The sequence below is a fragment of the Pocillopora damicornis genome, chromosome 5, assembly GCF_964200805.1.
Source record: "Pocillopora damicornis chromosome 5, jaPocDami1.2, whole genome shotgun sequence".
Lineage (NCBI taxonomy): Eukaryota > Metazoa > Cnidaria > Anthozoa > Scleractinia > Pocilloporidae > Pocillopora > Pocillopora damicornis.
In genome coordinates this window covers 24485834-24630012 of record NC_142674.1, presented here as the reverse complement: position 1 = coordinate 24630012, position 144179 = coordinate 24485834, and the positions used below count along the sequence as shown (strand labels likewise).

General features: G+C 38.4%; 9 protein-coding genes across 15 annotated transcripts in view; 4 read left to right on the top strand and 5 right to left on the bottom strand.

Moving 5' to 3' along the window:
• Window positions 1–7726, bottom strand: part of LOC149046111 (uncharacterized) — a 21433-nt gene extending 13707 nt beyond the window's left edge. For 2 of the 4 annotated variants that reach the window (XM_089206536.1, XM_089206538.1), the window contains exons 1-8: window positions 7618–7726; window positions 7254–7349; window positions 3892–4285; window positions 2859–3256; window positions 2199–2324; window positions 1301–1706; window positions 417–808; window positions 1–65 (exon numbers count right to left, since the gene is read on the bottom strand). The exon at window positions 1–65 is cut by the window's left edge and continues 61 nt beyond it. In XM_089206536.1, coding sequence (XP_089062662.1) covers window positions 1–65; window positions 417–808; window positions 1301–1706; window positions 2199–2324; window positions 2859–3256; window positions 3892–4285; window positions 7254–7329 — 1857 coding nt within the window. In that variant the 5' untranslated portion in view covers window positions 7330–7349; window positions 7618–7726. Of the gene's footprint in view, window positions 66–416; window positions 809–1300; window positions 1707–2198; window positions 2325–2858; window positions 3257–3891; window positions 4286–7253; window positions 7350–7520 lie in introns of all 4 variants that reach the window. The other 2 variants (XM_089206539.1, XM_089206537.1) reach the window with 2 other exon arrangements.
• A 53-nt stretch (window positions 7727–7779) lies between these two features.
• Window positions 7780–37226, top strand: LOC149046110 (uncharacterized). Of its 3 annotated transcripts, none has more exons than XM_089206533.1 (34): window positions 7780–7884; window positions 9971–10089; window positions 10731–10997; window positions 11913–12097; window positions 12907–13089; window positions 14389–14637; window positions 14789–14983; window positions 15290–15481; window positions 15958–16158; window positions 16457–16705; window positions 17857–18051; window positions 18651–18842; window positions 19456–19644; window positions 20314–20559; window positions 21026–21217; window positions 21555–21752; window positions 22388–22636; window positions 23004–23249; window positions 23834–24022; window positions 24198–24458; window positions 24983–25048; window positions 25452–25685; window positions 26452–26613; window positions 26987–27148; window positions 27898–28059; window positions 28630–30167; window positions 31094–31955; window positions 32267–32893; window positions 33572–33811; window positions 34068–34259; window positions 34534–34992; window positions 35473–35637; window positions 36182–36272; window positions 36820–37226. In XM_089206533.1, the coding sequence occupies exons 4-34, from the start codon at window positions 12010–12012 to the stop codon at window positions 36998–37000; spliced, it is 8655 nt and encodes a 2884-aa protein (XP_089062659.1). In that variant the 5' UTR covers window positions 7780–7884; window positions 9971–10089; window positions 10731–10997; window positions 11913–12009; the 3' UTR covers window positions 37001–37226. The 3 variants fall into 3 exon arrangements, with proteins under 3 accessions (XP_089062659.1, XP_089062658.1, XP_089062660.1); XM_089206532.1 differs by lacking the exon at window positions 7780–7884 and adding an exon at window positions 8546–8660; XM_089206534.1 differs by lacking the exons at window positions 7780–7884; window positions 34068–34259; window positions 34534–34992; ... (1 more) ...; window positions 36182–36272; window positions 36820–37226 and adding exons at window positions 8546–8660; window positions 34306–34454.
• Window positions 37227–38170: 944 nt separating this feature from the next.
• Window positions 38171–42048, top strand: LOC149046109 (melanocyte-stimulating hormone receptor-like). Its single transcript, XM_089206555.1, has 2 exons — window positions 38171–38303; window positions 40636–42048. The coding sequence occupies exon 2, from the start codon at window positions 40748–40750 to the stop codon at window positions 41669–41671; it is 924 nt and encodes a 307-aa protein (XP_089062681.1). The 5' UTR covers window positions 38171–38303; window positions 40636–40747; the 3' UTR covers window positions 41672–42048.
• Window positions 42049–42202: 154 nt separating this feature from the next.
• Window positions 42203–44897, bottom strand: LOC149046108 (uncharacterized). Its single transcript, XM_089206557.1, has 3 exons — window positions 44700–44897; window positions 44394–44532; window positions 42203–43387 (listed from the first exon to the last, which is right to left on the bottom strand). The coding sequence occupies exons 1-3, from the start codon at window positions 44764–44766 to the stop codon at window positions 43153–43155; spliced, it is 441 nt and encodes a 146-aa protein (XP_089062683.1). The 5' UTR covers window positions 44767–44897; the 3' UTR covers window positions 42203–43152.
• A 267-nt stretch (window positions 44898–45164) lies between these two features.
• On the bottom strand, window positions 45165–47567 carry LOC149046107 (sushi, von Willebrand factor type A, EGF and pentraxin domain-containing protein 1-like). The gene is made up of 3 exons (XM_089206002.1): window positions 47318–47567; window positions 46136–46342; window positions 45165–45655 (listed from the first exon to the last, which is right to left on the bottom strand). Exons 1-3 carry the CDS (start codon window positions 47565–47567, stop codon window positions 45165–45167), a joined length of 948 nt encoding a protein of 315 aa, XP_089062128.1.
• A 33059-nt stretch (window positions 47568–80626) lies between these two features.
• LOC149046106 (uncharacterized) lies at window positions 80627–81151 on the top strand. The gene has a single exon (XM_089206001.1). The coding sequence runs from the start codon at window positions 80627–80629 to the stop codon at window positions 81149–81151; it is 525 nt and encodes a 174-aa protein (XP_089062127.1).
• Window positions 81152–87092: 5941 nt separating this feature from the next.
• LOC113668827 (adenosine receptor A3) lies at window positions 87093–88014 on the top strand. Its single transcript, XM_089206556.1, is given in 2 exon segments — window positions 87093–87881; window positions 87883–88014. Coding segments are annotated over 2 exon segments (921 nt in total).
• Window positions 88015–88528: 514 nt separating this feature from the next.
• On the bottom strand, window positions 88529–116526 carry LOC113668823 (low-density lipoprotein receptor-related protein 2-like). The gene is made up of 35 exons (XM_089206560.1): window positions 116385–116526; window positions 115623–115707; window positions 113652–114045; window positions 112636–113033; window positions 111995–112120; window positions 111198–111603; window positions 110433–110827; window positions 109922–110047; window positions 109171–109594; window positions 108308–108705; window positions 107798–107926; window positions 107244–107417; window positions 106019–106201; window positions 105489–105740; window positions 105113–105307; window positions 104066–104459; window positions 102910–103307; window positions 102212–102337; window positions 101402–101807; window positions 100625–101019; window positions 99657–99782; window positions 98893–99316; window positions 97976–98373; window positions 97467–97595; window positions 96857–97030; window positions 95725–95973; window positions 95279–95455; window positions 94788–94994; window positions 94374–94613; window positions 93409–93645; window positions 92436–92642; window positions 91490–91948; window positions 90997–91155; window positions 90680–90818; window positions 88529–89722 (listed from the first exon to the last, which is right to left on the bottom strand). Exons 2-35 carry the CDS (start codon window positions 115696–115698, stop codon window positions 89488–89490), a joined length of 8955 nt encoding a protein of 2984 aa, XP_089062686.1. The 5' UTR covers window positions 115699–115707; window positions 116385–116526; the 3' UTR covers window positions 88529–89487.
• Window positions 116527–125236: 8710 nt separating this feature from the next.
• LOC149046105 (uncharacterized) overlaps window positions 125237–144179 on the bottom strand; it is a 33587-nt gene continuing 14644 nt past the window's right edge. The window contains exons 11-33 of one of the 2 annotated variants that reach the window (XM_089206403.1): window positions 143965–144156; window positions 143314–143502; window positions 142868–143113; window positions 142047–142238; window positions 141277–141474; window positions 140652–140900; window positions 140124–140369; window positions 139324–139512; window positions 138501–138740; window positions 137819–137884; window positions 137023–137256; window positions 136330–136491; window positions 135388–135549; window positions 134698–134859; window positions 132687–134224; window positions 131569–132433; window positions 130508–131134; window positions 129528–129767; window positions 129025–129216; window positions 128039–128506; window positions 127578–127742; window positions 126821–126926; window positions 125237–126326 (exon numbers count right to left, since the gene is read on the bottom strand). In XM_089206403.1, the coding sequence (XP_089062529.1) occupies window positions 126020–126326; window positions 126821–126926; window positions 127578–127742; window positions 128039–128506; window positions 129025–129216; window positions 129528–129767; window positions 130508–131134; window positions 131569–132433; window positions 132687–134224; window positions 134698–134859; window positions 135388–135549; window positions 136330–136491; window positions 137023–137256; window positions 137819–137884; window positions 138501–138740; window positions 139324–139512; window positions 140124–140369; window positions 140652–140900; window positions 141277–141474; window positions 142047–142238; window positions 142868–143113; window positions 143314–143502; window positions 143965–144156 (7235 nt within the window). In that variant the 3' untranslated portion in view covers window positions 125237–126019. The remainder of the gene's footprint in view (window positions 126327–126820; window positions 126927–127577; window positions 127743–128038; window positions 128507–129024; window positions 129217–129527; window positions 129768–130507; window positions 131135–131568; window positions 132434–132686; window positions 134225–134697; window positions 134860–135387; window positions 135550–136329; window positions 136492–137022; window positions 137257–137818; window positions 137885–138500; window positions 138741–139323; window positions 139513–140123; window positions 140370–140651; window positions 140901–141276; window positions 141475–142046; window positions 142239–142867; window positions 143114–143313; window positions 143503–143964; window positions 144157–144179) is intronic. The other variant, XM_089206404.1, reaches the window with a different exon arrangement.

The following is a 144179-nucleotide window of genomic DNA, read 5'->3' as shown; positions in this document are numbered from 1 at the left end:
TCCTTCTGGCCTCAGAAGACAAAAATCACTGCAGAATCCATTGTTTTGAGCACAAGTATGTGAACCTTTCCAATAAAATTAAAATGTGGTATTAGCTATGTGGAAATCAACTATCTTCGGGAATATTCCATTTCCTACTTGGTATCCTTAGCAAACACCGTTTCAGTGATGTTAGTATTGGTCCATAAAATCATAACACTATCGTTTACAGCTTCAAACAATGTGGGAGATACTTGAGGCTGTTGCCATTGCTTGCCTGCATGTTCGTCCACCTGTTTATTCTTAATATAACAAAAAATTATTAAACAGAGATTTTTTTATGCAATTCGCATAACTCTTTCACAAATGTAGATTTTTTTTCTCCTAGCAGCAGCCCCCCCCCCCCAAAAAAAAGAAGAGATAGAACCACTTTGTACCTAAGTCAAAAGACGAATCAAACACATGAATATCCATGGGTTTTAGAAGGCCTGTAACCACAACCTGCTGGCTACTATTGGTCAGGTTCAGACTTAAAATGCTCTGTTTGCCCCAGTCAGTCCAGTATAACACGTTTTGGTACAAGGCTAGGCCAAATGGATGGATATCAGCTGCAGATGATAATATAACCTGTCTGTTTCCTCCATCAAGGTCGGACATCTCTATAGTGTCCAGTTTAGCATCAGCCCAAAACAGACGGTTTGTAGTATAGTCGACAGTAAGTCCGTTTGGCCAGACTAAACTTCCGGTCACAATCGATCGTCGTCCTGAGCCATCCATTCCAGCTCTCTCTATTTTCGGATTGGCACCCCAGTCAGTCCAATACAGTGTCCTAAAGAATCAGATAAAGGGCAAGTAATGAATAGTAAAATAAAAAAAGTTAGTAAATGAATGCGTAAATAGTAAATGGAAATAGATCAAAGACTAGATTAAATTATAATCATATAATCATAGCTTTGTGTATTTCGACACGAAGGTAGTAGTTTGTGGTACCTATGTACAATATTTAGCTAGAACAGTGGTTTGAGCATTAATCGATTGCATCGACTGAAACAAATTAATTATGAAAGTTCAGACGGTCTTTTTTTCAGGCGGGTTTGTTGGTAAACTGTCCGATTGGTTTAGTAAGAATGTTCTTAATTCATTCGTGCAATGTTAGTGGGGTGTGCAAATTTTATCCTCTAGACTCTTTGAAACGCTTGAACAAATTTGAGCTTCATTGCTTACTTTTAATTTTTTATTTCACCTTTGTGTTCATCTTTGCGAGCACAACCAATTTGTAACGCTTTAACAACATATAATAATATTCTGCATCTTGACTTACCCATTTCTCTCATTGAGTATTATCGCTCTGGGCTCGTCAAGTCCATCTTTGATAAGTAGTTTCCTTCTTGCACCATCAAGGCTACCTACTTCGATCCTGTCCGTTCCTGTATCAGTCCAATAAATGGTTCGTGACACATGACTAATGACTAACCCTTCAGGGCTCAGGACATTACTACGAAACAGAATCTTCACGCCTGTTACATTGAAAAATGCACTGATGATGAGACCTTGAGCAGTGTCAGACCAGTACACACGATCCTCGAGTGAATCAAAGTCTAATGCAACAGGACGCTGTTTTCCAAGGTGTATGAACAAAATTTGATCAACGTAATAGCTAACGTCCAGTGAAATTATATTCGTCGTGTTGGCATCGGCATCAGCAAAAAGAAGAAAGTTTTTCACTTCTGCAATGATAGTTAAAAAGGAAAACACTTAATCAAGAGCATGGGAAACAATCTCTACCGTGCAGAATACTGGAAAAAAAATTAACATGGGAGCCCACGTTTAAGTTTCTGGCAGCGCACAGTTAATAGCAGCAAACAGAGCAAGAAAGAGGAAGTAATTTGAATGAGAACATTGTATTTGCTGTGAGTAAAATTGTGTAAAAATAATAAAATAAAATAAAAAATTGAAGTTAGCTTGTATATTCAATAACCGCTGCTCAACCACAGTGAGAAAACATTAAACTTTGTTTTTGATTGCTTTATCGGAATAACAGAAAACAGATAGGATGACCTGGTTACTTCTTAGAATGTAAAAATGCATTTGCATTTTAATCAGTAAAGAAACTTTTAGCTCTGCTTTTACTTGATGGAGTACACGTTTCCTAACCAAGACATTCACCGATGAATCAGGATCCAGTATAGTATGGAACGATAAAAAGTGAATGTCCTTACTGTCTTCACATGTCTTCCCATCTTTCTTCACTGTCAATCCAGTAGGACAAACACATTCATATCCAGACGTTTTCGGGACACAAAAATGACTACATCCTCCATTTGCTGCAGCACAGGCACTTACACCTTGAAAATTAGACAAGCAGCAAAAATAAAATGCATCAATACATATTTTTTAAACCTTAATCAATAATAATGATAACAATAATAATAATGATGATGATAACTAAAACGTATGTGCAACTTAAGTAACACATTAGCTTCGATTATGAAAACAATGTCCCAGGAACGTGATTCTTTTGTTTCCAATAGTGGATAGGTCATTGATCGAGAGATTGTGAGTACCTACGTTAACCTAACGTGCTGTTTGCCCTTGAAAATTCGTACTAGTTTCTTTCACGATCAGGTAAATACCCAAAGCCAATATTGACTAAATTCAATAATATGTTTTCGCCCTTAGGGTATTTTCATGCATAACATACCTTCAGTGGCCTACTGCGCGATATGCTTGTACTTACAAAAATTTGTTGCTTACTCGACTGAACGAAATTTTCCTTTGCCCTCATCGAAAACTGTACCTAAACATGATCCTTGATGCATCCTATAAAACACCTCCGTTGGTATGGCATAATTGGCTACGCTACGCAAGGTATGAAATACCTGAGGGTTGTCGTGTGCTGTCGTAGGGCACAATACCCATAGGCCTCCCACCATTGATGCTGTAGCTACGAAGGACTTCTCCAGTAATGGCATCTAGTTGGTGGAACTCTTTAAGCGTGGTCCAGTCGGTGAAAAATAAGAACGGGGGAACCAGCGCCACACCAAAGGGATGTAAGCCAATATAATGCAAAATAACCGTTCTATTGTTGCCGTTGTAATCGACTGATTCAACTTTGTCTAATTTAGCATCCACCCAGTAGATCCGTCTGTTTCCTTCGTCAAGGTCAATACCATTAGGCCATTGAATGTTGGATGTTACAATAGCGAGTCTTTGACTTCCACTTAATGATGCTCTTTCAATTTTTGGGGAACTTCCCCAATCAGTCCAGAACATTAATCTGTCAGATTTTGAAAATTGGGAGACTTCTGTCACTCCGTCTTAAATATTTAAAATCTTTCTCTGTTAGCAATAATGTAGCCATCTCAAAGAGGAGACATGACTGTTACATGTAAGATAATAATAACTGTTCGCACAGTATGATAATCCAGGAAAACATTTTCTCGAAAGTAGTCAGCAAAAAGTCACTTTCAGACGACAGCGGCTTTCTCTCGGGTCTAAGGTCACCCTCTCTACCTGAGCGTTTGAAGAGTATGCCTAGTGGAAATCGTCTGCTGTGGGACACTAATCGATTGTGCGTTGTTTAGAGAAAGTCTGGAAATCATATTTAGAAAGAGAATCCAAAGCAAAAATAACTTTTGACTAACTTTTAGTTGTGAATATTTCAAATATCATGTGTGCGTGGCTGTGGGTCAGTACGCAACTCACGTGCAATTAAACGCTGCATATACTGTAAAAGTGCTCACGTCACTCAAAACAATCAATATTTTAAAAGAATTATAGTAATATAACTTAAAGATGTCCTAACGCGTCCAAGGAACACCAGTTGAATGAATTTGATAACAGAATTAAGATGAATTATTTAACTTAGCTTATAAAGGAACTGAATCCTCTCCTGAGTCTTGCTAAACTTACCTATTGTCAAGATCCAAAGCTATTGCTCTAGGCTCTTCAAGTTCAGAAGAGACAATCGTACGCTGATTATTACCATCTAGGTCTGATATTGATATCCTATCATAAGTTGTATCAGACCAGTACAGTTTCGAACTCCTCCATTCCACTGCTAATCCATCACAAACACCAATACCACTAATAGTTGTTTTGATGCTGTTGGACTGAATGTGGAGACGTTTAATGTTATGTTCTGTTACGTCACTCCAAAATATGTAGCCCAGACTGAAATGGACATCTATAGCCACAGTTCTCGAAAGACTAGAAACAACAGAGTTGACGACTGCAGCTCTGTAGTCCACTGCAATTATGTCGGAAGTGTTGGCCACCAGTAGACATGGAGGAGTACATAGGGTAGCTAAAAATAGAGAGTCAAAAGTTTGTTTCAAAAAATTTTGGTTTTTGAGCGATCAGCTTGAAGCATGGAAGACATTGCTTCAAAAGGTGAAAACAGTTGTCGTATATGAGTTGTGTCGCAAGTCATTCCGTTGTGAGAAAAATATGTCGTACATATCGCACTATTACGTAATCAATAAATTATTCAGGTGCTAATTTGATTAAATAAAATAAATAAATAAATAATGGTTTATTAGTACTCCACATGGTGGCTCTTCTGTACTAGTTTACTATAATAAAATAATATAATGTTGAAATAAACATATGGATAAAATAAAGTGCAAAAAGATGTATAATTACTTAAATAGTATATAAATAATGTACATAAGCTATGGGTGGTATATATAAAATTGAATATTGTTGATGATGTAAAATTTATGGATAATATAGATACGCGTGTATGAAAGTAATACTGGCATGAGACATAAAGTATGTGCAGGATATATAAGTAGGACTAGGAACCACTTGTTGCCAATGTCATAAAATGATTTCTGCATTTACTGTCGAATACTTTGAGTTCTATACAATTTTTAATGTCTTGAGGTAGACTGTTAAATAGTATCGCAGCAGAATTTTGTATTGTTCCAGGAACAGTCGATGGCAATACTGTTACCAATGTCATAAATCATTTGATTTAAAACATCAACAGGTAAATTAGGAGTGGAAGTGTTTGACTAAAATTCATTGAAAATGGCGAAAAGTGTGAGCTAAGAAGACTATTTTACCATATAACATTTTCTTTTCTATCAAGGTTATAAGTAAATAAATGTTAAGTTAGGGACGTTGCGACAAAATTTCATATTCATAAATTTATTACGATGGACTTTGTCAGAGCTAACAAAAACCATCCAAATATAAAGCGTAAAGAGTAATGTTTTTAATGGCTGCATCTTCTCTCTGAAGTTAATGAAAAGAAACGTTTTTGCCCTTTTTTTTTTCTTCTCTTAGTTGTATGTTCTCGTGAAGTGATTTCGGAATACTTTTCTGATTTTCAAAGGAAGTGACGTAAGAAAGAAATCCAGCGCCTTTTCATTATACTTGCTTTTTCACTTGATATTTTTCACAGCAGGCAACTTTGCCTGCTTGATATTTGTTATTAGCACAAGCGCGTTTCCTTATGCTTTTATTATCTTATTTCATTATACTGGCCACTAGAATTTTCCACCTATGTGAACAAATGAGCGTCAATCTGTCGAACTTCAGCCGTCGATCAGTTTTGATCTATTTATTTGGTTTTTGTTTCACAGCTTTGAAGTTTTCCGTGTTGTTTCATCGGCGATTTTAATAAATTTATGCCGTTCTTACCACTTTTCTAAGGTACTCGGCTTATCTGGATTAGGTATGTTTTTTGGTAGTTCTACAATCCAAAAAAAGCAAAAGGCTAAATTAAAGTCTTCTTATTGCTTATGAATATTGATCTTCGTGAAGGAAACGCTTAAGTTATACTTGAAAGAAAGTTCCTGCAAATTTTGTCATACTAACTAAGCTACATAATCAATGATTGAGCCTTTTTTGGATTAAACGAGAATCGTTGTCGACGATGGTTAGTGTTTAATTGAAAACCTTTCAAGAAAATGATAATCGTAATTGGGGATAAAACAAAGCTTTAGTACGTTTTAATATCATCGACGCAATAAGGCCGGGTCATATATATGATGAAAACAGAAGGGAAAAATCGATAGAAAAGATATTGAAAAACCTAGCACTGCTTGAAAGAAACAAGACACACCTACTTAATTGAGAGAAATATACTGAATCTCCCTTTGAAACACAACAATAAACATTTGTTATTAGATACCAAAGATGCAAAATGGATGCTATATCACGCAACTGTAAATGCAAATGTCAATTTAGATGCCGGCTCAATAAAGCATTAAATGTGTGATTCTAAGACAAAAAGCCTTCTTAAATTGTATGTCTTATCATGATTACCTCTGTTGCTCTGCTTTTTTCTTTCTATCGATCTTAAGAACTTCACTGGGCTTGTGCCACAATGTTCTTGGCAATGTTTTAACCTTCAAATCACTGTTTTCTAATGACGTTATTGTTCTTTGAAGATAATTTAGATGAAAGTAACCTTTAATCATTTGTAATTCAAACAAATAAAAGTATTGCGAGACTAAAGACTCATTTACGTCGCGTTTGATGAGGCATATAACTACAGTTCATTCTAGAAATCTCTTCAGTTTATACTGAAATACACAAATCATCACTAACTCCTATCTTTCTAAATTTGAGATATTTCAACTCTGTTTGAGAGATCCTTTATAACGTCGTTGGACCTCAAATTAAACACGATTTGGAAAACCAAGGATTCAAGTAATCGCGCGCGCTCGAATTAGCATTCAGAATTTAAACACCACCTTACATAGCTCCCCGTAAGGCTACAAGCGCTCACTAACCTACTGTTTGATGAGTACCTTCAACAAATATTTTTTGATGACTTAAGCAAAGCTTAAAACTTAATAAGTGCGCCAAAATAAAGCAAACCAATTCAAATCGACACCTCTACCGTTCCTTTCTCTTCCACTGCCCAGCACTTGCTAAATAAAAAAATAAGGTTTTGGCGATGTACACAATTAATAGAAAAAGCAATGAAACGGACTAGGCTTAGTACGCAATTTAAATTTTAGCTTTATTTTTTGAGAAGCTTAAGCGTCGAGTGTTTCAGAGAAACAAAGGAATTTTCTTTCGGTTCCGGTTTCTATGATCACTTGCATACCACCCACGTCAAAGACTGTCATTATCAAGATTAATTACCCATCTGCCTTTCAATGGGGCTGAGGTGTGCAAAATCTCCTTTCAATATATTGAAATGACCACTATTGGCCTGAAAAGTTTCAACAGCGTGGACAAGTAAGATCCCAAAACTGTAACTCATTTGAAAACCCTGCGATAAGATGTATTTATAATAAAAATCAGAATTTTACCTCCAACTACTTCAACACTTTTCTTGTGAATCAAAGCCCACGACGAAAAGGTGAGAATCCACCAGATCACTCTCATAATTATGATTCCCTGTTCAGCTGAAATAAAAATAGTAATATAAAACGGAGATGTTCACAAGTACATTTGTCAATAGTAATAAACGCAAAGTTTTAATCATCGCCCTTTCAAAAATTAAGATACCAACTGAACGAACGAAGCAACAAACGTTTTTTCGCATGCGAAATTCGAGTTCGGGTGAAGACACTTACAGTTTATAACATACGTGATGCTCCTGGGAACGGCATAGAGGCCTAAACTTTAAGAAGCTGGATCACACTCTTCTTTCAAAGATGCCAAGTTACTTACTTGAATTATAAAGTAACCAGTGTCTGCAAATTCTGATGACGGTCTCCTACATTCGTCCGAGCCGAATAGCTAATTGTTAATGAAGAAATAAATAAAAAAAGAGTAAATATATGCAAGCTGCCATGACCCCGTTTCAGAGCGGTTTGTGTGCATATTTAACAAAACAAAGAAAAGAGGCTGAACAAATAGAGCACTGTTTTTAGGTCACGATCAGAAAGAGCACTAGCAACCGATCATCTGTGTGCTGAGAAGCAGTCTTCATGTAAGGTGAGTACATCCCCTGGTGAAAGATCTCAGTTATCAACAATGAATAGATCGGTATTAGGGTCCATAAATTGGCATCTCAGGCGATGTGAAGATATGTATAGGTCTGAAGTAACGCTTGTGATTTCATGTTGGAGAGTTTGTATCAGTGGTATGATTTCGACTTCCTTTTGACAGCTTTTCGGATAAAGTAAAGAAAAAAGGACACTGGTGACAGATCAAAATATAACTCATCTACCCACTCGTTCCTCTACTTAATATAATTGTGATCAAATTCCTTACGAAATCAAAGAACAGCAGTTTGCGACTTTGTAACCCACTAAGTTATAAGTGCAAGTTTGCATCCCATCGGAGCCTGAATTTTTATGAATTTTTTTGCTGGATGATTGAATTGTTTAGAACTCACCTCAAGCTTCTATGCTAATGATGCTTTTAATTTCTAGGAAGCTTAAGCGTCAAAAATTCATAGGAAAACAGGGAAGTTTGTTCTAATTTAATTTAAGTTTCAAATCCTTAATCGGCAGTCGGAAAGTTTTTGAAGTTCAAAAACACTTGAGAAAACACTTTTTGTTCTAGTTAAACAAATTGCCCATTAGAGAAACAATGCATCTCACAATCAGTTAGCAACCTTGATATTCTATGCATTCAGTGAGTACCTTTTGTTATTTTATCCAAGTACTCAAACCAAAAAATGTTCAGCCGCAATTGTCAGGTTTTCTGCAAGATGTTTGAAATGTTTTAAAGCTTGCCTTGAGCTTGCTATGCAGTTGGAGAGAACTGTAAGTTTGTTCTCTGGGAAGCTTAAATAGTATCAACTGTCTTTGTTATAGCAGGGACCCTTTTTCATGTTTTGTTTGCATACTTAGTTATAGAGACCTGGGCAAGTTAGCAAAAAGGTTCAAAACAGCGCTGTTTGAAAAAAATACATAATTTTCCCGTCATTTCGAAGAAAACAGCCGAAAACTAAAATTAATGTGTACCAACATACACTCCTATCGCATTGGTATTCGGTTCGAGATATTGGGAATAAAATCCCAGACAAACGCTGGCGAACCTCTATATAACATGTCTACTTTCATCGCCGACTTTAAACACTGAACTTTTTGCTCGTCTTTCTTCTGTTAATTTAAACGCCAATACCAAATTTGAGAGATCGGTCACTAATACAACTTGCCTCTCAAATGAACTTTTTCATAACAACAGCTGGCAAACACAGGTCTCGTTGAAGAAAGATGTTTGTTCATCTTTTCACGAGCGTGGGACAAAGAAAAAAATTCTGAGTCCCCATGAGGAATGGAACCTCACACCTTTGGATCCCGAAGGAATTGGATCTCGTTGTCATACTCTAAAACTGCGACAGTGTCAAAACAGATAATGCCGTCGATGCCTCTGGTTCAACAGATGCCTCGTTTGTATAAACTCAACTCGCTTCTACTCGACTGAATTATCAGCGCAGAATTGAGTGCTCGCCGACATTTAGTTTTAGATATCCGAGGTTAATTAACAGTTAGGACTTCTGCGATTGCATATAAGTGGGTCTAACTTTTTTGGCACTACATGTATTCGTGTATTCCCTAACCAGCGAACTAATGGTGATGTAAGGCGAGACGATTTTTAGCACCCATCTTTTGATATTTTTTTATCCATGTTACACGAGGCTTCTACATTCAACCTTGTGTTACAAGTTTTTGAACCTAGGTAAAGTTAAGAAAGAAAATATTGTCGCAGAGTCCAAATTTCTGTAAACATTCGTTATGTTACACGGCATTGTATTTTATGCGTGGCGAAGTTGCTCCCTGTAACACCTTGGTAAGAGGGAAAATATTTGCGCTCCTTGTGAAATGCATGTAAATTGGATAAGGAACCCTCATCCCGATTTCAAGGGAGGTAGTTTTAAGCTTAAGTAACAGGAAGTCGCGGCTTAAAAGCACGGGAACTTTATGCCCAATTGGCCAAAAGTATCTACTTCAAAGAAACATTTCTGCTGCTAATATTACTCCTTAAAGAAGAACAGATGAAATGTATTTTTGTTGCACGAGAACTGTATTCCATGATACTTGTTTCCCTGTTTTTATCTTTACTCTAACAGGTTGTGTCACCGAAGTATCATGGGCTGCACGGACTGTAAATTATTTGTGTCGGGTGTACTATTACTAGCGTTTGCTGCCCATCAGAAGTGCGTCTATGCATGTGGAGGGTGTGGACCTAGTAAGTTTTATTAACCCATGTCTTTATATTTCATGTACTTATTTGATTGTACTTAGCAGATCGGAGGATGGTTCTCATCTATGTGACGGGAGAAGCGGTTTTTTACGGTCTTCATGGTATATTTCATGACGCGGAAAAAATGTTATTACGAGAATAAGGGCAGTGCCTTGACTAACAAGCAAGTGCAATATCCAATGTGCTTAACTAGACCAACTAATTTTCCAATTCTACGCAGATTCAGCATTTAAACCTCATTTAGCGTCGGATAATACTTTGCAATTGCTTTACCACATAACCAGCTAAGGTGAATTTGGTTGCGGAGTGATGAGCATTTAGCTGAAATACAAATATCTGATCATCACAAATGCAACCTTTTTGCGGCTGTCAGTGAGATGGATTAAGAATAAAAGAAAGGGCAACAGTCCAAAGAGCGAGTAATTTAGGTTGGGAAACAGTGTAACAACAACAAGACGCTGTATCTATGTTTACATTCATATCGATCACTCAATAATATAGTCCATTTCAAATGGTCTTATCTCCATTACTCACAGGACATCCATCCTTTACCTTTAGTTTGATTATGAATCTATCAATCGATTTTTTCCACCATTGCTTTCGATTGTTGTTGATTGTTTTTTAAGGCCCAAGGAACGGTAAGTGGGGCTCGTGGGGATCTTGGAGTTCGTGTAGAAGTGGATCTAAGACCAGGTATCGCTATTGTAACAATCCATCGCCAGCTCATGGTGGCAGAGGATGTTCGGGAAGCAGCCAGGAAAGCACGTCTTGCTATTATAATCCGTGTAGTTCGGCAGGATGCCAACACATTTGTATTTCAAGTGGGGGTGTAACCAGCTGCAGGTGTTCCTATGGCTATATCACTTCACCATATGATCTAAGGAAATGTGTTCGTAAGTAAAATATAAAAATATAACATATAAAAATATGTTCGTGTATTCTTTTAAAGTGAAATTTCGAGACCCTGCATGGAGCCGATGTGTATCTCATGGAGGATTGGCTCAACCTTTTGCATACGTTTATTGTTCTATTTCACGGACATGTTTGCTTTTTTGTTCGACCGAGTGGACCTCAAATTTCGGTGGCACCAGAGAGAATTTTTACTGACTCTGCTGCAAGCTAAATTTCCAAATACTTAGAGAAGAACCAAGCCGAACGGAAGGAATGTCTAATGTATCACCGCAATCAAAAAATGAAATTGAGAGATAAACAATGAGATAAAAAAAAATTTTAAAAATTTATATATATATATATATATATATATATATATATATATATATATATTCTAATAAGACAAGTACTGTAAATTTCAATCTCTTAAGTAGCTCAAACCTCCTTCTTAACTTTACCAAGTTGGAGAGATTTTATTCTTATGACTTTTGATGGAAATGGCACTTTCTCTGATCATGATTAAAGCTTTCAAATAATGTTTCGAAAAGGTTTAATCATTTAAAAATCCTGCATATTGTTATGTTCTAGAACAATAGGAAAAATTTTAGCTGCGTTTCGAAAGAAATCTTGGATTACATTAGTCATAAAAATTTACTTTATCCTAATACTTAACAGAAACCAAAATTGATTTTGTCACTTGCATCCTCCCAAGCTTTAGACATTTTGCCTACATATTTTAGATATATACTACTACTTTGTTCTTAGTAGCTGTTGAGAGCACTTTGGTTTAATTTTACGACATTCAATCGAAGTGTGTTCTTTGTCCTCAACACTTGATAATTTTTATTTCAGTATCTAGAGAACGTGCCTGAGCATGGCATTCAAAGCTTTTCTTAGTTAACGTCTATCCATTTTAGGAAACAGTTGTCAGCGTTTGACGGCTCCAACAAACGGTGAGATTTGGCCTCCGCGATGCTTAACTTCACCTACCCATGGTGACAGCTGTTTCTACAAATGCAAACCAGGCTACGAGGGTTTGGAGTTAGCACGAAAAGCTGCAATCGTGGAAATTGGGATTCCTCGGCTTCTTTTCGTTGTCAAGGTAGGAGTAAGGATCATTGCATGTCACAGAATTGTTGCTTGCAGAAAGACAATCCTGGCCATATACATAAGATACTGTCAAACAACAAATAGACAAAAACATTTGAAAAAGTAGTAAGGAAAGAATGGATGACGAAGATTTATTCGAATCGCTCAGTAGAAACGCAAAATTTGGAATGAGTAAATTAAGGTACGTGAACGATGGATATTTTATGGCTTTATGAACAAGAAAACGAAGAAAAAAGAAACTAAAAAATCAAACCAAAAAAAAAAAAAAAAAAAAGACGAAGATTACAAACAGAAGAAAAACGAAATAAAACAAAAACAACTCAAAGCAAAAAAAAAGATAAAAATTAAAAAAAAAAAACAGCAGCAAAACGAAGCAGAAAAAAATAGATAAATAATTGAAATGGAAATTTCAAGGGAAATAAATGTATATAATAAATATTTAGTGATGTATCTGCCTTTACGAACTCTTCTACATACTATCTGCCCTGCTTTTATTTATGCGGTTGTTTCTAAATGGTCCGGTCCCTTAGTGTAAGGGACCGGACCAGATTCGATAAATTAAGGACTATTCTTACTTGCATCGACGTGATGTTAACTCTAAGGATAAACTGTGGCATAGAGACGTTGAAGGAAAGTTCGCAAAGTTCTGCAGGCAATTGTCTAAATGCACAGAAGTGATCTCAATCTGTGTTTCATCTCAGTACAAGTGTCGCCATTTTCTTACATTATTGTTGATGCCCTTGATGTGTTTTTACATCCAAAGTTTAAGTGTTTGCCATGAAATTATTTTCTCCTTTTTAGTAAAAGAATGTCCACCCTTGAATAAGCCAGATAGGGGAGATGTAGTACCACAGGAGTGCCAGGTAAAGCCCTTACATGGCCAAAAGTGTTCTTACGAATGCTACCCAGGCTATCAGGCCGTTGGAGCAAATGAGGTCACGTGCGATGACGGACGCTGGACTGGATCGATCGTACACTGCAAAGGTGCTTAGAAAATGCATTCTTGTTGGTAATTTCTGTTTCGGTTTTAGACGTCTCACTTTACCTATATAATCTGGTTTTCTCAACTGAGTTGGTAATGATAATTGGTCACCATAAGAAAGCAAAAGTTTCGAGCGTTAGCCCTTCGTCAGAGCAAATGACGAAACGTCTGTTTTATAAACTCTTTATGGTGGCCAATTTGCATTATTGACTGAGTTGATAAAACCAAATTATTTCGTTGTACTTCTACTGATGTAGCACTACAGTTTCTTGATAAACTTACCTCTCAATTCATTATATGAATGGTTAGTTTGAGGTCATCATCGTTTACTGGTTGCATCATATCATAATGACCGACTTAACTATTTTTTCCGAAGAAAAAACAAGCAAACAAACAAACAATACATTGGACAGAATATGTGGAAACGCTACATTTACCAGTTCCACTCTAATGGGAAACTATCACAACATTATATAAACGTGCAGGCTTCAGGGAACGAATTTTATAAATATTATTAAATCGTGGATTTAATATTATTAAATCAACCGGTGACGTTGCAGGTCCACTCTGATGGGCTTCTCAAACTCCGAATATCCTATACTATTCCCCTCCGATCTAAGCTCAGGAAACATGTGCGCGGAAATATTGTGATCGTTGCAGGAATAAATTGGTTGAAATACTTTTTTTGGGGCCATATTATCTAACTGGTTAAGAATAAGCTAAAACAACTATTCATCTCAGTTTCAAAGGCTACATTTACCAGGTCGTAGACTCTTGTTACTTCTTCAATACATGTCTATAAACAAAACTGTAAGACTGTCAATATTTTAAGTTTTTTTGTTGCAACAATTAACCTGCTAGTTAGCGAACTCTTTCTAATCCTAACCTTTAAACGATGTCTGAAGAAGAAAACATACTTAAGATTTTGATAAAGATTTGCTTTTTTGGATTGGATACTGCGTAATCTTATGTCAACAGTTCCACTCTAATGGGAAACTATCACAACATTATATAAACGTGCAGGCTTCAGGGCACGAATTTTATAAATGTTATTAAATCGAGGTCGAGTTGTACAGCGTCTTTAAATCATACAGTCAAGGTGGAATAAACGCAGTAGGCCTGTGTTCTGTAGTCAATCACGTACAAAGAAATTTGCGTTCCTAGATTCTTACTGCAGCACCTAAAACCTCTGATTAATCGTCAGGCTCTTAACTCATGCTATATTTTGATTTTTAGATAAACTAAAATCTCCATGGTTAAAGAATCAGAAATGAATATTTCTTGTTTTATCCTGATTTTAGATATCCAAGCACCTTTTTTTAATGAAACCTGTCCATCTGATCTCAGTGTCTTAGCCGATGAAGGAAAAACGTCAGCCACAGTAAGCTGGGGGCCAGTCATAGCCACTGATAACGATCGAGCCTTTGTCACTTTGACTCCGAACGTCACATCTCCATATGTGTTTTCTGAAGGAGGTCATACTTTGACCTATACGGCAACAGATCCATCAGGAAATACAAGATTTTGTCACTTTAGAGTTACTGTGCTCGGTTAGTAACTATCCTGTAGCTTTTGTATTTATTTACTTATTTCTTTTTTTGAAATCCAGATCAAACATTTCATTCGTCTTGTATTCTTTAAAAATAAGGGTAAAATTATCCCACGTGAAATAATATTAACATGGATGTGATAAAACTCCAGTGCTTAGATGCGCTGTTCTCTTCCCGCCTGCCAATGGAAAGCTTGAGAATGAAGCATGTGGAAATGTGCATGGAAGAGTTTGCCGCTTCAGTTGTAACAAGGGGTATGAGCTGAGGGGATCAATTGAAAGGAAATGTGAGAAGAAAGCAGATCTAAATGCAGTATACTGGACTGGAAACACAACTTACTGTGAAGGTACACATGCCAGCTCTTCCTTAAAACTGTCTGGATGCAACTGTGCGTACAGCATGATTTTGGTCCATTCATCAACAAACTCTTAATGCATATACTATTTAAATCAGGTTTTCTTGTTCTTATGTGTGGAAATTAAATCATTGGAAACGGGTCCAAATACCTCTTGTAGCATATACATTAAACTGCTTTATGCCATAAATTTTTGAGTCACTTGCTGTTTATTAGGTTAATCCATGCCCCCGTTGCGTTTTCTATCGTTATTTATGTGATAATATTTGATTTTATTTTGTGGCTGTCTTGTTTCAGCCATTCGCTGTCCTACTCTAAATACTTCTGAGAATGCAATACAAATAGGGTATGGCTGTACTGGTCCAAGTTCTGTCTATGATGCGTCATGCTTTTTCCATTGCAAATTGGGATACGAGGCTGTTAGAGGATCATCGAGACGCACTTGTCTGGAGAACACAGAGTGGAGTGGAACTCAACTTGAGTGTCAGGGTACTCAAGAAGTTGTTTTCTGAAATCATAAAATTAAATTTACATCCAAACTGCTTTCGCTTATTTGAAATGACAATATTTCACACACAAAACTACTCCAGGGCTTTTATTTATCAGTTAAAGCAGTATGAAAGATGAAATTGCAGTAAGCAAGGGGTGTATGGTTGTTTGTTTACCTGTTTGTTTGTTTCTTTTTTTGTTGTTTTAATCGGTACCAATAATGAGTTAAAATCTAATTTCTCCTCTGTAACTATGCCATTGAACTATTCATAGCCAAAAATGCACAATTTTGCCGAGTACACAAGCATAGGCAACTGACGGTGTATAAATAATTAATTTGATCAGTGAGATATAAATACTGTCGTTTTAAAGTCTTCTTTATTTGTGGGGTATAATCTTTTTGTATAGTCATAACCTCACTTTCTTTTACCAAGGAAACAGCATAGCCCACAACTTTTCGTTCTGTTCAATAATAGCTATTACCTGTCCCCATTTTGCTGTTAAGTCTGAGGGATTAGATACCAGCCCGGCATTCTGCACCAATTCAAGTGCTGCCATACAGTACCTTCAGGAGTGTCGGTTCGCCTGTAAAGATGGATATCAACAGTATGGGCCAGGAATAAAGACATGCGGCCAGTCCAAGACCTGGTTTCCATTAGGGAATCCATCGTGCCGAGGTTAGAATTGGTGTTAAATGTTACGTTTGCCGTGAAAGGTTAAGTACCTAAAGTCGGCCATGCTTTTTGAGAGATGTTAGGATGTTATATACAAAAGTAAATGAAATTTAATTTAATTTCAGTTGCATTTAGCCTTCTAAGGTAGCATTTTGTTAATGCTTATCTCATGTTTATTGATTCCAAGAATGAAGTCAGGCGAGGAGGAAGTCTCGGGTTGATAGAGTTCTTTAGTTACTGTTGGGAATTACCTGACATACCGATTAGTTTAATTGAAAGTTATAATGTGATTCCTACGCAGACATCAGAGGACCAGAGTTTTTCAACTGTCCATCAAATATTGAGACATATGCTGACAGAGGTGATACGTCTACCCAAGTCACATGGTCTCCTCCAACAGCTACAGACAATTCAGGCTTCATACCTAACATCACTCACTTCGGAAAGCAACCTGGCGACTTATTTTCCTCTGGAGAACACATAATCCGGTACTTGGCCTCTGATAAATCAGGGAACGTGGCTGAGTGCAGATTCAGGGTCTTCGTTTCAGGTATAGAACATTTGTAAGTTAGCATATACTAAATCAATCGATGACGTTGCAGGTCCACTCTGATGGGCTTCTCAAACTCCGAATATCCTATGCTATTCGCCTCCGATCTAAGCTCAGGAAACATGTGCGCGGAAATATTGTGATCGTTGCAGGAATAAATTGGTTGAAATACTTTTTTTTGAGCCATATTGTCTATTGTCTAACTGGTTAAGAATAAGCTAAAACAACTATTCATCTCAGTTTCGATGGCTAGCGGTGGATAATTACGTCGACGTTGCGCGGCTCGGTAAATATCCCCCAACAGCCACCGACACTGAGGTGAATAGTAGCTGTCAATGAATCGACTAGAGTATACTTTGCAAAGGCCCCTCAAACATGTGGTTTTGCCAGGAAAAGTAAATTAGCTTGTTATTCACGGAATAGTTGAGCTCACATATTGTTGTTTTATGGACTCAAAAAGTTTCATATAAAAGTTATTGTTCTTTCATTTTTACCATAGTGCGCGCTACTTTTCAAACTGTAATCCATGTTTGATCCATGTTTGTTTATGTGAAAGTTAATGAGTTGGAGAATGTGGCCCATTGGCTTCACAGGACGAAATTGCAAGAATCCGTAAACGGAAACGTGGCAGAAACATGCAACTCCATGTTTCCGTTATGTTTACGTAAAAGTGGTCCGGTTCAGTTGTATACGCAGCAACGGAAACGCGAGAAAACGTCACGAAACCGGTAACGGAAACACAGGTTATCCGTCGTGTTTCCGGAACGGTTTAACATGTTTCTGCCACGTTTCCGTTTACGGATTCTTGCAATTTCGTCCTGTGCTGCCATATTAGCCCATTATTGCGATGTGGGTGGGTTTAAGCCCATTGCTACTGTAATTGTGTGATGAAATCTTGAGAAAGACTCTCAATTTACTCTTAGGCTTTGTCTCTTCAGCCAGACTATCGATAGCTTGTCATAGGAATAATCAAACCAGATAGTTTCTTGCGTCTCATTCAGTATAAGAAGTCATAGTTCTTTCCCTTTTATGCTATATCTGGATTAGCATTACTGGTTGATGGGTGAGCAGAGTTAGCATTTATTATTTTTATATGTAAAAAATTAATCAAGTCAGCATGTAACACACCTGTTTTTAATATTCCGTTGTAGTCATTCGCTGTGTGCCTAGACTATACGCCCCGGCCGGAGGTACCTTACAATGCACCAAAGACAATCAGTATGGATCTGAATGTTCCATCAATTGTCATACTGGACGCACGTTAACAGGTTCTGCTCTCAGAGTTTGTGAAAAAGATCCAGAATCCTCCATAGGCTTTTGGAAAGGAAACGAGACGAGCTGTGAATGTACGTAAAATTAATTTTGAAACTTAAGCAAAGAATATGGGAAAGTGAGTATTTGTCAAAATAACGTTTTTATAATCTATATATACAGAAACAATCATCAGTGATGTCTGCGAACGTGAAAATGATAATTTTTCTAGATCATGCAGAGTATGATCCTTCTTATTTTACTTTGGAGTGTCCCAATTTCACAGTCTGATGGTTACTGATACAGAGAGTGATACAAAGATAAAATCTGGTAATTTGACTTAAAATATCTCGGAGAGTCAAGTCATTATTTGTTTACAATGCTCTATTGGTGTCCATTTGGTACCATAGCACAAAACCAATTCTTTCAATGTTGTCCTAAAGCTGCATGTAACACACCTGTTTTTAATATTCCGTTGTAGTCATTCGTCATTCATTGCTCCCTTGTTTCGCTAGGTATAATTTTCTTGGATGGGGCGTTGCATTTTTGTTGCTCGTTGGTACACGTTGCTTTCATGGAATTTCAAAGTTATTAATTCTGCTCCTGTTTAGAACGTGCGATGTTTCTTTCCTTCACTCTTGATTACTGTTTCTAATTTTTATATCGGTCTTTTTTCTATAAACTTGCGTATTAGTGGCCCAATGTCCACGTCTCGTCCCTCCACCACACAGTCTACAGTCTGGATGCGGAGGTGGCTCTATTAATAACTTATTTGGAGATAAATGTCTTTTCTACTGTGACATTGGAAATCAGATGATAAATGGATCGAGCGAGAGAACATGTCAAGCCAATGGCACCTGGTCTGGAGAGGCGCTACATTGTCAAGGTAAAGAACTATGAGGAGCTGTCATTTGAAATCTAATGGAAGTATCTGTATGGCCCAGGAAGATCCCCTTCCCCTTTCAGTGCGTAAATTAATCGAGAAAATGTGTTTGGATGAGGAGCCTCATCAGGATTATCGATTAAGACTCAAACAAAATTGCAACAACAATGAAAAAACGTGCCATGTGATGAAATCACTGACGGGTTTGAACCAAAAGATATTTGATACAGAAAGTAAGATCAAGTATCAAATAAGACTTAAGCCATAAAAGGTCAACTGAATCTAACCAAATATATATCTGAAAAGTGTAATCTTGTACTTAAGTGGAGTGGCCTACCAACTCCGCAAGGATACATGGCTTGAAGCAAGAATTATTTCACTCCCCTTGAGAGGAATTTTTGCTGAAAATTCGTACTTTGGTAATATTTTATATTCTTGGGTCAAAAGAGGCACTATAGGGGTGAAGCGTCTTGCCCAAGAATCGAACACAATGATCTAGGCTACCGCGCAAAACTGAAGCTCTTAATCGGCAAGCCGGCATGTTTACCGTAAGGTCCTTTTGTCTGCTATTGATAGGTCAGATTAATTGGTAATGCGCTACTTTTTATCGTTGTAGTTGTCCAATGTAGACCCTTGCAAGCTCCAGAAGATGGTGAGGTGACTCCAACTTCTTGTAAGGCTGTCCCGAAATATGACACGACGTGTCATTTCACTTGCCAGAAAGGGTACAGACTGAGTGGGTGGCCGGTAGTGTCTTGCCTTAGTAACGGAGAGTGGTCAAGGAATACCACAACTCTTTGTAAAGGTTAGCTATCATTTCTTTGTTTATTCGCTAACTGCTAAATAAATCATGAATGAAGATTTTAGATATATGAAAATTCATATATTTGTACTGCGGTGGAGGGATGAAATTAAGAGATCCTCGCAGCTAAGAACACTACTGAAACGAGTAGTTGTAAATAGGACCTGAAAAAAATTCAGGCCCGTACGGGATTTGAACCCATGACCTCTGCGATACCGGTGCAGGGCTCTACCATATATCTAAAATCTTCATTCACTTGGATGTTTATTTGGACCCAATTCATTGACCAGCTCCCAGTTGGCTTGTTAGCTCAATTGGTAGAGCGCTGCACCGGTATCGCAGACGTCATGGGTTCAAATCATGAATGTTCAAACATTTTTTGTTTATGAGCTCAAAATGCTGTGCTTTGATAGTGTAAAAGTGCGCTTGCCTGTTCTATTAAGAACAACAAAACTGTAGAAACGAATTCATCTTAAAGAAAGGAGAAAAGAAAATCTGAGTTAGCAATATAGTCTAGAGGTCGTGGGGAGATCCATTTATGGGGTGAAGGTGAGTTTGGCTCTTAGGCCACACGTGTCCTAAATAGTATCAAAAGGAAGGATGACAACTTTTCAGTTCGATAGAGGAATAACCTTTTTAATTTATTATTTTGGGTTCCTCTTATCCTTCCAGATGTTGATAGCCCTTCCTTTGGTTTGACCTGCCCCAGAGATATCAGGAAGTACGCGGACTGGGGAAGAAATTATACCACCATAACCTGGCCTCCTGTTATCGCCAGTGACAACTCCGGTGAAGAACCAAATGTAACATCCATCGGAGTGGCCAGTATATATTACATAGGGAAGCATCAGGTTTTTTACAACGCCACTGATCAAGCAGGAAATTACAAGATCTGCACATTTTATATAACTGTCGAGGGTGAGAAAATAGCTAGTTATCTTAACTTAGACGACGGTGGCAACTTTATCTTAGGGGATTTCTTAGCTCCTAAAGATAAAATACATTACATGAAATTTAAAAAAAATTAACGTGTGGAGCTTACAGCTCTTATTCATTTACATATACATGAATTTATCTGTAAAGCTATTTCTTCTCACATTTATTTTAAGGCCTTTTCAGAACATTATAAACGGCAAATCTGGAATAAGGTTCATAGGTTAAGATATTAATCTACCTAATTCATATTTTGGGCGATGTGACATCAAATCCCGATCCCCCTGGATGTATATAATCCTAAAGATCATTTGGAGAAAAACCATACAAATACAGTAATCAAATACAGGAGGAGAAACCAGAAAAGTGAATGAATCAGTAAAACGATTGCTTCCATGGACTCTTTACATCAGTTTACTACATTATTGATGACTTGACAATTTCTTCCCAGTTTTACGATGCCAAACTTTGCTTCCTCCATTAAACGGCTTTTTCGTGGGAGACTGCGTTAGCACTTATGGATCCACATGCAGAATCAACTGCAATAATGGATACCACTTAATTGGATCAGAGAATGTCACGTGCCTGAACAAACCTGGACACATCATTGGGTACTGGGACAAACCTTCAGGAATTTGTAGAGGCAAGTGTGTGAAGGACTAATAAATAATGGAACAAAAGAATAGTTCCATCAACTTTCAATTTTCCTTTTAAAAGTGATGTAAATAAAAATTATATACTTATGCGTAAAATTACAATGAATGGTTTGTAAATATATTTTTTTTGGATTGTTGTCATTTTTTAAGAATTCTATGTTCTTGTTATCCTTATCGGATTTTATGTTGACTTTCATTGCCAATTAATGAAACATGCTGAAAGTGCGTCAACATTCTTGCTCATCTCCTTTTGATAAAGACGATGTGTAGTAGATATAGACTGCTGAGACAGGCTAACTAAATTATTTTGTTATATTTTTCTAGCGCGATCTTGTTCCTCCCTAAGTGCACCGCAACATGGGTTTTTATACCCTCATATGTGCAAGTCATTTCCTGTCAGCGGAACCACGTGCTTTTTTGAGTGCAAGCATGGTTACCAAAGCAACGGAGGGATCAATTGGATACAATGCGGACTAGATGGGAAATGGAATGGCACCCAATCCTTTCTCTTAAAATGTCTTGGTGAGTCAATCTACTGTCAACTGCATGTTATTTCTGAGAGTTTTAAAAAGTCACACATCATACTGTAGTAAAGAATAAACTTACAACAACCTCATTTGAAGTATTTCATTAGAAATGTCAAAATACTCACTCGACCAAAAGTAACACTATGTCTGCTGCGAGTTAAAATAACACAGAGTTGATCCATTGGTAATACAATGACAGCAACAAGTTTAAATTGCTCACAGAAATGGCAAAACAATCAAGCAAGAAAACTTTTTTCTGCTTGACATGTAAAATTGAAAGAAGCATAGCTATTAGGGCCTTGAGACTGGAGGGCCTTGAGGTTTTCGAGCTAAACCCCTGTTCATCTAAAGTCGGTTTATATTGAAAGAAAGAGCAAAGAATAAAAGAAACCAGACTTAATAGATAAGTTTATATCGTTATTTAGGACAGATACCATCAGACGATTGATCTATCAATTAATCGATCAATCCATTAATCTATCAAGTGTTCAATATTCAATCGTTCGATTCAGCATTGCCATATTGTGGGCCTAACATGTCAGCTCAAGCTGTATTTGTGGATATTCGTTCGGATCTAAACGCTCATTGACTTATTTGGGTAGTCACTTTTACACTGATATATATCCACAGATGTTACTTCGCCCATATTTCTGAGTTGTCCTTCGGACATCCGTGTGAGTCTGAGTGTTAACTCTACTGTATTGGTAAATTGGACCGAGCCGGTTGCACGGGACAATAGCAATCTGCTGCCAAATATAACAGTTGACCCATCAGGACTGCGCCCACCTCACAGATTTAATGAAACCACTCTTGTTGTCTACACTGCAATGGATGGAAGTGGGAACAAGCAACAATGCTCTTTTAAAGTCATATTAGAAGGTAACTGTCATACTGATGAATGCACTAGTTACCATCCTTAAGGTCTCGGTGAAGGGAAATTTTTTTTGCGTTTTAAGAAGAAATTGAGGCCATAAACAAACAGGTCTGGGAAATGATCAAGAGTTTATGATTTTTCAAAAGCCAATTTTAAGCATTTTTGCTTCGTTTTGAATTTTTTCTTGCTTACTTAAGCATTAGTATGTTGTCAACTGCCTCTTCTCTAAGTCAAAGCTCGTTTGGAGCTATGTCATGAATCGTACAAATTTATCTGCTGTACTTTCAATTTCTTTTGTTTTGAATAATTATATTTTATACTCCGTCCATATTCATAATCTTGAGTTAAACTATATTTGTCTCCTCGTGACAGATGAATTAAGTCCTGAAGTTGTTTATTGTCCTGCGGATCAAAGTATCACCGCCACAGCGACGAAAACAATGGTGACATGGGACGAGCCACAGTTTCGAGACAACAGCAATGATCCACTGACCATCAAATGCAGTCACCGAAGCGGTACCGAGTTTTATTGGGGAACCTGGAATGTACACTGTACGGCGCAAGACAACAACCCGAATAACGAACCAGCTCTCTGTCAGTTTACGTTAACTATAAAACGTAAGGTGCAGTTCTCGATATTGCGACGAACCTTTGGTGAAAATGATTTTAATGATGAGTTGTCAAAAGAATATGGATTTCCATTAGTTAAGGAATTCAAAATATTACGCCTTACATTTCCAGCTTATTGTAAATTCACGAAAAGCTAGTCAAAGTAAATAGATGTTCGCTTGTGTAATAGAAGTAGTAGTAGCAGTTGTAGTAGTGATATAGGCAATAAAAGAAGTTGCAGTGTTGATAGTAGTGGTAGTGGTAGTGGTAGCAGCAGCAGCAGCAGCAGCAGCCGTAGTAGTAGTGGTAATAGTAGTAGTAGTAGTAGTAGTAGTAGTAGTAGTAGTAGTAGTAGTAGTAGTAGTACTAGTACTAGTAGTAGTGGTGATGGTGGTGGTGGTAGGAGCAGCAGTAGTAGTAAAAACGTGCCTAACTCGATCGAATTAGGTCGCCTTCGACTACGTGGAAAAACTGCAGTTTTCATCTTGTTGATGATACTAATAACGTCCTCTAAAATTTAACGAATGAAACTTATATTTGTTGGAAAATTAACCGTTTTGAGACTCTACCTTACGCCGTTTTATTTTAAACAGCGAAAGATTGTCCGGATCTGAGTCCACCCAAGAACGGGGCCAAGGCTTGTGATGACTGGATGTTCGGAAGAATGTGTTCGCCTTTTTGCAACAACCGATGGGACTTTGCTCAAAAGCTTACGGCTAGTGTATGGGCATGCGGGGCCTCAGGTGTATGGTTTCCCTCAGACCCCTGGCCGGATTGTTCAGGTTAGAAAACAAGATGAATTTGCCGAGGTAGAAACTGGGGGTGCTAGGCTGAAGGCAGTAGCAAGGTCCAAAAAGCCTCGTAAGCAGCCAAGAAAACACTGGTCATGATTAGTTACCATGATCCGCTTGGTATACGAGACTCCTCTAATCTCCATTTGATATTTGACTTTTGCAGAAGTTTATCGAGCTGGTTCTGCTCGAATGGAAATGCATCTACATTACTTCACTGGTGATTGCAATTCGCCAGAGGCTCGAGCCGAAATAGCACTCAACTTCATCCAGTTGCTTAACACATCTGTTTTCAAAAACGTCTGCCAAGACCCGTCACTCAAAGATAAATGCAGAGCAGAAAATGTTAAAGTCACGTGTGCTGAAGTCGAATTTTCCATCTTCAGAAGAAAACGAGACCTATTTATGTATGCTGTGTTAGGGACAGGTCTGGTTTATTTACGACTTCATATTTTTATAATGGGATTGTTATGACATTGCATTATGTGCCAGCTACTTACAGCCAATGAAATTACCGTTTGAAATAAACGTATTAGCTAGGTTTTTTTTTTTTTGCAAACGGAAATATCACACCTCGTCTGCTGTTATGGCCTTTTTTCTTGAAGATATGAAGTCACCTTTTGGGACTTAAACGTTAAAAGAAATACATTTCTATCTCAAGAAGTAAAAATTTGAAAATATGAGGGTCATCTATGATACTAGCAGCATAAACAATACAGCTAGCCTGTGTAGATTTTTAGACCACAAATAATTACAAGCAAGTCATCATGTTCAAATGACCATTATCCCCCCCCCCCTTAATTGTCATTTGCACGTATCATTTGCCATTTTAATGAAAGAATCCATACTTTGTGCAAATACAGCAGAGTACTGTGCATTACTTTATAAGGGTGGTAAGCTTTTTGCCTCTTTCTTAACGTCTTTTCTTGCTTGTATGTTTTATCTTTGTAGTTAATGGGGCTCATCACAGAGAGCGACGATCCGTTTCGCGCGCAACAATTACTTCTGATCTTGTTGGTAGGTTTTAACATATGTAATTCGAATTATATAAATCTGAGGTCCAAAACCTGTATATGATTATATACAAGATCCAAAACCTATATATGTACTTTATTTATTCATTTATTCTATCTTTTTCACGCGTAAGGCTTGACATGCACACTAGTTTAAACCAAAGGTTTCAGTTTGCGTATCTCGGAAACTGCGTATTTGAATTTTTTTTAGCAGATTTTGGTTCCCTTTTATGTTTTTGGTATAGGAGGAGATTTTGACTCTTGGTCATTTTTTAGGAAACTAAAACTTTTGCCTCCTTTTGAAGTATTTCTCGAGGGACCAGGCGTTAAGTGTTTTTTATTTACCTCTGTTTTGCTTTTGTAAGTTTGTTTTTTTTTAGCTAACTACTTCAACTATTAACTTAAAGTAAACCTTGATGGCATTCAAGCAAACAGCACCAAAGAAGGCCAGATTATGGTGGGAGAGGAGGGCATGAAAATCGCCAAGAATATGAGCAGTGTGCTCAAAAGTGCAGTCAATAACGACAGCCTAGTTCTCAGCATCAATGGCACTGATATCAAACCTGATAAACAGTCGCTAAACATCTCAGAGCCTAAATGCGTTTGCAGCATAGGACAAGTGTATAAAGATGGATACTGTTGTAAGTCAGAGTCACTCCTTTCCATTAAAAGTGTATTAAATTAATATTAAAGCAAAATATTAAGATAATGTTTAAGATCAAATCGGCAAAAAACCTCAGTTTAACGCGAAAGCCGACTTCAAGGAATTATACCAGTTTCGCTCTGTTAGTTCACTTGGTGTGGTGTCATATTTTACGAACACGTTCCCCAATTTCAGTCGAAAGTGTATTCGTCGCTCATGTGAATGAAAACTTCCTTTGGTAAACTTATTTTCCAGTGATCGTACCAACCACTCCCCAAGCGGGCTTTGAGAGACAGCTTTTAAGAGACAGATCGTTTTTACACATCATCACCTGATTGGGAATGTCTCATACAGTAAATCTCCTTTTATCCAGAAACTGTGAGCTAACCAAAAGATATCGCAATACAAGTTTGTGTTATTTTTTCCTCTTCCCTTTCTGAAGCACTTTCTTTTCCTCATTCGATGCATTTTTCGTCCACTTTGTTTGACCTGGAGCCAGCTCCCTACCCTGCAAATCGCTACCCACAAATTGAGGACTACTGCCCCTGAAAGTGTTTGAGATAAATCTAGGTAATCGAATGATTAAACAATGATTGAACTCGTTTCTTGAAAAATATTGTTATTAGCGTGTGTCTGGCGGAACAGTCATTTCTCTGTTCCTGGGTTCGGGTAGAAGTTGAAGCTCTGGCCATTGACAAATCACGATAGTATGCTCAGCCTACTCCAATATGTCCTAGCTAACTACATAAATTTTTATTGAATAGTGAACTGCTCGGTTGGAACATACTTGAATAAAACGACTGAAAAGTGTGAAGACTGTCCCATTGGAACATATCAAGAGCATGAGGGACAAGAACAGTGTTTGGCGTGTCCACCTAAAACTTCCACAGCAGAATCCAGAACAGGAAACCGCTCCAACTGCCTAGGTAGCTAGTCATAATACTTCGGTAACCCCTCCAAAAAAAGCTTAAAAAACATGCAAAAACAAACAAAACATACTAAAAAGAATAAAAAAAACTAACTCAAGTCAAAAAAATATTCCTTAAAGGTCAAGCATCATTTGTGGTAGGAAACCGACGGAAGAGTTAAAGGTCCCACGAAGGCTATTTTCACGCGTTATGCGGAATTGTAGGCAATACGGTTACGCTACCTCAGTCCACTATTTTTACTCTCTTATTCAACCATCTCCTGCGAAAAAATTATACCATCAAATTTTTTCCATTTGAGCTTGATATGTTTATCTATTTGTTTTGAAGTTCACTTGATTTATAGCCTTGTTCTTTTCACTTTGTTTGAAAGCTCTTTGCAAAGCTGGTTCCTTTTCGCCAACCGGATTAGAACCTTGTATAACCTGTGACAAAGGACTTTATCAGGAAATGGTAGGACAGCGGCAATGCTTAAAATGCAGTGTCAACGAAACAACCCCTGCCGAAGGATCCAAAAACTCTACGCAATGTGGAGGTATTAAAAAATCAATTCAATTTTTAATGTAGAGAAGAGTTTCGTTAATTGACTTAGTATGTGACTTTAAAATAGACAAAGACACTCCTAGGGTTGGTTTACTCATTAGTGCCACATCAAAGATAAATTTTCATTCTCCGAGTGACAGATCAAGTTATTTCAGTGGAAATGATGTACCTGTACCTACTTAATAAAGAACTTGTCAAGTCTCTGTAAAGAAAGATATTCAACCATAAAACTAGATTTATTGCCGAATACTGACGTCTAACAACTAACGAATAGCTGAATGCCGTGTTGATTGACGTGTTGGCCGTCTTACTAAAGTTTAACTTGTATGAAGTTTAATGCTCTACAATATTTTACTAATTAAAATTTCAGGAGTACAATGAGGAAAAAAGGTAAAACCTTTTTTCTGACAATAAATTATTTCGAACATTCACTCTGTCTCTCCGTTGGTCAGTCTATTCGTCTGTCTGTCTTTCTTTACAGTGATAATACTAGATCAGTCTGTCCTTCATTCTGCAGCTGTCTGTCGGTATGTTTATTGGGCTGTCGGTCTGTCAGCCTGTTGGCCTCTCTGTCAGTCTCTCTGTCGGTCCATTTTCTGTTGGTCTTTATGTCGATCTGTCGGTATCTCTGTCAATCAGTAAGTATTTCTGTTTGTCTGTGTGAAATTTATGATGATTAAATATGCTCGTTAATATCGTTTTGTAGTGTTTTTATTCTCATTTCCATCATTGCATCCATAGTTCCGTGCTCCCCTGGGTCATTTTCTCCAACCGGATTGGCTCCTTGCACCTCTTGTGACCGGCGTTCATTCCAACCACTGAGTGAAAGCCGCGCGTGTTTCTCATGCCCTGGGACAACTGCAACCATAAATCCTGGCTCAAGAAATGGCCAAGATTGTATAGGTTTGTTGTGTAAAATTCATCACTTAAAATAGGAGCACAATTTCCCTTTTGCCGATTCAGAAAGCTTTTAAAATGTCGCTTGAAAACACGAATGCTTAACTTTACTCTTCTCGTAATGTCCAGCTTGAAGAAATGTATTCCTTTATCATTCGAAATAGCCTAAGCTGGGTATAAGGAAAAAAGCAACTATCTGAGCATTTCAATCGCGGTCGCCATTATCTATAGCAAAGAGCGATTCGACTAGAACTGTACAACTCGCTCCATACAAGCACAACGAGACACAGCCATGTTAAACTGAATTGAAATCCAGATATTTCAAACAAGATTTCGGCTGTAATCAGTAATTACCCCTGGAAGTAATTAAATCATAGTGCATGTTATATATTTATCCTAGTAAGACATTCCCTCCCATAGATTGTAAGGATAATGGCCGTCGATCGTGGCTTAGTTATTTTGCTGAGGTGAACAAATTACTATTGAAGTAATTTTTGGTTATAAATTTATTTTTTTCTTGTTTTGTTTTTATTTTATTTTTTTCGTTTTTGTTTTTATTTTCATTGGTTGTTTTAGAAATCAATGAGTGTGATTCTAGCCCTTGCAAAAATAATTCCACGTGTACGGACCTTATTGGTGACTTCTTGTGCACGTGTCAACCGGGTTACACTGGAAAAGAATGTGACACCAACATTGATGAGTGTAAAGACCAACCTTGTTTCAACAATGGCACGTGTCATGACCTCGTTAACAACCACACTTGCTCCTGCGCACAAGGGTTCCAAGGATTCTACTGCAACGAAGACATCGATGAGTGTACCTCGTCACCTTGCCCCGAGAATGCCACCTGTGAGAATCTCCCAGGGAGATACAAATGCCAATGTGAGCCTGGTTTCACTGGCAGTCTTTGTGATAAGGACATTGATGAATGTCTGACATCTCCGTGTCAGAATGGAGCCACGTGTACAGACCAAATTAACTATTACGAATGCCTCTGTGCTTCAGGTTTCCAAGGGAATGATTGCGAAGAAAATATCAACGATTGTGCAAACAATTCTTGTCACAACGGAGGCATATGTCGAGACGGAATCGATAGTTATGATTGTGTTTGTCCTGCAGGTTTCAATGGGACGGGTTGTGAGTACAATATTGACGAATGTGCGGGTGCAGACTGCCAAAACAACGCGACATGTATTGACGAGGTCAATGGTTTCTTTTGTATCTGCAACAAAGGTTTCTCCGGTGTTAGCTGTGAGATTAACATCGATGAGTGTTTCTCCAACCCCTGTAAGAACCAGGCTACATGTTTGGACGAGGTCAATGGCTATAATTGTAAGTGCCCCGATGGTTTTGATGGCTTACACTGCGAGAACAATATCGATGATTGCGCCACTTTTCCCTGCTCAAACAACGGATCTTGCAAGGATGGCGTGAACGGTTTTTCGTGCGCATGTCCGCCAGGTTTCAGTGGTAAAATTTGTAACATGGACATCGACTTCTGTGCCTCAATGCCATGCCTCAACAACGGCTCGTGTTTCGATGGCATCACATCCTTCACCTGTGAATGTGCTGACGGTTTCGATGGAGAGCAGTGTCAGACTAATATGGACAATTGCATAAATGCCACCTGCATGAATAATAGCACCTGCATAGATGGCATCGCTGAATTCAGATGTGCATGCGCCGAAGGGTTTGCCGGTGCCAACTGTGAAATAAACATTGATGATTGTGACCAGAATCCGTGCTTGAATGACGGAATATGTACTGACATGACAGATGACTACAGATGCAACTGTGCGAGAGGATATACCGGGAAGAACTGCAGCATCAACATCGATGAATGTTCGAATTCCCCATGTTACAATAATGCTACTTGCGTCGACAAAGTGGACAATTACAAGTGTATCTGCCTGAATGGATTTAGCGGACGGCACTGTGAATTGGACATTGATGATTGCCTTATGAATCCGTGCAGTAACAGGTCAACATGCAATGATGGATTAAACAGCTACACTTGCCACTGTGAGCCTGGATTCACTGGCGACTCTTGTGATGTTGACATTAATGAATGCTCATCTTTCCCTTGCTATTATGGCGGAAAATGTTATGATCAGGTAAACTAAAAATGCTGCTTACACTCAACTATGACTTCAATCGTGTTTCCGAAATGACTTCAAGTCAAATAAAATGATAAATTTAAAGATCCAAGTGTCAGCCCAAAATTTGATGTGCATTCAGAACTAAAATTGGTTTACTCACATCCCGTATTAGGACAAGATACAATTGTAGTATAGGTAGTCTGACTAAGTGCCATGAAAGCGCGGCTCTAAGAAATGTTTTGGGTATGTCGCGCAAAATGTCACACATGAAGAAAAAAAAAGTCCTGTGTGCACGTAGTAAGTATTTTTAGGCGGGAACTGGCATTGTCGTTACACCAATGAATCTGTCTTGTCAATGATATGGTGTCCAAAATGTAAACAGATACAGCTGCATGTTTACATTTTGGACACCACATCATTGACAAGACAGATTCAATGGTGTAACGAAAATGACTGCATTGAAACGTCGTGGAAGAAACCCAAAAAAATTTGAGTGATGGTTAGGCACTTCAGTCGTACAACGTGTTTTCCCGTTTTTTCTTCATGTGTTTGCGTGAAATCCAAAAATTTCTTAGAGCCTCGCTTTCAACGGACTAGTCAGTTCCCGCCTAAAAATACTTACCACATGCACACAGGACTTTTTTTTCTTCATGTGTGTCTATTGTTTGCGTGACATACCCAAAAGATATCTTACAGCCTCACTTTCATGGCTTTTAGTTAGTTCCCGCCTAAAAATATTTCCATTCGTACAAAGGACCTTTTTTTCTTCATGTGTGACATTTTTCGTGACATACCCAAAACATTTCTTAGAGCCTCGCTTTCATGGCACTTAGTCAGACTACCTATACTACTTACAATTGTGACGAAACCTAGAGGGAAATATTATATAGGGCAATATAAACAAATTAAACCGGCTTATCTGTGTTTATTTTCCTCCGCAGGTCAACGGTTTCACTTGCGTTTGTCCCTCTGGGTTTAAAGGTAGTCGATGCGAAGTCAATATCGACGACTGTGAATCACATGCTTGTGTAAATGGTGGTATCTGCTTAGATCTAATAGCCAACTACTCTTGTTTGTGTCCAGATGGCTTCAGTGGTTCACACTGCGAGAAGGTCGTTGATTATTGCAGAGAAGCTAATTGCACCGCAAATGGATATTGTGTCAACTCTCGCACAGGATATTATTGCAACTGTAGCGCTGGTTATTATGGAAAATACTGCGAGTTTGAAACTGACGAGTGCTTGACGAGACCGTGCTTTAACAATGCAACCTGTCATGATGCCAACAGCAATTTCTCTTGTTCCTGTTTAGATGGGTTCACAGGAAAGTATTGCGAAGCTGACATCAATGACTGTGTAGAGAACACCTGTCTAAACAATGCGACTTGCATTGACGAAACCCCTGGATATTACTGTGTCTGCCCAGCTGGTTACAATGGGACCTACTGTCAAACTGAGATCAATGAATGCGAATCGAATCCATGTTCTAACGATGGCACTTGCACCGATTTGACCCCAGGGTACAACTGCAAGTGTACTGATCAATTTTATGGAGAAAACTGTGAAAATCTAATCGATATATGTCAATCAGCCCCATGTCAACACGGAGGGACATGCAATGCTGACAATTCTACAGGAAACTACACTTGTTCTTGTTTAAGCGGTTTTACCGGATTTGCATGCGAAGTGGACATTGATGACTGTGCCCCAGATCGTTGCCCCGCGAACGCTTTTTGCATCGATCTAGTCAATGACTTTAGATGCGAATGTTTTCCTTCGTACTTAGGAGATCGCTGTGACATCTGTAAGGATTACGATTTGTTTTCGTTTGAAGGATAAAATTAATTTTGTGACTTGTGAACACACAAATCTGTGTTATGGAGGATGATGACGAATTCCACCGTGATAAACATTCAGATTATCCAATGTCAAAAACAATTTCCCTTCTCTCGCTCGGAGAAAACTGAGGGATGCACTTATGGCTAACAAGCTTTATGCTTTGACAGGCAAACAAACGAAAACATGAAAACAAGAATCAAATGATTGAAACAAAACTAAAAATGATGGTTATAAGAACCTTTCTCATGTTTTACTACTATTCTTTTTTATTTTTAGTTCTTGGCAGTAACTTCGACCTCATATTCAAACGACAGTCATCAAAGGACATGGTTCTTTTACCAGATGGCCAAAATATCCCAAGCATGATAGGATTCACGATCGCCCAGTTCGTGCAAGCAGACTCAAAGTACAAATCCGGAACATTGTTCAGCTATAGCGTTCCTGAGAATCCAGAAGACATAATAATCCTTTCCTTTACAGAGTCTCAAATTATATTGGCAATTAAGAACGAAGAAGTAAGGGCTGATTTTAGGTTAACAGATGACAACTGGCATTTTGTTGGAGTCATCTGGGATGGAGGTCTTGGAAGTGCGTCTGTATATATCGATGGAATGGAAATTGCGGAAGTAAGCAATTTACAAGCCGAGAACATTATCAGAGGAGGCGGATGGATTGCACTCGGTCAACGGTATCTTGCAGAACAAAAGATCACAGCTCTTTCGTCAGCATTTGTAGGAAGACTACATCAAGTGAGCATTTGGAATGTTGCAGCGACGCGTGACCACATGTGGAACGCCGCCCACGACTGCAGCTGGCCCATTGCAGGAAGTCTAAGGGCATGGAGTAGTTTTCTTCCAGGCATCAAAGGACAAGTAGAAAAGAGATTTATGACGCAGTGTAAAGGTATTAAGTATCTTTCAAATTCAAATCAGAAAAGTATTTTTTTTAACAGATGTATATAGATGGTATACCTTTCCAAGAACTTAGAGATGATGAATGCTCAGTGCATTTGAAGAAAAAGGCAGAAGAAAACGCGACAATATACAAGTGCAACAAGGATAACATCTTGGTAGAGAATCGCTTCACTATGCTCGATTTCTGTCTTGTGCCTCCCTCTCTCCCAAATCCACTGTGACGTCGCTGAGACGTCAAAGGTCTGGGTAATTTAGGAATACAATCAGTTCCGCTCCATAACTGATCGCGTAGCTTTAACCCTCCACGCCCTAAAATCAGTATGCGTATTCTTCATACTGCTCTTTGTACATTTCCTAAGGTGCTGACAAGGAGAATTTGTTTACCAATCAAAAGCTTCTTTCATTTCCTTTCTTATCATGAGCTTAACGTGTGATTCAAGGATGATATTGTAGGGAGAAATTCGATGCTAGCCACTCTTACGGTTTAAAGGGTTAACCACGACTTTAACAAGGTGTACACATGGATCCTGTCAACCTCAGGTCCCCTCTTCTATTTAAGATCTTACTGATTTAGACTAGATAATATAACGACAAATTACTTTTAGTGAACTCTTCTCTTTCAAATGAATAAGGAGAGTGAAATTGTGCTATGCTCCTTTGCCCGCAGCTTTGAAAATGTGCACAACTAACTGCTCACACTTCCTACACTGCGAGTCTCGCGATGGATTTTACTACTGTAGCTGCCAAGCTGGATTCACTGGAGCTCATTGCAATATAAACATCAACGACTGCAGCCCAAATTCTTGTCTGAATGGGAAGTGTGTCGATGGAGTAAACCGTTTTGAATGCTTCTGCAACAAGGGCTATTATGGAAAAAACTGCGAAAAGAAGATCGTAAGTGAAGGAGGTGAGACTTTGCAAAAATAATGATAAAGAGGCCTTAAAACTGGCCTACTTACTCCCAAGTCCCAGATGTAGTACAAAACAGGGAAAGTGAGACTTTTACACTTCCCTTTCCATGGGGCCTTAGATGTTTGAAGTTATAATGATCTTCTGATCTTCCTTACTTGACAATGTGCAACTGTAAAAATTCATAGTAATTTTATATGCATTGATAAGATAGGGTTCAATGGGAAAGGAAACTTTCGATCTTTTCTTTACAGAATGTCCAGATTTTAAACAACCAAAGAATGGCAAAGTTTCTTGCCATAAGGTTTCTGGACAAATGCTGTGCATCCTCTCGTGCGATGAGGGGTTCTCTTTCAGTGCAGAAGCAATTACTCAATACTCTTGCGGGCCTGAATCCGAGTGGAAGTGGAACGGCATGGAGGAAGTGCAAGTCCCAACGTGCTTAAGTACGTAAACCAACCTTTCTCCTTTTTTTAATTTTTATTTTATTAGATTTCCTTCGTCCTCAACAGAAAGAAACAGTACCAAGAGAATATCAACTGTTAGTATCCTCTTGCCTCTTCTAAATCCATCTAAATCAAAATTATTCCTCAATTCTCTACCGACATTGTATGTCGTACTGGTCATCAAGAAAGAAGTTTTAATTGAGTCAGCTGGAAGTAATAGGACAACATGTCTCCTTTAGCTTCATAGCCTTTTCTTATGTGATTCTTGTTATAGGAAAAGCACCACCAATGGAAATAAAGCATGATTTCTCGATAAAATTCCCTGGAATGCAGTGCAGCAGCAGCCAGAACCATAAAGAATTGCGCACTGCCATCGAAAGTGAAATAAGGGACACACTCCTCACAGTCCAAGGTTGCCAATCATGCCAATTGCAAGAGGTCAAAGTCCCTGAGTGTGAAATATCAGCGAATAGAAAGAGGAAAGCGGTAGAACAAGCCATGGAAGTCATCTTCTCACTGATTGTCTCCGAAGCCATGGATGCATATGAAAATGACGTGGAAGAGAAAAACGAAGCGGTCTTGTTCCAAATGACGAGTGCAGTGGCCACGGGACAGTTCGTGATTAACTTAAATGGAATAAACATTAGTGCAGATAGATCATCGTTTCAAGTTCTTCGTTCCAGTGTAACTTGTAGAGCAGGTTTCCTCATGAGTAGAGATGGGAAAGGATGTGGTAAGCGCTTTTAATTTAGTACCATGAATTTGATTGCTTCTCGGCCGATTCTTGCAATAGGTATTAATCAAACTTAAAGTATAGTATTCTTGGAATGGTATTCTATTGCTTTCATCGTCTGTTTAATAGGTTGGTGACATTTTTCTCTGTGACTGTTCCTAGAAATCACAGTTAATGACAAAGTAGTAAATTACAGAGGAGGTACGCGGGTCACTTCAATGAGAGCGTTCGACTCATCCATGCACTGCATTTCGGATAAAGCCAACGGAAAACTGAAATCTGGTTGTCGTTTGTTTTGTTGTGACGCCTGCTCTCTGGTGCATCCTTTGTTTTATATCAGAAATGTAGAAATAAGCGTATTTTATAGACTATCTTCACAGAATCCTCATTGCTTTCGTTCTGTTTTTTATTTGTTTGTTTGTTTGTTTTTTTAATATTTGTGTAAATAACGAATCTAAACAACTATATTCCATGCAACAGTGGCCTGTCTCGTGGGTACCTTCCACGATCAAGGCAGTTCCAGATGTAGACCGTGTGCTCAAGGTAGCTACCAGGACAAGGAAGGACAGTCTGTATGTACAGTATGTGGAGAAGGAAAATCAACGTCAATCACTGGGGCAACTTCGAGCAACGATTGTTCTTATGGTAATGTAAAGAATATTAGATTGTGCAAGCTCAAAGATCTTGTTGAAGTAGTCTGCCAAATTCGTTTTTTCTGCGCTGTGAAACATAATTTGCTCCAAGAAGCTGGTTAGCTGACATCCATTTGCGTCTCGCCGATGAGGTTACTCCAAAACATGAAACAATATCAAAACCACTGACTAAATGTGCGCAGTAAAGTTAGTATTGTGTAATGTGTGAAATTCCATCTGGGGTCTCTATATATATATGAAGAAAAAAATCCTATTTATAAACTTCGTTTGTATTGAAGCTCGGATTTGCAATGAAAAATTTCAGTTATCCTATGAACAAAGTGCTGTATTTTTGGAGCAGAAATAACCCGACTTGTGTTAAGCGTAAATCTTTAATTTACACTGACAAATCTGAGTTGTGGAGAGCTATCTAATAATTTTCAATTATGCAAGTGAGATTTTGCGAGAGTTCTGTGATGTTCAAGCCAGAACTTTGTTCTTCCATACATTATGCAGCGATCTTGACTATTTTACTGTTCTTATTCCTGAAAAACCAGATGAAGATAGTGTCAATATCCATGTCATAGCAACAGTAACCGCTTGTGTAACTGGTGTGATAATTCTTGGCGTCATCATTGCATACAAAAGGTACGTTGCTCTTCAGATTAGGGGAGATCTGAGAGGGGGTCTGGGATGCCGTTTAATGATTTCTCAAGCATGGTTCCCGAAAAAAATTGCCGTGTTATGCCATAAAGACCATTACTTTGGGAAGTGTTATGTTGATTTTTTTATCATTGTCGTTATCATTATTATTATTATTATTATTGTTATTAGTAGTAGTAGTAGTAGTAGTAGTAGTAGTAGTAGTAGTAATAGTAGTAGTAGTAATAGTAGCGGTAGTTTCATGATTGCCATTATCATGATGGAGAAAAACATATATGATAATTTTCCATCTATATTACTTCAAAAAGACTTTTTTAGCCAAACGATTTTAAAGTTTTAGATTTTTGGATTTATCTTTTACAAGCTATACGTTCCTACTATTAACAAAGTAAGTATCAAACGAAGCAATTTTATATTTTAAATTGTCGAGTCATCAGCCTTGTCGTTTAAAAAAAAAAGGAAGAATAAAACCACCTGTCGATAGATATGTTCGTTTGCCTGAGTGTAAATTTGCGCTACTTTTGAATTGCAGATTCTGTACATGTAAATCAAACCGTTTTAAAAAGAACAGGGTGAGCGATAGCAGTTCGAACCTTCGTCTTCCACTTCCAGAGCCAATAAATTCTGTCGGAGAGAAGAATAACAGCGGAGAGAAGTATCAGCTTCACGACAAAACGCCCGACGTAATAGTCCGTCAAAAATCCATAAGTTAGGACTGCTGTAGGCTTAACTCATGTCACGGAGAGCTTTAGTAACTACCATGTGCACTGTAGTTCTATTCAAGGCGCTTATAGATGACTTACCCCTCTCCCCTATTTTTTTTTCTTTATAACTACTCTTAACTCGTGGCACAATTTAGCCGTATTTGTCACGATAACTTGCTGATGTAAAGAGGAGTAGAGAAAGATGAAATAAAGGAAATCTCCGCTCAAACTCTGATTAATTGATTGATCGATTCATTGATTCATTTCCTCTGGCAAAGTTGTTTATGGTCGAATAAATCATGTTGAATACACTTGCATTAACAGTTAAAACCTTTTTGTGGAGAGATATTTCTCCATGAAAAACCAAACTTTAACCTTTTTATTGCATCCATGTGAAAATCACCGGTGATCCTTGCAATGTTTCCACACTATATAAGATTAAAATATGCACAATGCAACATTTAGTGACATTAAATTCATCCGACTTTCTCTTTTTTTTTTGCAATGAACAAAGGCTTTTTAGACTACCTCAAGCTATTTGATTAAAGTTTTCTGTGGATCCAAATGCGATTTAGAGTTTCCTTGTGTTGGTTTCCAACGGTTACGAGTTGCTTTAAGGAACTTTCCGCCATGCAGAAATAGGCATCTAGAATATTCTTCCTCACTTTTTCCATTCCAATTCAGCTGAATTCACCCTTGTAAAAATTTTTCCTATTAATGAATGTGAAATACGTTCATAAAAGCTGTAGCAAGCGATTCTCGTGATGCTCTTTGTTTCGTGTACACGCGATCTTGTCCAAAGCTTTTATGATATTACGGAAAGGAGCGTTTGCTTAGTTTCTTTGTTTTGTTTCCTTCTTTTTTTCTCCTTTTCTTTGGTATGATTCTAAAGGCCTTTTTCAATCGCATGGCTTAATTTTCGCAAATTACTATAGAAACACGATACCTATTAGCCTCGGTTACATTGTTGTCACGTGCGATGTAATTTAAAGCGACCAAAACTGCGAGTGTAGCTCCGTTAGGCCATTACCGTACGTGAATATGCATTTCAGGTAGTGTTCATTTAATTAGGTGAGAACATTGTTCGCCTCAGGGGCGAAAAGCACATCTGGCAGAAAGAATAACATCCATCAAATGATAAAAAAAATCCTCTTTAAAAATGAATTTTATTTGCATGGCGACGTGAGCAACAACATGACTTGACAATTATTGAAGCGAACAGCTAAAGACATAAAAAAGTGTATCTGAACGCGAGACTTCTCTGTCCGAACCCCTGTCAGCACGGCAAATACTCTGTTCGCGAACATAACAGGTAATTTATTTGGCTTTGAGGATAGTATGACAATATACTGAAATTTTTACTTTACAGTTTTCAAGCTCTAACTTTAATTTGCAATTTCATCAGTTGAGGATTTCCGAATGACATTTACTCCATTGTTCAATGGTTTTTTAGGGAGTTATCCATGTCATCTTTCTTAGAGTTCATTATAATCATTTGTAACACGACCCGTAATTTCTATATGTGGGCCTAGAGCAGATTAGTGCCAGATTATGGCAACACGAGCCATTATCAGCTTATACGGCTGTTTTAAAAAAACGTATTCCAAGATATTCTATTGCGAAGGTTACAATATAGAAACTTTTGAGCGGCTTTATAAAAAACAAACAGACAAACAAACAAAAAAAAAGGAAAAAAAATTTAACCCAAAGCAGAAAATTGGACAGGGAATCTTGATTTTAATTTCGCCCCGTAATGTTTATTGAAAGTAGAAGCATGGCAAATGCATTTTTTTTGAGAACCTTCCCCACTACAAAATTCTACAAAATTTTATCTGCATTGATCCACGGAGGGTGAGCATTAATTTTCTCTCTGAAGATTACAGTAAAATTTTGAGAATCAAATCAGTCAACTGACGGTCGCAAAGATCATCTCCCAATATAAAATTTCTTCAAGCTCTCTTGTATGATATTTCTTGTCAATCTGGTAACTGTCAAAGCGTATGGATTAAAATTGTTTTCATAACAGTCAGGTTCTTATTGGGCACGCCATTGTTGTAAATCAAACGAAGAGTAAAATGTTTGCAAATTTGTCCGAAGTGCTCATAAAGCAAAAGGCCTCGAAACCAAGACTGCCATCCAACGTGATCTGTTGCGCAGATTTTTGTAAATCGTAAAATTAATACCTAGATATGATGTTTTATAATTGCAAGTAGAAACTTTTGAGCGGCCTACAAAAAGAATAAGGAGTGGATAAAGAAGGGATCGGAACTCTAACTCAAAAGATAAAATTGGACTGCGATTCTCGATTTTGAATTTCACTCACAGGGTTATGGTTAATGAAAATAGTAAAAAGGCGAATGTTTTTTTTTTAAACTACCTCTTTAATATAGCTAAAATTTTCATTCTCTTCTGAACACTGTAAAATAGCTTGAAAGCTTTTCTCGCTCAAATTAATTTTACAAAATTTCATCTGTATTGATCAGTGGAATATGCACATTAATTTTCTCACTGATAATGCAGTAAAATTTTGAAATTTAAATGATAATCAAACCCATCAACATGTATTGATGATTCAAGATCATCCGCCACTATTAAGTGTCACCTTCATGAGATTTCAGGAATCCTCATCGGGTGAAGATTCAAATTTAAAACATTATTAAGATGTCCTTTCATCTGTCACTTACTCTACTTAAAAACAACAACAACTTATTTTATAAACTGAGACACGACGAACGACCTGATTGATCAAACTTATAATTTGCTCTCGTTAAACCAATGGTATATTTCATAAAAGCAATATATCGCACTTTTTATCGGTTAACCGCGTTTATAAACTTTTCTCTTGCTCTAAATATGTAGATCACAAACGTCTTCTTTCTTTTGTATATTGTTTTTATACAAACGACACTGATTACTGTAAGATTTTTCTGCGCGCGCTGTGCAATGTAACGTTACGTAACGTTGCAAGTATTTAACGTGTTTTTCATCGAAGTTGTTAGTTTTACTCAGTACATCTGCTTGTGATCAAATTTCATATTATATTTTTTCTTGCAATCATATCTCATCATATTGCACTACGTGCAGCCTCTTCGCCGCTCGGCAGTAATTCAGCACTCTTAAGGTAAAATTTCCGCACAGCTCCATACTACATTATGCATTCAGTTATTGGATAGCGAAAACAATGACAAAAACAATACACTGCCATTGGGAAAACAGATTTGTTTTACAATAGCATAGGGCTGTGCGGAAATTTTATCACTATTTTTTCAGCATCGCAACAAATGTGAGTTTTGGTATTTTGTAGGCTTCACTGTTATTTTCGTTGTAATTTTCCTAAGTGTATTTAGTTTTAGCGTATTTAGTTTAATTTAAATTGTTTAAATTGGTTTTCACTCTTTTTTAACCGGTCCAACTTCTGGTATCAGAGATTGTTGAAATAGAATACATTATTAAGTCGCGTTAAAAACCGTCTGTTTCAAGGGACTATTATGCCGCAAAACCGATAAGAAGTATAGTTTATTGCTTAAATGAACGAGCAAATCATTTGGTCATTAAAATTCATTGATTAAAACAAACACCTCTTCCTATTTTCCTTATAAAAAATTTTACACTCCTAATTTGGTCTCATTCTGATCACTTTAAAGGAAGCTGTAATAAAGGAGTGAAGCATTGTACAAAGTGACGGAACAGCTAAAAAGCAACGCAGTTTGGATATCTTGTCACAAAGCTAGAGTGTGACAATATTCCATCCACACGATGTCGAACATTAGTGGAGTCGGAAACCGCTCGTCGAGAGCAACACACTTTTACTACTGCGCCAATGGTTTGAATGGACTTCACAACCAGATCATTTCATCCTTAAATGTGCTTATAGCAATCACATCCTTTCCAGTTAACCTCTTGATAATTGTTGCCCTTCAAAAAATTACGTCGATTCATCCGCCATCGAAACTTTTATTCAGCTGCCTAGCATTGACGGATCTTTGCGTCGGAATCATATTGCAACCTTTGTATATTGCCTATTTGTTGTCTCCGTACCACTCTAGTCTCTGTAACTATCTGGAATATGTTTCTCCAGTCGTGGCCTTATCTCTATGCGGCGTATCTTTGCTCACGTCAACTGCAATAAGTGTGGATAGATTGTTCGCGCTGGTGCTTGGGTTAAGGTATAGACAAACCGTCACTAGGAAACGGGTCTGGGCCTTTGTAATTTTTTCTTGGCTTGGAAGCAGTAGTAACGCAGTAGTTTACCTATATGGATATCGCATTCTTTTATTTACTGCCAGTGCAATAATGTTGCTGTGCATATCAACGTCCTCGTTCTGCTACCTGAAAATATATCGTATACTTCGCCATCACCAGTTTCAAGTCCAAGAACGTGTTTACCTCTCGCGGCCAAATAGGAGGGAAGTACCGATCAATATTGCACGATACAGAAAGACAGTTTCCAGTGCACTTTGGATATCACTGGTGTTGTTAGGTTGTTATCTACCATTTGTTATAATGATATTCATAGAGTACATAACTTATGCGCCAATTGTTGCCTTATTTTTTGAATTAGCAGTAACTCTTGTTCAGTTGAATTCATCCCTGAATCCATTGCTGTACTGCTGGAAAATCAGAGACGTAAGACAGGTAGTGAAAGATATGGTCAAAGAGTTTTTCTGCTCCCAAAGTTAGTATTGCTGCAGAGATCTTTGCATTGGCCGGAATTTCCTGGTCACAGAAGTCATATTGAAGTCCGCTTCAGAGCAGAAGGCTTATTTTATCGAGAAAATTGGATTTTACCAACATTCAATAAAAAGGGAGAGCTTTGCTCGCTGAAGATCCGTTGGCTGATCCTTAGCTACTTCTTGTCTTAATAATTATGACAGTCTAAAAGGATTGTCATCATTATCATCATCATTACTATCACCATCATCGTTATAACTTTTATGATCATAACTTAGCCCATGACCGGTTATGCTAACGATGATCTATATGTGTATATTTCTCACATGTTTGTAATTTCAAACATTTTAGTCTCATTGATAGTATTAAATATTTTGTAAGATAAATAATTAGTAAACTGTTTCATAAGGCCTAGGTTTGCGGCCGATATAACGCGCTTTATGATTAGCTGAGAGCGATAGTAAAGCAGAGCTTTAACTTCCGTTAACTAAGGCTCAGGGCCCCATCACGAATCATACAATATAGTAATAACGCAAAAAGTTTCAAAAGGACGGAAGTTTTATTATTTTTGAATGAAAAATACGTTCAAAATTCATATCCTTACTGCTAAATACACCTTATAGCTTCAGATTCCTGCTTAATCGTGAAATGGACACCTTAGGGAGAAAAACTCGGAGAAATTTATCATACCTTACTCACACTTGATATCAAGGTATAACAAGTTATTGACGTCAGAGGTAAGGTCGTAAACAAATTATTGTGTAGATTGAAGAAAACCTACCTCTTAAAATTGGTCTATTTTGGGAAAAGGTTTTCAAATCATATTAAATGAAAAAAGAAGACAATAAAAATAATAAAAAAAGACACCTGAACAAAATGTCCGATCTCTTCTTTTTCCCTTTGCATCTTTCCTTTTTTGGAACTACTTCTTATATGCTCCATTGATTTAAGGAGCAAGTGTCAGACAAAGGTTATAACTATGCCTAGTTGCACCTAAACTAGAAATATATAGACCAACTTGTTAATGGCGGCTTTAGCCAGCTTGAGTTCCATCGAGTAAATTGACTACCCTGTTTAACCCCTCGCCATTCTGTTACGCTTCGCCTTACAACCAATGTTTTGCAGTCTTGATGAAATGTTTCTAAAAATGGCTGGATTTTCACTACTATCGGTGTATCGTACAGTTTTTTATTTTCAGCTTTAGAATATTACGCTGATTGTATTCTTTTCTTTTTTCGGAGCAAAAGTAGTAAGAAAAAGCGATCAAAGTCCTTTTAAGAAATATTTGCATCCGCTAAAATTTTCTATCGCTCCATACTGAGAAAACTAAAGTGTCTTAAAATTACATGTTCCTTTGAGTGTCTCCAAAGCACTTCACTACGGTAATAGGTGTGCTTATTCTCAAATGACATCAATTTATGCCTCTAAGGATAGCAACTGTTCTTATTAAGGCGATATGTTCTATAGAACACCATTCTTTTCCGGATCTTTCATGCCTCGGAGTAAGTGAAGTCAATTGTTTCGTAATTGTTTTGATATACGTCACGTAAAGCGAAGTAGTCCGTATTGTTGTCCAACGGCAGATTATTGTTGTTACGAAGTCTAGAATCATCGATCTCCATATAGACAGGTTCATCGAGTTGAGGGCTATCTCTGGCACCTTCGTATACGGGATTGCGATACCCTATGTCTTTACCCCGGTTAGAGGCTGTCCTGCGCTTGGCACTATGAGAAAAAACAAAATAAGCGTAGTTAAAAGTCGTCTTCGGGTACTAACAGTAAGTAACTAATTATATCAAGTATTTTTTTCAATAGATGCTGTCCAATTTCTATTGTGGTCGCTGTATTTACTTTTATTGTACGATTTAATGACAAGATAGGGGAAGGAAAGCTTAGTGTCGACTCACTCAATAGCAAAGGCGGACTCCGAGGGAGAGTCAGATGGGTCCGAACCCATCCCACCCACCCCCGCCCCTCCCTTTAAAGCAGCGGTCCCTTCAGCGGTTTGGTTATTTCGGTGGAGGGGGGAGGGTGGAGAGGGAGGTTGGTTGAGAAGTAGTTAGTAGCGAAGAAAGTGTGTCATCTGCAGTGAAGTATGGACCCCACCTGTTAAATATTTCTGGATCTAACTCGGAACAATTAAGAGAAGCCAGGGTCACCGGGATACAAACCAGCGAAGGAAAGACTCAAGTAAAACGGCGGAAATCGAGTCTACCGAGATATCGTCATCGCTAATAGCCTCTTTGCGAGCAACTTTTAAGCGAAGGTTACAAGGCGAGATCGATATCTCTACTTTCAGAAAACAATATAGAACAGGTTCGATACTAAAAACTGTGTAGTGAACTCCACTTAGAAGCTCTTTGTAGTTTTATATGTAACAATAGGTAAGGGAGGTTAGTTTGTTGAAGAGAACAACCAGGAGGATGGGTGATTGCGAAAATATATCTTTATTCCGTTTCTTCCTCTGAGTCTTCTCCTTCTCCTTCTCTTTGGTTCTCTAATTTTGTAAAAAAAAATGTTTTTTTCTTGATAGTTCATTTTTTTTACACTGTATCAAAATCAGGAAGGACTATTCTTATAACTTGTTTAGGACTTTCCGTGTGTTATGGGCTTAATAAATCCCCTTTTAAGAAGATAAGGTCTTGTATTGGAGAAATGTTTGTATGATAACTTAATGCTTGTCAAGGTAACCCGACTGTAACTATTCGGACATAGAAAAAAACAAACTCACCGACGATGTTTCTTTGCGCAGAAGATAGCGATGATAATCAGGGAAATGATAAACAGTACAGATCCTACTGCAATACTTGAATAAAGGGTTACTGGCTTTGAGCCGCCTTGTTGTTCATTACTGGACATACTTGGAATTTCTAGGGAAAAAAATAAAGATCGGAAAGAATCAGACTATGGAACTTCTGGTAAAATAAAACAGCAAGCAAAAACAAAACCAAAAATAAATAAATAAATGAACAAAAACAAGCACAAGATGAGAAAGCTAATAAAATTGTTTGTATGTCTTTGAGATAAAAGCTGTTACCTTGGCAACTCTCTAGCCGTTTTGATCCTGTTTTTCCAACGGTTACCGTCCCAGATGGACACAACATACAAGAGCTCTGCGCTTCTTGGTCCTGGTATTGGTCCTCTGGGCATGGTAGACAATCGTTGTCGTTAAAATAAAAGCCAAGTGGACAATTAACTAAAAAAAAAAAAAGTAATTATTGCATAAGCAAACGACTAATGAGTAATTCCTTTTAAAAAATCCTATAAAAGTTATACATTACGATATCCACATCCCAATGTAAGCGCCAAAAAAAGTGTAGGTATGTTCAATCTTCTTTATTCCTCAGCTAAAGATAACCGCATTTTCAATAAATTCCAGTCCAATGCTCTGCCATGCGCAACCAAAGATGAATTCTCTATCAGCAACAATCAAAATGAACTTCTTATACGTGTGTTGTAGCTGTTATACAGTGAGTTTTATAACTCTTCGTACAAAGATGTGTTAGTTAGCATTAGCAACTAATTTCTCACCACAATACGTCCCTCTTTGAACTTGTCCCATGCCACAAACGAAACTCACAAGGCGAAGCTGTGGTGCTCTCGAAGTGTCATACTCTATAACAATTCCATCGATGTTCAGATTCAGGTCAGTTTCTTGTAATGTTGATAATAAGGTATTGGATAGTTGTTCTGTGGTTTCATTCAGGTCAACCAAGGAAGTGTTGGCCGGTAGAGGAACTTTTAAAGCAAAACGCACCGTAAGAGGAACATTGGGCGTTTCTCTTCTCCTGCGTGTCCCCGTTTCTCCACATTCTACCTCGACATTACCGATTGTACACTGACTATTACAGGCTCCACCGCTGCCAAAAGCTGAGTTCTTTAATAGCTGTACGAGGTTGCTGGCGATAACTTCGCTCACTGCTTCGTCGCCACACTCATCAACTAGGTAATTGAGTTCTCCTTTCAGTATGGCCTCTTTCGGCAAGTACGTCTCTAAAATAACAGTCAAAACTCATATTTACGGAATCACTCACGGTAACTGCAGATTAAGCAAACACCTCTGAAAAGAGAACTTTATAGGTTGGTTTCGGCCGAATATTGCCTTTTACTGGGCTTGAAATAGGGCAAAAAAAATAACCAAAAAAACCAATGCGAAGCATTAAATTAAACAATAAAACGAAGCACCAACAAAAAAGGAACACAAAAGGAACAAAAAACAACAGCAAAAAAAACCAAACAGAAACAATTATTCTTGTACTTTGATTCACTGCTACGGACAGATGATTATATCTGAAAATTCAGGTGATACCACCTCTCTATAATACGGTTACCTCACTGAGTTGCAATTCAACTCCACGTGCCTGTTCACGTAAAAAAGTCCGCATTATTCATGACACCATGTTTTTCTAGTTAACCTTTTCATAAGATAAAACTATTCATACAGATAAAAATCATGACAAAGTTAGTTCTTACTTGAGCAGTCTGGAACAGCAGACGCTCTCTGGCCATTTACATATGCGTTCTTCCATGTTCCTCCTGGAGTACAGAAGTATACGTCTTCCGGTTGATGAACAAACCCATAACCTTCATTGCAATGCACGGTGCACCTCACCCCTTTCAGCCACAACTTACAAGCCCTTCCGCCGTTCTCCGGTGGTGGTAAATCAGGGCATGATTTATCTAGTGAAAAGAAGAACGGGTTGACACGTTCACACCTCAGTAAAGCATCATATTAATTTAGAGCTTCTTCAATATCAGAATAAAAGACCCAACGTTATGATGTCCAAATTCTAAGCATAGACAGACAGATTTTCCATGGTTTCCGTCTACGTCATGTACCTTATTCAATTTTTCTGTATGCCGTTTAAGAAGATGCGTAAACATACACTCTCACTACAGTCTTGTGAGGTCGAGGAACAGGCTCAAAGTAATTTTCATTCCGTTGTTAAAAGTTATCATGGATTGCGGGGAGAAGAAAATGGTAAACTTAAATACGGAACCATCACAGAACAGGCCTCCCCAGTCTCCCTCGAATTAGATAGTTTGCATCTTTTCAATGTTTCAAGTTCTCACTGACAACATTGATACACGCACATTTTTTTCTCGTTAGCTACTCCAATTACTTTGGTTCTACAGACGTCAATGAAAAATGTTGTGTGAGAATATTGCTTACATGGTCACCAATAATGTAGCACTAACAGTTTTTCTTCTGTTTTCAAAAGCCATGCACCCAATCTATCAGTAGAATGGGCGTGAAAAATGCATATTTTCTCCCTAAATCATTCCAGAATGATCCAAGGTAGAAACTTTGACTGTCAGAACACGTTTGATTTAAACTCCTCTTGCACAAAAACTATTAGCATAACTATACCACATTATTTCATTTTTAGCTTCGGGTACTACTTTCATAGAGTTCTAATTGCTTCAGTTAGTGTCGGTCAGCTCATATAAAGAATCTCTGTGTCTATTTTTAATCAGACTTATCTATTAACCTATTGACAAAAAAATGTTATACTAAATACATTTTTCTCATGGGAACTCAGAATTTCATTTCTTTGTTCCACGCTCGTTACAAGATAAAAAAGACATCTTTCTCATTCATAAGGAGCGTAAAATCCACCATCTCTCCTATTCTATCAATATGCATGTACTTACCAGTAATAATAACTTGAAAATTGCATTTGGCAACATTTCCCGCTTTATCTGTTACAGTAAAGGTTATAGTGTGCTCGCCCCGAGTGAACTCGCTTCCATTCGGTCTGCTAGGTGAAATGGAGAGGACTCCCACATTGTCCCTTGCTGTGACTCCAGGAAAAAAGATCGTACTATCCCTCTTTCCAGACGAAAGAAAGATATCGTCAGGGCAAGAAACAATAGCCGGAGGTTCTTTATCTTTTTTGTGCATGGATAATAGAAAGAAAGAAAGAAATCCAACTTCAAACAGGTAGAAAAATGGATTATTTAATACCTAATAAGTAATTGAACTAATCTTTTTCAAAATTTAAGGTCTGACATGCAAGTCGATGGAGTCCTGATATAAGCTCTTCTGGTGAAACCGGTGCTAAAATTAATGGTTTCTTTACCTAATTATTTGAACGACATATATGAAGGTTTTTATTTCTTTTATTTTACCCAGTGTTTATAGTCAGAACCAAAGTGTCTTTATCAAAAAAGCTCATAAAAGAATAGTGCGAACTTCAAGCTTTCCTTCGTCGTCTTTTGAAATTACGGATGATACGGAGATAAAAGAGACTCAAAGACTGATTTCTAATATGTTTTGTATTTTATTAATTTCGCTTAACTTGAATTCATTGTGCATGAACAGTCTAGTTGTTCTCACTGGTTTTGCTGCGGTCAGGGTATATTCTTTTGAAAAGGGCAGTAATAGATGCAAAAGTAGCTAGGTCTCCTTCTCCAAAAACTTTCAAGGGGGTCTCAATGGGGTGATTGCGTTTCAGCTAACGGTTATAGTTTTAGCCATTTTACCGTTGAAGGTTTCTTTCTTCCCATTCTTATCAAAATAAAAAAAACCATTTTCGTTTACTTTATTACAACTAACTGTTAAAATGCGTCACTTTTACGCCTAAAATTTAACCTATTGAGACCTTCAATATATTCAAGTTACAAATGATTTGATGCTATAGAACATCTATGAAAGTGCACCTCATAACAAAGAATAAAATAAGCACCTTTGACATGAATAGAAAATGTGCAGCTTGTTGACAATCCAGCGGTGTCTGTCACCTGATATGTAACATTATCTATACCAACATAGAACTGTTGTGGTGGGCGCAAACCTTTCAGACTTAGTGACATGTTGGAGTTGTCGGAGTGGACTGGTACCTCCCATGTCACTATTGCGTATGATTGGCCAGTTTCTGTAGGTAGTTCTTGGTTAGGTGGGCATTGAATGCTGGGAGGTTGAACGTCTATGGTATTAAATATAAAAAAAGAAAAAAAAAATATATATATATATAATTGTGGGAAACTGTACCAAATGCTGTAGGAAAGTGCTCAATAAACGTGACTGTAGAGCAAAATACAGTGACTGATGACTAAAATGAAACACGCATGATTCTCTGTTACTCTGAGTTTCGTGCTTACGCACTCGTCAGACAGATTTAATGAAAAACATTCTTGAAGGCTAATTTATGTATATAAAAAAGGTAGCTGCTGATTACGATAAGTTTTTGTAATATGATAGATGAGAAAAAGCGAAAATTACAATGGTGTGGGTGTATTAGTGAAGGACAATGGGGCAGTAGGTGTGAATATATTGACGAAAGTCTATTGTAGCAGGGAGGCGTCAGATGTTCTTTAGATAAAACTTGTTTTTGGTGACGGCATTTAGATATAACTTCGGATCTTTTATTCAGCAAGTTGTTGCTGTTGGACTGAATAATCATGAGTTTTTCGGTCAGGCAAAGGTCGCATCTTTTCTTCGTGTTGTTGTAGGGCCTGGCTCTTGCAATAATGGACCATTTTATGCTGAAGTTTACAGAGTTGTCCTTCAGTTTCCAGATGTATTTGGAAGAACGTTCTTAAGAACGTCAGAGTAACCAGTAATTCCTATCCCTACACAAGTACCTACACAAGGTGAATGATGGAAACTACCCTGCTCCTAAAGGATTGAGCAACTCACCAGTACATCGTGTGTCGTTTGAACCAGTCCATTGACCGTCACTACTACATGTTCTCGATGAGGTCCCAATTAGAGAGTATCCCGGTCGAGAACAAGTTAATCTGCAGGTCTGGCTATAGTTGCTTATCGATAAGCAAGAACGTGGGGAAATCGAACCATCAGTTGGTGGAACAAGTGGACTGCACGTGATAACTGTGTAAGCAATAAAACAAAACGTTGACGGAAAACCACTGAGTAAATTTAGGGAAGAAGAAAATGTTTTTCTTTCTTACTCAGACATAAAGACGTTTCTCCACTCCAAGTCCCGTTTTCTAGAAATCGCCTGACAGACGATCCAAACAAAATGTAATCATCGTTACAGTAAATATGTACTCAATACGCTATAAGATGTCTTATCAAAGACCACCTACTTTGGCAGGTAGGTACAGGGTTGTCCCAGATGCCTGGAGGTCTATCACCTGGGGCAACACATGTAACATCTGACGAACCATTCAAACGAGAACCATTGGCACAGGAAAATTCACAACGCGCTCCATAATGATTACCACAACTGCCCATGCGTAAGGGACCCCCTGGGTCTACCATCAATGTTGTGCAGTTGATGACTGAAAAAAACACATAAATTGATTGATTAACGAGTAGTTAAATTGATTGCTTCAATTGGAGCACAAAGGATGTATGTTTATATATGGCACAAATTCATTCCTCTGCAATACAATTTCTGGTCAGTTTGTTCTGGAGCCCACCATCAACACGTTGAGGGTAGCAGGTGGAACCATTTGCTTAAATTATATTTTACCTATTACTTCTATCGTGAAGCTGCAGGTGGCTTTGTTTCCTGATTGGTCTACTGCAGAGTATGTAACAGTGTAATTTCCTCGAGTAAATCTTCTACTTGGATGATAATTAGAGTTTATTGACGGTTTTATTCCTGAGTTGTCAGTGGCCGTTGGTACTGTCCAATTCACTTCCGCGGAAAACGTTTCACGTTCTGCATACGCCACCAAAGGACTGGCTGGACATAGGACATCAAACAATGGAGGAAGAATATCTGACACAACAGATAATATGTTGGAAAAAAAAAACATGATTAAAAATAAAAACAGAGGGAGGTCATGATGGAAGAAAGGATCTGCATCGTAACTGATTATTGTGGACGCTACGAAGCTCTTTGCAAAAGAACTTACACAATTCTGATGATGAGATACTTTTTAAATCTTGTTGCTGATTGTTGTTTGCTTCTTACTTAGTCTGTTAGTCATTTGTCGTACTTTTATGCAAAAATAAAACCTAAGTGATGTGCCAGTACCTGTACATTTGATGTTTTCCCCACTCCACAGACTGCTCTCAAGGCATGTCCTTGTGACATTTCCCTCGGGACTCCCATAACCACTGTCACAACCAAATACACAATTTGAACCATACGTGTTGCCGCAAAAAGAGGTCAGTAGTACCCCTTTCGGTGGGATTATCAAAGTTGGACATGTTACGACTGTTTAAATAAGAGCAAAATCAAAACAAATAGATCTCAATTTAAAAATAACACAAATGCTCATTTTGCAAGAGAAGAATAATCATTTTATTGATTTGTGTAGTTGTGTAGTTCTTAGCAGGACTTTGAATAATGACTAACAGTTTTGTAGCTTGGCAAAAGAAGTCCTGTCCATTTCAGGTCCCGTTTTCAATACACTTTCTTTAAGCAGTGCCGATTGGGTCGTATTGATGCATTCAATTGAGTAACCGCAAAACCTTCATTTTAGTGCCAAAGGCAGTAACAGCTTAGGCAGTAGCTTCACCCAGTGTAATAAGTCTAAATGACGTGATCATCATAAATGTAAACAAGAAAAACCCTAAATTCCATAATTGTGGAGCCATTTCCTGCACTGTGAAAAAAAAATGAAGACATAAGACTGAAGAATGAAAGCAAGCTAAGTAGTAATGTGAAAAATACTTACTGTTACATGTGGTGGTGTTTCCTGACCAGGAGCTGTCTTCTTTGCAAAAACGCTCTCGAGACCCGATTAATTGATACCCCCTGTCACAAGTAAAATTAGCTTGGGAACCAAATGAAAATCCACAAGAAAGACTCAAATTTCCGTGTGATGGTGGCTGCAGTGTAAAGCAGGCTTTCCCTGTGTAAATAAAGTTTTCTTATTTTGAACTAACGCGATTTCTAGTGTTATACTACCCTTGTATTAAATATTATTGTATTTTCAAGAGAGAAACTATCGATCTACTTCGAAACAGTTTTGCTTGTGATAGTTTAGAAGATTAGTATAACAAATAGATATCTATTGTAGTTTAAGCAAGAGATATACAAACATTTGTCAAACGAGATGGAAAGCAAGCAACTTTTTCTGAAGGCATAGTCAATGTCACTTAAATTTCGATGACATACTTGCAACTTGCACAACGAAGGTGCGGTTAGCTCTGTTTCCTTCTGCGTCTGAAGCTGAATATATTATATCATAGAGACCAACGCTCAGTTGAGCTGACGGTCGAATGAACGGGTAGGTAACAATGACGTGACCAGAATTATCATCGGCAATTGGTTCATTCCATCCCACCAAAGCACTCGATGAGCATTCAGGAGTATAGACCACCATGTTTTCTGGACAAGCGTTATTGAAAGAAGGAGGAGTTGTGTCTACAAAAGGGGAAAAAAACTGCCAAATTGGAATACACCCACACTCATATAAATATATATATATATATATATATATATATATATATATAGGCGAAGTAAAGTTTGGCATTTAAAGTTGTGAAAATAGTGACTCAGCAAGAATTGGTCGTTGGGAGATATAGAAAAGCCCTTTGTTTGTGACGATTTTTCCCCGCCGTATTGAATGACGTCAGTGTAACCCGTAGTTGCTATCCCAGCTTGTAACTTAAGCAATGCATGAAAGTTTAAGTACCTACAGAATATGAATGATGGAAATTACACTGCACTCAAGGGATTGAGCAACTCACCCCTGCATCGTGTGTCGTTTGAACCTGTCCATTGTCCGTCACTAACACATGTCCTCGATGAGGTCCCAATTAGAGAATATCCCGGTCGAGAGCAAGTAAATCTGCAGGTCTGGCTGTAGTTGCTCATCGATAAGCAAGAATGTGGGGAAATAGAACCATCAGTTGGTGGAACAAGTGGACTACATGTAATAACTGTGTAAGCAATAAAACAAAACGTTGACGGAGTAAATGTTTGGAATAGTGTGTCATTACAGCCTCTCTCACCTACGTTTGTTGGGATGAAAGGGGAAAAACATGTGGTAATATACATTAAATATTATTATTAGCTCAAAATTCAGTGCTTCTCCGAAGATTTGCACAGATAAGCCAACTTCTGGCTTGCAACTTCAGTAAGAAAAAAATCCTTCCAATTTGAAATTAAAAGACTTTTTTTCCCGCAACTTTCTACTGCATATATACTCAATGAGTTATAAGACATCTTGTCAAAGACCACCTACTTTGACAGGAAGGTACAGGATTGTCCCAGATGCCTGGAGGTCTGTCACCTGGGGCAACACATGTAACATCTGACGAGCCATTCAAGCGATAACCATTAGCGCAGGAAAATTCACAACGCGCTCCATAATAATTACCACAACTGCTCAGGCGCAAGGAGCCCGATGAGTCTACCATCAGTGCTGTGCAGTTGATGACTGAAAAACACACAAATTGATTCATTAATGAATGAGGGAAATTCAATTTGTGCAAAAAGGATATCTAGTTATATATGGCACAATTCATTCCTCCGCAATACAATTTCTGGTCAGTTAGTTCTGGAGCCCACCATCAACATAGCGGGTGGAATCAATTGCTTAAACTATATTTTACCTATTACTTCTATCGTGAAGCTGCAAGTGGCTTTGTTTCCTGATTGGTCTACTGCAGAGTATGTAACAGTGTAGTTTCCTCGGGGAAATCTTCTAGGTGGATGGTAGTTAGATTTTATTGACGGTTTGAATCCTGAGTTGTCAGTGGCCATTGGTACTGTCCAATTTACTTCAGCGGAGAACGTCTCACGTTTTGTGTAGGCTACCAAAGGACTGACTGGACACGGGACATCAAACGATGGAGGAAGAATATCTGACTCATCAAATAAAAAGTTGAAAATAACAGATGATTTAAAATGGAAAACAGAAGGAAGTCATAGTTGAAGTACGAATCTGTATCGTTACTACATATTGGAAAAGGTACGAAGCCCTTGGCGAAAGGATTTACACAGTTTTGATGATGAGATGTTTTGTTTGTTTGTTATTTTTTATTTTTGTTGTTGATTGTTGTTTGCCTCTTCATTACTCAGTTATTCGTTTGTCTTACCTTCATGCAAAAATAGAACCTTAGTGATGTGCCAGTACCTGTACATTTGATGTTTTCCCCACTCCACAAACTGCTCTCTAAGCATGTTCTTGTGACATTTCCGACGTGGCTCGCATAACCATTTTCACAGGCATATACACAATATGTACCATACGTGTTGCCGCAAGAAGGGGTCAGCAGTATCCCTTTCGGTGGGATGATCATAGTTGGACATGTTATGACTGTTTTAAATAACCGAAAATTAAAAAAAAATTAGATGTCACTTTTTAAATAACACAAATGCTCATTTTGCAAATGGTGGATAATCCATATATCAATTTGTTTATCTTTTTATTTGTGTAGCCGTAAGCAGGACTTTTGAATAATGAACAACAGTTTTGCACCTTGGCAGAAGAAGTCCCGGCCATTCCAGTTCCCGTTTTCGAGACACTTTCTTGAAGCAGAGCTGATTGGATCATACCCAGGATGGCAGAAGAAATAACATACTGTATTGATGCACTCCATTGAGTAACCGCGAAACCTTTATTTGGTGCCAAAGGCAATAGGACAGCAGCTTTTACCCAGTGTGATAAGTCTAAATTGCACGTTATCAACGGTTAAGATTCTGTTACTTTCCCTATTATGATTTGATAATCATAAAGGCAAACAAGAAAAGCCCCAAAATTCCTTAATTGTGGAGCCATTTCCCGCACTGGGAAAAAAACTGAAGACTAAAGACCGGAGACTAAAGGCAAGCTGAGTAGTAATGTAACATATACTTACTGTCACATGCAGTGATGTTTCCAGACCATGAGCCGTCCTCTTTGCAAAAACGCTCTCGAGACCCGCTTAATTGATACCCCCTGTCACAAGTAAAATTAGCTTGGGAACCAAATGAAAATCCACAGGAAAGGCTCAAATTTCCATGTGATGGTGGCTGCAGTATAATGCAGGATTTCCCTGTAAAAGAAAGTTTTCCTGTGTTGAAGTGACGCAATTTCAAGTGTTATACTACCCTTGTATTAAGTATTATTGCATTTTCAAGAGAGAATCTTTCGATCTACTTCGAAACAGTTTTGCTTGCGATAGTTTAGGAGATGAGTATAACAAAACATATACATCTATTGAAGAGAAAGCAAGTGATATACAAATAATTGTCAAACGCGATGGAAAGCAAGCAACTTTTTCTGAAGGCATATTCACTTATATTTCGATGACTTACTTGCAACTTGCACAACGAAGGTGCAGTTAGCTCTGTTTCCTTCTGCGTCTGAAGCTGAATACATTATATAATAGAGACCAATGCTCAATTGAGCCAACGGTCGAATAGAAGGGTAGGTAACGATGACGTGACCAGAATTATCATCGGCAATTGGTTCATTCCATCCCACCAAAGCACTGGATGAGCATTCAGGAGTATTGACCACCATGTTCTTGGGACAAGTGTTACTGAAAGAAGGCGGAGTTGTGTCTGGAAATGCAAAAAAAAAAAAAACAACAACTACTAAATTAGAACACACACAAACACACACACACACACATATATATATATATATACTTGTAGTAAAGTTTGGATATAACGTTCACTATCATCGCTTGATATGAAATATAGAGCATGGAGATATGAAAATAAAGAGCAAGGAGTCGAACTTGGGCTGTCAGACAAAAGCGTTTTAATTTTAACCTGCCCAACTATTAAAGTTTGTAAACTATTGCAGAGTGTGAACTTTGGTGGTTTTTGAACTTTGAAGGTTTGAAATTTTTGACAGGTTTAATCTTGTACAGCCAATCAGATTCCTTGAACTATTCTAAAAAGGATTCTGATTGGTTTTTTGTATTGTGCATTATGAGAGTGTAGAGTATGCCGAGGACGCTGTTGTTCGCTTTGGAATTAAAAAATTTATTCTGAAAATTGGGAGTAATACGTAGGGAATTTAACGGATTCATTATTATAAAATAAATAGAGAAGCTCTGACTGTGTTCGGTTCCGTTGTAAAGCACTTAGGAAGTGGCTAGAGCACTCAACTGAACTACGTCTCGGGTAAAAAATTGGTTGCTAGGCGATATAGAAAAGCCCTCCCTTAGAAACAATTTTCCCCGCCATATTGAATGACTTTAATGTAACCCGTAATACAATCTCAGCTTGTAGTTTAAGCAATGCATGAAAGTTTAAGTATCTACCGAATATAAATAATAGAAATTATGTTGCTCCTCTCCATAAAGGATTGAGTAACTCACCCGTGCATTGTGTGCCGTTTGAACCTGTCCATTGTCCGTCACTACCACATGTTCTCAATGAGGTCCCAATTAGAGAATATCCCGCTCGAGAGCAAGTTAATCTGCAGGTTTGGTTGTAATTACTCAACAATATGCAAGAAGATGGGAAAATCGAACCATCAGTTGGTGGAACAAGTGGACTACACGTGATAACTGTGTAAGCAATAACATAAAACGTTGACGGAAAACTATAGAAAAAATTTTGTGAATACTGAGTCATCACAGACCCTCTCACCTCCGTTTGTTGGAATGAAAAAAGAAGCACATCTCATGCCTGGTTAATACGAGGAAATGGTTATATGCATTAAATGTTGCTATTCGCTCACAATCCAGTCCTTTCCTGAATTGTTGCAATTGTGGTTTGCAATTTCAGTAAGAAAAAATTAATTCCGATTTGAAATTAGATGAATGTTTTTTTTCCGCAACTTCCTTCAGCCTATAAAATAAATGAGTTATAAGATATCTCGTTGAAGGCCACCTACTTTGACAGGAAGGTACAGGATTGTCCCAGATGCCTGGAGGTCTATCACCTGGGGCAACACATGTAACATCTGACGAACCATTCAAACGATAACCATTGGCACAGGAAAATTCACAAAGCGCTCCATAATGATTGCCACAACTGCTCATGCGCAAGGGACCCAATGGGTCTACCATTAGTGTCGTACAATTGATGACTGCAAAACACATAAATTGATTGATTGTTGAATAATGGAGCTTCAATTGGAGCGAAAAGGATATCTAGTTATATATGGCACAATTCATTGCTCCGCAATACAATTTCTGGTCAGTTGGAGTTATGGCCCACCATCAACACGTTGAGGGCAGCAGGTGAAATCAATTGCTTAAATTATACTTTACCTTTTACTGCTACCGTGAAGCTGCAAATGGCTTTGTTTCCTGATTGGTCGACTGCAGAGTATGTAACAAGGTAATTTCCTTGGAGAAATCTCCGAGGTGGATGGTAATTAGAGTTTATTGACGGTTTGAATCCTGAGTTGTCAGTAGCCGTTGGTACCGTCCAATTTACTTCAGCGGAAAACGTTTCACGTTCTGCATACACTACCAAAGGACTGACTGGACATGGGGCATCAAACGATGGAGGAAGAATATCTGACATGCCGATAAAATTTTGACAAATAAAGATGGTTAAAAATGGAAAACAGAAGGAGGTCACAATAGAAGTGCAGATCTGTACGCCCTCTGCATCGTTAACGCCTCTTGTGAACGCTACGAAGTCCTTTGGAAAAGAATTCACACAGTTTTGATGAAGAGATAATTTATTTGTTTGTTATTTCTTCTTCGCTGATTGTTGTTTGCCTTTTCGTTAGTCACTTAGTCGTTCGTTGTACCTTTATGAAAAAAATAGAACCTCAGTAATGAGCCAGTACCTGTGCAGTTGATATTTTCCCCACTCCACAAACTGCTCTCTAAGCATATTCTCGTGACAATTCTTTCGGGACTCCCATAACCACTTTCACAGCTAAATACACAATGTGAACCATACGTGTTGCCGCAAGTAGAGGTCAGTAATACCCCTTTCGGTGGAATGGTCAAAGCTGGACATGTTATGACTGTTTGAATAACACGAAAATTAAAACAAATTTCAAATAACACAAATTCTCATTTTGAAAAAGGTGGATTGTCCTTCTATTAATTTGTGTAGTCCTATTAATTTATGTAAACCTTAGCAGGACTTTGGGTAATGACTAACAGTTTCGCACCTTAGCAGAAGACGTCCTGGCCATTCCAGGTCCCGTTTTCACGAAACTAGAGTGGGTTAGCAAGAGGACGAGAACGCCAATTGACAACGACGCGCGCAGCAAAAATACCGCCAAGAAACTGGGTCGAGAACGTCGCCCCGTTGTGTCTCAGAAGTCACGTAGCAGTCGTTGCAACGAACCGTCAACGTTATATTTGTTCTTGTATATCCTAACCACGGTTCTCTAAAGATCCCTTCCATCACCTTTGAATTTTCTGTTTCATAGACCACTTAAATGACAACGAAATTATCTTCATTGAGAGTTATGTAACAAGCGCAAACAGAGGACAGTTAGAGATACGGCAGGTAAATTTTAAATATGAATCCACATGGGCGATTGAAATTATTCCATTCCAGGTAAGTCCCGAGTCTGCTGATTCATCCGTCAAATTTTGAAGGCAAATAAATAATTTTTTGCTATCACCGTTTCGTGGTACTAGATTTCAGCACTACTCGTTTTTCTTCATAAGTTTGTAAAGTATAATTTGTAATTGGCATCGTCATCGTTTTTCCCCTTGTTTACTGAATATTCTTCCCAAACATGACAGTACATCTCTTTTGAGCACCACCTTCTTAGAGTTACAATGCATTTTAAACGGAGTTATCAGGAGTTATGGCGAAACTATGTAGAAACCAAGCGACCCAACGATGGATTTGTTTACGATGAGTTCCTGTTTAACCATGAAAGAATGACATGAACTCAAACTAGTCACCAAAGAAACGGTTAGACTAAAGAATAAGACTTCGTTCCTGTTTTCTTTTTTTGTTGTTGTTGTTTTTAATTTAATTTTTTAACGAATAAAGACGTTCAAGACTGGATCAAATTAATACGGAGATTTAGAAAGCCATGCCGAAACCAAGTTGATTGCCATTTTCTTTTGTAGCGAGAGAGAGATTTTCTTGTCTTAGTTTTCACCAGCGCTGATCAAAAATTTAAGACATAAAAGAGTGCAAACCCGAGCTATTCTCAAATTTTTATCTCTGACTTCAATTCGTCGAACATTTTTTCATCACGATTGAGAAGACGATGACAGCAAACAACGCTGAATTATACTGAAGCTGAGGGTCAGCTACGTGATATTTCATTTTGATAAACTTCCTCATGAAGCAAGTTTATTGATGAATTAATTCACGATAAAATCAGCAGCATCCCGTTCTCAGGGTTTTCATACAGGATTAAAGAAATGTATCAAAGAAAAGCTCCTACGTTGTTTTATGCCTTGCTCAATTAAAAGTGAACTGAGCCCTAAGATCTTGGATATGGCGCTTGTTAACGATCGTCTTTCCTTTCGGGAATCCAGCATAAATATAGTGGTAAATTTTCACAAATACCCCGACTAAAACAAAGAAAGAGACAAGTTATCCTGGAAATCAGTTCTAAATAATAACAAACAGCATTATCTCGTTTATAAGTGTAAAATCTACGCAAATCCTAGGCGTTTTGATCGCGACTGGAAAACCAGCGTAATGACGTCCGGAACTTGTTGGGGAGAACAGCAACGCCAACACCGGAAGTCGAAATAGAGTCATGTCCAGACTATCCGTGCGCTTTCCCGTTCTGAAATGACGTTCCCGTCCTCTCGCTAAATCATTCTCCTTTCTTGAAACAGAGACAATTGGGTCGTACCCAGGAGAGTAAAAGAAATAACATACTGTATTAATACATTCCATTGAGTGGCCGCGAAACCTTCATTTGGTGCCAACGGAAATAGGAGCTTAGGCAACAGCTTTTACACACTGTGATATGTCTAAATTGCGTGTTTTCAACGGCTAAGATTATTTTTCTTTCCCAAATCCTAAATGTAAACTACAGAAACCCTAACATTCATAAATTGCGGAACCATTTCCTGCGTTGGGAAAAAAAAAACTAGAGACTAAAGACTGGAGACTAATAGTAAGCTGACTTGTAAAGTGACATAAGATTACCGTTACATGCAGTTGTGTTTCCTGACCAAGAGCCGTCTCTTTTACAAAAACGCTCTCGAGACCCGATTAATTGATATTCCCTGTCACAAGTAAAACTAGCTTGAGAACCGAATATATAACATCTGGCGTGCAATTTCAGCAAGAGAAAAATACTTCTTATTAAAAATTTCACGAAGTTTTTTTCCCGCAACTTTCTACTGCATATATACTCAATACGCTATAAGATATCTTATGAAAGGCCACCTACTTTGACAGGTAGGTACAGGATTGTCCCAGATGCCTGGAGGTCTATTACCTGGGGCAACACATGTAACATCTGACGAACCATTCAAACGATAACCATTGGCACAGGAAAATTCACAACGCGCTCCATAATAATTACCACAACTGCTTATCCGTAAGGGGCCCCATGGGTCTACCATCAGTGTTGTGCAATTGATGACTGAAAAACACATAAATTGATTGATTAATGAATAGGGGAACTTCAATTGAAGCAAAAAGATATGTATATATATATATGGTACAATTTATTCCTCCGCAATACAATTTCTGGTCAGTTAATTAGCCCACCATCAACACGTTAAGGGCAGCGGGTGGAATCAATTGCTTAAATTATATTTTACCTATCACTTCTATCATGAAGCTGCAGGTGGCTTTGTTTCCTGATTGGTCTACTGCAGAATATGTAACAGTGTAATTTCCTTGGGGAAATCTCCGAGGTGGATGGTAATAAGAGTTTATTGACGGTCTGAATCCTGAGTTGTCAGTGGCCGTTGGTACTGTCCAATTCACTTCAGCAGAAAACGTTTCACGTTCTGCATACGCTATTAAAGGACTGGCTGGACATGGGACATCAAACGATGGAGGAAGAATATCTGACACACCAAATAAAATAGAAAACAGAAGGAGGTCATGATGGAAGTATGGATCTTTACGCCCTCTGTATCGTTACTGCTTATTGTGGACGCTAGGAAGCCCTTTGCAAAAGGATTTAAACAGTTTAGATAAAGAAATATTTTACTTGTTTGTTATTTTTTATTGTTTTTGTTTGCTTTTCGTTAGTCAGTTAGTCGTTTGTCGTACCTTTATGCGAAAATAGAACCTTGGTGATGTGCCAGTACCTGTACAGTTGATATTTTCCCCACTCCACAAGCTGCTCTCTGAGCATGTTCTCGTGACATTTCCGTCGGGACTACCATAACCACTTTCACAGCCAAATACACAATGTGAACCATACGTGTTGCCGCAAGTAGAGGTCAGTAGTACCCCTTTCGGTGGAATGGTCAAAGCTGGACATGTTATGACTGTTTGAATAACACGAAAATTAAAACAAATTTCAAATAACGCAACTGCTTATTTTGAAAGAAGATGAATAGTCCTTCTATTAATTTGTGTAGTCCTCAGCAAGACTTTCGGTAATGAATAACAGTTTTGCACCTTAGCAAAAGACGTCCTGGCCATCCCAGGTCCTGTTTTCAAAACATTTTCTTGAGGCAGACCCGATTGGGTCGTACCCAGGAGAGTAAAAGAAATAACATGCTGTATTAATACATTCCATTGAGTAACCGCGAAACCTTCATTTGGTGCAAAAGGAAATAGGACCTTAGACAGCAGCTTTTTCACACTGTGATATGTTCAAATTGCTTGTTTTTAACGGCTAAGATTATTTTTCTTTCCCTTATCATGAATGTAAACTAGAGAACCCTAAAATTCATAAATTGCGGAACCATTTCCTGCGTTGGGAAAAACTAGAGACTAAAGACTGGAGACTAATAGCAAGCTGACTTGTAAAGTAACATAAGATTACCGTTACATGCAGTCGTGTTTCCTGACCAAGAGCCGTCTCTTTTGCAAAAACGCTCTTGAGACCCGATTAATTGATATCCCCTGTCACAAGTAAAACTAGCTTGGGAACCGAATGAAAAGCCACAGGAGAGGCTCAAATTTCCATGTAATGGTAGCTGCAGTGTAATGCAGGATTTCCCTGTCAAAATAAAGTTTTTTGTTTCACTGAAGATAAGTATAACAAAACATAGATATTTATCAGAGTGTATACAAGCAATATACAAACATTTGTCAAAAACGATGGAAAGCAAGCGACTTTTTTTCTAAAGGCATAGTCAATGTCAGTTATATTTCAACGTCATACTTGCAACTTGCACCACGAAGGTACAGTTAGCTCTGTTTCCTTCTACGTCCGAAGCTGAATACATGATATAATAGAGGCCAATGCTCAATTGAGCTGACGGTCGAATGGAAGGGTAGGCAATAATGACGTGACCAGAATTATCATCGGCAATTGGTTCTTTCCATCCCACCAAAGCACTGGATGAGCATTCAGGGGTATAGACCACCATGTTCTCTGAACAAGTATCATTGAATGAAGGAGGAGTTGTGTCTTGAAAAGGGAAAAAAACTGTTAAATTGAGATACATACATACAGACATACCTACCTACCTACCTACCTACCTACTTACATACATACATACATACATACATACATACATACATACATACATACATACATACATACATACATACATACATACATACATACGTACACACACCCACACACACTACACCGGAGTAAAGTGGGGAGCTTGTTACTCCGGAGTTACTCTACTAATTAAGTTAGATTCTTTTTTCTCTCTAGTTTTTGTCACTTATTTGTATTCACCTTATTTGTATTCACATGTCACCTATAGCTCTTTATTTGCCATTCATTGTTTAACCCTTCCCAGTTTGCAATTTAGACCTTTGTTGTATTACGTAACCTCAATCTTAGAACTTCTGTTTTTTGTATGAGTCGCAATCATTTTAAACAGCTTTTTAGAGTTAGATTTTTAACCTGAAGAAGGCCGAACGGCCAAAACGTCGTGCATTAAACTCGTCTAGAACAGTCAAGAGTTTGCCTCTTCGTTACGTCCTTATAGTACACTTAACTAAAAATTCACGTCGAGACATTATATCCTGTGGATCCTCTTACTGGGAGTTAATCGTAAGGTATACCAATTCTACGCTGCATATATATATATATATATATATATATAGAGAGAGAGAGAGAGAGAGAGAGAGAGAGAGAGAGAGAGAGAGAGAGAGAGTGAGATAGTGAGTTAATTATGAAACAGGCTTTTCGGGATTTATATATAGGTACTGAAACCTTTTTAGTTTGGAATAAGATACCGCAAAATAGCACGGACTGTTCTACTCTCGTACCAAGGTTGGCGGGAGTTGGAATGAGGGACAATAGGAATGTTGTAAGCCACCCTAAATGTTCGTAATCGTGCTTATTTTTCCATTTTTTCCCCTAATGTTATACGTAGAAAGAAGAGACGATATATTTGCGGTCGACCACCACGACTTATTTGGTAAAGCAAATGTCTAATCAAGTCAAGACTTGAATTCAAAGTTGTTAAAATAGTGACCAGGCAAAAATTGGTCGTTGGGAGATATAAAAAAGCCCTCTGTTAGGGACAATTTTTCCCCGCCATATTGGATGACGTCAGTGTAACCCGTAGTTGATATCCCAGATTGTAGCTTAAGTAATACATGAAAGTTAAAGTACCTACAGAATATGAATGATGGAAACTACGCTGTTCCTAAAGGATTGAGCAACTCACCCGTGCATCGTGTGTCGTTCGAACCTGTCCATTGTCCGTCTATACCACATGTTCTCAATGAGGTCCCAGTTAGAGAGTATCCCGGTCGAGAGCAAGTTAATCTGCAGGTTTGGTTGTAGTTACTCATCGATATGCAAGAAGGTGGGGAAATCGATCCATCAGTTGGTGGAACAAGTGGACTACACGTGATAACTGTGTAAGCAATGAAACAAAACCTTGACGGAAAACTATTGAGTAAATTTTGGGAATACTGTGTCATCACAGCTCCTCTCACCTCCATTTGTTAGGATGAAAAGAGAGAGACATCATCATCGAGGAAATGGAAATATACATTTAATGTTATCATATGCTCAAAATTCAGTCCTTTTCCGAATACTTGCACAGATAAGCCAACTTCTGGCTTGCAATATCAGAGAGAAAAAATACTTCCAACTTGAAACTATAATGCCTTTTTCTTCTGGAACTTCATGCTGCATATATACTCAATGAGTTATAAGATATCTTATCAATGGCCACCAACTTTGACAGGTAGGTACAGGATTGTCCCAGATGCCTGGAGGTCTATCACCATGGGCAACACATGTAACATATGACGAACCATTCAAATGATAACCATTGGCACAGGAAAATCCACAACGCGCTCCATAATGATGACCACAACTGCTCATGTGCAAAGGACCCAATGGGTCTACCAACAGTGCCGTGCAGTTGATGACTGAAAAACATGTAAATTCATCAATTAATAAATATGGGAACTTCAATTAGAGCAAAAGGTTGTTAAGTTTCATATGGCAAAATTCATTTTTTCCCCATTAAATTTTGTTCAGTGAATTCTGGAGCCCACCATCAAAACGTCGACGGCAACGGGTGGAATCAATTGCTTAAATTATATTTTACCTATTACTTCTATCGTGAATCTGCAAGTGGCTTTGTTTCCTGATTGGTCTACCGCAGAGTATATAACAATGTAATTTCCTTGAAGAAATCTCTGAGGTGGATGGTAATTAGAGTTTATTGACGGTTCGAATCCTGAGTTGTCAATGGCCGTTGGTACCGTCCAGTTCACTTCAGCGGAAAACGTTTCACGTTCTGCATACGCTACCAAAGGACTGGTTGGACATGGGACATCAAACGATGGAGGAAGAATATCTAACGCACCAAGAAAATGTTGAGAAAAACAAATAATTAAAAGTAGAAAACATAAAGAGGTTCTGATGGAAGAACGGATCTGTATCGTATGGATGCTACGGAGCCCCTTGCCAAAGGATTTACACAGATTTGATGAAGAGATATTTTACTTGTTTGCTATTTTTTTATTGTTGTTGTTGACTGTTGTCTGCTTCTTCGTTTGTCTGTTAGTAGTTTGTATTAACTTCATGCAAAAATAGAATGTTAGGGATGTGCAAGTACCAGTGCAGTTGATGTATTCCTCACTCCATAGACTGTTCTCCCGGCATATCCTTGTGACATATCCGTGGGGACTCTCATAACCACTTTCACAACCAAATACACAATGTGAACCATACATGTTGCCGCAAGAAGAGGTCAGTAGTACTACTTTCGGTGGGATGGTCAAATTTGGACATGTTATGACTGTTTGAGTAAGACAAAAACGAAACAAATAGACGTCACTTTTAAAACAACCCAAATGCTCATTTTGCAAAAGATGGATAATCGTTATATTGATTTGTGTAGTCCTCTGCCGGACTTTAAATAATGACTAACAGTTTTGCACCTTGGCAGAAGAAGTCCTGGCCACTCCAGGTCCCATTTTCAAGACACTTTCTGGATGCAGAACCAATTGGGTCGTACCCAGGATAGCAGAAGAAATCACATACTGTATTGAAGTATTCTATTGTTGTCCCTGTACAGCTAAGCCGAAAGCCATTGGATGGTTTTGGCAGAGCAGAGCACGTAACAGCTAAAAAACATAATAAATAATTCATATGGTGCTCATTTAAGTTAGAACAGAGGTTAAGATTAAAAGAAAAAGTGAATCTAAACAGAGAGAGAGGGATGTTTGGAACAGGAATACGCCAGTGTCAAGGAAACGAAACGACTGTGATATGAAAAAGAACTTTGATTTCAAGACAAAAGTAATGAGTTTTACTCCCTCAAAGCAGTATAATGATAAGCTCCTAACTCCGGAACTGGAAAATATGCAATGTGAAATAAATGCGAGTGTTTCTGAAGATCTTTTTACTTGGAACTAACAACTAGTCTCCTCATAGCCCCTCCCCGAGAATCATTACAGAAGAAGAAAATAGTGACTGAGGTCGGTTACCGTTACACTGAGTCGGAGTTCCTGTCCAAGTTCCATTACTGTTACATGTTCTTGTTGTTGATCCCGTCAAAATGTACCCTTTGTTACAGGAAAACTCACAGGTTTGTCCTGGCAAATTAGAACAATGCTCTAGACTTCCATGTGGCGGGGCATACAGCTGTTGACAATGGTTCACTATAAAAATAAAACGAAAGAATTCCACTTTTTCTTTTTCGGAAATACGCAGGAAATCGGGAGAGCTCCAGAGATGCGTAAGAACTGAAAAAAACTGAAGAAAAGAGGATCTCCTACAATCTTCAGTGTTCCCATTAAACGATGAATGAATAATGAATGCACTAATCAGACATTTTTTAACATTTTGTGTCAATTCAAATGATCTATGATAATATATTTAAAAATTCTCTCTATTGCCATTCAGTGCGCTTAATCATGTCAGGGGAGTGAACGGATGTAATCAGCGATTAACTTCCCCTAACAATTTTAACATATTACAATCATGGGATGAACATTAATGTATCGTCGATATCTCTAGTTCCTTACCTCCTTCACAAATGAAGGCATTACCAGGCTTCAGCTGAACTCCCTCTGGACAAAAACATTGATGTCCACTCGGATTTGGAAGGCAAAGATGACTACAGCCTCCATTGAGTTGGGAGCAACTTGTTGATCCTGATGAAATGCGTAAACATTTAATTGTGATCACAGCTTTGTCCAGCCAACGTCACTTAAACTAGCACAAGGTTATGTCGTATTTGGAAATAAAAAGAGATTCGATTGCATCGCCAAACCTTATTTTCCAAATTATGTGAATGCTGTGTGAACGCGGGAAAATGTTTCAATACCGTTTGACCAGCCCTTTGTAATGCAATTGACACGAGAATCATTTTGGTGCCAAAGTAATTATAGCGCTGAGCAAATATCGAAATTCATTCAGCTACAATGTGAAGATGTTCTACTAAGTTTAAAGTAAACCGGTTATCAAGGTAGGTAAGTCATCCTGGTAAAGGTTAGAGATTTATAGCTAGATACTACAGAGTGTGCACCTACCTGTAAATGTTTTTGTCTGATCATAAACATGCACTTCCATCGGCCTTCCCATTCCATAGACCAACACGTCACTTTGAGACGATGTCAAATTGTACTGATGAATACTCTGATTGTTCCAGTCAGACCAGTAGAGAGTGTCACCAGACAGGGAAAGTCCAAAGGGATGATGGTTGTGAGAAGACAAATCTAGAACAAGTTCTCGGCTATTTCCTTGAAGGTTTGCCCTTTCTATCTTATCGAGTTTTGCATCGCACCAATACAGCAGCTTATTCGGCGAATCTAGAGCAAGTGCATTAACCCAGACAAGTCCAGAGTTTACAATTATTGTCCTGGCAGACCCATCCATGTTAGCTTGCTCAATCTTTGGTGATGATCCCCAATCACTCCAATACATTTTTCTAAAATAAATGAGTGTTTAGAAAATTCTTACCGTGCTTCATCACCATTTAGCAATCCAGCAATAAAAACTTGCAATGACTTATCATTATCATCCATTCTCTAACTTTGGGGTCTTTAGTTAAATGGGATAAGAATCTCTCTCAAAGCTAATTCACGATGAGTAAAGGTTTTCAAGCTGTTTCAGGAAACGGCGACATCTTTAATGATAACCTCCATGCTTCAGTATTGCTTGGAATATTTTCGTATATCTATCCTTGATTCTTATCTCTTTTTCGACTAAAAACAATTTCTATCAAGATCCCCTTTGGAAGACTTTCTTTTTCTCGTCACAAAAAACGTCCAAGGAGGAATATCGCGCCAGCTGAAGGCTATCATAACAACATTCGTGTGCGTAGAAAAGCACAATTAAAATTACGTAGAAAACTTTCTCAAGGAAAATTTTAAATGTGACAGCTCTCCCTTTCCTAATCGCTGGAAGCTTTCAAGAAATATTTTTCTCTGTATCATTCATTTGCTAAATATCTAGATAAGTATACTGCAAAGTGAATCAAAACTACAAAGCTTTGATTACCTCTCTGGTGTATCTAGAGTTATAGCTCTTGGTTTTTCAATCCCTGTCGTGATAAGGCTTTTCCGAAATGATCCGTCCAGCCGTGCTACCTCAAGTTTGCTAGTTCCAGTATCAGTCCAGTAGAGAATCCTCCCAATGTAATCTACTGCAAGGCCATCCGGCGTTACCACGTCAGTGTGCGCTATGACCTCAACTGAAGATCCGTTTGGAAATGCTCTTGCCAACAGTTTCAGGGTCACATCTGTCCAATAGATTTTACCCTCAACTGGGTCGTAGTCAACAGCCACGGGCCTGGAGATATTTATGTTGATTTGAAGCGGATAGCAAGGTGTGTTCGCCACTGCTAAAGGAACCTTGTAAATTTCACCATGATCCGCTTCGGCGAAGAGCAAAAAAAGTTTGCCGCTTGTCTTCTGGAACAAATCTTTAGGGCCAAAAATAAACAGCAACAACAACAACAAATAAATAAATAAAAGCCAGAAAGAAGTTGGTAATGATTGACCCCGCTTCAGACCTTATTTTTGTGAATAAAGTTCAGCCATGAAATCTATAAACGACTTTAGGAAATCCATAGTAAGGTGTACACACTGTCCATAAACTTCAACTTATCGCTCTTATTTTTACTTTTTTTCGAAATTTGGAAAGCTTATCTCTCCTTCTCCACGGGAATCTAAGACGAGTTCTTGATATGCACGATCAATGATAACAAATCTCCCCTCCCCGCCTTTGTAATGCTTGAAACATCAAATGAGTAACCTCACCATAGCCGCAATTTTTTCCGTCCTCTTTAAGAACAATTCCCGTCGGACATGCGCACTGGTATCCTCCTGGCTTTAAAAGACACAAGTCACTGCACATGCCATTATTTTGTGAGCAAGAATGCGAGCCTTTGAACAGAAAGTAAATAATAATCATAAATTATTAATTATTCATAAAAGTTAAGATCAGTGATTATTTCTAAGCGTCATTTCAAGCCTTTTGAGCAACTCATATCATTAATTACCACCTTTGACAAGACACACCATCAGCTTAAGAATCATCAAACCTTTCACCACAAAGTTTATTTTTTTAAACACTACCAAGAGAAATTAATGGTAAAACTACAAATATCATGACTACTTCAAATGACACACTTGAAAGAAAATGTAATGGTACGATGATTGCCTGAACTGCGGCTAGGTAAGACTTTTTATATACATATACACTTTAATTACTAAGAGAAGATAAGAAAGAGGCAATAATTTTACCTGAGAAAATCAAGGAAGGATCAAACACGTGAATGTCCATCGGCCTCTGTAGATCAGGAATCACCATGTTCATCTGACCACTAGTTGCATTGTAACTTGTAACACTCTTGCTATTCCAATCTGTCCAGTAAATTATGTCCTGATAGATTGTTAATCCATAAGGATGAATTCCAGCTGTAGATGGCAAAACAATCTGTCGGTTTCCTCCATCCAGATCAGACATCTCTATGGTGCCTAGTTTCGCGTCTGCCCAGAACAAACGGTTTCTAGCCTGGTCGAGGGTAAGTCCGTTTGGCCAGGCTAGATTTCCTGTAACGAGGGACCTTCTACCTGAGCCATCCATTTCTGCTTTCTCTACCTTCGGATTGGCGCCCCAGTCCGTCCAATACATCATACTAAAAGAAATTATTTATTCCAAACAGTATTAATAAACTTTCTGACAAAGTTCACCGAGGTTTAGCCCCTAACAGAGCCAAATGGCTTTTCACAGTGCATAGGAAGAGCCTTTAAACATTAAACATAGCCTTTCAGTTGTCCACGGCTATGACACAAACCAAGTACCAGAAATACTCTTACCGAATTGAATCCACGTAAAAAACAAGAAGAATCTGAGAGATGTGCGAAAACGACGATCAAAGAAATGTCTACGCACACTTATGATCTAAAAACTGGAAACAGCCATCTACTTTGCATTTTATATTTAAAGGCTCTCTTGTAGTCAATACTTTTTTGCTTATTCCGCTGCAAAGTGTTAACCGGCGGATATAAAAACATTTCAATTAAAAAAATTGTTACTTGCCCATTTCTTTCATCCAGTAGAATGGCTCGTGGTTCATCAAGTCCAGTTTTGATCAATTCTTTCCTACCTGATCCGTCAAGACGAGCTACTTCAATTCTATTAGTTCCAGTATCGGTCCAGTAAATGTTCCGGGCTACATGATCAATTACTAAACCTTCAGGGCTTAGGATATTACAACGAAAAAGAATTTTCAATGAAGTTGCATTGGTAAAAGCGCTCGCGATTAGACCATGAGCAACATCCGACCAGTACACGCGATCTTCAACAGGGTCATAGTCCAAAGCGATAGGACGCTGATTTCCTACATGGTTGAATAGTGTTTGAGCGACGAAGTAGCTTACATCCAGCGAAATGATATTTGTTGATTTGTCGTCGGCGTCAGCAAAAAGAATGAACTTCTTTACTTCTGTAATTGAAATCAAAACAGCGTTTGTTTTCATTGAGAGACTCTTTGTAGCGAGGATGATTGACTCATCGCAATGCAGCAGATTGTGACAACCCTCAATGTGTTATTTATTTCTCGAACAAAGAATGCGCGTAAGGATCATGCATTACCCGTACTGTTTTGGAATCCTAAAGCTGGCTTTAAACGTAGCATGTATGTTCGCCGGTGGGTGGGCAGCGGAAAAATCAACCTGTTTATATATTCACATGTGGTATTCTCAGGTATTCGTTGCGTCTCTAAATCTGACCGTTATTAGAATTGCGGAATTACGAGCAGACAAGTAGAATTGTATTCTACTTGAAATGGCTGATATAGCTTTCTGAGTATCTATGCACCATCTCTGGGAATCAATAAAAGGTTTTCTTACTTTCTTCACACGTCTTTCCGTCTTGCTTTACTGCCAGGCCTGTAGGACACACGCATTCATGGTTGGACTCCTTAGGAACACAAAAATGACTGCAACCTCCATTGTTTACAGAGAAAGGACCTGAAGCTTAAAAAAGAAAACATTTTTGACGTAAAAGCGTGCAGTTTATACCGTCGACCATACAATTATTTCAGGAGCTGCACACTTTGACGACACCAATGACGCCGGCCAAGTACCCGAGTACTTTAGTACCGAGTAAATTATTAACTTCCACTTCTTCATATACTTTAGTCCAAATTCTGACCAGAAATGCAATTGTAGACGACTGATCATGAAAAGTAACAACAAAAAAGAATGACGATAGTCAATCATTAAAATGCTGTGTCATAAGTTCGGCTGTTTAATGATAGCCTTGTTTACAGTATACCTTTGAGTTTGCAAGTTGTTCTTTTGGGCCGAAAGTAGGAAAATATCGTTGAAATGTACAGCTTAGGACAGGTCGAAAAAAAAAGAAGGGATGTTTAAGACTTTTACATCCGCTCTCTTTACAAGCGTAAAGTATTTTTCAGTGCCCTCACCCATGGCAGACACAAGGGATCAATATCAGTATCTGAGCAACTGCCCACCTACCCCTCCCAGGGGAGGGGTAGGTGGGCAGTTGCCCAGATACTGATATTAATCCGACACTAGAATAAAAACGTTGTTAGCGGCCGTTTTATATCCTTTTTATGAAATGCACTGAGACTCAGCGCTAAAATGGTATCCAGGATTCCCTCTATATCCTCCTGACTTTCACGGGTAATTGCCAACTGTGTTTGATGAGGGGATACTAATTCGTGACTAGCATAAAACTCCTCTAATATTACCTGCTGGTTGTCGCCCGCTGTCGTATGCAACAATTCCCATAGGTTGCCCACCATTAATACTGAAACCTCTGAGTAGCTCTCCGGTTGTAGCGTCTAGCGTGTGAATCTCCCTGTGTGTCAACCAGTCAGTAAAGAACAGGAAAGGAGGGATTAACGCCACTCCGAATGGATATAATTGATACAGGAAATCCAGCCGAAAAAGAAGTTTCCTGTTATTACCATTGTAGTCGATTGATTCCACTCTTTCATAAATAGCATCTACCCAAAAGACCCTTTTGCCTCCTCTGTCGAGGTCAATTCCTCTCGGCCAGAAGACTCCTGTTGTCACGATGGCGACTCTTTGCTGTCCACTCAGGGAAGCTCTTTCAATTTTGGGAGTACTTCCCCAGTCTGTCCAAATCATTGTACTGTTTAAGTGACAGGATCCATGGATTAGACTTAAAGTAGATTTTTGAGGTGAAACGATGAATCACTCATTTATATAGTCTTCTAACCAGCCAGTTAGCCAGCCTACCTGTCGGTCATTCAATGGGTCGGCTTACCAGCCAGTTAGCTAACCATTTAGTGGGTCAGTCAGTCAGTTTGTCACTCAGCCAAATCGGTACCTCGGTCAGTCAGTCGGTCAGTCAGTCGTTCAGCTTTTAAATCATTCAGTCGATGAATCTACGACTTATTCATTTACATTTTAAAAGGAAGCCTTCATAATATGACCAAATATCGAATACACTTGATGATTATCTTGCTCAGATTCTCAATGATATCAGCACAAGAAGAAAAGAAACTCTCATAGAAGAAATACTATTGAAAACCATTCTGGAATATTTTAAATGAGTCTCACTCCGTGAGATAAATCAAGTCGACGACTAAAACAGCTTATTCCGCCATCCTGCTTGAAGAAATAAAATATATATAAATTGATTTTAAAAAACCATTGCCGTCACTTTCTTAAAGAGATTTGAATTAGTAACAACATTGTAAAACCTTATGAAGGTTGCAAAGGAGCTACTCAGAAATCGTTTGCGCTCTCCGAATCTCACTAATTGATGTATGGGAAGTTCGATAAGTGCACACTTTATTATAACCGAGCGGCTAATCATAATGTACTGATAAGTCAGACAAATATTATACTTACTCGCTGTCTGGATCAAGGGCTATTGAGCTGGGTTGTTCCAATGCTGAAGAGATTAAAATAACTTGGTTGTTTCCATCTAGGTCTGATACGGATATCCTATCATAAATTGTGTCCGTCCAATACAACTGAGATGTCCTCCATTGAACAGCTAGTCCATAGCAGAGACCAATATTGGTAATAACTGTACTCGTGCTTTCCACATCGATCCGAAATCGTTTGATGTTCCTTTCTGTCTCGTCGCTCCAAAATATGAAGCCTAAGCTGAAATGAACGTCTATGGCAATAGCTTTTGTAAGGCCTGGAATCACTGAGTTTACGTTTGATTTTCCATGGTCCACTGCTACTATATCAGTTGTATTTGATACCAACAAACATGGCGGAGTGCAAATTATTGCTATGAATAGAAAAATTCGAAGCCGTAAAAATGGAGAGAGTGTATGGCACCAAACAAGATTGCTGATTATTTTATCGCTGGCAGCGCCTGTGGGCAGTAGCAAGCGAATCCTGTGCTCTGATTGAACCCTTTGTAATCTGATTGGGCCCATCTTACCCATCTAATCCCGTGCAAAATAAACATTGTGTGGAGCAGCATGGAGCGGACTCACAAAGCTCGTAATTTTAGGACTTTGTTGGCGATGGAAATGCAAAAAGCAAAGAACCATACACGACACTCATAGTTTTATTATGCTTCAAATACAATCGGCTTTCTTCACGGCGGTCGGGATAAACAACTCATTCTTGATTCCTGATAAAGCGAGATATTTTTGCTAGGTAGAAAATCCTTTTTTGACCAAGCTTGCTGGGTCAAGATTGCGTTTTACTTTTTAACTCAGGCAATATCTTGCTATCTTGACCTCAAGCTTGGCAGCAAATAAAAAATATTGACGACTGTTTTGGGCCAACCAGTTTTCATTAAAAGATCGGTTATTGTAGCTTTAACCTTTCTTAATCACTGAATCTGGGAAGGAAAATTCCCTGATTTTTCATAAATTAAGGATTTTTGTTTAACCAACGTCGGCTACATATATTCAAAACTGTATCCAACTTCTAAGTACAATCGTATATGCAACAACTTTTGTTAAGCGGCATCATCTTTTCACTATTTCCAGTAGACTAAATGAGTCACTGAGTATTTGTGAACAGGAAATTGTTGGACCCAGATCTCAGGCAGCAGCTTTTACTTCGTGTGAAAAGTCTAAATTTCGCGTTTGTGTTTCTTTTCCTTTTGTGATGTGATGATCATAAATGTAAACAAGAGAAACCCTGAATTTTGCTGAATTGAGAAATTACACGCACAATTCTCAATTATTCCTGAGGTTTAATAAAATAATAATAAAATAATAATAAACACGCACACCATCAAGAAACCCTCGTCAAATTCGAAAACGACCTGCGATCTAAAATTGGGAAAAAAATTCTTACAAATTATATTTATGAAAAAAAGAGCGAAGATCAAACGAGGTAGACGCCCAGAGGCGTGGGATGCTTAATTGGGTGTGGGAGACAGATTCAATGCGACAATGCAATATCAAAATGGTTTCGAATAACCTGATAAGTGCTCAAAAATGAGTTATAGAATAACCCGTACAACTGCCGGATAATCTTATTAACAACCGACTGATCTAGTGATCTTTCCGAGTATGGTGTGTTATCAGGTTGACAACACACCTAGTCTGAGAGACCGTTTAAATCCGGATGACAATCTGAGAGATTATTACTATCGATAGGCTGGGTGCGCATAACTTGCCTAGTGATGCTTACAATTGTCCGAATTAGTGCAAACAACTACCTCATTGATATCTACAAAAAAGTGTTTCCAAGCACTAATGATGCCTGGAAAGTCAAAGCGCTCTCAAACAAGGCTCTTTTTAACATGAAATAACACAAGAACAAACGGTCTACATCTAAGAATTAAATATGAATTTTTAACCAGAAGTTCGCTAAACATGTCTGCGGACTAAATTCCATTTTAGAACCTATTTATCGCCTTTTGAGGCCGGTAATGAGCAACAGGGGCATCTGGAATCTCATTTGTCGATAACTGTTTGCTATCATGCAAAACAAACCCAATTAATTGTATATAATTATAACAATAATGCCAACCACCACGTTATCGTCTACATTTTCTATTGACTCGGATCGTGAGATTTAAACATGCCTTGGCGTATTTTCATGGTTTGTGCACACAAAGAAAAAAAAAGAACAGACAAACTGGAGTCTCAAAAAGATCTAATTTTAAATAGCACTATCATAGTGCAAAATTTACCTCCATCTGATCTTGAACTTTTCATCGGAAACACTAACACTAACTTCATCCACCACAAAAAATTGCTCATCTTCATAAGTCGTTCCTGAGTCAATAAAGAAAGAGAATGAAAATGTTTTAGCACGGTGTATCTGCCGTGAGTGGTATTCTTGCTAAGTGGGAAGAGTGAGATGGAAGAAAAATCTATCTGCGGCTTTTTTCCCAAGACATCCTTTTTGTTGTGCCTTCAGGAGGACTTAGAACGAAGTTTCTTGGCTTATGCAAATTATAAAATAGGGTTTCTGACAAAGGAATGAAGGCCAGAAATATTAGAAAGGGTATACATCATGCAGGACTTCTCAATAGAGATGTATAATTGTTTTCGACCATCCAACCATTCATTACTTTCCCCCCGGCAAGTTTCTATGTCAAATGTCTTGTATTTGACTGCTATAGAGCTCTCTTGCAAGCTGATTTGAGTCAGCATTTATCAAATACCTTTTCCACTTGGAAAAATTACGAAACAAACGTTTAGTTTCTGACGTTGGCAAACAAGAGGTACAAATAGGAAAGAAAAAATTTAGGGACAGGAAATAAATAACAAGTCAAATACCTTTACCACTTGGAAAAATTACGTAACAAACGCATAGTTCTGACGTTGCCAAACAAGAGGTGCAAATAGCAAAGGAAAAATTTTAGGGATGGGAAGTAAACAACAAGTCAAATACCTACACGTGGAAAAATTACGTAAGAAACGTACATTCTAACGTTGGCAAACAAGAGGTGCAAATGGGGAAGAAAAAATTCAGGGATGGGAAGTAAATAACAAGTCAAATACCTTTACTACTTGTACAAATTACTTAACAAACATATAGTTTCTGACGTTGGCAAACAAGAGGTGCAAATAGGAAAGAAAAAATTTAGGGACGGGAAGTAAATAACAAGTCAAAAATAGCCCAGGGATACTCTTAAAGATCAAACTCTAAAGGACCGACTGATAAACGAGTTGCTCCTTTCAGTAAATTAGGCAACATTTAAATGGACTCTCATACGACAATTCCCCCGCAACAACATATTTGTAATCTATACCTCACTATTCTATTTGCAGATACACTAACGATGAATTTTGACTAACCATTTTCACTTTGATTGCAAGTGTGACCTCAATGTTCTATCTTAAGTAACCTTGGGTTGACAAACGAATCTGGCAAGCAGAGTTCTAGATCCAACTAGCCTAGTTTTTAAGACGTTTATCGGCCAGGCACAATAAAATCATTGACCTGTGGCAACTAGTTCACCCCGCGTTTCAGCACTAAAGAGAACAAATAAAACTGACCTACACAATTAATGAATAAATAAGCAACTCGTTTTTGCCACGATATAAAAAAAAATTTAACTTAGTCGTGAAGCTTTTGGCCCACTGGGACGATTGATAAACGAGATTTGCTGTTAGCAAGGTAGCAAGAAGAATTTTATAGTTGTGTAGCGTACAATTGTGACCCTTTGTTTGCAAGGTGTATTAATCAGCTCCAAAAAGAGACTCAAAAATGTTTTACTTCAGTTGACGTTGGGTTGACAAACGAAGCCGGCAAGCAGAGTTCTAGATCCGACTAGAATATTTTTTAAGAAGTTAATCGACCAGGCAGAATAAAATCATTGATCTGTGGCAACTAGCTCACCCCGTTTCTGCACTAAAGAGAACAAACAAAACCGGTCGACACAATAAATGAATAAATAAGCAATTCGTTTCTGTCTCGATATTTAAGAAATTTAAACCTAGTCGTGAAGCTTTTGGCCCATTAGTACGATTGGTAAACGAGAATTGCTGTAAGAAAGGTATTAAGAGAAATTTTAGAGATAAGAACGAAGAATTGTGACCAATTTTGGTTACTACGCAATGAATCGATTGACTTTGCTTATCAAGCGTCATATTTAATTTTTCATTCTGTCCTGTGATTAAGAACGCAGAACTGTCTCTGTTAAAAGACATTTACCACGATATAGACTGAACCGACGACGAGACCAAGGATTAAGCAGTATCGTAAAGACTAGATATCATATCTGGTGAGATTTCTAATGCTTGATATAACATGTATTTGGAGAGACTATACTTTCATCCCTACAGGCCTATTCGTAACATCGTTCATATACTTTATAAATTTGCATAAAAATAATGCTTTAATTGCTACGCAGAAACGTTTTGTTTCTGTGGCGACATGAGGACACGAGTTCATTACGTTTATTGAGTGATGATAATTCGGGTCGGCGAATGATGAGTAACTTTTCTTTGAGGCGGAGGTTGCATCTGAAAGTATGGTCTCTCTGTTTTTTCCTCCTATCGCAACATATACCGCGCTCTACTCCCACGTATCGAGCACTGTAAAACGGAAAAATCATTACACAGACTTCCTAATTCGCTCCAGGTTAAGACTTGTCGAGCACTCTACGATAATCCGCGATGAAAAAATTCGTTATTGGCTGGTCCACAAAGAATATTCCTCTAGCATCGCAAAACGACTTCTTAGCAGCATGCTTGTGAGCTCAAATTTCTAGGACCCCGTTTAATAAAACGATCATAGCTCAGACGCTCCTGGCAAAATGTGACGACTATCGATTTTAGAGATTGATTCTTCAGTTTCTAGCATCAAGAAAAAAACGCCTCAAGATGTTGAGCGAAGAGAAAGTGGCTCCATGTTATCTGGGACAATTTAAATCGTTTCCTGAAGTTCGAACGAATAGAATAGAAAGCATGAAAACATAGCGCTGAAAAGTGCCATGACTAAACAATGAAACTAACTCATTCCGCAATAGAACTACCTCTATTTTACCCGTGAGTTTGTTTGCACCACACATTTGTGGTCTGTAATTTAATTCTCGGATGTTTGACTGTTTCTCACATAACAACAATATTGTCAAAATCAAATTACTCTGTCAGACGTAATGTAAACATGGACATCGCTGACTCAATCTCATTTTATTTCAATTTTGGGAAAGGCCACTACTTCGTTCTTAGGCTAAAACAACACTTCTTCGACAAAGCGCGATTTTTTTTTTAAATGAATAGTGTAAATCTTGCGATAGTTGACTGACGAGAGAAAGAGGTAGAAACTTGCGCTCGCCGTTCGCTATCATTTGAAAGCTTTTTAGGCAAAACAAAATTTCTGAGATAACTTCTTTTCCATTAACACCACGACTGTATAAAAACGACAAACGACAGGACAGGAAATACCTTGAAGAATATGAACACTTTGAAATGTTTTTGACGATGAGGGCTAAAGTCATTGTTTTACCGAAACGTGATTTTAGTTATAAACTGAAGCTAGTATCAAACGACGATTGGTAAAATAGGTTTTAATTTTTCTGGGCCTAAGCGTTAGAGAAAACCCAGATAAGACACGACTTACCTTCTCTTCTTTCTCGGATCCTTTGTAGTTTGGTTCCCTTTGTTGATGACCTCTTCTCAGTCTGTTTTCGGGAGCGTCTTGGTATTTCCTTCTCGTGTTGCTCTTCGATAAATATTCGCCTTTTACTTATATCTTTTCTTGTTCTCTTTCGCGTTCCTTTCGCCATATACTGCCCATTTTGGTGTCCTCTCCAACTTTCTTGCGCGTTTTTCTCGATTTGCTTTGCGGCTTTCATTTCTTGCTTTTTTCGGTCGCTCTGTCTCTTTCTTTTCAGCCTATTTTCACTCAAAACTCTTTCTCTACGAACTTGAATTACAAAAATTTCCCTCCCTTGACAAAGCTTTAGCTCTGCCGGTGTTGTTGCTTTGCGATTTGATTAGAAATTGCAAAATACTGAGAATTACTGTTCAACTTCAACCTCACCGATTTGATTTCCCGCTCAAACGCGGGTTGGAAATTATTTGCTTACGTGGCTTCATATCTACAAGTCCACGTGAAGCCCTCGTGTAATTCCTAACCGTGTACCTGCAGTACGCTACACTGAAGCTCGACATTAGAGTATGCACACTTCATTGTCATCTGTTAGTGTCTTCTGGCGCACACTAGTGGGGTATCCAAGTTACGCACGCAATCGCGCTTGCGCATTGCCTTCTCCCTCGTCCTTCCATCAAATGATGGCTAAGATAGTGACCGTGGTACAGTAGGCTGCGCATGCTAAGAGTAGCACCTTATACAGTCGATCGTATGGTGTCAAGTCTAAATTTTTTCCTGATGGGTTAATACTATTTCGTATAATTATGGATCTACGCCGCGCACGCTGCGAGCTCTGCTATTATTATTATTATTATTATTATTATTGTTGTTGTTGTTGTCATTGTTATCATCACGAAGAAGAAAAACAAACAGGACATTTTTCCATCTATATCACGTTAAAAAGTTTTTTTTAGCAAGAGTATGTATGTAGGATTTGTATTTTTGGATCTATCTTTAACTAGCAACATGTTCCTACTATTAGCAAAGTTCGTATCAAAGGAAGCAATTTTCAGTTATCGAGTGATCAGTTTAGTCGTTTAAAAGAAAAGGAAAAATTAAACCACCTGTCGAAGTATATGTTTATTTGCCTGAGTGTAAATTTCCGCTACTCTTTAATTGCAGATTCTGTAAATCAAATTATTTTAAAAGGAACAAGGTGAGCACTAGCAGTTCGACCCTTGGAGACGGCCCAAATAACGGCATAGTGGAGTATCAGCTACACAACAAAACACCCGATAACTTTCTCAAACGTGACCGCAGATCCCCATATTATCTCACTGATGACCAGCACCAGCCACAGCATGCTGTTCGTGAGCGATATGGTCCTCAATGTAGTTTGCTTTGTTCAACCCCACACTGCCAAACTCCAGTCACGCAATATTTCTAAGGATTCATGAAATACACGATAGCACCCATGTAGTTCAATTCGCAGTGCACAAATGTAAGTGGCACTAAAAAATAGAAAATATATATATATTATAAACTAATATTTTTGGGGGTGAAATAAACTGTTCGGAGGTAATGTGCCTATATCCACAACTGTACTCTAAACAACTGGAGAGTACAAGTGAAGTGTGAAAGTGCATGGGAAAACGTACCTTCACGTCTTTCCTGTCGTTAAATGTCCAATAGCATCAGGCAACCGTCAGTCGTCCTTTAGAGGAGTTAGACTATCCGATAACCTCTTAAACCTATCAATTCGAATCGCTACTGTAGCCGTCGACCTCAGATAGGTTGACTGAACCATAAGATAAAAGAAGTGTTCATTTAGAGTTGATTATCTCTCTGATAGGAAACTTCCGTCAAACATCCAAAGGTTAGGTCTGCTTGAGGCTTACTTCATGTCACGAGGAGCTTTTGTAACTACTATATGCACTATAGTTCTATTCAAGGCGGTTTTAGAGGACCCCCCCCCTCCCTTTTTTTTTTTAATAACTACTCTTCACTCGTAGCACGCTGTAGCTATATATGTCACGATAACTTGCTGATGTAAAGAAGAGTAAAGAATGGTGAAATAAAGGAAATCTCCGCACAAACTCTGATTAATTGATTGATCGATTCATTGATTCATTTCTTCTGGCAAAGTAGCTTAAGGCTTATTAAATCATGTTGGTTGTCTTCGTTGCTGTTTCCGTAACAAATTCTTTTTACAGGATAAGGTTGTTAGCCTTAAGCCTAACCCCCATGCCTGAAGGGCCGTGGGACTGTCTTTCTGTCCATATCTAGTTTTTTGTTTTTTGTTTTTTTTTTTTGTACTCTTAACTTTATTGTGTTTTTTTAATACCTGTAAATTAGCCGGCGTGCTTTCACAGACCCCGATTTCGGTTCCGTCTGTGAAAGCACACCATTATTGTAGCTAAGTGTATATTCACAATAAACTCTTATTGATTGATTGAGTCTGGACCTTACTCCTTGACCTTTTCGGCTTGGGAGGCCCTACCAGGGGTGTAAACACCCCCGCCGGCAGTCGCTCGGACGCACAAGCCACTCAGCCACGACAAGGCAACAGTCCCAGCGAGCAGGGGAACCCTAACCCTAACCCTATCGACTGGGTCCTTTGTCCAACAATGGAAGATCAGCGAAGAGGCATAAGATGGACCCCTTTTACTGTACTCGAAGACCTCGACTTGCAGATGATTTAGCCCTATTATCCCATGCGCGACAGCACACTCAGGAAAAGACAGACTGGCTCAGCATGTTCAGCAACCAGGTCAGCTTGAGAATTAGCTTGAAGAAGACGGAGGCCATGTGTGTTAATGTCCCTTCCCCAACAAAGATCAGGGTAAGAGGACAAGACATTCCATACACCAACAAGTTCACATACCTCGGAAGTGTGCTCTGCCAAGATGGGGGTACTAGTGTAGATATACAAAGCAGATTGAATATAGCAAGAAATGCTTTTATGAGCTTAAGATCAGTGAGGAGGTCAGCAAGCTACAGCTCAAAGACGAAGCTAAGAATCTATCAGAGCTGCGTATTGTCAACTCTCCTTTACGGCTTGGAATGCTGGCGAATGACAAAACAAGACCTCTCAAAACTAGCATCCTTCCACACAGCTAACCTCAGGAAGATTCTGAGAATCTTCTGGCCTCGGAAATATCAAACGACCAGCTACTGAGGAAAACCAAGCAGGAGGATATTCGTACACTTGTCAAGAGGAGAAGATGGAGGTGGATCGGTCATGTGATGCGGAAAGCCAGTAACAACATAGCCAGAATTGCAATGCACGGGACACCTGAATGCAAACGAAGCAGAGGGCGCCCGAAAACAACTTGGCGCATGACAGTAGAGAAGAGACTAAGGGGGCTCAATTACAGCTCGACCACCATTGAAAAACTGGTTAAAGATAGACAGGGTTGAAAGGATTTCGTTGCTACTCTATGTGCCACACGGGCATGATGGGTAGTTAAAAAAAAAATCACGTTGAATACCCTTCTATTATTAACTAAAACCCGGCTTTTTGTGGAGAGATATCTCACCCTGAAAAGCCAGAATTTAATTGTTTGATTGCATCCATGTGAAAATCACCGGTGATCCTTGCAATGCCATTTCATATTTTTGGTCATATTCAGCTGTTTTTGCACTCTATATCATATCCTAACTGTATAATGTAACATTTAGTGACATTATACATTCAATCCGACATTTTTTTTTTTCGATGTACAAAGGCTTTTTAGACTATCTCTAGCTATTTGATGAAAGTTTGCTGTGGATCCAAACGCGAATTAGACCTTCCTTGTGACGGTTTCCGGCGGTTACGAATTGCTTTCAGATACTTTCCGGCATGCAGAAATAGTCAACTAGAATATTCTTCCCCACATTTTCCACTAAAATTCAGCTGAATTCACCCTTGTGGAAACTTTTCCTATTAACGAATATGAAATACGTTCATGAAAACTGTAGGAAACGATTCTTGTGATGGTCTTTGTTCAATATAAACAAGATCTTGTCCAAAGCTTCTATGATGTTGCGGAGAAGAGTGTTTACTTAGTTTCTTTTTTTATTTATTCTTTTGGACCCTTTTTTGCCTTTTGTCAAATATGATTCATTCCTTTCTTTAGGGTAGGCTTCTCTCTGAAGTTCTTTTTCAATTGCATGGCTTAATTTTCGCAAATTACTATAGAATCACGATACCTATTGGCCCCGGTCAAGTTGTTGTCACGTGCTATGTAGTTTACAACGACAAAAGCTGCGAGTGTACCTCCGTTATGCCGTTACCGTACGTGAATATGCATTTCGGATAGTGTTCATCTAATTGGAGGAGAACATTGTTCGCCTCAGGGGCAAAAAGCACATCTGGCAGAAAGAATAACACCCATCTAATACTAAAAAAACGACTTCTGTGAATGAATTCAATTTCCACTGCAACGTGAGCAACAAAATGACTTGTTTTTAAAATATTAAACCACTGAAACAAAGAGCTACATAGAAAAAAAGTGTAATCGAAAGCGAGAAGTTTCCTGAGACCACTAAAAAGAACTCCTGTCAGCACGGGAAACACATGTACACATTATATGGCTTTGAGGATAGTATGACAATGTACTTAAATATTTACTTTATAATTTTCAAGCTCCAACTTTAATTTGCAATATCATTAGTTGAGGATTTCTGAGAGAAATTTACCCCATCGTTCACTTAGTGAATTATTTATGTTATGATCTTTATCGGAGTTCATTGTAATCATTTTTAACACGACTCTCATTTTCTATATGTGGGCTTAGAGCAGATTAGTAACAGATTATAACAACATTAGCCATCATCAGCTTATACGGTTGTTTTAAAAAGGCGTATTCCAACGTATCCTATTGCGAAGGTTTTTTTTTCGTTTGGTAACACCTAGATGTCATGTTACATCATTACAAGTAGAAATTCTTGGCGGATAAGAAAACATTTCAAACTCGTAATGGCTTCAGGTATTGTTGGTTTAAGAATTTCACCATCTGATCTACGGCAAACCGAAGACTCCCGCCCTATCCAGTTCAAAACCCTTGACGAAATTGAAAGGTTTGCTCGGCAAGAGAGCTTACCTTTAAGCTAAGTACTCTGAATTTGTAACTTAGTCTGTAATTTAATTTGCTGCTTTTATGATGGCTGACAACACACCCTTTCAATCTTTCCTTCCTTTTAATCACTTGGATCATGGTTCCTTTAATTTAGCAGATCATGAATTTTCTCATGGTCCCTTGAATTACGATGCCAACCGTCTTGAAACATTATTATTTAATCCTGTTGAAAGGCCCGAGTAATTTAATCAGCTTTCTAGTCATCTCAGTCCCGACAGAATTTTTTTCCCAGCAAATTTTCAGATCCAGATGTAATCGAGTCACTTTTCTTGGAAATTATTGTTCCCCACGGAAAAAATATTATTGTTGGTTGCGTGTACAGACCACCAAATCAAAACACTACTATGTTTATTGAAAAATTCAACAATGTTCTCTCACTAATTTCTAAAGACAATAAACATTGTTATGTGATGGGAGACTTTAACCAAGACCTTCTCCAATACAATCATCAAGTTCCAACACAGGAATTTATTGACAGCTTATCTTCACACGCCTTTCTTCCTCTCATCTTCAATCCAACACGCCTCACTTCATGCTCTGCGACGCTAATTGACCACATATTCACCAACAAACTTGCCCATAGTGTTTTTAGTGGCATTATTCTAAATGATTTATCCGACCACTTACCCGTTTTTGCATATTTTGACGACACAACTCTAACGTGCAGAAGAAAAAGGAAAATTGTGATGCGCACATTCAATGACGATAATTTGCATAAATTCAGCGAGGACCTTTCAAAGGCAAAAATGGTCCTCATTTCGCAACATGGAAGATCCCAATGAAGCCTACAATGATTTTATTGAAGAATATTCCAGAATCTATAACACTTGTTTCCCTTTAAAGGTTCTCAAAGGTAAACAGGTAACCAAGTTCTTTTCTCCATGGCTTAGCCCTGGACTTCTGAAATCCGTTAACAAGAAGAACAGGCTCCACAAAAAGTTCGTCTCATCACCTTCCACATCTTCTGAGACGAAGTATCAAGCCTACAAAAACAAATTCACCCATCTTATTCGCATTGCCAAACGAAAATATTACGACTCCAAATTTGAGAATGCCAGAAATGATCTCAAAACAACTTGGAAATTGTTAAAAGCGGTTATTAACAAGCGTAAAAGTATGTCATCTCCTCCCACATCATTCAAATATGAAGGCAGAAAATTAACGGATCCAATGGAGAACGCTGACAGATTCGGTAAATACTTTACAAACATTGGTCCCAGACTCACTGCTCACCAGTAGCTTTTATTCCCACTCAAACCCAAATTGCTTATAATCCGTACTTAATGATGAACTCCAAAACATTGATGTTTGGCTAAAATGCAATAAGCTCTAACTTAATATAAAGAAAACTAACTACGTAATTTTTAAACCCAGACCGAAGAAGTTTAACTCCAGCATTTCTCTCTCCTTTGGAGGTAAACCCCTACAACAATCAAACGTAATTAAATTTCCTTGAATCTTGATGATCATCTCACCTGGAAACACCATATCAGCTATGTATGTAAACAAATCGCTAAATCAGTAGGTATTATATTTAAGTCTCACTTTTTTCTATCCTCTACAAACAAACTCACTTTGTACTACACCTTAATTTATCCTTATATCGTTTATTGTAACTGCGTCTGGTCGTCCGGATACGTATCTAACTTAAATATAATTTATTACTTGCAAAAGCGAGCTGTGCGGGCTATCACCAACTCAGACTATCGAGCCCATTCCGCTCTTTTATTCTCTAAACTAGGAATTTTAGATATTTTCCAAGTCAATACGTTTGAAATCGCCAAATTCATGTTTTATTATTAATAGAAATAAGTTATTGCCTCCATTGCTTCTGTCAATCTTTTTGTAACGAATAGCCAAATTCACAACTATGGTACCAGAACAGCCAGTAATTATAGTGCCTAAAATTTGAAACTCTCTTCCTGTTTCAGTCACTCAAACCTTCTTAGTTTTAAGACGAAAAAGCAAGAGTTTTTACTTAAATAATCACTGAGTTGGCCTAGCCGCACATTCGTAGCACTTTTTCTTTACTTTATTTATTAACGTAAATGAGGTGGCTCTCCCATAAGCCCAGTGGCTTCCTGGGTATTCTCGCCTTCTAGCTATAACCGCTGTAAAAATTTTTTTGTATTGTGTAAATAAGGCAAACAAAGGATGATGATGATGATGTCGAAACTTTTGAGCGGCCTGTAAAAAAAAGGGAAAAAAATCTCGATTTTAATCTCGCAGACAACTTCACGTTAACTGAAAGTAGAAGCCTGGCGACTGCATTTTTCAAAAACCAACTCTATGATACAACCTGAAAACTCTCAATTTGTTTTCTGAACGCTTAAGACTAGTTTATGTGCTTTACTCGCTACAAAATTCTACAAAATTTAATCTGCATTGATCCGTGGGGGTGAGTTTTCATTTTCTCACTGAAGATTACGATAAAATTTTGAGAATCAAATCAGTTAAAATTTACTGATAGTCATAAAGACCATCTTCTACTATCAAGTTTCTTCAATTTTCTTGTATGATAGTCCTTGTCTGGTAATTATCTTCGCTAGACAGCGTACAGGTTGAAGCTGTTTTCAAAGCAGCCAGGTTCTTTTGGGAACGCCATTGTTGTAAATCAAACGAGGAGCCAAGTGTTTGCAAATTTGTCCGAAGTACTCATTACGTAAAAGGCCTCCAAACCAAGACTGCTATCCAATGCAATCTGTTACGCAGATTTTTGCCAACCGTTAAATTGATACCCAGATGTGATGTGTAAATTGCAAGTAGAAACATTTGAGCGGTGTACAAAAAAATTTATGAATGAATAAAGAAGGGAATTATAACTCAAAAGATTCAATGGGACTGCAACTCTCGATTTGGAATTTCACACAGCATTATGGTTAGTGAAAATTGTAAAAAAGTTGGATTTTTTTTTCACACCTCTTTAATGTAACCAAAGTTTCATTTATTTTTCTGAACACTGTAAAATAGCTTGAAAGCTTTTTCACGCTCAAATTGATTTCACAAAATTTTATCTGTAGTGATCACTGGAAGATGTGCATTAATTTTCTCACTGAATGGTACTGTTTATAAACTTTCCTTGTGTTCTAAATATGTAGATCTTTTGTCTACTGTTTTTATACAAACGACCTTAACTACAGTAAAATTTTGTGCGTGCGCTGTGCATTGTAACGTTACGTAACTTAGCAAGAATTTAATGCGCTGTGCATCGAAGTTGTTAGTTTTACTCAGTAGGTCCGCTTGCAATTATATTTCATATTATGTTTTATCCAATCATATCTCTACGTATCGCACTCCGTACCGCCGGCAGTAATTCAGCAGTATTTCGTCAGCATCGTAACAAATGCAAGTTTTAGTATTTTGTGGGCTTCACTGTTATTTTCGTTGTAATTTTCCTAAGTGTATTTAGTTTTAGAGTATTTAGTTTAATTCAAATTGTAATAGGTTTTCACTCGTTCTTCTTGTTTAAAGTTGGAACCGATTCTACCAACTGTTGATATGATATATATATATATCTCTATCTCTATCTCTATCTCTCTCTCTCTCTCTCTCTCTCTCTCTCTCTCTCTCTCTCTCTCTCTCTCTCTCTATATATATATATATATATATATATATATATATATATCTATATATATATATATATATATATACCATTAAGTCGCGTTAAAAACTGTCTGTATTTATTGCTGAAAGCCACCCATGGCAGCCACGTCCCAGAAGGGACTATTATGCCGCTAAACCGATAAGAAGTATAGTTTATTGCCTAAATGAACGAGCAAATCATTTTACCATTCAAATTCATTGATCAAAAGAAGCACCTCTTCATATTTCCCTTATAAAAAATTTTACACTCCTAATTTGGTCTCAATCTGATCACTCTAAAGGAAGCTGTAATAAACGAGTGAAGCATTTTACAAAGAGACGGGACTGCAAAAAAGCCACACAGTTTGGATTTCTCGTCACAAAGCTAGAATGCGACGATATTCCATCCACACAATGTCGAATATTACTGAAGTCGGAAATCGCTCATCGACAGCACACTTTTACTTCTGCGCCAATGGTTTGAATGGGCTTCATAACCAGATCATATCATCCTTGAATGTGTTTATAGCCATCTCATCATTTACAGGAAACCTCTTCATAATTGTTGTCCTTCAAAAGGTTACTTCGATTCATCCGCCATCAAAACTTTTATTCAGCTGCCTAGCATTGACGGATCTTTGCGTCGGAATCATATTGCAGCCTTTGTATATCGCCTATTTGTTGTCTCCGCACTAATCTAGTCTCTGTTACTATCTGGAATATGTTTCTCCAATTGTGGCCTTATCTCTTTACAGCGTATCTTTACTCACGTCAACTGCAATTAGTGTGAAAAGATTGTTCGCGCTGGTGCTTGGGTTAAGATATAGACAAACCATTACTAGGAAACGGGTCTGGGCCTTTGTAATTTTTTCTTGGCTTGGAAGCAGTAGTAACGCAGTAGTTTACCTATATGGATATCGCATTCTTTTATCTACCGCCAGTGCAATAATGTTGCTGTGCATATCAACGTCTACGTTCTGTTACCTGAAAATCTATCGTATATTTCGCCATCACCAGTTTCAAGTCCAAGAACATATTTACCTCTCGCAGCCAAATAGGAAGCAAGTACCGATCAATATTGCACGATACAGAAAGACAGTTTCCAGTGCACTTTGGATATCACTGGAGTTGTTAGTTTGTTATCTACCATTTGTTATAATGATATTCATAGAGTACATAAGTTATGCGCCAATTTTTGCTCTATTTTTTTGAGTTAGCAATAACTCTTGTTTAGTTGAACTCATCACTGAATCCATTGCTGTACAGCTGGAAAATCAGAGACGTAAGGCAAGCAGTGAAAGATGTTGTCAAAGAGTTTTTCTGCTTCCAAAGTTAGTATTGTTGCAGAGATCTTTGCATTGGCCGGATCTGCCTGATCACAGAAGTCATATCAAAGTCGGCCTCAGAGCAGGAGGCTTTTTTTAATCGAGAAAATTAGATTTCACCAACATTAAATAAAAAGGGAGAGCTTTGCTCGCTGAAGATCCGTTGGCTGATCCTCAGCTATTTGTTGTCATTATAGTGATGACAATGCAAAAGGATTGTCATCATTATCATCGTCATCATTATCATCATCATTATCGTTATCACATTTATGATTGTACGATGATCTATGAATTATATATATTTCTTACATGTTTGTAATTTCCAAAATTTTTTAGTCTCACTGATAGTATTTAATATTTTCTAAGATAAATAATTAGTGCATTGTTTCATAAGGCCTAGGTTTGCGGCCGATATAACGCGCTTAATGATTGGCTAAGAGCGAGAGTAAAGCAGAGCTTAAACTTCCAATAACTGAGACTAAAGGCCCCATCACGAATCATAAAACAGAGTAATAACGCAAAAAGTTTCGAAAGGACTGAAATTTTATCATTTTTAAATGAAGAATACGTTCAAACTCATATCCTTAAAGAATTAAAAAGTGACGTTTACATAGTATAGCTTCAGATTCCTGCTTAATCATGAAATGGACACCTTCGAGAGAAAAACTCAGAGAAATTTATTATACCTTACTCACACTTGATATCAAGATATAACAAGTTATTAACATCAGAGGTAAGGTCGTAAACAAATTAATGTGTAGATTGAAGAAAACCTAACTCTTAAATTTTTCCTATTTTGGAAAAAGGTTTTCAAATCATATTTAATGAAAAAAAAAAGACAACAATAAAAAAAGGTACTAGCACAAAACGTCCGATCTCTTCTTTTTCCCTTTGCATCTTTCCTTTTTTGCAGCTACTTCTTATATGCTCCATTGATTTTAGGAGCAAGTGTCCGACGAAGTTAACAACCATGCCTAGTTCCACCTAAACTAGAAATATATAGCAACTCATTAATTGGGGCTTTAGCCAGCTTGAGTTCCACCGGGTAAATTGACTACCCTGTTTAAACCATCGCCATTCTGTTACGTTTCGCCTTACAACCGATATTTTGCAGTCTTGATAAAATATGTTTCTAAAAATGGCTGGATTTTCACTACTATCGGTGTATCGTACAGTTCTTTTATTTTCAGCTTTAGAATATTACGCTGATTGCATTCTTTTCTTTTTTTGGAACAAAAGTGGTAGGAAAAAGCGACCAAAGTCTCTTTAAGAAATGTTAGCTTCCGCTTAAATTTTCTATCGCTCCATACTGACAAAACTAACGTGTCTTAAAATCACATGTTACTTTGAGTGTCTCCAAAGCACTTAACTACAGGAATAGGTGTGGATAATTATTCTCAAATGACACCAATTAGTGTCTCTAAGGATAGCATCTCTTCTTATTAAGGCGATATGCTCTAGAACACTATTCTTATCCGGATCTTTCATGCCTCGGAGTAAGTGAATTCAAGTCTTTCGTAATCGTTTTGATGTACGTCTTTTAAAGCGAAGTAGTCCGTATTGTTGTCTAACGGCAAATCATTGCTGGTACGTAGTTTAGAAACATCGATCTCCATATAGACAGGATCATCGACTTGAGGGTCATCTCCGGCAAATTCGTATACGGGATTGCGATGCCCCATGTCTATACCCCGGTTAGCGGCTGTCCTGCGCACGCCACTGTGAGACAAAACAAAATAAACATGGTGAAAAGTTGTCTTCGGGTACCAACAGTAAGTAACTAATCATATCAACTATTTTTTCAGTGGATGTTGTTTAATTTCTATTGTGATCGTTATAATTACTTTTGTTTTACGATTTAAAGATAGGATATAGGAAGAAAAGCGTAGTGTCGACTCACCTAATGCCAACGGCGGACAGGAGAGTCAGATGGGTCAAGACCCGCCCCACCCACCCCTCCCGAGTCAAAGCAGCGGTCTCTTCAGCGGTTTGGTTATTTCAGTAGAGGGGGGGAGAAGGGGATCGGTTGAGAAGTAGCTAATAGCGAAAAAGGTATGTCATCTGAAGCGAAGTACGGACTTCAGCTGTTAAACATTTGTGGATCGAACCCAGAACAATAAGGAGAAGCCAGGGTTACCGGGACACGAACCAGGCGAAGAAAAGACTCAAGGAAACGGTGGAAATCGAGTCTGCCTAAATATCGTCATCGCCAATAGCCCCTTTTGCGAGCAACGTTTATGTGAAAGTTACAAGGCGAGTTCGATATCTCCACTTTCAGAAAACAATATAGAACAGGTTTGATATTAAAAACTGTGCGGTGAAATGCACTCAGAAGAGCTTTGTGGTAACAATAAGTAAGGGAGGTTAACTTGTTAAAGAAACTATTTGAAGTGTGATTGCGAAATTTATCTGTATACCTTTCTACCTCTTAGTCTTCTTCCTCAAATTTTACAAAGTTTCTTTTCTTTTGATAATTCATTTTTGTTACACTGTATCAGGATCAGAAAGGCTAATTTCATAACTTGTTTGGGGCTTTCTGTGCGCTATGGGTTAAATAAATCCTCCATTAAGAAGATAACCCACCAAGATCTCGTATTGGAGAATGTTTGTCGGATACCTAATCCTTGTCAAGGTAACCCGACTGTAACTATTCGGACATAGCGAAAAAAAACTCACCGACGATGTTTCTTTCCGCAGCAGATGGCGATGATAATCAGGGAAATAATAAACAGTACAGATCCTGCTGCAATACTTGAATAAAGAGTTACTGGCTTTAAGCCGCTTTGTTCTTCATCACTGGACATACTTGGAATTTCTAGGGGAAAGAAATGAAGATCGCAAAGAATCAGACTACGGAGCTTCTGGTGAAATGAAAGAGCAAGTAAAAACAAAAACAAAAAGAACCAAAAAAAAACGAACAGATATGCAAAAACAAGCACAAGATGAGAAAGGTAATAAAATTGTTTGTACATCTTTTAGAAAACAGCTGTTACCTTGGCAACTTTTTCGCCATTTTGATCCTGTTTTTCCAAAGGTTACCGTCCCAGATGGACACAATATACAAGAGCTCTGCGCTTCTTGGTCCTGGTATTGGTCTTCTGGGCATGCTCGACAATCGTTTTCGGTAAAGTAAAAGCCAAGTGGACAGTTAACTAAAATCCGAAAAAAAAATTGCATAAGAAAACGGCCAATGATTAATTCCTTTTAAGAAATCCTATAAGAGTCATACAGTGTGATATTCTCACCCCACTGTAAATGCCACAAAAAAGAATAAATATGTTCAATCTCCATTAATCCTCAGCTTAAAATAACCCCCATTTCCAATAAACTCTCGTCCACTGCCCCACCATGCACAACCCATGATGATTTTTCTATCAGCGAAAATCAAAATGAACTTCTTATACGAGTGATATAGCTGTTATACAGTGAGTTTTAGAAATCTTCGCTCAAAGATGTGTTATTTAGCATTAGCAACTAACTTCTTACCGCAATGCGTCCCTCTTTGAACTTGTCCTTTGCCACAAACGAGACTCACAAGGCGAAGCTGTGGTACTCTCGAAGTGTCATACTTTATAACAATTCCACTGATGTTCAGATTCAGGTCAGTTTCGTTCAATGTTGATAATAAGTCATTGGATAGTAGTTCTGCGGTTTCATTCAGGTCAACCAAGGAAGCGTTGACTGGTAGAGGAACTTTTAAAGCAAAACGCATCGTAAGAGGAACACTGGGCGTTCTTCTCCTGCGTGTCCCTGTTTCTCCACATTCTACCTCGACATTATCGATTGTGCACTGACTATTACAGGCTCCAGCGCTACCAAAAACTGAGTTCTGTAATAGCTGTATGAAGTTGCTGGCGATAACTTCGCTCACTGCTTCGTCGCCACACGCATCAACTAGGTAATGGAGGTCTCCATTCACTATGGCCTCTTTCGGCATATACGTCTCTGAAACAACAGTTAATACTCAGATTTACTGCCAGTATCGCTAACAGTTAATAAAGATTAAGCAAACACCTCTGAAAAGAAAACCTCATTGGCTGGTTTCGGCCGATTTTTGCCTTATACTAGACTGGAAAAAAAGCAAAAAAAAAAACAACCAAAAAAGGAAACGAAAGCGAAACATCAAATTAACAATAAAACAAAGCACCGACAAAAAAAGGAACAAAAAAAGGAACAAAACATAAAAAAGAGCCAAACAAAAACAATTATACTTTTCCTTTGATTCATCGCTACGGGCAGATGATTATATCTGAGAAGTCAGATTATATCACCTCTCTATAAAATACGGTTACCTCGCTGAGTTGCGATTCAACTCCACGAGCCTGTTCACGGAGAAGTCCGCATTATGCATGACATCATGTTTTTTTAGTTAACCTGTTCTAAAGATACAAGTATTCATACAGACAAGAATCATGACAAAGTTAGTTCTTACTTGAGCAGTCTGGAAAAGCAGGTGCTTTTTGGCCATTTGCAAATGCGTTCATCCACGTTCCTCCCGGAGTACAGAAATACACGTCTTCCGGTTGTTCAACGAACCCGTAACCTTCATTGCAATGCACGGTACAGAACACCCCGGTCAGCCACATCTCACAAGCCTTAGCGCCGTTCTCAGGTGGTGGTAGATCAGGGCATGATTTATCTTGTGAAAAGAAACAACAGATTAACAATTTCACACCTCAGTAAAGCATCATATTTATTTAGAGCTATTTCAGTTCAATTTTTCTGTATGCCTTGTACATAGATGTGTAGACAAACACTCATTACGGTTCTATGAGGTCGAGGAACAGGCTCAAAGCAATTTTCATTCCGTTGTTAAAAGTTATCATGGATTGCGGGGAGAAGAAAATGGCAAACCTAAATACGGAACCGTCACAGAACAGGCCTCTCCAGTCTCCCTCGCATTAGATAGTTTGCATCTTTTCAATGTTTCAAGTACTCACTGACAACATTGATACACGCACATTTTTTTCTCGTTAGCTACTCTAATTACTTTGGTTCTACAAACGTCAATGAAAAATGCTGTATGAGAATATTGCTCACATCGTTACCAATAATGTAGTACTAGCAGTTTTTCTGCTGCTTTTAGAAACCATGCACCCAATGTATCAGTAGAATGGGCGTGAAATCATGCAAAAATGATCCAAGATAGAATCTTCGACTGTCAGAACACCTTTGATTCTAACTCCTCGTGTATAAAATTATTAGCATAACTATACCAAAATATTTTTAGCATTCTAATTGCCTCAATTAAAATCGGTAAGCCCATATAAAGAATCTCTATCTTTTTTTTTTCAATCGGGCTTATCTATTAACCAATTGACATGAAAAGGCTGCACAAAATATATTTTTCTCATGGGGCGTAGAATTCACCATGTCTTTTATTCTATCAATATGCATGTACTTACCGGTAATAATAACTTTGAAATTGCATTCGGCAACATTTCCTGCTTTATCTGTTACAATACAGGTTACATTGTGCTCGCCCCAAGTGAATTCGCTTCCATTCGGTCTGCTAAGTGAAATGGAGAACACTCCCACATTATCCGTTGCTGTGACTCCAGGAAAAAAGATCGTATTATCCCTCTTTCCAGACGAAAGGAAGATATCGTCGGGGCAAGAAACAATGACCGGAGGTTCTACATCTTTTTTTTTTGCATGGATAATAGAAAAAAATAATTAATACATTGCGAAACAGGTAGAAAAACGAATAAGTTAATAACTAGATAACTAATTGAATCAATCCTTTTCAAAATTTAAGGTATGACATGCAAGTTGCTGGAATGCTGATAAAAGCTCTTCCAGTGAAGCCAAAGCTAAAATTATTGGTTTTATTACATAATCATTTGAATAACATGTATGAAGATTTTTATTTCTTTTATTACGTCCAAAGAATTTTACAGTTAGAACTTAAGTGTCTTTATTAAAAAAAGCTCAATAAAAGTATAATGCGATTTTCGAACGAGTGAAATTACTGGTAATACAAAGATGACGTAGAATCAAAGATTTTCTTCTAACATGTTTTGTATTTTCGCCTTGCTTAACTTCAAATACTTATGCATGTACAGTCTAGTAGTTTTGACTTTGGTTTTTCGCTGCAGTCAGCCTTTATTCCTTTTAAAAAGCAGTATTGGCTGCGAAAGTGGGCTTCCATCTCCCAAAACTTACTGGAGGGTCTCAATAGGGCGATTGCTTTTACAGCTAAAGGTTAAATTCTGGTCATCTTTCGGTTGACGACGAAGGGTTAAAATGTGTCACTTCTTACGCCTACAGGTTAACCCATTGAGATCCTCAATATATTCAAGTCACAAATGATATGATGCTATCGAACATCTATTGAAGTGTAGCTCAAAACAAAGAAGAAAATAAGCACCTTTAACGTTAATAGAAAATGTACAGCTTGTTGACAACTCAGCGGTGTCTGTGACTTCATATCTAACATAATGTCTACCAACATAGAACTGCTGAGGTGGGCGCAAACCTTTCAGACTTAGTGACATGTTGGAGTTGTCGGAAGGGATTGGTACCTCCCACGTCACTATTGCGTACGATTGACCAGTTTCTGTGGATAGTTCTTGGTTAGGTGGGCATTGAATGCTAGGAGGTTGGACGTCTATGGTATCATAAAAAAAAAAGTATATATATATTTAGGAATAAATAAAGTAAGCTATAGTGGTAAACATAAATTATTAACGCCTACTCGAGCTCTCAATCTTTTAATGCTTATCTGACTGAGGATGTGTCATTTTGTAAGAATTACAAAAATATATGTGCTTCTGTTTGGTACCCTTGCAAATCGTCTTTGTTGTATCTGCACTCCACGATCCACTTTCCAGGCAGGAGACGCTACTTTCGCCTTCCAGTACGTAACCAGGGGTATTAGCGTTGCACGATAAAAAGCACTGTGTCTTATAATAAACACCAGAAGCTGATCTGCACGAATTTGGAGAAACAGCTCCATGAGATGGAGGCTCAATGGCTTGGCACCTCACAACTTAAGATAAAAGAAATCATGTGATTAAGTTCCTGACTCTGATGAAGCTATCAAGAATCCTCAATTTAAACCATGTCTTTGAAGCCTCTCCAATTTACCTTAACAAATCTAACTATTTTCAGGAGGCTTGAAAAGATAATATTTGTTAGTCATGGGTTGTCACTTAACTGTGAAATGGCTGAGACTGTTTGAGTTGTATAACCAATTCCTGCACTGGGAAAAAACCTAAAGACGAAAGACTGGACACTAAACGCAACCTTACACGCAAAGTAACATATACTTACCATTACATGTAGTGGTGTTTCCTGACCAAGAGCGGTCTTCTTTGCAAAAACGCTCTCGAGACCCGATTAACTGATACCCCCTGCCACAAGTAAAATTAGCTTGGGAACCAAATGAAAAGCCACAGGAAAGGTTCAAACTTCCATGTGATGGTGGCTGCAGCGTAATGCAGGATTTTCCTGTGAAAATAAAGTTTTATTATGTTAAGCTGACGCAGTTTCAAGTGTTATAATTCACTTGTACTCAGCATTATTGTATTTTCAAGAGAAAAACTATGGAATTACCTGGAAACAGTTTTGCTTGCAATAGTTTAGAAGATAGGTACAACAAAACATAGACATCTATAGAATTGTATACGAGCAATATATAAACATTTGTCAAAAGGGATAGAAAACAAGCAACGTTTTTCAAATACATAGTCAATGTCACTTATATTTCGATGACGTACTTCCAACTTGCACCGTGAAAGTGCAGTTAGCTCTGTTTCCGTCGGCGTCTGAAGCTGAATACATTATAAAATAGAATCCAATGCTCAATTGAGCTAACGGTCGAATGGAAGGGTAGTTAACAATCACATGGCCGGAATTATCATCAGCAGTTGGTTCATTCCATCCAACCAAAGCACTGGATGAGCATTCAGGAGTATAAACCACTATGTTCTCTGGACAAGTATTATTAAAAGAAGGAGGAGTTGTGTCTGCAAAAGGAAAAAATTGTTTAATTGGAATACATATATATGTACAGGTATCGAAAGTAACCTTTTTAGTTTGGAATAAGATACCGGAAATTAGCTCGGACTGTTTTCCCCTCATTTCATCCTTAGTTTTTATTTACATGTTTATCAATCGTGCTTTTTTTTCCGATTTTACGTATAAAAAGACGAGACGATATCTTTGCAGCCGACAATCAGAAATTGTTTTGTCGGGATTCCCATAACCACTTTCACAGCCAAATACACAATTTGAATCGTGCGTGTTGCCGCATGAAGAGGTCAGTAGTACCCCTTTCAGTGGGATGATCAAAATAAAGACATTTTATGACTGTTTAAATAAGACGAAACTTAAAACAAATAGATGTCAATTTTAAAAATGACACAAATGGTCATTTTGCATAAGATGGACAATCTTTGTATTGATTTTTGTAATCCTCAGCAGCGCTTTGAATAATGAATGAATATAAGGAACAGTAATACACTAACGTCAAGGAAACAAAACAACTGTTGTATACAGAAGAACTTTGCTGGCAAAAAAAAAATAATGAGTTTTACTCCCTCAAAGTATTATAAAGAAAGACTGTTAACTCTAGAACTGGAAAAAAAAAAGCAATGTAGAATGGATGCGAGTGTTCCGGAAGATCTTTTTTCGTTGCACTCACGACTAGTTAGAGAATGAGAGACAGGATAACAAAGAAACGAAACGCAGTAATAAGAATACTACACTTAAAATAGAGAAATTGCAGCTAGTGACAAGGAGAGATATGTCTGGTTCCTTTCAAGATGCACCCACCACAAAGCACCCATCCCCATAACCCCTCTCCTAAAATCATTATGGAAGAAGAAAATAGTAATTCAGGTAAGTTACCGTTACACTGAGCTGGAGTTCCTGTCCAAGTTCCATTACTGTTACATGTTCTTGTTGTTGACCCCGTCAAAATGTACCCTTTGTTGCAGGAAAACTCACAGGTTTGTCCCGGCAAATTAGAGCAGGGCTCTAGACTTCCATGTGGCGGGGCATACAGCTGTTGACAACGCCTCTCTATGAAAAAAAGTGAAACAATAATTATTCTTCTTTTCTAAACTGGCAACTGGTTCGTTCTTGAACGTGCCTTATTCGAGATTGAAAATACACAAAATATCGGAAGAGCTTAAAAGATGCGTAAGAACTGAAAAAACCGAAGAAAAGAACACCTCCTACAGTCTTCAGTGTTCCCAGAACGTGACAGGTGCTTCATTAAAAGATGAAGGCATAATCGGTGCATGAATCAGACATTTAATACAAATTTTTACATTTTGTATCGATTCAAATGTTGTATGATAATATCTAAAAAACTACCTCTACCACCATTCAGTGTGCTTGCTAAAATTATTCCACTGAATGGATGTAATCAACGATTAACTTCCTCTAACAATTTCAAAACATGTAAGACCATGAAATGAAAATTAACGTACGGTCGATGCCTCTAGTTCCTTACCTCCTTCACAAATAAAGGCATTACCAGGCTTCAGCTGAACTCCCTCTGGACAAAAACATTGATGTCCACTCGGATTTGGAAGACAAAGATGACTACAGCCTCCATTTAGTTGAGAGCAGCTTGTTGATCCTAGAAAAATGCGTAAAGTTTTAACTGTGATCAAAGCTTTTTGTAGTCAATGTCACTTTAACTAGCAGACGGTTATGCCGTGTTCGGAGAAAAAAAGGGGATTCCATTCCATCCCAACCCTATCTGCTCACGTATGTGAATGTTATGTATACGCAGTCAAATATTTCAATACCGTTTGAATAACCCTTGGTAATTAAATTGACACGAGAATCATTTTCATGGCAAAAGGTCATGACAACGCCGAGCAAACATCGAAATTCATTTTATTACGATATGAAAATACTTTACTAGGGTCTACAGTAAACCTGTCATCAAGCCAACCAGGTCATCTTCGTAAAGGTTTCAGCAATAAAATTAGCCACTCCAGACTATGCACCCACCTGTGATTGTTTTTGCCTGATCATAAACATGCACTTCCATCGGCCTTCCCATTCCATAGACCAACACGTCACTTTGAGAAGATGTCAAATTGTACTTATGAATACTCTGACTGTTCCAGTCAGACCAGTAAAGTGTGTCACCAGACAGGGAAAGTCCAAAGGGATGATAGTTGTAAGAAGACAAATCTAGAAGTAGTTCTCGGTTATTTCCTTGAAGGTTTGCCCTTTCTATCTTATCGAGTTTTGCATCGCACCAATACAGCAGCTTATTCTGCGAATCTAGAGCAAGTGCATTAACCCAGACAAGTCCTGAGCTTACAATAACTGTCCTGGCAGACCCATCCATGTTAGCTTGCTCAATCTTTGGTGATGACCCCCAATCACTCCAGTACATTTGTCTAAAATAAATGTTTCACAGTGTTAAAACACAGTGCTTTATCACCATTTAGCAATGTATCGATAAAAACCTTTATTTTGCTATCATTATCATCCATTTCCAAACTTTGAGGTCTTCAGGCAAATAAGATAAAAACTCTCTCATAGTTAATTCACGATGAATGAAAGTTTTCCAGCTGTTACAGGAAACAGCAATATCTTCAGTGATAACCTTCATAGCTTCAGTATTGCTTGTAACAGAGGGATACCTATCCTTAATTATTATCTGTTCTCCGAATGAAACAGCTTTCTACAAGATTCGCCCTGGAAGACTTTCCCATAAGCATAATTAGGATGACGTAAAAGCTTTCTCAAGATCAACGAAAGTTCTAAATGTGACAACCCTCCCTTTTCTGATAGCTGGAAACTTTCCAGTTCTTAAGAACTATTTTTCTTCTCTGTGTCATTCATTTGGGAAATATCAACACAAGTTTGAAGTAGAGTAAATTGAATTAAAACAACAGACTTAAAACTTTGATTACCTCTCAGGTATATCTAGAATTATAGCTCTTGGATTTTCAATCCCTCTTGTGATGAGGCTTTTCCGAAATGATCCGTCTAGTCGTGCTACCTCAAGTTTTCTAGTTCCAGTATCAGTCCAGTAGAGAATCCTTCCAATGTAGTCTACTGCAAGGCCATCTGGCGTTACCACGTCAGTGTGCGCTATGATCTCAACTGACGATCCGTTTGGAAATGCTCTTGCCAACATTTTCAGGGTCACATCTGTCCAATAGATTTTACCCTCAACTGGGTCGTAGTCAACAGCCACGGGCCTGGAGATATTTATGTTGATTTGAAGCAGATAGCAAGGTGTGTTTGCCACTGCTAAAGGAACCTTGTAAATTTCACCATGATTCGCTTCGGCGAAGAGCAAAAAAAGTTCGTCGCTTGTCTTTTGGAATAAAGCTTGAAGGCAAAAAAGAAACAACAACAACAAAAACAGCAAGTAAATAAATAAAAGCCAGAAATATGTTTCTGATGATTAACCTCGCTTCCTACCTTATTTTGTGAATAAAGTTCACTCACGAAACCCAGAAACGACTTGTAGGAAATCCATAGTACAGTGTACACACTGACCATAACCTACACCTTGCTGCTCTCATTTTTACTTTTTTTCGAAATTTTGGAAAGCTGATCTCGTCTTCTTCACGGGAATTAACATGAGTTCTTGATATGCACGATCAATAATAACAAATCCCCTCTCCCCGCCTTCGTAATGGTTGAAACGTTGAATAAGTAACCTCACCAAAGTCGCAATTTTTTCCGTCCTCCTTAAGAACGATTCCCGTCGGACATGTGCACTGGTATCCTCCTGGCTTTAAAAGACACAAATCACTGCACATGCCATTGTTTTGCGAGCAGGGATGTGATCCTTAAAACAGAACGTAAATGATAAATAGTAAGAAATAAATAGTAATAATCATAAATAGTAAGACATCATCAAAATTGAGATCACTGATTACTTGTGAGAGTCATCTCCAAGTTTCTCTAGCAACTCGAATCATTTATTACCACGTTTGATAAGACACACCATCAGCTAAAGAATCATTAAACCTTTCACTACAAACTTTATCTTTTTAAACAGTATCAGAAAAGATTATCGGTAAAACTACAAATATCACGATTACTTCAAATTACACATTTGAGAAAAACCGTACCGGTCAAATGATTACTTGAGTGAGACTTTTTCTAGAAAGATGAAGAAAGATGAAAGATGAATGGTGCCAATTTCCTCACTTGCAGCCAAGGGCTGAATTGCGGAGGAACCAGAGAGGTGAGATCGGACGTCAGCATATTAAAGGCGCCTCTGGCAGCCGCTTCAGTCCATTGTGATCACACCTCACCCACCCAGACCTACGACGGCACAAATCGAGATAGACCACAACACCGGGCACTACGTGCCCTACTCTTTGCGAACAGTGCGTGCGTTCTTTTACGTCCCACAATTTATTTGTAACATAGAAGGGTTGTGAGACGGGACCTCCGGCTTTACGTCTTATCCGAGAGACGAAGCAAAGTGGGTAAAGCATCTTGCTTAAGGATACAGCGACATGCCCCTGGTAGGACTTGAACCCGGGCCCTTCGACCCAGAGTCCAGCGCACTAACCACTGGACCACTGACTTCCCACAGTAGTATACGTATCCGGCCGTTAGTGATTGCCAATGTGAATATCTGCTAACTCAGAGAAGATAAGAAAGAGGCAGTACTTTTACCTGAGAATATCAAGGAAGGATCAAACACGTGAATATCCATCGGCTTCTGTAGATCAGGAATCACCACGTTCATCTGACCACTAGTTGCATTATAACTTGTAACACTCTGGCTATTCCAATCTGTCCAATAAATAATGTCCTGATAAATTGTTAATCCATAAGGATGAATTCCAGCTGTAGATGGTAAAACAGTCTCTCGGTTTCCTCCATCCAGATCAGACATCTCTATAATGTCTAGTTTCGCGTCCGCCCAGAACAAACGGTTTGTAGCCTGGTCCAGGGTAAGTCCGTTTGGCCAGGCTAGATTTGCCGTAACAATGGACCTTCTACCCGAGCCATCCATTTCTGCTTTCTCTACCTTCGGATTGGCGCCCCAGTCCGTCCAATACATCATGCTAAGAGAAATTATTTCTTCTAAACATTATTAAGAATGTTTTTGACAAAATTTACCGAGGTTTCCCCCTAGCACAGCCAAATGACTATTCAAAGTATATCTAATTAACAGTTATTGCAAAAAATGGCCGATTGCATTTTAGAAATCATAAGTATACATCGACATTTCTTCAGATTATCGTTTTCACACATTTCTCAGATGCTTCCTATATTTGAAGTATATTCAATTGGGTAAGATCATCTTTACTAGTTAGCTTGTGCCACAGCCGCGGACAACTGAAAGGCTACGTTTACTACTGATGATACTTCTTTTCTGTTTCCCCTACAACGCGTTCACCAGCGGATACAAAAGCATTTCAGTTTTTAAAAAAAATCGTTACTTGCCCATTTCTTTCATCCAGTATAATGGCTCTTGGTTCATCAAGTCCAGTATTGATCAATTCTTTCCTACCTGATCCGTCAAGACGCGCTACTTCAATTCTATTAGTTCCAGTATCGGTCCAGTAAATGTTCTGTGCTACATGATCAATTACTAAACCCTCGGGGCTTAGGATATTACAACGAAAAAGGATCTTCAATGAGGTTGCATTGGTAAAAGCGCTGACGATTAGACCTTGAGCAACATCCGACCAGTACACGCGATCTTCGACAGGGTCATAGTCCAAAGCGATAGGACGCTGATTTCCTACATGGTTGAATAGTGTTTGAGCGACGAAGTAGCTTACATCCAGTGAAATGATATTCGTTGATTTGTCGTCGGCGTCAGCAAAAAGAATGAACCTCTTTACTTCTGCAATTGTGATCAAAACAGCGTTTGTTGTCAATGAGAGACTCTATGGAGGGAGGATAATTGATTCATCTCCATGCAGCAGGTTGTCATAACCCTCAATGTATTATTGATTTCTCGAACAAAGAATGCCCATAACGACACTGCATTACTCGTTGTTTTTTGGAATCTCAAGGCTGGCTTTAAAGGTGGCATGCATGTTCGCCGGTGGTTGGGCGGAGGAAAAATGTACCTGTTTATATATTCACATGTGATATTCTCAGGTATTCGTTGCATCTCTAAATCTGACCGTTATTAGAATTGCAAAATTACAAGCAGACAAGTAGTATTGCATTTTACTTGAAAGAGATGACAGCTTTGTTAGTATCTATGCGTCATCTCCGGCAATCAATAAACAGTGTCCTTACTTTCTTCACACGTCTTTCCATCTTGCTTTACTGCTAGGCCCGTAGGACACACGCATTCATGGTTGGACGCCTTAGGAACACAGAAATGACTGCATCCTCCGTTGTTTACAGAGCAAGGACCTGAAGCTTAAGAAAGAAACAATTTTTAACGTAAAAGCGTGCAGTTTATACTGTCGACCAAACTTTTTTCTAAAAAAGCTGCACACTTGACGACACCACTGACTATTTTAACTTCCACTTCCTCCACTTCCTCCACTTCCACTTTAGTCCAAATTCTGACCAGGAATGCAAATTTCGGCGATTGATCATGAAAAGTGGGAACAGAAAAGAACGACGACATGTACTGATTGAAATGCTATATGTCAAAAGTACGGTTGTTTAATGATGGATTTGTTTACAATATAACTTTGAGTTTGCAAGTTTTTCTTTTGGGTCGAAAGCGGGAAAATGTTGTTGAAATGTACATCAGCTTTTCATGAGTGGAAAATATTTTTTAGTGCCCTCACTCATGGCAGACACCATAGTGAAAAGGTTGTTAGCTGCCATTTGATATCCTCTTTATCAAATGCACTGAGACTCAGCACTAAAATAACGTCCAGGACCTTGTCAGTATCCTCCTGACTCTCATGATTGATTACTAACAGTATTTGATAAGGGGAACCTAATTCATGACTAGCTGATAGCCCCCTTAAGATTACCTGCTGGTTGTCGCCCACTGTCGTATGCAACAATTCCCATAGGTTGCCCACCATTAATACTGAAACTTTTGAGTAAATCTCCGGTTGTAGCGTCCAGCATGTGCAGCTCCCTGTCTGTCACCCAGTCAGTAAAGAACAGGAAAGGAGGGATCAACGCCACTCCGAATGGATGTAGGCTACCCATCTGAAAAAGCAGTGTCCTGTTGTTACCATTGTAGTCGACCGATTCCACTCTGTCATAACCGGCATCTACCCAAAAGACTCTTTTGCCTCCTCTGTCGAGGTCAATTCCATTCGGCCAGTAGACTTCTGTTGTTACGATGGCGACTCTTTGCTGTCCGCTCAAGGAAGCTTTTTCAATTTTGGGAGCGCTTCCCCAGTCAGTCCAAATCATTGCACTGTTTAAGTGACGGTATCAATAGGTTAAACTTTAAGCAGATTTTTGAGGTGAGACAATGAATCAATGATTATCCAGTCTTATAACTAGCCAGCTAGCCAGCTTACCGGTCTGTTATTCAAAGGGTTAGCTTACCAGCCAGTTAGCTAATCATTTAGAGGGTAGGTCAGTCAGTCTGTCGCTCAGCAAAATCGGTACATCGATCAGTGAGTCAGTCTGTCAGCTTTTGAAATCGTTCAGTCCATGAATTCACGACTTATTCATTTACGGTTCAAAAGGAAGGCCTCAGACGATTAGCAAAGATCGATTACACGTTACACTTATCTCGCTCAGATTCTCAACGATATTAACATAAGAAGAAAAGAAAATTTCAGGAAATAAATACTATTTAAACCATCCTGGGATATTTGAAATCACTCTCATTGCGGGAGACAAATTAAGTCCACAACTAAAACATTTAAGATAATAATTCTGCTTGAAAAAAAGTAAAAAATAAAATATAAAATATAAATAAATAAAAAAAAAACATATATATATATATATACTGATTTGATAAAATTATTGCCAGATTTTGCAGAGATTTGAATTAGAAGAAACACTGTAAAAGCCTTATGAAGGTTGCAAAGAAGCTCTTCCGAAACCGTTTGCGCTCTCCGAATCTCACTAACTGATGTATTGGAAGTTCGATAAGTGTACACTGTATTATATCCGAGCGGCTTATTATAATGTACTTATAAATCGCACAAATATGACACTTACTCGTTATCCGGATCAAGGGCTATGGCTCTAGGTTCTTCCAATGCCAAGGAAATTAAAGTAAGTTGGTTGTTTCCATCCAGGTCTGATACGGAGATCCTATTATACGTTGTATCAGTCCAATACAACTGAGATGTTCTCCATTGAACGGCTAGTCCATCGCAGACACCAATATTGGTTATGATTGTAGTCGTGTTTTTCTCATCAATCCAAAATCGTTTGATGTTCCGTTCCGTCACGTCACTCCAAAATATGAAGCCCAGGCTGAAATGGATGTCTATAGCCACAGCTCTTGTAAGGCCTAGAATCACTGAGGTTACCTTTGCTTTCCCATGGTCCACTGTTACTATATCAGTTGTATTTGATACCAACAAACATGGTGGAGTGCAAAATGTTGCTATGAATGGAAAAATTGAGTGGCGTAAAAATGAAGACATGTGTATTGCATCAAACTAAACTACTGATCATTTTATCGCTGGCAGCACCCATGGGCAATATCGAGCGAGTTCTGTGCTCTAACTGGACTCTTTGTCATCTGACTGGGCCCATCTTACGTGCTCGGGATTGTCCCCTTTCATCCCGTGCAAGATAAACATTGTGTGGAGCAGCATGGAGCAGACATTAAAAGTTCGTAATTTAAGGATATTTTTGGCGATAGAGACGCAAAAAGTAAAGAACCATTAACGACACTGGGCTGGAAAGGACTGGCTAGACATGGGACATCAAACGATAGAGGAAAAATATCTGACACACCAAACAATAGGTAAAAAAAACCAGATGATTAAAAATGGAAAACTGAAGGAGTTTATGATGGAAATACGGATCTGTACGCCCTCAGTTATCGTTATTGCTTATTGTGGACGTTAGGAAGCCTTTTGCAAAAGGATTTACACAGTTTTGATGAAGAGATATTTCGGTTGTTTGTTATTTGTTATTGTTGTTGTTGTTGATTGTTGTTTGCTTCTTCGTTTGTCTGTTAGTCGTGTGTCGTAACTTCCTGCAAAATGTGTTATAAGTGTGTGATAAGATATGTTATCAAAGGTCACCTACCTTTACAAGAAGGTACAGGGTTGTCCCAGACGCCTGGAGGCTTATCGCCTTTGGCAACACATGTAACATCTGACGAACCATTCAAACGATAACCATTGGCACAGGAAAATTCACAACGCGCTCCATAATGATTACCACAACTGCCCATGCGTAAGGGACCCCCTTGGTCTACCATTAGTGATGTGCAATTGATGACTGAAAGACAGATAATTGATTGATTAATGAATAACAGAACTTCAAGGGAGCAAAAAGGTTATTAAGCTCTAAATGGCATTACTAATTCCTCCGCAATACAATTCTGGTCAGTTAATTCTGGAGCCCACCATCAACACGTTCTTTGAAGCGGGTGGAATCGATTGCTTAAATTAGATTTTACCTATTACTTCTATCGTGAAGCTGCAAGTGGCTTTGTTTCCTGATTGGTCTACTGCAGAGTATGTAACAACGTAATTTCCCCGGTGAAATCTCCTAGGTGGATGGAAATTAGAGTCTATCGACGGTTTTAATCCTGAGTTGTCAGTGGCCGTTGGTACTGTCCAATTCACCTCAGCGGAAAACGTGTCACGCTCTGCATACGCTACCAAAGAACTGGCTGGACATGGGACATCAAACGATGGAGGAAGAATATCTGACACACCAAACGATAGGTAAAAAAAAACCATATGATTAAAAATGAAAAAACAAAAGGAGGTTATGATGAAAGTACGGATATGTACGCCCTCTGTATCGTTACTGCTTATTGTGGACGTTAGGAAGCCCTTTGCAAGAGGGTTTTCACAATTTTGATGAAGAGATTTTTTTTAAATTCTTGTCGTTGTTGTTGATTGCTGTTTGCTTCTTTGTTTGTCTGTTAGTCATGTGTCGTAACCTCATGCAAAAAATAGAAACTTAGTGATGTGCCAGTACCTGTACAGTTGATGTTTTCCCCACTCCAAAGACTGCTTTCCAGGCATGTCCTTGTGACATTTCCGTCGACACTCCCATAACCACTTTCACAGCCAAATACACAATTTGAACCATACGCGTTGCCGCAAGAGGAGGTCAGTAAAACCCCTTTCGGTGGGATGATCAAAGTTGGACATGTTACAACTGTTTAAATAAAACGAAAATTGAAACAAATAGATTTCACGACTAAAATAACACAAATATCCATTTTGCAAAAGATTGATAATCCTTATATCAATTTGTGTAGTCCTCAGTAGGACATTTCAATGATGAACACCAGTTTTGCAGCTTCGCAGAGGAAGTCTTTGCCACTCCAAATCCCGTTTTCAATACACTTTCTTGAAGCAGAGCCAATTGGGTCTTACCCAGGATAGTAGAAGAAATAACGTACTGTATTGAAATATTCTATTGTTTTCCCTGAACAGATCAGCCGAGAGCTATTGGATGGTTCTGACAGACCACGAAACAGTTAAAAGACATAATAAATTATTCATATTGTGCTTATTTAAATTACAACTGAGGTGCAGATAAAAGAAAAAAGTGAATCTCAACAGAGGTGAGAGGAATTTTTGGAACAGGAATACGCTAATGTCAAGGAAACGAAATGACTGTAATATGAAGAAGAACTTTGATTTCAAGACGCTCTAAACCAATCAGAAGCAAACCTAGCACCTATCATGACTTGGTCGTCCCGCGCTTTAGGCTTATTGCTTGTTTTTACTCTGAGATTTGAGTGGCTTTTCAGGGTATTTTCCTTCCTTCTGATTGGTTGTTGCAATAACTTAAGTTTCGATTTAATGACCCTCAATCGAAAAGCGCTCTGACTTCACCGATGACTTTCTGTGCATCCGTTTTACTCCCTCAAAGCAGTAGAATGATGGGCTCTTAACTCTAGAACTGTAAAATATGCAATGTGAAATGGATGCGCGTGTTTGGGAGGATATTTTTACTTGGAACTCACAAGAAGTCTGAGAATAAGATATGGGATAACTAAGAAACGAAACGCAGACTTTTTTTGTTTTTAACGCGATAAGAATACTACATTTAAAATAGGGAAATTGCAGCTGGTGACAAGGAGATACCAGCCTGGTTCTTTTTGAGATGCACCCACACCAAAGAACCCATCCCCATAACCCCTCCCCCAAAATCATTATGGAGAAGTCAAATAGTAATTGAGGTCAGTTACCGTTACACTGAGTCGGAGTTCCTGTCCAAGTTCCATTACTGTTACATGTTCTTGTTGTTGATCCCGTCAAAGTGTACCCTTTGTTACAGGAAAACTCACAGCTTTGTCCTGGCAAATTAGAACAATGCTCTAGACTTCCATTTGGCGGGGCATACAGCTGTTGACAATGGTTCACTGTGAAAAGAAAAAAAATAGTTCTTCTCTTTTTTCGGAAACACGCAGGAAATCGGAAGAGTTCCAAAGATGTGGAAGAACTGAAAAAACTGAAGAAAAGGGAATCTCCTACAGTCTTCAGTGTTCCCAGAACGTAGCAGGTGCTACGCTAAAGAGTGAACGCATAATAAATGCACGAATCGAACATCTTTGAACATTTTGTGTCAATTCAAATGATGTATGATAATATATTTTAAAATTCTCTCTACTACCATTCAGCGTGTTTGCTCGTGTTAGGTGAGTAAACGGATGTAGTCAACGATTAGCTTCCCCTAACAATTTCAAAACATTACAACCATGGGATGAAAATTAACTTACAGTCGATGGCTCTAGTTCCTCACCTCCTTCACAAATAAAGGCATTACCAGGCTTCAGCTGAACTCCCTCTGGACAAAAACATTGACGCCCACTCGGATTTGGAAGACAAAGATGACTACAGCCCCCATTGACTTGAGAGCAGCTCGTTGATCCTGGAAACATGCATTAAGTTTTAAGTATGATCATAGCTTTGTGTAGTTAATGTCACTTTAAGTAGTCCATGGTCATGCCGTATTTGGTGAAAAAAAAAAAAAAGCGATGCTATCTCCAACCTTATCTGCTCAAGTATACGAATGTTATGTGAACGCGGGAAAATATTTCAATACCGTTTGAATGGCTCTTAGTAATGAAATTGACACGAGAATCATTTTCATGGCAAAAGGTCATGACAACACTGAGCCAACATCGAAATTAATTCAGTTACAGTGTGTAAATATTGTACTTAGTTTCAAGTAAACCGGCCATCAAGCCAACTAGGTTAGCCTGGTAAAGGTTACAGAAATAGAGTTAGCCACTCCAGAGTGTGCACCCACCTGTGATTGTTTTTGTCTGATCATAAACATGCACTTCCATCGGCCTTCCCATTCCGTACACCAACACGCCACTTTGAGAAGATGTCAAATTGTACTTATGAATACTCTGATTGTTCCAGTCAGACCAGTAGAGAGTGTCGCCAGAAAGGGAAAGTCCAAAGGGATGATGGTTGTAAGAAGACAAATCTAGAAGTAGTTCTCGGTTATTTCCTTGAAGGTTTGCCCTTTCTATCTTATCGAGTTGTGCATCGCACCAATACAGCAGCTTATTCTGCGAATCTAGAGCAAGTGCATTAACCCAGACAAGTCCAGAGCTTACAATAACTGTCCTGGCAGACCCATCCATGTTAGTTTGCTCAATCTTTAGTGATGATCCCCAATCACTCCAGTACATTTGTCTAAAACAAATGTTTCACAGTGCTTTTATCACCATTTACCATTTATCGATAAAAAGCTAACTCTCGATGAATAAATTTAACTTGATAACTTTCATAGCTTCAGTATTGCTTGTAATAGAGGTATACTTATCCTTAATTGTTATCTGTTCTTCGAAGGAAACAGCTTTCTTCAAGATTCGCCCTGGAAGACTTTCTGTTTCTCAATACAAACAACGTCCAAGGACGAATATCGGGCCAGTTGGAGGCTATTATACTAATATTGATGTGTATAGAAAAGCACAATTACGATGACGTAAAGGCTTTCTCTAGATCAACGAAAATTTTAATTGCGACAACCCTCCCTTTTCTGATAGTTGGAAACTTTCCATTTCTTAAGAACTATTTTTCTTCTGTGTATCATTCATTTGAGAAACATCAAGACAAGTGTACTGCAAATTGAATCAAAAGAACAAAAGCTTTGATTACCTCTCAGGTATATCTAGAATTATAGCTCTTGGATTTTCAATCCCTGTTGTGATGAGGCTTTTCCGAAATGATCCGTCTAGTCGTGCTACCTCAAGTTTGCTAGTTCCAGTATCAGTCCAGTAGAGAATCCTTCCAATGTAATCTATTGCAAGGCCATCCGGCGTTACCACGTCAGTGTGCGCTATGACCTCAACTGACGATCCGTTTGGAAATGCTCTTGCCAACAGTTTCAGGGTCACATCTGTCCAATAGATTTTACCCTCAACTGGATCATAGTCAACAGCCACGGGTCTAGAGATATTTATGTTGATTTGAAGCAGATAGCAAGGTGTGTTCGCCACTGCTAAAGGAACCTTGTAAATTTCACCATGATTCGCTTCGGCGAAGAGCAAAAAAAGTTCATCGCTTGTTTCTTGGAACAAATCTTTAGGGCAAAAAATAGACAACAACGAGAAAATAAATAAATAAGTAAATAAAACCCAAAAATATGTTTCTGATGATTGAGCTCGCTTTGGACCTTATTTTTGTGAATAGAGTTTACTTATGAAACCCAGAAACGACATGTGGGAAATCCATAGTACGGTGTACACACTGACTATAAACTACAATTTGTTGCTCTCATTTTTACTTTTTCGAAATTAGTAAAGCTGATCTCTTCTAAGATGAGTTCTTGATATGCACGATCAATGATAAAAAAATCCTTCCCCCCCCTGCCTTAGTAATGCTTGAAACATCGAATAAGTAGCCTCACCATAGTCGCAATTTTTTCCGTCCTCTTTAAGAACGATTCCCGTCGGACATGCACACTGGTATCCTATTGGCTTTAAAAGACACAAATCACTGCACATGCCATTGTTTTGCGAGCAGGAATGTGACCCTTTAAACAGAAAGTAAATAATAATAATAAATAACAAAACATCATCAAAATTGAGATCAGTGCTTATTTGTGAGAGTCATTTCCAAGCCTCTTGAGCAACTCGAATCATTTATTACCATCTTTGATAAGACACACCATGAGCTAAAGAGTTATTAAACCTTTCACCACAAACTTTATCTTTTTAAACAGTATCAGGAAGGATTATCGGTAAAACTACAAATATCACGATTACTTCAAATTACACACTTGAGACAAAATGTAACGGTCCAATGATTGCCTGACCTGCAGCTGAGTAAGACTTTTTTTATACATATCCGGCCGTAAGTGATTGCCTTTATGTATATTTGCTAACTCAGAGAAGATAAGAAAGAGGCAGTACTTTTACCTGAGAATATCAAGGAAGGATCAAACACATGAATGTCCATCGGCTTCTGTAGATCAGGAATCACCACGTTCATCTGACCACTAGTTGCATTATAACTTGTAACACTCTGGCTATTCCAATCTGTCCAATAAATAATGTCCTGATAAATTGTTAATCCATAAGGATGAATTCCAGCTGTAGATGGTAAAACAGTCTCTCGGTTTCCTCCATCCAGATCAGACATCTCTATAGTGTCTAGTTTCGCGTCCGCCCAGAACAAACGGTTTGTAGCCTGGTCCAGGGTAAGTCCGTTTGGCCAGGCTAGATTTGCGGTAACAATGGACCTTCTACCCGAGCCATCCATTTCTGCTTTCTCTACCTTCGGATTGGCGCCCCAGTCCGTCCAATACATCATACTAGAAGAAGTTATTTATTCCAAACATTATTAAGAATTTTTTTGACAAAGTTCACCAAGGTTTAGCTGCTAACACATCCCAATGGCCCTTGAAAGTATATCTTAACTAACAGTTATCGCAAAATAGATGGATGATTGCATTTTATATATCATAAGGATACGTCGACATTTCTTCAGATCATCGTCAGATTCTTCCAGTTTTTGAAGTCCATTCAAATAGGTAAGAGCATTTGTAGTAGTTAGCTTGTGTCACAGCCGTGGACAACTAAAAGGCTACGTTTACTACTTATGATACTTCTTTGCTGTTTCCGCTACAACACGTTCACCAGCGGATACAAAAACATTTCAGTCTTAAAAAGATCGTTACGTACCCATTTCTTTCATCCAGCAGAATGGCTCTTGGTTCATCAAGTCCAGTATTGATCAATTCTTTCCTACCTGATCCGTCAAGACGCGCTACTTCAATTCTATTAGTTCCAGTATCGGTCCAGTAAATGTTCCGTGCTACATGATCAATTACTAAACCTTCGGGGCTTAAGATATTACAACGAAAAAGGATCTTCAATGAGGTTGCATTGGTAAAAGCGCTGACGATTAGACCTTGAGCAACATCCGACCAGTACACGCGATCTTCGACAGGGTCATAGTCCAAAGCGATAGGACGCTGATTTCCTACATGGTTGAATAGTGTTTGAGCGACGAAGTAGCTTACATCCAGTGAAATGATATTTGTTGATTTGTCGTCGGCGTCAGCAAAAAGAATGAACCTCTTTACTTCTGCAATTACAATCAAAACAGCGTTTGTTGCCATTGAGAGACTCTTTCTAGGGAGGATGTTTGATTCATCTCCATGCAGCAGGTTGTCATAACCCTCAATGTATTATTGATTTCTCGAACAAAGAATGCGCATAACGACCATGCATTACTCGCTGTTTTTTTGGAATCACAAGGCTGGCTTTAGACGTGGCATGCATGTTCGCCGGTTGGGCGGAGGAAAAATGTACCTGTTTAAATATTCACATGTGGTATTTTCATATCGAAATTTGACCGTTATTAGAATTGCAGAATTACAAGCAGACAAGAAGTATTGCATTTTACTTGAAAGGGCTGACATAGCTTTCCTAGTATCTATGCATCATCTCCGGCAATCGATAAACAGTTTTCTTACTTTCTTCACACGTCTTTCCATCTTGCTTTACTGCTAGGCCCGTAGGACACACGCATTCATGGTTGGACGCTTTAGGAACACAGAAATGACTGCATCCTCCATTGTTTACAGAGCAAGGACCTAAAGCTTAAGAAAGAAACAATTTGTAATGTAAAAGCGTGCAGTTTATACTGTCGACCATACAGTTATTTCATAAGCTGCACACTTTGACAATACTAATGACTATTTTAACCTCCACTTCCTCATATACTTTAGTCCAAATTCTGACCAGGAATGCAAATTTAGGCGATTGATCATGAAAAGTGTGAACGGAAAAGAATGAAGTAGTACGGCTGAAAGCTTTGTTTACCGTATACCTTTGAGTTTGCAAGCTTTTCGTTTGAATCGAAAGTGGGAAAATGTTGTTGAAATGTACATCAGCTCTTCACGAGCGGAAAATATGTTTTAGTGCCCTCGCTCATGGCAGACACAACGATGAAAACGTTGCTAGCTTCCATTTGATATCCTCTTTATCAAATGCACTGAGAATCAACGCTAAAATACCGTCCAGGACTTCGTCAATATCCTCTTGACTTTCACAGGTAACTACCAACAGTGTTTGATGATAATTCATGAGTAGCTGATAGCCTCTTTAAGATTACCTGCTGGTTGTCGCCCACTGTCGTATGCAACAATTCCCATAGGTCGCCCACCATTAATACTGTAACTTTTGAGTACCTCTCCGGTTGTAGCATCCAGCATGTGCAACTCCTTGTTTGTCACCCAGTCAGTAAAGAACAGGAAAGGAGGGATCAACGCTACTCCGAATGGATGTAGGCTATGCATCTGAAAAAGCAGTTTCCTGTTGTTACCATTGTAGTCGACCGATTCCACTCTGTCGTAACCGGCATCTACCCAATAGACTCTTTTGCCTCCTCTGTCGAGGTCAATTCCATTCGGCCAGTAGACTTCTTTTGTTACGATGGCGACTCTTTGCTGTCCGCTCAAGGAAGCTTTTTCAATTTTGGGAGCGCTTCCCCAGTCAGTCCAAATCATTGCACTGTTTAAGTGACGGTATCAATAGGTTAAACTTAAGTAGAATTTAGCTAGCCAGTTAGCAAGCTTACCGGTCGGTCATTCAACGGGTTGGCTTACCAGCCAGTTTGCTAATCATTTAGAGGGTAAGTCAGTCAGTCTGTCGCTCAGCCAAATCAGCACATCGATCAGTGAGTCAGTCGGTCAGCTTTTACATTGTTCAGTCAATGAATTTATGACATTCATTTAACAGTTCAAAAGGAAGGCCTCAGACGATTAGCAAAGATCGATTATTTCATAAAAGGAATACTATTTACACCATTCTGGAATATTTGGAGGGAGTCTTATTCCGGGAGGTAAATTAGGTCGACAACTAAAACAGCTAAGATCATCATCCTGTTTGAAAAATTATTAAAAATATATACGTTGATTTTGAAAAACAAATTGTTGCCGCCGTTTTTAATGAGATTTGAATAAGTAGAAACATTATAAAAACCTTATGAAGATTGCAAAGAAACTATTGAGAAATCGCGCTCTCCTAATCTCACTAATTAATATATTGGAAGTTCGATAAGTGCACGCTGTATTATATCCGAGCGGCTAATCATAATGTACTTATAAATCGCGCAAATATGACACTTACTCGTTGTCCGGATCAAGGGCTATGGCTCTGGGTTCTTCCAATGCAGAGGAGATTAAAGTAAGTTGGTTGTTTCCATCCAGGTCTGATACCGATATCCTATTATACGTTGTATCAGTCCAATACAACTGAGATGTCCTCCATTGAACGGCTAATCCATCGCAGACACCAATATTAGTTATAACTGTAGTCGTGTTTTCGTCATCGATCCGAAGTCGTTTGATGTTCAGTTCCGTCACGTCACTCCAAAATATGAAGCCCAGGCTGAAATGGACGTCTATAGCAACAGCTCTTGTAAGGCCTAGAATCACTGAGTTTACCTTTGCTTTTCCATGGTCCACTGCTACTATATCAGTTGTATTTGATACCAACAGACATGGTGGAGTGCAAATTATTGCTAGGAATAGAAAAATTCGAAGCAGTAAAAGTGGAGACAGTGTATTGCACCAAACCAGATTACCGATTATTTTATCGCTGGCAACGCCCATGGGCCGGCAATATCAAACGAATCATGTGCTCTGATTGGACTCTATGTGATCTGATTGGGCCCATCTCTCCCGCTCGGGATTGTCCCCTTTCATCCCGTCCAAGATGAATATTGTGTGGAGCAGCATGGAGCGGACTTACAAAGTTCGTAATTTAGGAAATTTTTGGCGGTGGAGACGCAAAAAGCAAAGAACCATAAGCGACACTCCTACAAACAGAGTCGGCTTTTTGGTCAACAGAATTAATTAAAAGGAAATTTTTGGACCCATACCTCTGTTAGGACGATCATTAAGTGCCATATGTTAATACTCATACAAGCGATATCAAAAGCTCAATTTATGATACATTGCATTGAGTAACCGCGAAACCTCCATTTGCTGCCAAAGGCTGTAGCAGCTTAAGCAGCAGCTTTCACTCAGTGGGATAAGTCTAATGAAATTGCACGTTTTTAACCGTGAAGATTCTGTTTCTTTTCCTATTAGGATGTGATAATCCTAAATGTGATCAAAAGAAACCCTAAAATTCCTGAATTGAGAAATTGCATGCACAATTCTCAATTATTCCTGTGGTTTTATAAAATAACCGATGCGTGAGGTAAAATTTAGATGTAAATAAACTAAATAATTTTTATAACAAAGATGCCGTCAATTCATAACCGATCTGCGGTTTCAAATTGGTAAAAACTTCGTATAAATTATATTTCACCCAGAAGCGTGGGATGCTTAATTAGTTGTGGTAGACAGATTTAACGCGATAATGCAGTATCAAAAAGGTTTCAAATAACCGAATAAATGAACAAAAAAGAGTTACATTTTAAATCAATCGAACAAGGAATATCTTATCCACAACTGACTGATCAAGGGATGTTTCCGAGTATGGCGTGTATCAGGCTGGCAACACGCCTAAGCTGAGTGACCGGATGACAATCCGAGTGATAATCACTACTGATTGAGTCGGTGCGCAAAACTAGGGAAGTGATGCTTACAATTGTCCGAATTAGTGCAGACAACTAACTGACAGATATCTACAAAAAAGTGTTTCCAAGCATTTAGGATGCCTGGAAAGCCAAAGCGCGCTCAAACAAGTTTTTTTCATCATTAAATAGTGAAAGAACAAACGGTCTACATAAAAGGATGAGATATGAATTTGAAACCAAAAGTTCGCTAAACGTGTCTGCAGACTGAATTATCTTTGAGACCACTTTTTGAGACCATGAAGAGCGAAAAGGGCATCTTTAATCCCATTTGTCTATAATTGTTTGCTAACATGTAAAACAAACCCAATTAATCTTATGTAATTATAAATTATAATAATAATGCTCACCCTCCACGTTATCGTCTACGTTTGTTATTGACTCGGATCATGAGATTCAAACATGCCATGGCATATTTTCATGGTTAATGCACACAACGCAAAAGAATAAACAAGCTGGCGTGTCAATTAAAAGGATTTTATCATTAGCTGGCACTATCATGAAGTAAAATTTACCTCCATCTGATTGTGAACTCTTCATCAGAAACACTGACGCCAACTTTATCCACCACAGAACATTTGTCATCTTCATAAATCGTTCCTGAGTCGATACAGAAAGCGGATGAAAATGGTTTAAAATGAAAACTTTTTAGCAGTTTTGTATCTGCCGTGAGTGATGATTTTGCTCGGGAAGAGTGAGATGGAAGACAAGTTTCTATGCGGCTTTTTGTCCCAAGGTATCCTTCCAGTTATACCTCTAGGAGGACTTAGAACGAAGTTTCTTGGCTTAGGTAAATTATAAAACAGCTTTCAATAGAGTGAAGGCCAGAAATATTGCGTTGGAAAGGGTATACATCATGCAGGACTTCTAAATAGAGATATGTATTTGTCCTCCACCATCCAAAAAGATAGTTTCTGACGTTGGCGAACATAGGGTGCAAACAGTAAAAAAAAATGTATGAATGGGAAGTAAATTACAAGTCAAAAATAGCTAAGGGATACTCTTAAAGATCAAACTCTGAACGACCGACTGATAAACGAGTTGCTCCTTTCCATAAATTAGGCAACATTAAGTTGGACTCTCACACGAAAATTACTCCGCTACAACATATTTGTAAACTACACCCAACTAATCTATTTGCAGATACACTAACGATGAATCCTGACTAACCATTTTCACTTTTAGATCCAGCTAGACTAATTTTTAAGATGTTTATCGGCCTGGCAGAATAAAATCATTGACCTTTGGCAACTAGTTCACTCCATTTCAGCACTTACACAAAATGTGTTGATCAGCTCATAAAGGAGACCTCTAGGTGTGTTGATCAGCTGAGTTGACAAACGAATCGATCGGGTGAAGTCCTAGATCCAACTAGACTAATTTCTAAGATGTTTATCGGCCAGGCAGAATAAAATCATTGACCCTTGGCAACTAGTTCACTCCAATTTAGCACAAAAAAAACTGACGGACACAATTCATGAACTAATCAACAACTCGTCTATGTCTCGATATTTAAGAAATTTGAGCTTAGTCGTGAAGCTTTTAGCCCATTAAGACGATTGGTAAACGAGAGTTGCTGCAAGAAAGATAGCAAGAAAAATTTTAGAGCTACGTAGCAAAGAATTGTGACCAATTTTGGTTACTACGCAATTTATTGATTAATTTTGCTTAGTGAAGCGTCACATTAACCTTTTCAATCTGTCTTGGGATTTTAATGATCATAGACATTTTTTTGACATACTTTGAGGTGGTTTGTCTGTTTGCTTATTTCAAAATGCCCCCTCTTTCTTCGCACAAGAGCGGTATTGTTTACGATTATTTGTCTACAAACAAAGATCTTTTCAGTTAGAAATGACTTTCTGTTCATCTGAGTTTTCCCGGACTTGATAAATTATTCATTTGCATGCCGAGTGGACCCATTTGGGATGAACTTTCTCGAAGTCCTACTGGTCGATGTTATTTTAAATTGAACTGAAAGCTCATTTTTGAGTAAGCTTTTGTCCGACTGTTTTCCGTAACATTTCTTTGTCAAAAAGCCGACAGGAAGGAGACGTCACGAATCATCCCGTTTTGGAAACAATGTTTTCATATTAAAAACGTAAAGGTTAAAATTGTGAAAAATTGTAAATACTATGCCCTTAATATAAGTTATGAACTAAGGACCAGAAATATCGTGATCGCCTTGTCTGCGCAACCCACTGATAAGATAAATGAGAAAAAAAAGACATTAAAATTTCTAATGATACACTTAACATAAAATTATACATAAAGGAAAACGTGAAGCAACTGGTTAATGATCCGTGGATCAAGTCGACTTGAAAGGCACTCGGGTAGCTCGACAGAGGAGAATCAAAAAAGGAAATTAGCGATATTTTCACTTAAAAATTATAGTCCATTAGGTGCCAGGTTCGCATTTGCATGACAATAACTAAAGAAACGTAACAACTCAGCGCAAAAACCTTGACATAAAAAAGTCAGTCTACTAAACTGCTTGTGTGATGTGTGATCCAGTAAGAACTCCATTAATCAGGAGTACTAAAACCATTCCCCCCCCCCCTCCCGCCCCCACTGATAGTTAATAGAGAGGTCCAAAAAAATAGTCGAGCAGTCCCAGGGTCCAATGGTCCGGTCCATACTTTACTCTGCCAAAAAGTCAACATACATCAAATTTTCATGATAGTGATAGCAAGTGTGTCCTCGACCGCCCCAAACAAGTCATCGCAGCTCGATTTTAAATTGTAATTTCTCCCAAGAATTTCAAACGAGCCACTAAAACTGGACCTGATGTGATGCTTTTTCTGTGCGATTTCAAGTGAACTTGGGCCCCGAGGGCCATAAAAACCAGACACAATAATGCAGGACTGAAATGTGGGGCTAGCCTAAGTTTTTAAAAATTGGACCGTGACGACATGTTTCATGGCCCCCATGTTCATCAATTTGAAACCATCCTTATAAGTAGACATATTTGAAAGGTCTTGTAACCAGAGCAAAGACTTTGAGAATTCATATCTAACATTCGATGTCACTAGAAACTAAAAAGGCTTGGCACAGAAAAATTTAAAACATAAATGCATCTTTGCTACTTCCAGTAGTGGCTTGTTCAGAAGGATAATTCAGAGATGATGACAGTCTCCGTAGTAATCTGTGTGAGAAAGGAAGTTACCAAGACGAGGAAGGACAGGCAAACTGTAAAACACGCATGGAAGGAAAAATAAAAACGGGCTGGAGCTACGTCTAGGAAAGAAAGCTACAAAGATAAAAGTAAGGTTGAGAGAGTAGAAGGGAAATAAAACTTGGGCAAAAGGTAGATCTTATCATAGATATCCTATCTAATCTTCAAACTATTGAGTATGCTTTGTGATAGAAACAACGTGCAAAAGTCATGGCTACTCCTTGGATTACATTATTAACGGAATATGCTGCCTGAACAAAAATTATTCATTCATCGGGATCTGCAAATATTGTTCCCGTAGAAAACAATATATCGGCAATCGATCCGTAACACAAACATGCTAGAGGCTATCCACACTACTATTTATCGTATGTATAGGTCCCTCGTTTCAATTTGCCGCGCGGCTCGATAAATATAATTCAACTTCGCTATGTGTCAACATCTAATTTAAAAAATGCATTTCATTCGTCACACAGAAAAAAGTATTTTCACCAAAAAGAAAGTCGAAGCAGATGATACGCCTACATCTACTACATCATTGCATCAGCAGGGGTGGCTGTGGTACTTCTACTTATCATCATTGCCTGGTACAGGTTAGTAAGTCAATAAAAAATTTAATATCCTGTTTATTTTTGTCTTTTACAATGCCCTTTCCTAATTGTTCTTTTGGGGAGGTCGGTTCCTGAATCGTGAAGGAAGCGGAAAGACAAAGGCTTTTAAGTTTGGGGACCTCATTCCGTTCACTTGGACTGAGTTATATTCCCAAAAGTTAATATTCTACCAATAATTTTCATTTGTTTGGAAGATCTAACACATATCTATTCTTGGCGCGGTTACATGTTCGAACTTTCTTTATCATCTTATGAATTGCATCTTTTGGTCAATTTTAAAAAACCTTAATGAAACTAAGGATTGCAATTTAGACAAGATGCACACAGTTACAAGTTGAGACCCAGAACCGTTAGGAGCGTGCCCCACATTCCTGGCTCACTTTCATGGCTCAGCACGTGCCCAGATCTGTATTGTATCGTTTGTAAACGGTTTGGTGAAGGGAAGAAAAATTAAATGCCTTTTGAAGAGTTAAAAGTACTTTTTGCATAAAAGTGGTACAATTTTTTTTCAGGCCACGCCAATCCTGTTGTATCGCCAAACCAGTATCGATAAATCACAATCGTAATTAGAAGCCAGACAACAAAGTATAAGTCCTGTCACATAACAACCAAGCCTGTTGTGAAAATCCCTCGGAAGAACAACACTATAAGCCACAGAGCGATAGGAACAAGATCCAATATACGATGAAATAACAGACAGAATAAACACATATGCCAGCCTGAAGTCCGTAGGATTACAGAAGCATGACAGTAGCCGCTATGCAGGGTTGTGTTACACCCCTAATTCAGTCTCTCATTGCCAAAACGTCCCCCCTACTCAGCATAAGGGGTTTCGTTCGAGTGCAGCCGGCACTCGTTTTGGTTGTCAGGATGAGTGACAGTTTGTAAATACTTCTTTGTCTTCTCTATGTTTTTTGTTTTTTCGAATTCTTTTTTCTTTTTACTAAGCTAACCGTACTTTTCAATCGGGGAGTAAAATTATTTATTCCTTGTTCAACTAACTCCATCTCATCAGGGCAAAGATTTTTCTCCAAGTCCAAAGTCACCACGGTGGAAGTAAGGTAGCCTTAAATTTGCGAAAAAGAAAAATTCCACTCACTGTCAGACCTGAGTCGTATGTTTTGCTTGGACTTGTGACGCATTTTTGTGTAGCACATTAATATTTCAAAGTGCCATCAACGACGAACACTTTTTCTTTTTTTAGATCTACGTCGGCCACGGCTGTTCTCCCGAAAGTGAAAGTGTTTCTGACAGGAAATCATATATTTCTTTTGAAAAATACTGGAGTTGATCTTTTCCCCGATATATATTATAACGCAAACATTTAGCGCAACCTTGCACATCTTGAGCTGTTAGAAATGTATTTCAGCAGACCCTCAATAACAGTGATTTGTGCTATCGAACTTGATCTGAAAACGTTGTCTGCAATTCAAGTGTGAAAAAACAAGGGAGCCAAGGCCTATAGTCTCGTGCCGCTTGTTTCCAAGTAGAAGAATGTGATCACGGATAAAGCATAGGAAAAAAACACAGTCATATTTTGTTCTTAATCAATTTAGTCAGTTCAATGTACATATGTTCAGACCCCCACTTTAAGTGGAGTTTGGAGCGGTTCAAAAGGAAAACACAGAAGACACATTCTTTTCTAAATCTACAACAAGTTTAGTTAAAAAAGGAAAAAACTTGGTCCATAAATGTCTTAATTACAACATAGCCGTAGAATTATCGCTGATAAAGTGCCGAGTACTACAAGTTCACGTCGGTGCAAACAACGCTTAGGAGCATCACGTTCTTAGTTGTTTGGGTCCTTGTTACTAATTTTATTAAACATGCACAGTAGAAAACTAGTGAGTGCTAGTTCGAAAGTCCTGTAAGTTTCAGTATCTCGAGAGTAGATTTGGACAGGAAATAAAGTTTCAATAAAGGCGCTGGATGTGATTCATCTATCTCAGCAGCTAATCAACGTCATTAAGAATCCCTTGTAAAATGCATGGTCAATTAAACCTACAGCCTTTCTTAAGTATCTGTTCTTAGCTGCTTCTTGTGGGGGAGAAAATCACCACATTTTTTACAGGTTGTTGGTTTTTCGCTCCGTCTTCTTCTGATTAGTATACCCTCATTCACAAACGCCTCCTTGTCAACACTGGGTAACTGTAGGCTCTGTTTTTGTGTCTGTGTCAAACCTTTAGAGCTGTTTAGTGAAGAGGAAAGGCAGTTCATGTAATCGTATTTCTACTTTCCATAAACTTAAGTTGACCGGGTCAAGTCTTTACTCGAATCTAGCGGCCCACGCAGCGGGAGATTACTTCGTCATTTTTAGAATGAACCAACTAAGAGTATACCAGTCCCCTCCCCCTTTCCCTTCATCGCAAGATTACTCCTTAACATTCCATCAAACCTCCCTGAAACTGGACTGGTAACTGTTTACATTTCAAGGTGGAGAGACACATCATGAGCACAAAAAACTTTACCCAAACCCAAACCCAGAGTTTAGCGCATTTATCACTAAGCCACTGCGTCCTACACGTGACTCTTATGTAATCATTAATTCTTTGAAAAATAAAGACTGAAGTCCATAAACGAGGTAAAAAAAAACTCTTGCCAATTCCATTTGCTAAAATAATTATAACCTATCGAATGAATTCCTGGTCAATAAAATAACGGCTTAAAATGAGGTCTTCTAATTTGATCGACTGATTAATTACTTTTTCTCTTTTTGATATTTTATTTTTAGAAGGATCTACACATACCTACAATAGAGAAAAATACCAATGAATAAAATCACCATTGATGCGACCAGAAGACCGATGATAAGATCAATAGCATTATTTCCTCGATCGTAGATTATTTTGTCGATCAAATTTCTTCAGGAAAAATATATGTAAAGATGATTTGTGACCTTTTTCGTTAACCTTTTATTACTATGAACTTTCAATTCAACCCCCATGGCAGCCAGCGATATCATCGAAATTCTCCTCCATTACCACAAGGGTTACTTGCCCAGTCGTCGATATTCTCCTCATAGTCGTCCCTTTTTGTAACCCGCAGTACAAACCCAATCGTAGTTATTTATTTTGTATTTGCACGTAACTCCATTCTTACACTGAGAAGTGAGGCTTTCTTCAATTTCCACATCACACAGAGTACCCATATAAACCAAGTTCCCAATGACAATTATATAAGTTCCAGGGTCATTTTCACAGGATAAATCCTTGGAACAAAGCGATAATTCACATTCATCAATATCTTCCTCGCAGTTATAGCCTTCGAAACCATATGCGTGTGAACAGGAGTAGTTGTTGACACAGTCAAGACGTGCTCCAATTCGTCAATAATAGTCTCAAATTATTTTCCAGTGAAACCGAGTTGACACGTGCAGAAGAATTCACCGATTAGATCCTTACATGCCGAGTTGCTCTCATAAGAATGGAACTCGTTAATTTCTATGGGAAAATGCAACATATTCCATGAAGATCTAAGTAAGGAAAAGCTAATCTGATATAAACAGGGATACTGCCCTGTGCATGCTTGTGCGCTCTTTGATCCAGGCTTTAGCAACCGCAACAGTCCTTCCCTTATACGGCAAACGTTTACGACTTTGATAACGTGGCTGGAGAGAACTTCGGTCTCACAAGAAGCACGGGGCCAATTCGGTTAAGGAAAACGCTCCAGGTAGGCAAGGAGCCATGGGAATTGATTAAAAAAACGTTTAACAACATTACCGTAGCTTAGTCTCCAGTTCTGGTTGAAATCGTTATACTGAAAAATAGACTATAAAACTGAGATTGCCTTCTAAAAATCTTCTTCAGGAATCAAGCTGGTAGAGTTATGTTCTGTTGGATCTGTAAATACTCTTATACGCTCTTAAGAGGTGATCCGTGGCCCTAAGTGGACTGTATTTGAATATGTAAATCTTTGTGTTATGCACAAGTCAGCAGTGACTTTTAGAAGATTATAAGGCCTAACTATGTTTCTGAGCTTTAGAATACATACGCTTTGAAGAACAATAGGGACCTTTAGCAAAGAGACTTTTCAGGACGGCGACGGCGCCCGGAAGTGAAGTTTTACTTCCGTTTGAGGTCGTACATTTGGCGCGTAGTCGTCTAGGGTCGGCGCCGACCTCAAATGGCTTGTTTTCACGGTGTGTAGAAAACGTGAGTAGATACGAAGCTTTTATCTGCCTATAATCGTTTTTTTTTCTGGCCTTTTAGTTTTCACAACTTAAGGGAACACCTCGTAATTTACTTGAATAGCTTTTGGGATAAAACTTATTTTATTCATTGCATTTTAAAAGGACAGCTGTAGACTCAGACTGCATCCAGTCTCCCATCCTTTTCCCCATTTTGCATTCATTCTTGCCATTACCTCTGTGCCAAGGATGCCAAAGGTGACCTAAGAACGGTTTTTTGATTAGTTATTCATCGAAACCAAGATATGGATGCATTATTGTTGCTGAGCAAGTCAAATTCGCAGGAGGCTTAACGTCAAGGCGAGTGCTCGCATGCAGCCCAGCCAGCAACCTATCCATGAATAGGTTACAAATAGCTCAGCGTAGAAAGGTCAGGGGGAGAGGAAGGCAGGTTTTTGACTTATCAGTCATGGTGGATTGGCTTTTTGCTTAAAATGGATACCTTATTTGAGTTGTTATGAGGCTGGATTTTTGGACCTCTTTCAGACCCATGTTTTGTGGCATCACTTCTAGTGACCTTGATCATTTTGGCTGAGGATGGGGTGGGTGGGGTACGGTTCGGTAAAATCATAAAAATTAGTTACGATGAAGTAAAACATCATGATTCCCCGGTAAAATTACATCAAATGTCATTTCAACTCAACATATCCAGAAACTATCAACTAATTTCTACCAAATTGTACCGAATTGGCATGAGTCGTCATTCAAAAGGAAATGATACAGCTGCCTTTGTCCTTTAAAAATACTGCTCACAAACTCAAATTTATAACGCAGCAAACTTGCCTTCTAAAATGACTCAAAATGAGCACGCTTTTCTGTTTCTACTTGCATCTTCCGCAGTGTACGTAACGAGCGTAGTACCATTGAGGACGTGTGGTAGACTGACAGCTCGAAGAGAAACTATAATCTGCGCTGCCAAGTCGAATTTTCGTTCAAGCTTACACTAATATCTAAAGGACATCCCATTAAAACCGATGGGGTTACATCTGTAAGCGTGAATCAATGCAATGATAATCGGAAACCTTTCTTGCAATTCCCTCCAGCCATCTGCTAGAGAATTCATGTACTATTCGCTCATAAGAGCTTTCGCCATGCAAAAAATAAATAAATAAATAAGTAAAAAATTGGACGAAAGCCAAGGGGTGGGGAAATGTCTTTTATGGCGTTATAAACACGCATATAGTACCATAGCTCCCTTTTCCTAATCCAATGAGCTTATTTCCGGCCGCATTCTCGAATTTACAGAGCACCTTTTCAGGGACTACGTAGACCTTAATTCGAGCTTCATAGATCATGCAATTGTTACACACATTTGAGTAAGACTAAGAAAATTTGAATGCAATGAAAGCTTACCTATTTTAGAAATAGAATCTCTTCCTCTTGGAGTCATAAGCTTGACAGATAAATCAGTTTGGAAAGTGACTTACATGTGTTGTGGAATGCCTGCTGCATCTGTTAAAGACTACTCCCTCTCGGTTAGGAGGAATCTCTACGTGTAAATGTTACGGACCAAGAGAAATGCCATTTTCACACTTCACTATGCCAGACAAACACTTTTTAATTCGCTGCACGGCTGACTTTGTCATACCCGGCCTGTCTTGATCTCGATTCAGAAAGGAATTCCGACGTATATTTTAGATTGCGAAGAAAAAAACAAAATTACTTCAAGAACGATGATTTTAATAAATCAAAATTAAGCACATCGCAAACAGAAGATGAACATGTGCTTGGAAGCAGGCGCTTTGCAAGAAGAGTGAATTTGAGGGTGGTAGAAGAGCGCTTACTGAATTCACGGATATCAGCCGAATTTAGTAACGGCGTAGAAGTGAAAAGGCGTGAACCAAGTATTTACTAGTGACGTTATTGAGTACACGTATGAAAAAACGCATATATTTCAAAGTTTGTTAGCCTGTGCAAAAAGTAAACATATATCAATTTTTTTTAAACTGCACACTGAGGGATTTTAACTCTGACCATTCGGAATGGTTGAATTTTTATTGACCTTTGATGCATGTGATTTCCCATGTGATCGCGCTGCGCGTTCCTCCAATTTGCGAAAAAATAGGAGTTTCCGATAACGCAAACGTCAGGAGAGCACAGCTTTCCACAAGAGGCACGAGATGCCGTGAACATCGAAAGAGGCAAGGAAATATACATCAATGCTGTTTCAAAACCTTTATTCATAATATTTATGAAATAAGTAACGACTCACCTAAGTAACGCTTAGATATTAAATTTGAATCAAAATCATAACTCCTGAAGTACACGAACAGATTCATAATAATTTTGATTTATCACATTCGTTAAAAAACTAGGGCTACATGGAGGAAAAAAAAACACACACAACTTTTTCTGTTTCTATAATGCACACCATAACTTTTTAATGTGTCCATGACCCGTCAAAATTTAGATATTTTGTTAGCATACTACCTATCATTACTCAAATTCATACAACACAAGCTTTCCTCAAGCTATCTAGAGAACAATAGCTGCTTTTTAATTTGAAAAAAGGAAGGTTGATAGGCAAGTGTAAAGGGTTGAAGATCGCTCAACCGATTCAAAGGTCTTGATTAATTCTCACTGCAATGCTGCTAAACAAGGAAAGTGCCAGAAGGCGATCTTAGTATTAGTTTTAATCATGGGTTTTCAAGCTAAGAAGCCCTAGTCATCAAAACATTTCTAGAGCATTGAATATTTTCTACAGTGATTATGTTGTCTTAGCTTTAGTTGCAAAGACATAAATGCCTCAAAAAACCTTTCTGTCAGCTTATCAGGACTACGAAGACTTCGTCAAGTTATTGCGTCGCAATTCCTTCGTTATTCCCTATAGTTGTAATCAGACTGTTTAATTGGATAGTCGTCTTCAATCGGATGTAATGCCATATACATGGATGATCAAGTTTGCAGACCACATTAAATGCTTCGAAGTGAGGAGGGAAGAATTTAAACGATCCTAGAAACAGCATAAGGCGAAGCGTAGTTACGATAAGTTGGAGGTTGAGATTGATTGTCCCTCTGACGACCGACGTTGGCATTCTCATATGTTCCTACTTCTGATATCTCGCTATAAGTATGGTCTGATATCATTGAGGAATCACTTCCTAGAGATTGCATTTCTTGTTCATCTCGAGCTCTGTCTTCTGTGGAGTTCGCCTCGAATGCTTCGTTAAATTCTCCCCGTTGGGTACTTTCCTCGAACATACGTGATTCACTTCCCCTTTTTGGTTTGCCACTACACCCATAGGGCGATCTATTAAGAATTAAAGAGATGATGGTTTCTGAACTAAGTCGAGTGCAATTTCGTCTTAAATCATGTGCGTCATTTCCAAATCATAAGAGTGTGCAGAAAAAGTGTGATTTGAAATCACAATTATTTTAGACAAAAATTGCACTTCACTCAGATCCATTACCACTATATTATACCCATTTTGAAATCGTATCTTTCAGTTGCTCAAAAACAGGATTTTTTTAGGTGGTATAAATGTTTTGTTTTAACCAGTAGTAGGCTGATGGTAGATAGTTTAAAATTTTTTTTCATTTTACTGCAATTTGATTGGTCTATTTAAACAAGTGATTCGTTTTTGGCTGTTTTATTTTGCTTTATAAAGTAGTAATAGTAAATCATTTAGGTAGTGCATTTTTTCCAAAAAAATAGTGTAACATCTTCATAATTTTATCCTCGTGTGATTTCACCAGCCAAAGACACCTATTTCAAAGAGTCATCGTTTATTGAGAAGAACGCACCTGCAGTAATAATAGAAACCTGCTGCAGCCAAGGCAACCAAAACAATCATAACTACAACTCCGACGATGACGCCAGTGGCAGTATCTTCTTTGATAGAGATAGGTTCTGTTGACCAACAGAGACAGTCATGTCAACTACGGCTAAAGGGGGGCTAGGAAGAGGGTGACAAGATTTTCATCAACTTTACTGTTTAAAATGGAAGGAATGGAGAGAATCATGTTTCCCTTTACATACTGTACGCTATCGTAAAGGATTTTTTGTTGGAGGCTGTGTTACATAAATTGACGACGGAATCGTTCAAGGAATCTTTCTCAGAATATTTCGCCAGAACGAACGTCACTTGCACCCTTCCCAGTTTCATTGTCGAGTCATCTGGCAAAGTTCGTCTGTATGTGACAAAATTTTCCCCGAATTTTCCAATTTCAAACATGAGCATTATGGTTGTCAATAACATATCCCTTTTTTTAGTTGACGTTTCAGAACGAAAACGAGATCTAGAAAGCTTATCGAGGTAATATTCGTGTTCTCTAAGACCTGTTCTGCCAAAAAACCTTCACTGTGTTAAAAGCAAAATAATCGCGCAATGTTCTTGTTGGATTAGGCGTGGGTTCTTAACTGTTAATGATATTCATTGATTGAATCCTGCAGAACGATGTAATGTTTGATCGATAGTTATTCTGATCTAATTGTTATCTTTATAGCAGTCTATTATCTATGTTTGAAAAAGACTTTCGAAATTTCATTAGCTGGTCATACCTCTAACACAGTCTTCACTCGAAGCAGCTCCATTAGTGTCCGTTGATTTTCCTTGGTCACACTTTTCGCAACTGTTCTGACCTTCCTTGTCCTGATAACTACCTTTACCACACAACGTACAGTTGAAGCCGTTTTTATCGTAATACGTTCCCACTGGGCATGCCACTGTTGAAAATCAAAAGAATGGCCACGAATTCGCAAAGACGTCCGAAGTATTCACGCAGCAGAGTGCTATCCCAAGGAAAACATCACAGCCAATAAGAGCAAAACAGCTAGCGAGGGATGAAATTAACTATAAGAGACTGGTCACCAGCGAGGGAAAGCGCAGCCTCTTAAAGTAACGATTACGTTTCAGCGTCAATACTGATTGGTTGAGAGGATAGCACGAGTTCCTTAACCAGTAAGTTTTTTAATCCAGTTAATCTGAAAAGTAACATAACCAAAGCAGATGCAACACTCACCACATCTTTTTCCATTGCTGCTTGTGACATATCCTGCACTGCAAGTGACACTAGAGGAGAGATGCTGTAGTGAAGATCTCTCAGCGGTACTGTTCATTCCATACACGTTTATCCTGAATTGTCCTGTGGCAACAGCGTACTTCATCTGAAACAGGACCGCTTCACTCTTCTCTTGAACATCTTCGCTCAATGAGTTACTACCAAGAGCTTCTCTCACCATCAATGAGAAAAGAACCTCCATTGCATGGCTGACTGCTCGCCTTTTCCTCTTCCTCTCCGCCAATTCACATCCAGGAACGGTAAGCTTTGTCAATTGGCAAGCGTGGCATCCTGAGATTGTTGAAAGCGTTTCATTGACAGCTTTTTTAACAGCTTTGAGTAAATCTTTGTGGGTTTTTATGTTCCCACAATTAATCCCACTAAACCTTACAGAAAAGTGATGTTCTATTTCCTTGGGAGCAGCTTCACCTGTGTGAAAATGAAGAAAGCAAAAAAAAAGTGATGTTGTTAGAGTGAGTGGAATATCGATTCGTTAACTCATCTCTTGCAATTCGCAATGAGAGACGTTGAGTTCATTTTCTGTGAAAGTCTTATTTATTTTATAAGACGCAGACCACAATAAACATGCTGCCTTACCATGTCAAATCATCATTACTATAACAAGATATTAAATCATTATTATTATTATTGTTATTATTATTATTACCGTTATTATTGTTTATAGTTTATATTTTCTCGACTGTAGTCATCGTTAAAACAAATAAGAAAATTATTTATCTTACTCTTGGATATTTTCCTACTCTGAATTCGCTTGCTCATAAACACCAGCCAAACAAGTTAATCAGATAAATTAGAAACTTGTTTGTTTAATGAAATGAAGGAATTGCTTTCTCGGTATTAGATAGGTCTTAAACAAGAAAAGAATTTCAGCGCAAATGTAGATAACACATGACTCTAAAAAACAGTTCAAAGGACGCTTTCCTTACTTGTGCAAGAGGGTATCCCAAGATCATCTTTTCCATTCCATTTCCATTCTGTATCTGGCCCACAGCCATACATTGTAATTGCCCCGGAATTAAATGCGTGTCCTTCATCACAAGACATGATACACAATAGTTTTCCAGATAGCTTTCGACACTTCGTTTGACCATTCCTGGGTTTCTCCAGTTTTGGGCAAACTACGAAAAAGGGCGAAATTTGTTTTAAAGTTTATATTTCCTTAGAAACGTGCGGAATGTGTAGGGCTCAAATAGTTTGACCAGAAGCACTAGTCATTTAACAGCAATTCTTTATCAAATGCACTTACTGCAAGTTTGGTGTTAGTGAATCTTCAGAACAATATCAGCATAGATACGTCAAAAGACAAATATTTACCTTCATTAACCATTTTAGTGTATTTATTCAACGGACTAAAACATCTTATCGACTCTTTATTCTACAATCACTTCGGAAAACCTGTTCAGTTTCGTGTCTTTGAGAGCATATTCACCTTTTTCCTCGATGATTTTCTGCTTGCAGTCAGTGCCATAATACCCGTTATCGCATTCACAGTCGTATCGGTTTACACCATCTACACACTTTCCATTGACGCAGGGATTGGAAATGCAATCATCGATGTCGATATTGCAGTTTGGACCTGAAAACCCAGGCTGACACTCGCAGTGGTAACGTGCTTCACGAGCCTCACAATGGAGAAAGTGGGAGCAATTTGTTGTGCAATCGTCCAAAGCTACCGGTAAAGAAGAAAGAAAATAAACGATTTCAACCGATAGGTTGATCCTAAAAAAAGTTTGAATAAAAATCTCATCCGCGATAATTAAAGAGAAATATTTAAATAAAAATAGAGGTTACAGAAATCATCGCGATGAACCAGTTATTCAGCTGCAGACTAAAATGATAGAATTCTGAAATCAACCCTGCAAGCCCACCTGACTTGTAGAGCTGTTAGAGCAATCTTTGACTCTCGAATTCGCAGTAAAGAGAAAATTAAGTTTAGAATGAATTCCTAGGAGCAGACGACTATAACTTTTTAGGGACAGAAGCTTCAAATTCAGATTCCATAAATATATTTTACGTGTTAGAGTGTTAGCTTGTCTGTGTTTGGCAGGAGTAGGTATTTAGCTTACTAAGCTCGAGACAAACGTTTAGACTTGGTCTAATAACCTTTTTTCTAACAACTAGTACTAAGTTAGTCTGCTCCTACCATTTCTTGTCAACTTTTGCTTTGCAAAGTCATTCTTTAATAATTTAGTAAACAGCATAAGGTATTTAGTATTTTAGCATTATCTACTGAGTTAATAACGTGAGCCATTTCCCTTTGCATTTCATCAGGTTTTCCTGAAGAGAAGGAGGAGCCTTACTCAAGAAAAACATTAACTCCGGTCGAGTATCGAACTTTGGCCTCGGGATCCAGAGCTTTGCGTACAAAAGCGTCTCTAGAAAATATTGAATGTTTAGCAGACTGTATACCTTTACATTGCGTCATAAACCTCTTCTCTACTTCTCCTTTTATCCCAAGCAAGAAGCTGCTCCATGCTCGCACACTTCCTGCAATGGGCCAGGTGCAGTTGTGTGCGGCATTCCACATGTGGTCTGCTGATGCTGGCACATCCCATAGGCTAACTTGGTGCAGAGTTCCCAGGAAAGCCGTCGATTCAGTCGGATTCTGTCCATCTGCGAGATATCGCTGCCCCAGTACGATCCAACCACCTCCCATTATAATACTTCCGGTGTTTACATCCTTGGAATGTTCTCTCTCTGGTCCATCCACGTACACGAAAGTATCTCCAGTGATTCCATTCCAAACAACTCCCACATAATGCCAACGATCATCCAGCAGCCTGAAACTCGTCTTTATTACTTTATCTTTGATTTCCAGGAGGATTTCAGACTCTGTAAACGATAGTACTATGATGTCCTGCGACTGCTGGGGAACACTATAACTAAACAATGTCCCTGACTGGAATCTTGAGTCCACACGGACAAAAAGGGCGATTGTAAACGACCTCATGCTGGGAATACTTTTACCGTCTGACAGAAGGACCATGTCGTCCTTACTTTTCCGCGCAAATTTCAGATCAAAATTGCTGCCCAGAACTGAAACGTAAAGCTCGGTTTGAGAATAAGACATATATGTTTGAAAACTAATTAAGAGGAGAGATTTCTTCACGTTTATTGAAACACGTTCGATCTATTAAACGTCAACCTGGATCGAATAACTGTCACCCGGGAAAGGGTTCTACGTTTTAACCCTTTAAATACTGTTTTGATGAACTTAACAAATGATGTTTTCCGTTGTAGCTATTCGGCAGCGGAGAGAAAGTTACATGTTCTGTACACCCCAAGTTGATGTTTCGTATGGCACTACGCATGAGTTTTGATTTTATTTCGAATAAAACCTTTCTCTTTTTTTCAGAATTGCTACCCCCCTGCCTCCATGCAAAGTTGCTATTAGTTCTTTTGGTTTGCTTTACCTTGATGTTTCTGCATTAATCGTCTTATAAAACAGTATACCGATGATTGATACTCACAGATATCACAGCGATCTCCCATGAAAGAAGGGAAGCATTCACATGCATACCCGTTAACCTGGTCTTGACAATAGGAGTTTGGCATACAAGGACTCGAAACGCAGTCATCGATGTTAACTTCGCAAGTTTTTCCTGTAAAACCAGCTGGACACGTACAGGAGAAGTATTCCCCAGCGCTTTCAGTTTTGCATCTACCTCCATTTCGACAAGGCGCAGATAAACAGAGATCCGTCAAGTTTTCACAGTTTTCCCCGATGAATTTGTCAAAGCAGTCGCACTTGTACCCAGGAGTCAGGTCAATGCATGAGCCATTGTTTAAACATGGATTGGATTCGCATTCATTGATTTCTGTTTGGCAGTGGGTCCCATTGTAACCTTCGGCACAGAGACAGGAATACCCAAGGGTACGGTCAACACAAGTCGCGTTGTTCTGACAAGAATTGTTCCTACAATCATCAATGTTCAGTTCACAGAGCTTCCCTGTGTATCCGTCTAAACAGGAGCAAGAGAAGTCACCAATGGCGTCACGGCAGGTAGCGTTGTTGAAACAGGGTTTTGCTAAGCATTCGTCGATTTCAAACTCGCAGTATTTCCCGAAATACCCACTACTGCAGTTGCAATAGAAATCTGTTCGAGAATTTACACATTGCCCATTTACAGTGCAATTACCCGAATCGGAACAATAGTCAATGGCGTTTTCACACTGGGATCCATTAAATCCTACTGGACACTGGCAAGAGAAGTTTGCCACACGATCCATGCACGTGCCATTGTTTTGACATGGACTGAAGACGCATTCATCTATATTCACATTACACCGATCGCCTGTAAATCCAGGTTTGCAGAAACATAGGAAGCCATTAACCTGAGAAGTATAAAATTTAAACCTTTAAACATTAATTTGATAAAATATTACTGATTTTCATTAACTGATCAAGATAAAGAACAGCGGTTACTTAACCACGGGGAAAATCTTTCCTCGGTGAAAAAAATTGTGAATTTACTACGTATCCTATGTTATTTTTGTGTGTATTGTATGATGCTGTGTCCGGAGATCGTATTGAATTCGTATATGTATAGCTCAACGGAACCAAGTCGTATAATGTGTCGTGAAGTACCTGATCATAACATGTCCCACCATAGTCACATGGAAAAGATGCACATTCGTCAATCTCCGTGCTACAATCGTCACCAGAGAAGCCTGGGGCACATTTACAGCTATAGCCGTTTACGTCGTCTATACAGGTGGATCCATTACTACAATAGTTTGCTCCACACTCGTCTACATCAACTTCACAATGGGATCCACTGAATCCAACATTACAGAGGCAGATGTAACTATGCACCTGGTCGATGCACGTAGCATTGTTGTTACAAGGAGAACTTGTGCATTCGTCGATGTCCACACTGCAGTTTTTCCCTGTGTAACCCAACTTGCAGTTGCATTGGTAGTCGTTTATCAGGTCTGTGCATGTTCCTTCGTTGACGCATGGGTTTCCCGCACAGTCATCAACATTTATTTTGCAGCTGATGCCAACGAAACCTTCAGAACATGCGCATTCATACTCATCTATGCCGTCAATGCAAGTGCTGTTGTTCATGCAGGTAGAATTTTTGCAATCGTCCACATTGATTTCGCAGTGCTCCCCTTCAAAACCATCGGGACACTGGCACTTAAAAGATGTGTTGTCATCAAAACATGAACCGTTATTATAGCAAGGCTTGGAGGTGCAATAGTCAATGTCCACGTTGCACAGCGCACCCGTAAAACCAGACGGACATACGCAGGTGAAATTGTTAATACCATCGCGACAGATGCCATTGTTTGAGCAAGGAATTGAAGCACAGTCGTCGATGTTGTTCTCACAATGCAAACCATCGAAACCATCTTGACAGTCACATGTATACCCATTAATCATATCCATGCATTGCGCTTGGTTCTTGCATGGATTGGAGAAACACTCGTCAATTTCAATCTCGCACGTCTTTCCAGAAAATCCTTTCTCGCACTGGCAAAAGTATCCGTCTATCTCGTCAATACAAGTAGCGTTGTTTTTGCAGTCTGCTGTCACACATTCGTTAATGTCTATCTCACAAATACTACCAGTAAATCCCTTTGGACAAATACACAGATAGCTGCCAATACCGTCGAGGCATTGGCCTCCGTTCTGACAAGAATTGCTTGCACAGTCATCAATATTCTCTTGACAGTTATCCCCTTGGTATCCCAGAGCACAGACACATTCGTAGCTATTGAAGCCGTCTCGGCAAGTAGCTCCATTCTGACAAGGGGAAATAAGACAATCATCGATATCAGTATCGCAGAGCTTGCCAGTGTAACCAGGTTCACACTGGCATTTGAATCCTCCGAGGAGATCCTGGCAGGAAGCATTGTTGGCGCATGGTGACGAATCACATTCGTTGATATCCATTTCGCAGTTAATTCCACGAAAACCTTGCGTGCAATTGCAGGTGTAATTGTTAAGAAGGTCGTGGCATGTGCCGTTATGGAAACAAGGTTGGTCTTGACACTCATCAATGTTGGTCTCACACTGCTTTCCAGTGTAACCGGAGGTACAAGAGCACAGGTAGTCACCGATGAGGTCTGTACATGTTGAATTGTTGTTACAAGGGTCTGATTCGCATTCGTTGATTTCTATGGAAACATGACAAGCACAAGGAAACAGAAATTACTTAATTTTGAAAATGAATTTTTAAGTAGCATGGGTAGATCATAATTTTTTTTGTAAGTTTTTTCAGATACATGTCTGTTAATTTCTAGCGATAAAGTTTTGTCTTGAAAGAATTAATATTTTATATCTAGTTTTTCTAATTATTTGCCTCTATGAGAGAGGTGTTAAACATGTCTTTATATATTATTTACACAATTTGTCTCTTTTCATAATGGTTAACGGGTGTTGGCATCTTGATCCATAAATTATTTCAATTTTCGCTAAGCCGCATCACCTCTTTCGGCTTCCAACTTCTTTTGTAAATCACTCGTACGATTACAAACCGAATGGACTTCACTCGCTCCTTTTACCATTATTAATCGCGTGTAATCTTCAATTTTGCAGGTTAAAATGATTAAAAAAATACAGAAACCTAATTCCTCTTATGTCATCTCACCTATGCAATCTTGTGCGGTCTTTGATCCGGGAGATACTGTTATAGTGGTTCCTGGGCATGGAAAACAAATCCGACTTTCATTACGCGGCTGGAAAGAACGCTGGTCGCATAAAGAGCACGGTGCCAATCCACTGGGGGAAAACGAGCCAGGGTGGCAAGGTTCTGTGAGAAGGAAGTGAACATAAATGATTAGGTGAGATTTTGATGATCGTTACCTTTGTTCAGGTCGTTAAGTTATGGAGGTAGCACTCTATCCGGTAGGGTGGATGTACTCAAAAGAGAAGGGGATTTCTGGAGAATTGAAAGAAACTTAAGATTCGCGAGAGATAACTGAGAATGGGGGTTGCAAGACATCTGGGTTAATAAAAAAAATGCAGCATTTTTATGACACCGTTTCCTACTTTTATGATCAGGAGTAAAAGAAAAAGATGTGAGTGGAAGATGGAGCACTTTCTTCCTAAAAAGAGCTTGATTAGGGTAACCAAGGTTTATAACCTGCGGCAAAATTAAATCATAAAATCAGTCCTCTGGCGTGAGAATTCTGCGAAATAATCACCGTAAAATTAGTTGATTTTACAATGAAAAATCTTAAGGCAAGCATTTAGGTTGAAACATAGAATTCCATCTAAAGCGATAACATTACAGAAACCTTGAATCAGCACACACAAATCAATCACTTCTTAGAAATACCTCCACACAGCAAAGAGCTATTGGAACCTTCAGATGACGTCGTCTGGTTTGCTGCGCATGGCAAGCAATTTTTCTGCCCATTCTTGTTTTGGTAAGAGCCCTTGTCGCATGGGAAACATGGTTCAAGACCCGTGGGGGAGTAGGTACCAGCTTTGCAATAGGCTTAACGAAAAATTGAAGCAATTAATGATAATGATAATATTGATATTTATTGCCATCATATAATGATATAACTATTCCTGTAATTATCAGTAATATTAACACTTGAAATTAAGCCTAACAGTTTATATCAAACGCCGTTATAAATTTACATAGAATTACTTGAAGGCACTGGGAACCTGCTGAATTGAATCAGATCAATCGACAAATACACATTAAACGGCGCAAGCAAAAGTTTTAAAAGTTGTGTGCTTGCTCAAAGTTCAATCATTCTAAAAAAAAAGAATGAAAACTGAAAGGAGCCATGATCAAAGTCACCCTGGTAGTTAATTTGAAATAGAGCTGCGACCGCTTGTAAAGAAATTAAGAAAATCAACAAAATTTAAGGGATAGCGCACAACAAACTTAAATGATAGCGGCAAGGGTTGTCAGCCTGAGCCTTCGGCTTCGGCTGATAACCCCCGTCCTCGACCTTGATTACTCTGGATATCACAAAAACCTTATCTAATAATTGTTTAGAACTTTCTTCTATTGCACTGATGTAACTCGTTAGCAGGCTGTTGAGAAACCCTCTGCGATGGAATGCCACTATTGACACCTCAATTTGTGAACGAGACTTACGAGAGATGCTATTAAGTATCTGATGACTCCCTTGGCCGAGACATGTGATTCTTCTCAGGTTAGTAGCTGCTATTTTGGTCCTAGTTGATATTAACAAACTAAACTGCAGATTTGAATACCAACATCTTAGGGTGGCTCTTAAAAAGAACAATTAATGATTACCAAAACAACTGGAGCGGTTTGCTGTCCTCGATTCTACAGTGGAGGTTCCTGATGGGCAGGACAGACATTGTTGTTCTCCTTCAGAGTCCTGATATGTTCCGTGAGGACAATCTTGGCATTTTGCAGTCGTTTGGTTCAAAAACGTTCCAGAGCTACAGTTAACTGAGAGACGAAAGTATGACATCATAGATTGGAATCTTTTCCATCATCAATGGAATTACGCAGTAAGAGGGTTGTTCGTTCATTTATAGAATCCAGTAACAAACAATGATGGGCTTTATAACAAACTCTAATATCTTACGCTGAAGGCAATCATCTCTGGTAAAACACAACATCTCAAGGTATCAAGCAAAGGTGAAATTTGAGCACAAGTTACCATCATAACTTTTAGATGAATAAAGGTGATAAGTTCCCGGGGAAATTAGGGTGCTGCTTCTTTGGGGATTATTACAAGATAATTTGATTTTACAAGATTTATTTAGACCGTTAGCCCTTCGTCAGAGGGATTGGTGAAGGGCTATCGCTTGCAACCTCAGCTTTTAAAATCTTTATGATGGCCAATTTACTTTATCAACTAAATTGATAAATTCAGATTGTTATAACTTTTAGTTAACTTCTCAGGCCTTGGTAATTGTGTCAAAGTCCCCAACTGAAACATTAAATGATACCATATTATAATCGCACGAGACTTACGACAATATCCATTCCTGTAAATCTGCCCAGTATAACAAAGCTGCTGAGGGTCGGAGATGTTGAGCGTTTTTATGTCAGGGACAAACTCTGAGCTATTGACTGAGAACCGAAGGCTGCCATTTTGAGCTGCTTGTTTAATCAGATTGCTAATATTGTGGGCAACTTTCATTCCTTCCTCTCCAATCATTATGTAATCTTCGCTGGTGTCGTTTCCTTCAACTCCATCAAGCTCAACTGCGAGAGATAAAATATTCAAATTACTTTGCATTCTTCCACTCCTAAAACCCTAAATCACATCAGCGTGAAAAACCAAACTAAATAAATAATCGACCCCTCCCTCACTCAGTCTTCACACCACATCACATCTTATCACGTCACCTCGTGCAACATATCACAATAGCACATTGCATCACATCATGTCACATCAAATCACATCACATCTCATTACATCATTCTCCATATCACATGTCATCATATTGCATCGGACATAACATTACATTGCATCACATTTAATTACATCATGTCACATAGCATTTCAAATTACATCATACCATATCACATCACATCACATCACGTCTCATCACGTCACCTCGTGCATCGCATTACGTCACTTTATGTCACATCACATCTCATTGCACCGTTCTCCGCATCACAACTTATCACATCACATCGGATATAACATTATATCACATCATATTACATCACATCGTGTCACACAACATGATTTGATATAATACATAAAAATTTGCACATGCCTCAGTGGAATATTGCTGGTGAATAACGTCTATGGACTTACCAATGATCTCGACGGTGACTGTTGTTTGTAGAACAGATCGCCTTTTTCTGAAATGTTCGTTATCACCTGTTGATTTCACACGTTAAATTGCTTTCAAGCTCCTTTTGACTTATTAGATATATTAAATAAAATATGCACCTCTCTAGGAGAATTATTTGGAAAAGATGTATGTTTCTGTCTCCTGCAGATGCTTAACCACAAGTTTCAAGCTAAAGAAAATCGCCGATAAGGTTTAAAAATAACTTAGATTATCTTCTTTTGATTGTTAGAAGCCAAGTTTGCGCCAACCGAACGATGAGATGTAATTCCCACTTTTCTATTCTCAGAATAAAGACACAATCCGATTTGTAGGATCTTGATCATATCTTCCTATGAGAGCTTTTGTCATTCCCAAAGGATCCTATTCCGTAGAGATTATCATGGATTTTGACAAAAATTTGAAGCAATCTCTCAACATCTTTTGAATACCCACTGAGTTTGACAGAGAATTAATATTAATGCCATTTACCTCGATGATCTTTCGCCTTTGGATATGGTTGGCATAGTAACGTGCATTCAAATAGGCTTTCTAAGCCTCCCTTAAGAGTGACAATGTCATTGTTGTTATGCATGACGAGGAGGTAAACATCATACAAAAGAACAAAATTTAAAAGCGCCTTCCTGAAAGAGTTCCATGACTTACCTGTCGAACGCCTTTTTCTATTGCCAACAGACTCGTCGACCTCCCCGCACGTGACCACAACGTTCTCAGCTTTACACTTATCTCTGAAAGATGGATCTTGACAGGCTTGACGGAAAGCAGACGTGTTGATAATCTTTATAAATAGTTCCTTTATTTGAGTCTGGGTTTCGTTTGTGCTACAATCTCCATCATAGTAGTGTAAGTCCATTGCCATTCTTACTCTATTGGGATGAGATTTTTCTGCAAAGGTTTAAGAAACAAACCATTACACAACGAATGGCACTCTGTTCGTCGGAATACTCGTTTGAGACAAATTGTAACACATATTCGGTAATTTTGCATTATCAAATGCATTGATAACGTACCTTGGCCACCGTAAAGAGTTCAAAAGCTGACGTTTCGTGCGTTCGCTTTGACGAAGGGCTAACGCCCGAAACGTCGGCACTTTGATGGAGGGATTGCGGATTGAACGGTAAGACTCTACTAGTGTTAGTATATCCGGTCCTTTCAAGGAATGACGAGCGATAAATGGTATGCTCCTGTCATTCACGCAAACGAATCACTTTTCTACTCAGAGACAACGTTCTTCCCTCTTTGGAGTGTTATATGGACTAATGCGGGCCAATATAAGTTATATTGGTACCACCAAAGTACTCTCGAGCCCCAACGACATGTTTATTTCTCCATATCAGACTTTGGGAGAATGTTTAGTCTGCAGTTACTGTGAGCTGCTCCATAAGTTCTTTTGGATTATATTCGGCTTTTCCTCTTTTTTATTTATTTGTTTATTTTTCTATATTTTTTTTTAGCATATGCTGCTTACCTGTGCAGTCTGGCCAACGATACCCAGGAGTCCAGGTACCAGATCCTCCACAAGTCCAAACGCTGTTCAACAAAGGCTCGCTAAAATCAAATTTTCTATTACAACTCGGTGTACATAGCCTTCCGAACATCCAGTCATCACAAGAGGCAGCACCATTGATCGGAGGTTTCATTTCATTGCATTTTTTTGCTGGGAAAGGAAATGGACAGTTACTTATTTTTGATTAACTTTCTTTCTTTTTCCTTTATCTTTTGGTAGCAATTACGGCTCAAGCAAAAAAGGCCTTAAACCGAAAAAAAGGGGGGGGGATTGTTTGGCAGTTACATAAAGTCTTGGAATGTTATGTTGTTACCTCCAAGTTCTCTCTTAAGAGAGTGCTTTAAGTACCTATGAAACGTGTTTGATCTTTAACCACGCAAGTTAGCGATAATGATAAAATAAACTGTTTAAACTGCATATATTTTCAGTTTTCTCTACGGATTTTGTTCTCTTCCAATCAAATCTACAAATAGCAAAGTTTTCACCTTTCTTCTTCTTCCAAGAGTTATCAAAAGTGCTCACTTTGTTTGCTAATCCATAGTGCCGAGGCATCATAAAAATACCTAACCATAACTTAAAATAATGGTATAATAATTTGTTTCTTAACCTGGAGTCACAAAGAGAGTGAACAATAGGATTTTAATTATTAAGCTGATGCCATTGAGGAAGTTTCTGATGAAAACAAAAACGCTTTTCTAGTAACCAGTAGCTTAAATATAAAAATTGTATACCAACAGGCAAGGATCGTATTTGGTACTTACGTCTTATGGTAAGCTCAAATTTGCAGACTCCTGGCTTGTTGTTGGGGTTGTTATCATATGCCATACAGTGTACTGTATAGCTTCCCCAGTAGAAGACAGTGCCACTTTTGCGACTGCACGTTATTTGTAGCGGGCTGTTGCTATTGTCTTTAAACTGAGGCTCTGGCCATGTTACGCTTATTTTTCGTTTTTCCGATGTGATGTTTTGACTTGGAGGGCAGAAAACGACCACAGGACCCGAATTATCTAGGGAATTGAACATAAAACCATACATCAACCTTTTGCTTTTATGAGTTACGTAGAGTCCTTCAGTAGGAACAAGACGATTTGCACAGTAAGATTACGCAGATGGAGCGGTTTCTTGTTCTTGGTTCTATTCTGGAGGTTTCTGGTGGGCAGGACGAAAGATTTCAATTCCAAACACATTGAATAGGGTTGTGAGCAGAAGACTAAGGCAATTTTGAAAGCCAAGAAAACCACGAAAATGCTTAATACACACAAGTAAATCTTATTCAGGAGATTGTTTACCTTCTGGGATTATTCTAAAAGAGCATTTGACTACGTTGCCGCTTGGATCCTTGGCCGTGTACTCAACCAGAAGTGTCTCATTGATCACGTGAGGCGGCTTAATGCCCTGAGGGAAGACTGTCAGTTGCGGTACCACGTTGCTGTCGTCCAATGCAACTGGAGCAGTCCAGTTTGCCACTGCTGTTGAATTTGCGTTGAGGTTTACACGAATGTCTGAGGGACAATTCCTAAATACAGGTGGTGACACATCTGCAAAAATATGCAACAGACGACTGATATTTGGCAACAAGTAAACGACATCTGAGTGTGACCTTTTCCTACTTATAAAGTGTTTCCTATTCGCAGTTTTATTGGTTATTACTTATGATCTATTTGAGGGATAGACGAATATTTTATTTTGGCGTCACTTTCAAAAAAGTTTTGCTTTCAACAAAAAAGAATCACATTTTTACTTCGTCTGTGATCTATTACTGAAATATTACATGGCAAAATGGAATCCATTTGCTGTCTTCTACACATACCAAGCCAGATTCAATAAATTCTACGAATCACCTCAGGGTAAAGCAAGATCAGTTACGGCAATGGCGCCATGGCAGTTCCTCAACCAAAAATCTAAGTAGCTTACCAAGACATTTTAATATCGAAGATATGTTTTTGCTCCATTTTCCATCGTTCTCACAATAGACCACAGTTTCTCCACCATTTTCAAGGAAACCATTCCTGCATTCGAAGTAGCAGGCTGTACCGCTGACTGGAGACGACTTGCACATACGGGGGTAAATAAAGCCGTACCTTGGAGAACTCAGAGAAGGACATCTCCGTACTAAGAAAAATCAATGCAAATGATGTTTTGGAATTTATTATATGTTTTTCGATTAAAATAGTAGAAAAAAAGTCAATCATCAGGGACATTCTAAAATTTGAAAACATCGTGGGTTAAAGTTTGAGTTTTTCATCTTGATGTTCGTTCACTCCACGCATTTCATTGCATTTAGATAAATATTCTCTTTCTCAGTAGATTCCATTTGACCTCTTTGGTTTCATCCTATGTAATTTTGATTGATTCCGCGTAACTCCAAAATTACTGACAAGCATTAATTTTCGAGAAAGTTTTCATTTACAAACTGGACGTTTTTAAATTTTACGCAGTATGATTTATTCTCCTTTTGAAAGGCAGTGCTTCGGCCAATATTAATTAGTTGTGCTAAGGTTGCTGTGTCCAAAACTGAAAACGATTAACGCTACATAATCCGAGGTGTAGTCAGTCTTCCGTCAGATTTAAAAGGATTGTGTCTGTCCACCTTGATATCTGATGCTCATTTGATGTTCATTCGAATGATATCAATAAAACGTAATAACCTTTTTGTCATATAACGGAATAGGCTTATCATTTACCCTGGCAGACTGGGAAAGAACCGTTCCAATATCCTGTTATGTGACCTGGTTTCCTGAGGCAAGTGAGGACGCTAGACCCATCAAGGTTGTAACCATCTTTACAAGCCACTTTGCACGTCGAACCATAAATGTTGTCACAATCTCCCAAAAAGGATCCTTCAAGCGGAGGTAGCAGTGTCTGACATCTAAAGACTGGAAAAAGGAAGAAATCTTAGGGAATGTAATATAGATCGTTTGGTTTGGGCATGTCCTCAATTTACATACAATTTTCTATTGTTGTTGGGACAGGAAACGGATGGGAATGCATTCAAAGTTAACATATAATTTGTACCCGGTAACCAAGGTCGAAAACAGAACATATCACCCAATCATTTCCTTTTGAAACAAAAAGACAAAAATAAGCGTTAAGGGTAGTTTTAACAATTGCCGATTAATTTGAGTATTTCTGCTAAATAACATAAATACTAGAGAGATTCCTTGGTAAACGCTGATAAAATTCATATGTTACCCTTTGGAAGAGAAAACACTTACCGCAAAAGGAAGAATTATTTACAAACTCTCATTTCAATTGTTCGACTTCATAGATTTTATGAACTTGATTCATATTACATTATCTTTCTGATAATAACAAACTAATCTGTATTCAAGTCTGTGATCGTCTTGATCAGTTCGGAAGCAATCATATCATAAACCATTTTCTGCTATCAATACTGTCTTACTGCGTTTGTGTTTGTTAAAAACAAATTGACGATGATACATCAAGATCGCTAACCATTTTTTTAGGACTCTACTATCACACGGGAAAGCTTAAAATAGCTTACTTTCAACGGTGATGTGAAACTTGCAGATCTTGAAATTTCCTGCTACATCAGAGGCGTTGTAAGTGACCTCGTGCTTCCCATTATAGTATATGACTTGCACACCTCTCGAAGTCACAGTCGGTGCCAGACCAGAGTTGTCAGTGGCAATAACAGGAGGCCAGGACACTTGCGTGTAATTTCTTTCCTTGTCTGCGTACGAGTTGATATGGCTTGGGCAGGTAAAGCCAAACGAAGGGCTTTCCACGTCTGCAGATAGAATTAAATTAAAATTAAAAATAATTTTTGAGCGCTGACCTTCTCCCCTCTTTTTTTGGCATATTTTTTTTTGTTGTTATCGTTGTTGTTGTGATTGGTTTTTTTTTATACATATGTGAGAGCACCTAAAAAGATCACAACTTGTATTATTTTCTAAGCCGCCAAAGTTTTCCATGATCTTGCTATCTAACCTCTGCACATTGCAGTGGCGTTTCTTGACCATCTTCCATCTCCAAGGCAAGTTGCTATTGGTTCTCCATGCAGTCTGTAGCCTTTTCGGCAAGAGAAAAGACAAGTAGTGTCGTACTCCGGAGACGATGTGCAAGAACTTGGAGAGATATCGCCATCCTTTGGAGCTTGTAAAGACTTACAGCGGACAGCTAGGAGAAGAATATTCAGTAAGTCAACATCATTTTCAATACTAGAAAATAGCATCAGAACTTTGCTGTTTATAAACCACTCTGGTTTTCATGTATGACAAATAGAATTATGGAGTGAGTTATCTTGTTTGAGAGACTTTAGAGACCTTGTAATCGCTTCAATTACGATACGGAGGACACTGTCTCTCTATTGATAAATAAAATAAAATGAGAAAAATGAGCAAAAGGATAAAAATTAATTGTTTGCTTATTATATTTTTGGCTATTTATCTTTTTTTGTTGGCATGATTACTGATAGCGGAATGGTTTTGTCTTCCATAGCAGAATTAATCGATTAAAGCGCACGAGACAAACAAAAGCTTTTTTTTAAACATCTGTCAATGTTCTTATAAATCAAATTAAATCATGTGAGTTTATCAATTTGCACTGCCCCTCATGTCCCCCCCCCCTCCACACCCTTACCCTCACAGAAGGGCTCTTCTCCAGACCATGTACCATTAGCTTGACAGATTCTCTCGGTGGAACCATTTACACGCTGGTACCCGACGTCACAGTACAACAAACATTTGTCACCATAAGTGTTATCCACAGAGCCACGCCAACATCCATATTGTGTACTGTGGTCGGGAGGAATTAGACGCGGGCACCTGATCACTAAAAAAAGTATATGGTCAGAG

Bases quoted from the DNA above. Each gene is read 5' to 3' on its own strand.
- LOC149046110 (XM_089206533.1), top strand. From the start codon at position 12,010: ATGCAAACCAGGCTACGAGGGTTTGGAGTTAGCACGAAAAGCTGCAAT. The intron at 15,482-15,957 runs GTACTCAAGAAG...GTTCAATAATAG, and splicing joins AACTCAACTTGAGTGTCAGG to CTATTACCTGTCCCCATTTT. The intron at 25,049-25,451 runs GTAGGTTTTAAC...ATTAACTTAAAG, and splicing joins AATTACTTCTGATCTTGTTG to TAAACCTTGATGGCATTCAA.
- LOC149046109 (XM_089206555.1), top strand. From the start codon at position 40,748: ATGTCGAACATTAGTGGAGTCGGAAACCGCTCGTCGAGAGCAACACAC.
- LOC149046108 (XM_089206557.1), bottom strand. From the start codon at position 44,766: ATGTTGTGTCCATCTGGGACGGTAACCGTTGGAAAAACAGGATCAAAA. The intron at 44,533-44,699 runs GTAACAGCTTTT...TTTTTTCCCTAG, and splicing joins ACGGCTAGAGAGTTGCCAAG to AAATTCCAAGTATGTCCAGT. The intron at 43,388-44,393 runs GTGAGTTTGTTT...TTTTTCTCATAG, and splicing joins TGCGCAAAGAAACATCGTCG to TGCCAAGCGCAGGACAGCCT.
- LOC149046107 (XM_089206002.1), bottom strand. From the start codon at position 47,567: ATGCACAAAAAAGATAAAGAACCTCCGGCTATTGTTTCTTGCCCTGAC. The intron at 46,343-47,317 runs GTAAGTACATGC...TCTTTTCACTAG, and splicing joins TTTTCAAGTTATTATTACTG to ATAAATCATGCCCTGATTTA. The intron at 45,656-46,135 runs GTAAGAACTAAC...CTGTTATTTTAG, and splicing joins TGCTGTTCCAGACTGCTCAA to AGACGTACTTGCCGAAAGAG.
- LOC149046106 (XM_089206001.1), top strand. From the start codon at position 80,627: ATGGACCCCTTTTACTGTACTCGAAGACCTCGACTTGCAGATGATTTA.
- LOC113668823 (XM_089206560.1), bottom strand. From the start codon at position 115,698: ATGAAGATGACAAATGTTCTGTGGTGGATAAAGTTGGCGTCAGTGTTT. The intron at 111,604-111,994 runs GTAAGAAAACTG...TTGTAATTGCAG, and splicing joins TGGAAAGACGTGTGAAGAAA to AAGTAAAGAGGTTCATTCTT. The intron at 102,338-102,909 runs GTAATCTTAAGG...TTCTTTCTTAAG, and splicing joins CAGTGGGCGACAACCAGCAG to CTTCAGGTCCTTGCTCTGTA.